The sequence below is a fragment of the Erythranthe guttata genome, chromosome 8 (assembly GCF_056151865.1).
Source record: "Erythranthe guttata isolate IM_541 chromosome 8, IM_541, whole genome shotgun sequence".
Taxonomy (NCBI): Eukaryota; Viridiplantae; Streptophyta; class Magnoliopsida; order Lamiales; family Phrymaceae; genus Erythranthe; species Erythranthe guttata.
Window position 1 is genome coordinate 23,263,684 of NC_142540.1, and position 130,582 is coordinate 23,394,265.

General features: G+C 34.1%; 8 protein-coding genes, 1 long non-coding RNA gene, 2 other non-coding genes and 2 pseudogenes across 13 annotated transcripts in view; 6 read left to right on the forward strand and 7 right to left on the reverse strand.

The window, feature by feature from the left end:
* The window catches only part of LOC105965023 (uncharacterized), a 3,420-nt gene extending 1,889 nt beyond the window's left edge, over positions 1-1,531 (reverse strand). The window contains exons 1-2 of the mRNA XM_088822437.1: positions 1,162-1,531; positions 25-697 (exon numbers count right to left, since the gene is read on the reverse strand). Of these exons, the coding sequence (XP_088678563.1) occupies positions 25-697; positions 1,162-1,302 (814 nt within the window). The 5' untranslated portion in view covers positions 1,303-1,531. The remainder of the gene's footprint in view (positions 1-24; positions 698-1,161) is intronic.
* A 7,140-nt stretch (positions 1,532-8,671) lies between these two features.
* Positions 8,672-12,354, forward strand: LOC105965120 (uncharacterized). Its single transcript, XM_012989640.2, has 4 exons — positions 8,672-9,169; positions 9,915-10,703; positions 11,313-11,360; positions 11,446-12,354. Exons 1-4 carry the CDS (start codon positions 8,981-8,983, stop codon positions 11,764-11,766), a joined length of 1,347 nt encoding a protein of 448 aa, XP_012845094.2. The 5' UTR covers positions 8,672-8,980; the 3' UTR covers positions 11,767-12,354.
* A 15,927-nt stretch (positions 12,355-28,281) lies between these two features.
* LOC105965100 (plant intracellular Ras-group-related LRR protein 4) lies at positions 28,282-46,032 on the forward strand. Of its 3 annotated transcripts, none has more exons than XM_088822440.1 (5): positions 28,282-28,692; positions 29,035-29,710; positions 29,813-30,726; positions 30,823-30,978; positions 31,064-31,395. In XM_088822440.1, exons 2-4 carry the CDS (start codon positions 29,065-29,067, stop codon positions 30,958-30,960), a joined length of 1,698 nt encoding a protein of 565 aa, XP_088678566.1. In that variant the 5' UTR covers positions 28,282-28,692; positions 29,035-29,064; the 3' UTR covers positions 30,961-30,978; positions 31,064-31,395. The 3 variants fall into 3 exon arrangements, 2 of the variants coding, with proteins under 2 accessions (XP_088678566.1, XP_088678567.1); XR_016033285.1 differs by lacking the exon at positions 31,064-31,395 and adding an exon at positions 46,007-46,032 and having other exon boundaries at positions 28,386-28,692; positions 30,823-31,034; XM_088822441.1 differs by lacking the exon at positions 28,282-28,692 and having other exon boundaries at positions 29,018-29,710.
* Positions 32,170-36,306, reverse strand: LOC105965209 (monosaccharide-sensing protein 2). The gene is made up of 6 exons (XM_088822439.1): positions 36,245-36,306; positions 36,028-36,126; positions 34,992-35,558; positions 33,605-34,515; positions 33,034-33,221; positions 32,170-32,764 (listed from the first exon to the last, which is right to left on the reverse strand). Exons 2-6 carry the CDS (start codon positions 36,104-36,106, stop codon positions 32,320-32,322), a joined length of 2,190 nt encoding a protein of 729 aa, XP_088678565.1. The 5' UTR covers positions 36,107-36,126; positions 36,245-36,306; the 3' UTR covers positions 32,170-32,319.
* Positions 46,033-52,072: 6,040 nt separating the features above from the next.
* Positions 52,073-54,641, forward strand: LOC105964921 (cytochrome P450 76T24). The gene is made up of 2 exons (XM_012989428.2): positions 52,073-53,006; positions 53,788-54,641. Exons 1-2 carry the CDS (start codon positions 52,122-52,124, stop codon positions 54,388-54,390), a joined length of 1,488 nt encoding a protein of 495 aa, XP_012844882.2. The 5' UTR covers positions 52,073-52,121; the 3' UTR covers positions 54,391-54,641.
* A 9,864-nt stretch (positions 54,642-64,505) lies between these two features.
* LOC148768870 (uncharacterized) lies at positions 64,506-66,197 on the reverse strand. Its single transcript, XR_016033286.1, has 5 exons — positions 65,943-66,197; positions 65,729-65,824; positions 65,597-65,639; positions 64,989-65,091; positions 64,506-64,729 (listed from the first exon to the last, which is right to left on the reverse strand). It is a non-coding gene; the product is annotated as an uncharacterized LOC148768870 (long non-coding RNA).
* An 8,970-nt stretch (positions 66,198-75,167) lies between these two features.
* On the forward strand, positions 75,168-75,665 carry LOC148768871 (uncharacterized). Its single transcript, XM_088821366.1, has one exon. It carries the CDS (start codon positions 75,168-75,170, stop codon positions 75,663-75,665), a length of 498 nt encoding a protein of 165 aa, XP_088677492.1.
* A 2,120-nt stretch (positions 75,666-77,785) lies between these two features.
* Positions 77,786-80,051, forward strand: LOC105965114 (cytochrome P450 76T24). The gene is made up of 2 exons (XM_012989632.2): positions 77,786-78,772; positions 79,410-80,051. The coding sequence occupies exons 1-2, from the start codon at positions 77,888-77,890 to the stop codon at positions 80,010-80,012; spliced, it is 1,488 nt and encodes a 495-aa protein (XP_012845086.2). The 5' UTR covers positions 77,786-77,887; the 3' UTR covers positions 80,013-80,051.
* Positions 80,052-97,372: 17,321 nt separating this feature from the next.
* On the reverse strand, positions 97,373-98,674 carry LOC148768872 (secreted RxLR effector protein 161 pseudogene; annotated as a pseudogene).
* Positions 98,675-99,842: 1,168 nt separating this feature from the next.
* Positions 99,843-102,351, reverse strand: LOC105965136 (cytochrome P450 76T24). Its single transcript, XM_012989657.2, has 2 exons — positions 101,405-102,351; positions 99,843-100,540 (listed from the first exon to the last, which is right to left on the reverse strand). Exons 1-2 carry the CDS (start codon positions 102,287-102,289, stop codon positions 99,938-99,940), a joined length of 1,488 nt encoding a protein of 495 aa, XP_012845111.2. The 5' UTR covers positions 102,290-102,351; the 3' UTR covers positions 99,843-99,937.
* Positions 102,352-108,751: 6,400 nt separating this feature from the next.
* LOC148768873 (uncharacterized) lies at positions 108,752-110,038 on the forward strand (annotated as a pseudogene).
* Positions 110,039-125,948: 15,910 nt separating this feature from the next.
* Positions 125,949-126,020, reverse strand: TRNAW-CCA (transfer RNA tryptophan (anticodon CCA)). The gene has a single exon. It is a non-coding gene; the product is annotated as a tRNA-Trp (tRNA).
* A 191-nt stretch (positions 126,021-126,211) lies between these two features.
* Positions 126,212-126,283, reverse strand: TRNAW-CCA (transfer RNA tryptophan (anticodon CCA)). Its single transcript has one exon. It is a non-coding gene; the product is annotated as a tRNA-Trp (tRNA).
* Positions 126,284-130,582: the final 4,299 nt, after the last annotated feature.

Genomic DNA, 130,582 nt, shown 5'->3' on the forward strand with positions numbered 1-130,582 from the left:
TAATCCTAAATGAAGACAAGTTACCTTGTGGCAGCTTCAACCGAAAGAATAAGTTGCGTGCCTGTTGAGCAGTAATTTTTCCGTCTCTGTCAGTATCAACTTGTTCGAATACCTTGCTGTACTTCTGAACATCAGGCCGAGTGATCATTCGTGGCCATGGATGCCGAGATTGAGCAGAATAAATTCGATTTGCTTTCGTCTCGGTGGATGGGGACTGCTGATCTTGAACTGCAGTAGAACGGTCTGCTAAAGAAGTCAAAGTTGCGTCCGCAGAAGGTGACGGTGAGAACAAATTTCCGGAGTCCAAAGGAAAGCGATTTTCTGTCGGTGAAAGTGATTTAGATTCTTGTTTTCCCGACCGGGAATCCAACGAAGAAGTGCCATTCCCCACTGACGATCCAGACCGGAACAACTCTTTAAATTCTGGTGTTTTAGATTGTGTAATAGTCGAGGATGCAGAAGCAACGCCTTCTTTACCATGCAAGGCAGCTTTCATATTCGACCAGGGAGTTGGTGTTGCTGCGAAATTTATTTCAGGAGCAGGGATTTTGGCTGAAGCTGGACCATGCAAGGCAGCTTTCACCGTATCTTTAGTCAATTCTTGCTCACTCTGTGCCACTGTAACCAGTTTAAGAGCATTATAAAACTCCGTACGATTAAGGGAACCATTTCTATTTTGATCAGCATGCCCCCATATCTGCACAAGAGCTACAAAAGTCAATTTTGATTTAAACTCGTAAAACTTCGGCACATCAAATAACCAATCAAAACAGCCAATCACTGTTAGTTGTTAAGCCAGTTCTAACTCATGACAAAAGTGAGATAACGTAAACACGAACAATTCCATCACAATTTACGACCATCGCACCAAGTTGCAGCATAAGACTTCCAAAACCGATCTCGATACTAAACGAACAGACAAAAATCAGCCCGAGTGGCGCATGACAAAACCAATACACACCAACACCAACCTCAAGCAATATTTGATTATTTCGTAACCTCTCTCGTTTTCAGTTTTATAATTAGTGCTGATTTAACGCATCGAATTGACCGGTTACTAAGCACAATTTTTCGACAAAAAGCCCTGAACAAACAAACAAATCCAAATCGGATAACTGCAAAATCGCTTCGTACAAAAAATGAGAAAATAATTTAGGGAACCTGAGCAAGGATTGGTCTGGATAAATCGGAGCCTTGGAAGAAATCAACCGCCTCCTTCCCGCTAATCCGACCATCCCCATCCGCATCGGCTCTCTGAAAATATTCCTCGAATTTGTCCGTAATCAGCTTCTTCACCGCCATTCTCCGTCACAGAAAATTCAATCTGTTTAACAAGACGAATCACTTTGAGTTTGCAGATCGAAAACGATCGACAAGCATTCTGCAGAAGATGACTGGAATTTAGGGTTCCTAGTCATCTTCACCATCAATCGCCAGCAAGCAGAGGTCAAACTGAGAACTTTTTGTTTTTTTTTTTAAATGGAAGAGTTGATCGGCCAAATTTCAAAGCATTGTTGAGCGGGTATTGAATTGCGTTCCCGTTTTATAACGGGCGGGTAATACTCGCTAAATTCATAGCCGGGTTGGTATCCAACGGGTCGGACCATTATTTTATTTTGGGTAAATTACGAATCTTATTTGGGTAATTACAACCACACCTCAACTATAAATCTTCTTACACGTTCATCATTGCGGTTTCAAATTTAGTGGAATTTTCGAGATTATATGGAATATTATCACTTTTGTACCCACTTTATCCCATTCGAACTCCACATTTCGAAGCAAGATGATCATAATATGTGTTTTTCGGCTTGTATATATCAAATTGTAGTGCATTAAAAACTGTATTTTTACACAAAATGAGTAATAATTAGAGCACATTCCACATAATCTAGATAATTATGTTGAATTTGACACCATAAGGGTGGAAGTGTAAGAAAAAATCATAGTTGAGGGGTAGATGTAATTATCCAAACAAAAGGGTTTTTTCCATAAATTGACCATACGTCAGGGGTGGTTATAATTTACCCTTTTATTTTCGAAGAAGAAGAGAAATTTTATTAGGCATAAAGAGCCAAGCTTGGAGGAAGGGTATTTTCGTACAAGGCACATTTAGTGGTGGAAGCCATGTTGAGGGATGGTCTATACGTGGCAGTTGAGTTTGTTTGAAGAGGTCGATGTGCGAGCTAAGAATATCGTCGATGCACGGCGTAGCTTCCCCATGAACAAACTTGTTCCTCTTATCACAGGTTTTCCATAAAATGACCGACGCTAATTGTTGTTGTTCGGTATTGAGTGTATTAATGCAACGTTCCAGCCATACCTCGAATGCCGTGTGACTAGCCGCACTCCGTGAGAATATGCATGATCGTTTCAATATCTCCACAAGAGCAGCAGAATGGAGACGATGCAATCTTACGCCAAAAAAATTTGGTGGCAGTTGGGAGAATGTTCTAGCACACTCGCCATAGAAAGATACGAATTTTAGGTGGGATATTGAGTTTCCAGATTTGATGCAAGGCGGGTCCGCTTCCACTCGAAGAGTGCCCAGTATGGTGCGATGTGCTATCGACCTTGGTCCGTGACAAAACGAGGCGATAACACGAGTTAACTGTAAATCTGCCCGTCGAGTGAAGTGCCAGATCTTCCTTCACCAGTGGTTGCACCGCCAATGGGGGTTGAGAGAATTTGTATTCGGTCAACCGGCCAAAAAGCCTGGTTAATTAGAGTAATGTTCCATGAACAAGACTCCGAATCAATTATGTCAGCCACCGTGTATGGGAATGAGCTATGAATCGGCCGCTTGGCGATAGTCCGGAAACTGCCATCTGTTAAGTGTATATTTTTACACTTTATCGTATCTTTTTATTTGAGCTTTTGGTGTGTTTTAACGATAATTGGTGCTTAAAAAGTTGATTTATTGTATTTCAGGTATAAATTGAAGAATTGGAAAAGTATGGGGTCAAAACTGCAATTTTGGAGAAAATATGGGCCAAAAGTGAAAAAAAGCAGAATGCTGGAAAATCAAGGACCGCACGGCCGTGCGGATTTTAGGCATAAATCTCACACGGCCGTCCGGATGGGCGAGATAGCGCAGTGAAGGAATCCTAATTGCACAAGGAAACTGCCTTCTTCCCCAAGTTTTTCACCCTATATAAGACCAAGCCAAGCACACAATTAGGGATCCATCTTTTTACGCAATTTCAAGAGCAACAAAGCAATAACGAAGACGAAGAATTCGAAGACTCCAAGCATAGATTTATCGTCTATGATTTATTTTATTTGCATTTTTCCTTTAATCATGAGTAGCTAAATTACTTATTTCTAGGATTTTATTTGGAACCCTATGTGGGATTTATGAACCCTTTTCTATGATTTTATGCAAGTTTTAATTCCGGATTATTTCTTCTACTTGTTTTATTAAGTGCATGAATTTGATCAACTTATGTGCTTTTATGTTATTGTTAATCGCATGAATCGGAAGATCGGGTTAATAATTAGAACTGTGGTAGAAGAGCCTTTGTGGTATTAACATAGGAATATAGTTAATCTCTTAGGTAGCCATTATTGAGATTTGTGCTTAATGCTGTGTTCTAGAATTAATTGCATAGGAATATAGTAATTGAATCTAGAATATTAGAATCGTAATACACGCGGAAGCGGGTTATGATTATTTTAGCATCTCAGGTTAATAATCCGGGTTAATTGATTGCATAATTGAAGGAATTGGGGGAATAATAATCACATAGGGGGAAGAATAAAGTCCTAGGCTTGTCTACTTTGATTAATCTTCGTGTTTAAATTGCTTTCTTGTTTTTATCTATTTAATTGCTTTAGTTTAGTTTAGTTTATTAATCATCTTTCGACTGTGTAGGGTGGGCTTGATAATAATTGGTAGAATTTAGCGTCTAGGATTAAGTAATTAAATATTCCCTGTGGGTTCGATATCCGGACTTAATTGTCCACTATATTACTTGTACGATACGTGCACTTGCGTGTAGGTTTTCGACCAACACCATCGTCCACAATCCATTGGACCCCCAAATCAAAGCAGTGATACCGTTGTCAATCCTAACCCTAAGGCATGTTTGTACGTAGCTCCTTGCCGCCAGAATGCTTCTCCATGTAGTCGAGGGTCGAGAGTCGATATTAGCCGAATGGAAATCACAATCTCGGAAGTATTTCGCCTTGAGGATTTCTAACAAGAGTAGATCCGGCTTTGAGATGAGACGCCACCCTTGTTTTGCCAATAGAGCTAAGTTAAAGCTTTTCATATCCCGAAAACCAAAACCACCCTCAACCTTAGGCAAACACATTGTCTTCCACGAAAGCCAAGCCAAACCCTTATTTTTTTTATTTCTCCACCAATACCTCTGATAGCCGATGCAGACCACTCGGTAGACAAAAATAGCTCATAACATAGGTCGGTGTAGATTGCAAAATCGATTTAATAAGAATTTCCTTACCAGCGCGAGATAATTGTTTAGTCACCCCATCCTCTAATCTTGTCCCAAAAGCGGTCGCGAAGATAAGCAAAAATATCCTTCTTAGTTCCCCCCATTGAACATGGCATCCCAAGGTATTTATCATGTTTCTCCACCACTTTGAATCCCAAAATTTCGTTGATGGTGGCCTTAGTAGCCGGTGGAGTAGACGAGCTAAAAACCATGATTGATTTGTCAAGATTGATCTCTTGTCCTGACGTCGCTGCGTATATACTGAGGATATCTTTAAGAGTCCTAGCGTCTTGTTCCGAAGCATCGCAGAAGAACAAAATGTCATCTGCAAAACACAGATTGGAGATAGCAGGTGCCATAGGTGCAATTTGGATTCCGTGGAGTCTTCCATAGTTCCATCACTTACGGCTGTGGCGGTCATAGCAATGAGTGCCTTTCTACAATATATAAAAAGGTAAGGGGAGAGAGGGTCCCCTTGCCGAAGTTCTCTCGACGGACGAATCGTCCCAAACTGAGTACCATTAAAAAGAAAAGCGTAAGAGACCGTAGAAACACAAATCACGATATGATCAATAAACGAAACAGGAAGACCAATTTGGAGGAGATTTGTTTTGGGAAATGTGCATGGTTCTACAAGAAATCATCTCATTTTGCATGGTTCTACAAGAAATCATTATAATTTTATTTTTTTTGTTTTTTTGATAATTAAGTATTTTGTTTTAAAGAAAATTACATATGACACGCAAATGCAAAGCACAAGGTTTCATGAGTCAAATTGCCAGAAAAGGGAAAAATATGATGAAAGGCTTTGGATGGAAAGTCCAACAAACCGGATGGTCTAGATTGCTTGAGAGATCGGGAAGTTCTTGTATCTGACCATAGAAGAAAAGCGAGAGCGAGAGAAGAAGTTATTGCAGTGAAAGTTGGGCCTTATGTACCTATTACCGACGATGACTTTGTCGTTAATGTTCTACTCCAATACGGAATAGGGATGACGACGATGCGACATTGGCAGATAATGAGGTGGACGATGACGACGAGGATGATGACAATGGTGATAATGATGATGGTGATGATGAGGTTGTTGTGCTGGCACCTTGTGCAGGTGTTGAAAATTCTCCTGTGTTGGGTGGTCCGGATCGGCGGTTTATTCAAACCGGCCCGAACCTCCCTATACACGGTCCGGTTCTGGTTCACTCAATACTTGAGTGTCGAACTTGACAGCCGGTTCCAAAACGGAACTGGCCGGGTGTCGTACCTTGGTCATGTCTAGATGGTGGACATCTAAGGGGGAGTGTGATTAAATTTTTGGAGGTCATGAATGACCACCATTACACTCACCTAGGGTGGAAATCGGAAAGAAAGTTTTTATTAACGTCAGTTTCGGTATGAATTTTCCAATTTTGGAACAGTTTTCTATGGTCCGATTTTCGATCAATACATAATTCCGATCAAAATAATTTTGAAAATTTCCAAAAATTATTACTATTTATTAACTATTATACAATTCCGAATTTTCCGAAAGTATTTACGAATAATTGATCAATTATTCTTTTCTCTGTCTCTCTTTCTCCCGTCTTCTCTTTTCTCCCATTTTCTTCTCTCTTTTCTCTTTTCTCACACGACAAAGCGCCGCAGCTGAAAGCGCTGCCGAAGCAGCGATGATGCTGACGTGGATGGGCTGATGTGGATGGGCTCCTTTCTTAGTAGATCGGCGGTGGTGGCTGTCGACGGTGGATTTTGGTGCTTTTTCTAAGGGTAAATTCCATTCCCCCCCTTGTACATTGACTCAGTATTACTTTATCCCCTTCTACTATCGATTGCATTGATTTGCCCCTGCACTTGAAAAATTGTCTCAATGTGACCATCAATGTTAGTTGTCAGACATTTGACCTTAATACCGTTTATCTAAAATTTAAAAAAACGCCATATCTCCTAATTTAAATAATTATTAAAAAAACAAAAAATACAATAATAAAAAATTCAAACGAGAAAACCTAGTCCACGATGCCAGCCACAATTTATTTTTTAATTTTTTTTAATTTTTTGTAATAATTATTTAAATTGAGAGGGGTGATTTTTTTTTTCCGACTTATATCAAATGGTGTTAAATTTAAAAGTCTGAAAATTAACGGCGAGGGCCACATTGAGATAATTTTTCAAGTAAATGAGGCAACTCGATGCAATCGAGAGTAGAAGGGGACAAAGTGATCTTGTACCAAAGTACAAGAAAGGAAAGTAAATTTACCATTTTTTTTAGGGGCAATTTGCTATAGGTCCCTCTATATTATAATTTATGTGTGTAAATCCAAGTCAAAATTTAATGTTTTAATAAATTAATAATATTTATTATTGCAAAAATACCCTTAATTAAATCAAACCAAATCCCAAAAAATCTCTCTATCATAACAAATTCCCAAACATATCTCTTCCAAATATTAACTAAAACAAATACATTAATTCATAACGAAAATATACAATTTATTTTACAAACTCATACTCTAAAAACGTCACCGCAACCCCACCACCAATTATGATCCGGGAATTGCGACGTCCATGACTCCGCGAACTGCAAATAGCAAACTGAAAATTAGATTTTATATTATTGAATTGCAAACAACAAAATACCTATGCTTTCGCCAAACGCAAACAGCAAACTGAAAAAACAAAATTCATAATTTGTATTACTAAATTACAAACAAAAAATTACCTATGACTTCGCCAAATGCAAACAGCAAACTGAAGAAAAACATTCAGCAAAACTTGCATTATTGAATTGCAAGCAATAAACTACCTATGACTTGGCCAAACGCAAACAGCAAACTGAAAAAAAAATAATAAAAAAAAAATCAGCATCATTAAAAACATCAACCAAAAAATTGTTTATAGAACAATTTGCAAACAACAAAAATATTAAACAAAAATGTTTGTAAAATGTAACTTAAGACATACCTTGCAAATTGTAAACCAGAGGAATCGAATCTCAACATCAAACGCAATTCTTCAAACAACAAACGAAATTAAACCAATTGCAAACGGAAATTTCTAACAACAAACGATGGGAGGTTCTACATACGGAAAACACAATGCGAATTTGACTAGGATTTTGGATTTCTGATTTTTTTGGGAGGGGATGTTTGTCGTCCTCTTTAATTCTTTCACAAAGAAATCCTCTCATAATCTATTAAGATCCTTGTTTTTTTTCATCTCTATAATATTTCTTCACTAAAAAAAAGAAAACGAAAAAGAAAAAAAAAAAAGAGAGAAGCACGAGAGAGAGAGGCGTGAGAATTGAGATGCAGAAGGAGAGAGATGAGGAATTATATAGGGAGAAAGTAACGTGAGATTGGAGAGAGAGGATATATAAGATTTATTTTCTTATTAATTGAGGGTGTTATGGTCTATATACCAATTATTTTAATTTATTTATGTTAATTTATTGGGTCAAATGACCTATGCCTATATTCATCTAACAACTAAGATCTCTAGCTATATAAGTCCAAAATAAGGTGTGTCTAGCAAATTTCCCCTTTTTTTTATTGAGCCAATGGTTCGTTGCTATTCCTTAATATGCATCTATGTATGTGTTTTGTGTTTGGCATTAATGGATGGTGGTGTATGTTTTGGCAAAATACATACATAGATGCAACTCCTGAGACCGGCGGTCAACGCCGGAATTTGACTGGAAAGGAAATTAGAAAAAAATTATATTCTAAAAAGAAATTTACTCCCTTCTTCCTATTTTAATTGTCGTTTTAGGCTAATTCACACATATTAAGAAAACTAATAAATGTGCATGGATTCTATAAAAATCTTAATAAAATGACTAAAAACCCACTTTAATAAATGTTTTCCCATTAATTTTATTAATAGTATTAAGGGCATAATTGAGAAAAACACAATAAATACTTCATTGGAATCCTAAAGTGACAATTATTTTGAAACGAAAAAAATTCTCTAGAAAGACAAATAAAATAGGAAGGAGGGAGTATTTTTTCAAAAAAATTATGAAAATGGGGTTTAGTATGATATATTTGTTCAAATTCAAAGTCAAATATTGATTGAATTATAGTATAATGGATGAAATAAAATTGATGAAAATACATGAAGTGAGATTTATTTTCAAATTTTTTTTTCTGAACCAACGTTCATTTAAATATCTCATATTTATCTTTTGCTGTAAATATATTATAGAAAGAGCACCGGGAATTGAAGAAGAAGCAAAGAGAGCAAAAAGTGGAGAGAGTCTTGTGTTGAAAGCCACATCTCACCGCACTGCGTCCCCAATTTAAAAATAGTAAATAAATTATATTTAACTCTTAATTATTACATTAAATAAATAATATAATTTGTTCCCACCACCACCACCTCCTCCTCCTCCTCCATTGCAGCTTTTCCTCCTTCCCAATCTCAATTTTTGGATTTCTTAATGATCGCCGATTCCGATTTCGTAATCTACAAGTAACGGATCGCTGATCGGAGGTTGCGATTTTAATTTCTGTGTGAATTTCTGCGATCGAATCATGTCGGGATGCCCATCGTCTTCGTCGGGATCGGAGGAAGAAGATGAAGGAATCGACTCGTACAGAAAAGGTGGGTACCACGCCGTCAGAATCGGCGATTCTTTCGCCGGCGGTCGGTACATCGCTCAGCAGAAACTCGGCTGGGGTCAGTTCTCCACCGTTTGGCTCGCTTACGATACTCAATCATCTGTAAGAATTTCCCCTTTTTTTTATTATTTTATTATTTTTTATTTTTTATTTCTCGATGCACCAATTTCTTTGGATGACATTGTTTGGATTATATCTCTTGTTTGTGACTATGAGTATCTATTGATGTGCAAATGCAATTTAGAAATATATCTTTGTATTTTTTGAATTAGCTGTATTAATCGCGATTGGATCGATGCCTGGTTTGTTTGTCGTCGTTCGTATTGATGATCTCGGGAAGGTAGTTATTTCATGAAAGGAAATGCGTGGACTCACTAGTTTTGAAGTTCATTAACTTCAACGCGGAATGATAGTTGTTACACGTGTTCTTAATCATGGCTGATGAATGAATGATGTTATAATAATAAGTATAGCTTATTTGACGTGTTGTGATCCCAGCCTTTTCAAATTTGATGTCTTGTTTCTGAAAAATAACAATTCACGTGTAATTTAAGAAGTAATTCGATGCTGTTTCGTATTTCATACTACTTGTTAGATGCGGAAAAAAAGTGCTTTTAGTACGCAAAGTACTAACTGCAAGATTTGACTCGGGGGATCGTTTCATTTTCAGTACTTACTTTTCGAGAATTATAGCTTTTGTAAATAAATTATTATTTTGCACGATTGCAAGTCGCGTAACATGTTTAATACCAGAACCGGAGTGGTGTTTGTGACATTTTCTTGTTTGTGGTCCTTTTTGGTGTTTGTGACGACATCTTCGTGTTTGTGGTCCTTTATTATTTCACAGAAATATGTTGCCTTGAAGATCCAAAAAAGTTCGCCTCAGTTTGCTCAAGCTGCACTTCACGAGATTGAGATCCTTTCTGCTGTTACTGCTGGTGACCCGTCGAACATTAAATGTGTCGTACACTTAGTGGACCACTTTAAACACGCGGGCCCAAACGGGCAGCATTTATGCATGGTCCTGGAATTCCTAGGTGATAGTTTGCTCCGCCTTATCAAGTACAACCGTTATAAAGGCCTTGAATTCAACAAAGTTAGGGAGATATGTAAATGCATTTTGACTTCTCTCGATTATTTGCACGGCGAACTAGGACTTATACACACTGACCTCAAACCCGAAAACATTCTTCTATGCACCACCATTAATCCGTCAAAAGACCCAATTAGGTCAGGGATGACTCCCACGCTTGAAAGGCCCGAGGGAAACGCGAATGGAGGAATATCCATAAGTACGATCGAGAAAAAACTAAAACAAAGGGCAAGAAGGGCAGTTGCAAAAATATCAGAGAGGCGAGTTTCCATGGGAGGGGTGGGCATGGTTCCCAAGCCTGCTAGATGCTTGGATGGGATAGACTTGAGATGTAAGGTTGTGGATTTTGGAAATGCGTGCTGGGCGGATCGGCCAATCGCTGAAGAGATTCAAACAAGGCAATACAGAGCTCCAGAAGTTATACTTCAGTCTGGTTATTCGTTTGCTGCTGATATGTGGTCTTTTGCTTGTACTGCATTTGAGCTCGCGACTGGTGAGATGATGTTTACACCCAAGACTGGTCAAGGGTTCAGTGAGGATGAGGTAATCATTTCACCCGATTTCATGCTTATATGCATTATAGCATGCTTCTGACGAGCTCGTTGCTCTTGTGTTCCTCACTTAATTCTACAGAAATGCTTTAAATTTGAAATCTACAGCTTTTTTATGTAAGATACAGAAACTAGAGTTAAATATTTTATGAAAGAAAACCCAACTATGTTTGTAAATTACTAGCGTTGATGTTTATTTTCATATACAAATTGCACATATATGGAAAACAGAACGAACGGTTAAAACAGTATTTAACTATTTTTAATTTCGAAACTTTGATATTTTTTTCGTAAAAACTTCAATGGCAGTTTCTGTAATTTACCTTAACTTTAAGTGTACTGATATGGTCAAGTTGAGATTATTAGGAGTATATTGGTGATTGGTCGATGTAGCTGGTTGTACTTTAAGTGAGTAATGGCCCTTATCTCATAGAAGCTCATATATGCAGTTTCAAGAATCGGAAATTTAGGGAGCAAAAAATTCAAATATGAGTTGCGTTGAAATCCTAGTTATTATTCTTCTTTCAGATTTATATAGCTAGTTTGACTAGAAATGGTAGCAGTTGACTTGTGATAAAAACAAAAAGTTGTGCTTTTGCAGGATCACCTTGCTATGATGATGGAGTTCCTTGGAAAGATGCCACGGAAGGTAAACACGTAAATCTCATTTCTCTATATTACTCGAATACATGCAAGATTTTGCTGACCACCATTCTTGATGGTTTGAATAAAAGATCGCCACAGGTGGGGCCCGATCTAAAGATTACTTTGATAGATATGGCGATTTGAAGAGGATTCGAAGGCTCAAGTATGGGTCTCTTGATCGGCTACTTATTGAAAAATATAAATTTTCTGATGCTGATGCTCGTGAACTTGCGGATTTTCTCTCTCCCATTCTTAATTTTGAGCCGGAAAAACGGCCTACTGCCCGGCAGTGCCTGCAGCACCCATGGCTCAATATCGAAAATCAGATGCATGGTGAGGTAAAGAGCGAATCCAGCGTTGAAAAGGTGAATGTTGGAATGAGCAACCTGCAAATTAAGTTGCACAAGTGATGTATGAAAATGAAAGACAGTTTTTTTCCCACATGTTTTGAGTTTTGTTGTTCGTGGTTAATTTTTTTTTTGGATTATTCGGTCGGAGTCTTTGTTATATTTGATTTATTGACTAGTTGAGATGTAGTATATATATTATGTGATTAGCACGGTAAAAATGTTAACACGTGATTGAGAAACTGATATTCAAGTGCCGAATGCGTATGGCCGGCATTTGTAAATGTATCGAGGTAGTTGCTTCATAGATGTCGATTTTCATCGAACAAATTGATGATGGTTTTCTCGCTTTATGATTGAACATCGAGAAAAAGGAAGCTCCAAAGTGACCTGGCTGCAGATGTCGTACTCTTATATATTGGTACCCTCGAAGAAAAATCCGGAAATATCAAGCTGAAGTCAGAGTGAAGCTGATTATTTTGCTGGAATTGTAAAAGAGTAGCTGGATTTTGGTGCTTCAAAGGACAATGGTTTACTAGAATTGTGTGATATGATGATACCTGCATTGTGTGATAATAATCTTGTATTAGGAGTTTTGAACTGTATAATTGTACTCCCTTTTGCAATTTATCTTGATTATAGAACCTCCAACCCACACCGACACCCCGATTTGAATATCGGTAATTTTATTTCATCATGGAATAAAAATAACTTGTTGAGAAAATGAAGCCTAAATCTTAAAATGTGGCAACTTATTTTTTTTAGTGAATACTAGTGATGTTACATGAAATATATTGAATAGCATCTCGCTATATATTTATGCATATAGAATTAATATCCACGGTAAATAAAATAGAGAGTCGTTTGAACTGCATTGGGTAAATTAGGTTAATCGTATGTGACAGGCTTGAAAATTAGCTGATACTTAAATGCTAGCATGATGGACTAGAAACTGAATAATGTCTTTGACACGAGCACTTGTCTAGTTTGAGAAGAAATGAGGTACTATAAATAAGACTAGTGTTTCCTCAGCTAGGGAGAATTAGTAACTCCATTGGATTTTAAGGGTTTTGGATGTGAGAGAAAGGACCACATGGAAATCAGTTTTCTACTTAACTCTTGGATGAATCATAGGTCAATTTTAATAGTATTTGAGTTACTAAGTGGGCCAACATATTTGATGTAAGAGCCTGTCAATTTTAATGAATCATAGGTCAATTTTAATAGTGTTATAAATAAGGGCGAATGGCAAAAAGGTCCATCATATGGAACTTAAATGCATTTTGGTCCAAAAAAAAAAACAGTCTCTCAATTAGAAACTCTTTCATGCTTCAAAGATTTTAAAATCCAAGTTGAGAAATTTTCCGGTTTCAAAATAAAAAAATTGAGGAGTGATCGTGGTGGAGAATATTTATCTTCTTTATTAGAAGAATTTTGTCGAATCCCTGGGATTAGACATCAATTGACGGCCCGGTATACGCCGCAACAAAATGGTGTGGCGGAGCGAAAAAATCGAACAATCATGGATATGGTTCGATGTATGTTGAAAAAGAAAAATATTCCATCGGAGTTTTAGGCTGAAGCGGTCGATTGTGCCGTTTATTTGATCAACCGAACACCGACGAAGAGTTTGGAGAATTCTACTCCAAATGAGGTCCGGTATGGTAAGAAGCCAAATTTTAGTCATCTTAAAACATTTGGTTGTCTTGCATATTCACATATTCCAAATGCTATGAGGACCAAGTTCGACGATAAAACCGAAAAATGCATTTTCATTGGGTACAGTGAGAGGTCAAAAGCTTACAAGCTTTACAATTCTCAAACGAAAAAAATTGTGATAAGTCGGGATGTTCGTTTTGATGAAAAATCCTCTTATGATTTTTCAAAAAATTCAGAATCATTAACTTGGCTGACCCTTGGAGTTGAAGAAGGCGATTCTCAAGCAATGCAACCAAGTGATGGTGAAAATGAGTCTCCACAAAATTCACCATCACCCCAGCCAAGAAAAATGAGGAGTTTGAGAGAAATCTATGATGAAACAGAGGAGGTGAATGCAACAAATCCTATTTTCTTTGCATTCTTTGCCGGGATGATCAATTCCTTTTGAAGAAGCCTGAAAAGAATAAAAATGGAATCAAACAATGAAAGAAGGGATCAAGGCGATTGAAAAAAATGAAACTTGGGAGCTCACACCTTTACCTTCACACAAATCTCCTATTGGTGTGAAATGGGTGTTCAAAACAAAAACCAATCTTGATGGTTCCATCAACAAATACAAGGTGAGGCTTGTGGCAAAAGGATACAAGCAAAAAGGAGAAGACTTTAATGAGGTATTTGCTCCCGTTTCAAGACTTGATACAATTCGTTTAATTATCTCTCTTGCGGCTCAAAATGGTTGGAAGTTGTATCAAATGGATGTCAAATCAATATTCTTGAACGGATTTCTACAAGAAGAAATTTATCTTGAGCAACCTCCCGGATTTATTAAAAAGGGAGAGGAAGAAAAGGTGTACAAACTCAAGAAAGCTCTCTATGGCTTGAAGCAATCACCCCGTTCATGGTATGATCGAATTAATGGTTATTTCATTAAATTTGGTTTTGAACGTTGTCCTTTTGAGCATACTCTTTACAACAAAAGGAATTCTAACGCCGGTTTTATGGTGGTGAGTCTTTATGTTGATGATTTAATCTTCACGGGTGATGATTTTGAGATGTTGGCGGAATTCAAAGCTTCTATGATGAAGGAGTTTGAAATGACCGATCTAGGAGAATTGCATCATTTTCTTGGCATTAATGTGGAACAATTAAAAGGAGGAATTTTAATTTCTCAAGAAAAATATGCAAAAGAAACTTTGAAAAAGTTCAAAATGGAGAACTCAAATCCGGTGTCAACTCCTTGCATTACGGGCTTAAAATTAAGCAAAGAAGGTGAATGAAAATTGGTGAACACAACCATGTTTCGAACCTTAGTTGGAAACTTGATGTATCTTAAAGCCGCTCGTCCCGATATCATGTTTGGTGTAAGTTTGATTAGCATGTTTATGGGGAGAAGCCATATTAAAATCATTGGAAGACGGCGAAAAAAATTCTTCGATATGTCAAATGAACCATTGATTATGGTATTTTTTATGATAAAGTATTTCTTTTAAATTTCTTGGTTTTGCAGATAGTAATCTTGGTGGAAGCGTGGATGATTCAAAAAGTACTTCCGGTTATGTTTTTAATCTTGCAAGTGGAGCAATTTCTTAGAGTTCGAATAAACAACCAATCGTGGCCCTTTCTACAACCGAAGTGGAGTGCATCGCGGCTTTTTCCGCTGGATGTCAAATATGTGGTTGAGAGGAATTCTCAAAACCTTGAGTTTCAAGCAAGATAGGCCTACAATTCTTTTTTGTGATAATAGCTCGGCTATTTTTCTCTCGAAAGATCCAGTTCTTCACGGAATAACAAAACACATTCGTCTTCTTTCCATTTCTTAAGGGAACTTGTTTATGAGGGTGAACTCAATCTTGAGTATTGCAAAAGTGAAGAACAACTTGCGGATATTTTCACTAAGCCACATGGAGGTCCCGTTTTCTCGAAAAATCTTGAAGGTTTGGGGGTCAAAAGCTAATTCAATTTACGGGAGGCAATGTTGGATATATGGACTTAATGTGAATTCAATATTGGAATTAGTGGCAATTCAATATTGAAAGAAGCGGGCATTAATGTTGGAACAAGTGGGGGATTGAATGTTATAATAAATGTGTGAATTTGAAGCACCATTGTCTAGATGTATCTAGACAATTGTCTTATGATTTTCCTATGTATTAAATTATAATTAGAAGAGTTGCTAAGAGTCATCTTGTAATTTATTAGAATATTAATGTAATTCTCGCTATAAATATGGAGTGCTACAGATGATTTTAAGCAAGACCAAAAAAAAAAACAGAGAGAGAAAGAAATAATTTTTCCATCCACAAACAATAGTATTATTACTTTCTCTACTAAAAAAAAAATTCAAGTCTTCACAAAATCACTAAAATTCAAATTCGGGATTAATCATTTTATCCCATCCTAGTGCCTACAATTTATCTCCCGCAATTCGCAATTCGGATCTTGGATGTCTGTAACGGCCTCGTACTCTTGTTAATTAACAATAATAATAATTTGGTTATATGTAACCCTTCAACTAGACAAACCAAGTACATTAAGAAACAATATTATTTTTCATTTTCTCAACAAATTGTCATATATGGGTTCGGGTACGACGAGTCGACCGACGGCGACTACAAGATTGTCTGCTTTCAAAGATTGGGGCTCGATTCAACAGCCATGTATAGTTCCAACACTGATTCATGGAAAAAAATCGGGGATTTTCCTGATGGTGATTCGCTAGAGGATCACATGGGAAAGTTTCTCAACACAAGACTTCATTGGATGATGAACGAAATTTTCGGTATTGTTTCTCTTAATTTGTCGAATGAGAAATATTAACAAGTCGCTTGGCCAGAAGATATAGATATCTTTGGTCTTTCTAATGATTCTCGTGTAGAGTTGCAAATTCTGGGAGGCTATCTTGGTTTGGTGGCTTACAACGGTGCGGGTGATATGGATGTTTGGGTTATGAAGGAGTATGGTGCGGTAGAATCTTGGACTAAGATATGGACACTTTCGCATCCTTTGTGTGGACATGTTAGACAGGTTAGTACCGTACTCCCGTTATATTTGACAAAGAATGGAAATATTATAGTGGTTGTCGGACAGGATGTTGTTGTTTACTCTAGAAAAAATGAGTTGCGCAAGTCTTGAGTTGGTAACATTTCGTGACGCCGCTGAGAATGTTTCATTACCAAAAATCTAGTTATTGGTACTAATTGGAAAACATGGTTACAACAAGTGAATCCTTGTTACGAAAAGTTCATCTTTTAGTAATGAGAAAATCATGTAAACAACATAAAACACCCATGTGTTGTGAAAAATTGGTGCATGTTTTGTACAATACAAGTGGAATTTATGCAAAAAATATTTATTTATTTAAAATTTGAATTATTTTTTTAAATTAACTCAAACACATTTATTCAATCTTTCAAAGTCGAATTTTCAAAATTATTACCCCTTACCATACATTTTGGCATTTTGCACCCTCGAAACAAATTAATAGCTCTTTGAACCCTCGAAACACGATATATCGTGCATAATGCATCCCACATGAGTTTTTAAAGTTAATAAAGGTAATTTAATATTTTTAGTTGTATTTAAAAAAAAATTATCACAAAAAAATATTTTACGAAAAAAAAAACCCTTCACCTATTTCGTTATTAAAGTTATCTAAAAATCATATTTTCTTTCAAATATTTCTACCTAATATTTCCACCAATTACAATAAAAGATCTATCAATTGAATAATTTAGTGATAAAAGTTTAGTTGATTTTATTTTGTAAGAAAATACTTTTTTTTCAATTAACCGGTGTGATTTTTATTTTTTCGCACTTTGTACGCTCGAAGTTAGGTTGGAGGTTGAATAAAATAACAATTTAATTTGATAATCCATTTAATACTCCCATTAGAGTTGCTCTAACCATATGCAAGACTCTCCCCAGACGAAACCCACTATTTATTTATTTAATTTATATTTTTTTACTATATTTTTCAAACCTAGTAAAAGAAAGTTTCTTATTCTTTCACGTTTCGCAGGAAAATATCTAAAAAAATTGTGGTCATAGTACGTAGCCAACACCATTAGAATTTGTTTTTACGCATTGAAAAAATTCGTTCAGTTATTAATAGACCAAGACGGGGAAAGTATAACATAAAGAAAACCAACAATCACATGAACCTTGAGCAATTAAAAAGTGATTAAGAGCCTGTTTGGCTTTGAACGCTAATAAACTTTTATGTTTGATAAGTTGTTTTAACAGTTAATAAGCTGTTACATTTTCCTTTGAAAATAAATTTTAATGTTATAAGACATGAAATAAAAATGGGCAAATGGTAAATAGGGACATAACAAGGGACTTAAATGCAATTGATCCATAATAGCCTCCATAATATATTTTTTATCAATTTCTTTTATTATGCTCTAATTTCCTCAATATTACACATTGACCCGGATTTAAATAAATATATCACATTAACACCCATTTTAATAATTTTTTGAAAAATTAATTTTTTTTCAAAAAATACTTTTTTTCTGAATTTTTTTTTCCAGCCAGATTCCGACGTTGACTTTTTTTCTGAAAACTTTTTTTTTCTGATTCGGCCAGTCAACCGCTGGTGTCCGCCCGTCTCCGACGTTGACTTTTTTATTTTTTTATTTTTTGATTTTTTATCTTCTTATTAATTAATATTATTATGAATATTACTTTCCCGAACAGTAGTATTACGGTTACTAATATTACTGTCACAAACAATAATATTATTGCATGAGACAGCGATATTACGGTCGGAGACAGTAATATATATTACGGTCGAGATAGCAAAATTGCAGGCCAAGACGATAAAATTAATTAATACAGTAAAATTACTGTCTGAGACAGTAATTTAGCAACCAAGACAGTAATATTAATTAAAATAATATTTTTTAAGGAAAAAAAATTCAAAAAAAAAAGTCAATTAACAGTTAAATTACAGTCTCCGACAGTTAAATTACTGTTGGAAACAGAAATTTAGCAGCCAAAACAGTAATATTAATTAAAATATTTATTTTTAAGAAAAAACAAAATTAAAAAAAGTCAACGCCAGAGACCCGACGATTGACCTACCGGAAAAAAAAAAGTTTTCAAAAAAGAAAAAGTCAACACCGGAGACCAGATGTGGCGGGTCAAAATTGATTAATTGGGCCAAACTAGGGTATAAATCATGAAATTGAAGTTGAATTGAGTTTCTAGGAATTGGGGGGTAATTTGGAATATATAAAATGATTATCCTCATTTGCAAATAAATTTGAATGAGTTGGAAATATTTGAAAGACAAAAAGTTGGATGTCTTTTTTTTTTTTAATTAAGTACCCTTGTTATGGGTCTTTTTGAGATTAACCCAATAAAAATATGGAGTATATTTATTTTTCTAAAAAGATCTTAAAAGCTCTCTTGCAACTTATTTTTCGAATTTTTAAGGTTTATATTAAGTGCCAAACACTTTTGAATAACTTATAAATTCTTAAACATCTTATAAATTCTTTTTAATAAACTTAGCCAAACACTCTTTAATTGAGCGCTATCTCTTATTGAACCCTTCAAATGACAAATATACCCTTCAAAAATCTTAATTCCAACAAAAATATTACTACAATCTGAGTATCGAGGGTAATGTGCAACCATAATACATTTTTGAAGGGGGAAGCTCTCTTTTTTCTATTTGTAGGAGGGTTAAAGCTAAAATCAAATTTTTAGAGGGGGTGAAGTGCTATTTGCCCTTTTTCAAATAACATAAGGACAAAACGTACAACACGCATTTTCTGTGAATTTAAACGATCAAACACTCGTCAGAGAGGGCTTTTCGTAATTACACAAACATGAGGGGATTTTCGTGAATAGGCCCCGCCTCATAGGTTTTTTCGCAATTTGCCCTTTGATTAAAACACCCCATTTGCAGAAAAATAATAATAATTTCAACCATATATATATAAATATGTTTATATATAGAGAGAAAGCATGTCACGTGATGACAACTATGGGATGAAAGGCAAAAATGAAAAAAAAAAAAAAAAAAAGGAAAAATAATTGAAATTGATTATTGAGACAGATATAATAATGTACAGAGCACGGACAGCCCAATTCCAAGTGCGATAAAGGCGATTAGATTAAACGGTTATGGCGTGATCCGAGTGCCAGCTGTTGGCGGTTGGCTCTACACATGTTTCTTCCAACACACCTTGCTTTCATTTATTGCTGCTGCCTGCGCACTTTGTTTTTTGTTTGCTTAGATCCATACTTATATATTAGTATATTACTATATATATTTATTTACTATTTTTTTTTTTTTTTATATTCAATTATGAGTTAAGACGCTATAAAAATTGTAGAAATATACATAAAAAAGAATTTATATTCAATTAAAGGCGGTGTTTGAAAAAAAAAAACTTATTTAAAAGTAGAAGTTGATGATTGTGAATTGTATTGGAGATATTAATATTAAATGATACATTTCACTAACAACTTAAGCTTTTAGTTGAGATGGTCATTCAACATGGTATCAGAGCCAGACCAAATGAAAAGTCCTTAGTTCGAATCCCACAGAATCCCACAACCACCCATTTAAAAATATTTCAAATTCAAGGCTTTAAATGTAATTCGCCTGCACTTGAGGGAGCGTATTGGGGATATTAATATTAAATGATACATTTCACTAACAACTTAAGTTTTTTGTTGAGGCGTATTGTTGAGGCGTATTGCAACTTAAGTTTTTTGTTGAGATGGTCATGTTTTTGGTTGAGATGGTCATTCAACAAATTAAGTTGAAATTAAGTATTTATTTTTAAAAGTTAGGGGTGTTTGCAAATTACCTGGAAAATCAAGTAAATCAGAAAAAACAGGTACGTTGGTAAGTACATAGCTTATTTCAAGAAAAGCAAAAGCAAAACTTATTTTGCAAAAACCTAAAAACAAATAATGTGCAGAAAAAACTCAGAATTTATTTTTAATAGCATTTGCAAACACCAGGTCACCACCTAAGAGTTAAAACTCGAGAAACCAAATTATAAGAACCAAACTTATTTGTAACCGAAAACTATTATTTCTTCCCGTGCACCACATGGGATAGCAATTAAAAGGCGAAAGAATAATTCAAATACATAACAATAACAATTATAATTAAAAAAAATATATATATTACATTGTTATAATATACTACATGCATGGGATAGCAATTAAAAAGCGAAAGAATAATTCAAATACGTAACAATAACAATTATAATTAAAAAAATATATATTACATTGTTATAATAAAACGTTGTAGTGATATTTAGATTATAGTATTCGAACGAATCTGATAATACAAACACACTTCTTATCAAATTATTTTTTATTTTAATTGTATGGCATATAATAAAGTGAAGTAAGTTCTTTTTTTTTTTTTTTTTTCAAATGTTTAGAATTTAGAAATGTCAACATCAATCATGTGGAAGTTCTTTAAAATATGGCATCACGTCAAAAAATATTTTAATTCAAGTATTTGTATAAATTATATATAAAATAAATGTATACTTATTAAAATTCTAAAATTCGACATTTATTAAAATTCTAAATTCGCCATTGAAAGTATTAAAGTTTTCAAATTTCTTATTCATGTATAGAAAGAAAAAAAATTAAATAACAATGAAGTTTTCTATGCCTTATTTTATTGATGGATTCGAGGTGCTCCTATTTTGTAGTATATGCTAAGATTATTTGACTCTTAAATCCCATTTCTCTTGATAATTTGGAAATATTTTATTAATGGGCTTGCGTTTTAATATTTACACTCCTATTTTATTTGATTGAACAAAATATTTAAAAGTAGCAACACACATAGATTACTTCCCCAATCAATTGTCAAACATTTGTAATTTAGTAGTTGGCTTAATTCCACTTTGTAATTTTGAAATCTAACATTTTGATACTATACATCTTTGAAAAAAATTAATAGCATTTTGCGCCATTAAATTTCAGTAAATCATTCACAATGCATCATGAACTTTAAATGTGAAAGCAATAAAAAATCACAACTAATTATTGGGAAAAAAAAATTATATTTTCTCTAAAAAAAAATTCTCACTATATTATTCGATTGATGGATTTTCTTATTATAATTAGTTAAAAGAATTGGTATAATTTTTTGGAAGAAACTATAATTTTCATATAATTTGATATCTAAATAGTCGAAGTAAATTTTTTTTTTTTTTTGTGAAAAAAAATATAATTTAATATATTGATGGGATGCATTGTATTTTTGTATTTTTGTATTTTTGTATTTTAAAAAAAAAGTAAGAATTTTTTTAGAAAAAATTATCAAACACTTTGAAAGTTAAACTTGAAATTAAAACCTTAACGATTTTTAAAATTCTCTTAATTAATGCCATGATAAATACCTAAAAGACATGTTATACTTTCGTGCGATTTGCAGGCTATTATTGCACAAAAGCGCGATTTACACAATACAACCTGTTACCCCCTTAATCGGTGATATCGGTAATGGCTCGAGTGTGGCCGAGCCATGACCGATAAATGGTGCCAAGTGGGGATTGGCACAAGGCAGCCACACAACCGGCCAATGAGTGGTCGGGCGTTCGGCCAATGAGTGGTCGAGTGATCGGCAAGCATTCGGAGTGCTTGGCCGAGAAAAGCAAGGATTGGCTTGGTTCAAGTGGGAACGGTGATCGATAGTACTTGTGGCTGGCACGGGCGTTGCTCGGCAGCAAAGACGGACAAAGCGTGGGCAATAATCGGCATGTGGCCGATAATGTGGGCAAACGAACGTTCGAGGGAAATCGACCACGACTTGACAAGTGTGGGCAAAATTGGCAAGGCAAGCAAGGCAGCTCGATGAGCGGGCGTGCCGATGACCGTGTGGGCAAAGAACTAGCAAGTAATCGGTAAAGGGAAGCTAAAGTGCGGAAAAGGCAAGGCAGGTGGGCTGCCTAGCAACCGGCCGGGCTGTTTGGGCCGTTTGGCGCGCGTTCGCGGGCTCGATCAAGTTGGGCTTCGGAAATCAGCCTTGTGGGCGGATTTGAGGAAGTTACGGAGCGGTTGAGGCCTGAAAATGCAAGAAAACTGCCCCTTTATACTTGTAATAGTTGGCCAAGTGTCATGTTTGTATGCTGCCATGTGTCCTTAGGTAGTTTTGTGTGAAAACTACCTTTTCCTTGTATTTATTTGGCTATGAGTGCACAAATCCGAGGTATCTAGCATATGAGAGTTCAGATTGCAATTGTTGGGCAATTCTGAGTGAGGATTTTGTGTGTGCACCTTAGTCTCCTTTGTATTCGTTGTGGGAATTAATATAAAGGTTGGGCATTGCCCGTAAACGTGCTTGTGTGTTTGTTTTCCGCTGCATACTCTTGTGTTCGTTTACGTGGCTGAAAAGACTTGTGTTTGTGCGTGTTTGTGCGAAGAAAATCGTGAGGAAGGCTGACTGGTTTGGTGGGCAAATCAGGCCGTACAAGGGAAAATTTCGGTGATAAATTAACCCCTGTAACAGTTGGTATCAGAGCCCGGTTCAAGGGTTCTGAACGTGTTGCTGTTTCGGCATGGCTGAAGATTTTGGTTCTTCGACAAATCCAAATCCTACTCGTGTGATGTTGCTAGATATGGAATCAAGGCTGCAACGTCTTGAAGCCTTGGTTGGGCCGCCCCTAGATCCAACGGATCCACCGATCTTACAAAGACTTGCTGATGGGAAGCGAGATATCGATCGTTTGTCAAGATCGTTGGACGATCTGCCTCAATTTGTGGAGGGCAGATTCACGTCCGTTGCCGAGGAGATGGGAATCCTCATTGATGCCGTTGAGACGAAGCTTGATGGGATGCTTACAGATCTGGCGGTGCTTAAGAGGGCTGTTCGTAATGAAGGCTCGAGTTCTGAGGGCAGAACATCGGGATCCAAGGTTCGTTTGCCGGAACCGACTGCGTTTGATGGTGTACGCAGCGCCAAAGAAGTTGAAAACTTCGTGTGGGATATGGAGAATTACTTCGAGGCGGCGAAGGTTCCGGATCGCGAGAAAGTTACCATTACAAGTATGTATCTTGTGGGCGATGCAAAGTTGTGGTGGCGTGCTCGTTTGTCAGACGATGCAAGTGCTAACCGAGTCAAGATCGAGACTTGGGAGGTGCTGAAACGGGAATTGAAAGAGCAATTCCTTCCTTGCAACGTGGGCTGGATTGCAAGGGAATCCCTTCGGCAATTGAAGCACAAGGGAGCCGTGAGGGAGTATGTCAAGGAATTCAGTTCTCTGCTCCTTGACATACGAGACATGTCCGATGAAGATAAGCTGTTCAACTTCATGGCTGGATTGCAGCCATGGGCCCAAACCGAGTTGCGGAGACAAGGTGTGAAGGATCTGCCAAGTGCTATCTCGGCAGCGGACCGACTTGTCGATTACAAGGTGATGGGGGCCGATGATTCCGATAAGGAATGCTCGAAGAGGGATAAATCCAAGGGGAAAAAGTTCGGTGGCAAGGGTGGCCGAAATTGGAAGCAAAAAGAAAGCGGTGATGGCGAGGGGTCCACGGTGCATGCCAAGACCGGTGGACAGCCCGTCGTCAACAAACAAAACCGTGGGTGCTTTCTATGTGATGGTAACCACCGAATGAGGGATTGTCCGAAGAGGAGCAAGTTGAATGCTTTGATGCGGGAGTCGGATAGTGAAGAATCGGACGAGACGAGGAGTGCGAATCCGATTCAGTTGTTGAGTGCTTTGGTCGTGGACAAGGCACCCAACGGCACCAAGGGCTTGATGTATGCCTCGGTGCTGATCAATGGCAAGGAAGTGAAGGCTATGGTTGATTCGGGAGCAACTCATAACTTCGTTGCCGAGAGAGAAGTCAAGAAGCTGGGCTTGACTCTCTCAAAACATGCAAGCCAAGTCAAGGCTGTAAATTCAGAGGCGGGGCCGGTGAGAGGCAGAACCGATGTCGATCTAGTGATCGGTTCTTGGAAAGGGCAGTGCGGGCTGACTGCCGTACCACTTGATGATTTCGACGTGATATTGGGGCAAGAGTTCCTACTTGCTGCCAAGGCTGCGGTGATACCGTTTCTCGGAGGGTTGATGATTATGGACGAAGAGCGTCCATGCTTTGTCGAATGCTCGTATGTGACAAAAGCAAAGGCGGGAAAGAAACCGGTGGCTATGTTGGCTGCGGTGCAATTGGAGGCAGAATCGAACGACGAGGAGTCATCGAGCCTAATTGCAGCCGTTGGAACCAAGACGGTGAATTCTCGGGCTGGTTTGCTTGTACGTGCGTTGCCGAGAAATAAGTCGAGGGCAGAAGGCAAGTTAAGGTATTCATTTGGGATTATGAATGGGCGTTGTGGCCTTACTTTTGTTCCAAGTTGCTGCCGTGCGTGGCACAACTCGTGGGTTCGAAATGTGGTATTCTCTGAATTTCTGTGGCATGTTGGGTTTTTTGTGGGCTGGTTTCTGTTGTTGATGAAATGGAAGCCGTGCTTGGGTGATTTTCGTGGGCTGGAAGTCTCCTTTCTCGATCGGTGTGGCAATCGAGATAAAATACTAGTTGTGCCAAAAACTAGTATTTTCACTTGTGGTTGGGTGCTGCCGTTTGAACGTGGTCGGCGTTCATTTTTCCGAGGGCTGAAAGAATATGTGGGATGTTCGTGGGATCAGACTTGGAATTCGGGGTTCGATGTGGTGCTGGTGCTTAAGCACAATCGAAGACGGTGGCAAGACAAGTGGAAAGCTGAAGCCGATGGTTGCGGTTCGACGAGGGCGTCGAACACCGTTGGTGGGGGAGGTCTGTTACCCCCTTAATCGGTGATATCGGTAATGGCTCGAGTGTGGCCGAGCCATGACCGATAAATGGTGCCAAGTGGGGATTGGCACAAGGCAGCCACACAACCGGCCAATGAGTGGTCGGGCGTTCGGCCAATGAGTGGTCGAGTGATCGGCAAGCATTCGGAGTGCTTGGCCGAGAAAAGCAAGGATTGGCTTGGTTCAAGTGGGAACGGTGATCGATAGTACTTGTGGCTGGCACGGGCGTTGCTCGGCAGCAAAGACGGACAAAGCGTGGGCAATAATCGGCATGTGGCCGATAATGTGGGCAAACGAACGTTCGAGGGAAATCGACCACGACTTGACAAGTGTGGGCAAAATTGGCAAGGCAAGCAAGGCAGCTCGATGAGCGGGCGTGCCGATGACCGTGTGGGCAAAGAACTAGCAAGTAATCGGTAAAGGGAAGCTAAAGTGCGGAAAAGGCAAGGCAGGTGGGCTGCCTAGCAACCGGCCGGGCTGTTTGGGCCGTTTGGCGCGCGTTCGCGGGCTCGATCAAGTTGGGCTTCGGAAATCAGCCTTGTGGGCGGATTTGAGGAAGTTACGGAGCGGTTGAGGCCTGAAAATGCAAGAAAACTGCCCCTTTATACTTGTAATAGTTGGCCAAGTGTCATGTTTGTATGCTGCCATGTGTCCTTAGGTAGTTTTGTGTGAAAACTACCTTTTCCTTGTATTTATTTGGCTATGAGTGCACAAATCCGAGGTATCTAGCATATGAGAGTTCAGATTGCAATTGTTGGGCAATTCTGAGTGAGGATTTTGTGTGTGCACCTTAGTCTCCTTTGTATTCGTTGTGGGAATTAATATAAAGGTTGGGCATTGCCCGTAAACGTGCTTGTGTGTTTGTTTTCCGCTGCATACTCTTGTGTTCGTTTACGTGGCTGAAAAGACTTGTGTTTGTGCGTGTTTGTGCGAAGAAAATCGTGAGGAAGGCTGACTGGTTTGGTGGGCAAATCAGGCCGTACAAGGGAAAATTTCGGTGATAAATTAACCCCTGTAACACAACCTATAACTATTGGTTCGGCAGATATGCATTAAGGTCCTCAACCTATGAACCAAGTGGACTCATTTCGAGTATGCACACCACGTGTGTAAGTCTTATCCAGCTTACACTAGAAATAAATTAAGAATCAAATAATTATAAAAAAAAAAACACATGTTGTATGTATGTGTGACAATACCATGTAGATAAGCATGGCTAATTATGTACTTTATCAAATTGATTAGTGCATAATTAAAGACTATTCATTTATTAATATGCTTCAAATAAGATAGAATTAAACCTCTATAAATTAATACAGTCGGGACTAGGAAAATTCTATTAATTTAGCGAATTATTAAATTATCGAGTTAACAATTTAACACGTTTTCTTCGAGTTGGGACCGAGAGAAACTATTATTTAATTGAGATTATTAATTTATCGAGTATTAATTTATCGAACATAGGATGACGTAGCAGTTGGAGCAAAGTGAACACGTATTAATTGACACAAATTCAAATGTCATTGCCAATGGTTATTATATGGAGTTTGTCACATATGGTTAGCCTAATTTAATTTATGTATTTACTGTGGTTTGCAAGCTATTATACGAGAGTGCACCTACATTGTTGGCTGCAGGTTCCTTTATTACAAAAAAAAAAAAAAATGATTCGCAAAACTATTTATACATTAGTGTAGATTTACCTAGTACACGTATATGGTTGACGATGGATTTATTCATTAAAAAAAGGGTATTTTTTAACATACTTAAATTAGTACTCATTAGGGGAGGCGGGCTACCTTAATAGGTTTTATTTTCTTAATTTTGTATTCTCACTGCATTTGGCTCTCTCTGAAAAATTGAATGATTGTTTATAATTTTTCAATTTACTTGTTACTAAAACAACTCTCTACCAAAGCCTTATTCATTTTATATTGTTCCCATTTTGGCTCTTTTTTTAATCATTAATATTTTATAGTAAATAAGGTTGAGGCATTTTGTATTATTTTCCATAAATATGCTTTATTTTTTTCTTTTTTTCCAGGACACTGACACCGACTCGCTGTCAATCTTTTAGTTTACACTCTATAATTTTCGCCCCAACAAATTATTTTTGGTTCTACACGAGAAGATTTGAACGCGTACTATATTGAAAAACTCGTTTTATAGTTATAGCTTTTAGAACTAATATTATTGGAATTTCAAATTCAAACATGCTCATTAAACACAATGAAAGTAAAAGTATTTACAAAATATAATAATAACTAGTATCCACCCGTGCGGTGCACGGATTTTCTTTTTTGAATGAAGATAAATTATTGTACAATAAACAAAACAAAACACAAATTTCACCCTCTATGGATATAAATATTGCATGAAAATAAATAAATGCAAAACCTTTTCAACCCACAATGTTTAAATTCATCAATTCCATTGCAGTAATATCAGTCACGTAAATCTTATTCCATTTTCATTGTCTGCGTCCAATAATAAGATGTTATACAAAATACCATCCAATATAATAATAATAATAATAATAAAAATAATAATAATAAATAATAATAATAATAATAATAATAATAATAATAATAATAATAATAATAATAATAATAATAATAATAATAATAATAATAATAATAATAATAATAATAATAATAATAATAAGGAAGTGGTTTTGGGGCTATTTAAAAAAAAGGTACATTACAACCACCCCTGAGGTATGGTCAATTTACGAAAAACCCCCTCTTGTTTGGATAATTACATCTACCCTCCTCAACTATGATTTTTTCTTACACATCCACCCTTATGGTGTCAAATTCAACATAATCATCCATGTGCTCTAGTTAATACTTATTTCGTGTAAAAATACAGTTTCTGATGCATCACAATCTGATATATACAAGCCAAAAAACACATATTATGATCATCTTGCTTCAAAATGTGGAGTTCGAATTGGATAAAACGGGTACAAAAGTGATAATATTCCATATAATATCGAAGATTCCACTAAATTTGAAACTGAATTAGTAGTTGAGGGGTGATTGTAATTACCCAAACAGGAGGATTGTTTTCGTAATTTAATCATACCTCAGAAGGTGGTTGTAATTTAAAAAAAAAAAAAAAATTAATGGTCAACACTAGTCAAAATTAGATGGCAAGGCCATTTCTGGAAACAAGAAAAAAACGCAGTAAAAAGTGAAAAATGTAAATAAAAAAGAGAAAAAGAAGCGCTGAGCCGCTGAGTAGATCTGTAGATAAAACCATAAATCAATGACGTCTTTTTCTTCGGACCAAAAATCAATTATCCAGCAAACCCACCCCCCTCGCCCCCCACCCCCACCCCCCACCCCCCTTCTTCTTCTCTCTTTCATAATCAATATCAAAGAGACATCTTTTTGGTAAATGATCCATCACTGTACTTTGTGCATAAAAGAAGAAGAAGAAGAAGAAAAAGAAAAAGAGGGGTCTTTATTAAATATTTAGTTACCACCACCGTCGTTCTCAATTGCTCGGATTTCATGCATCATGTTTTTCTTCTATCTCTGTAAGTTTAGATTTTATTTTCCAGCCCCTAAATATCCGTTCTTTGCTTTTTTCCCCCTTTTTTTCCGGGCTTTTTCAAACCTGTTTGAATTATATTTCTTTCCGGGGGAATTAATTTAATACCGGAGGCGTTTTTTTTCATTTTTTTTTTATTTTTTTTTGGAAAATTTCAACTTTCAACGGTGAAAATGGAAGTTTTGTGACCGAGAAAAAATCAATTGCGACCGGATTCCGTTTGGAGAAAGCGAAATTTAATGATTTTTTTTTTTAATTTGGGGTTATTGTTGTGAAACAGTAGAAATGAATTGACGAAACCCTCGTTTTGCTGCAATTGATTTTGCAGAAAAAAAATATTTGAAGACAAGTGGTAGCCATGGATTCCTCGGCAATGACAACCGACGGCGTTGTGGAAGAGATAATGAGGCTGCACAGGTCATTGCCGCCGCGGCCCGGTATAGAGGAAGTAGAAGCTGCCGACACTCTGATCCGAAACGTCGAGAGGGAAGATCAGTTGAGACTCGACGCGATTTCGAAGCAGAGGAAGGGTAAAGATGTCCCCGAAGAATTGTTCAAGATTCTGCAGGAGATTCAGCGCACTATGATCTATTTCCAGAGCAAGGAGCAAAAGAGTGAAGCTCTCAAACTGCTGGATCTTGAGAGCGTCCACCTGGTGTTCGACGATTTGATTCAGAGAGCTCCCAAATGCTTGCCCGGGTATTCGGGCCCGGATGATTACTCGGAACCCATTAAACCCTCGTACACCTCGTCGAACAACAACAGTCTGAGTTCTACTATGAACACCATGGCAGCTACTGCATCGTTGAATTCTTCGAGTTTCTATACCGAGAAGAAGGAGAATTCGAAGGCTAAAGATGTCTTTTACGCCAAGGATGATTCGTATGTGAAGAAGACAAAGGCAGCCTTTAATGTTGATGGTATGGGTTTCGGTATTCGGTCCGGAGATTTTTCGACCGCGCCCCAGATTGTAGATCCCACTCTTAAACCAGTTCTTACTTTAGGTGAGTGAGTTCGACATTTTTTTTCAGCTTTCTTGATGTGTCTCTGTCATGATTATTTGTTGTAATAATTAATAATGGAACGAACTACTTGTTTTATTGAAGGGCAAGATGGTGAGAAAGTGAGCTTGATAAAACTGGCAAGTCTCATCGAAGTGTCGGCGAAGAAAGGAACACAAAAGCTCAATCTCCAAGGAAAATTATCCGATCAAATCGAATGGCTTCCCGATTCAATAGGGAAGCTTTCGAGTTTACTCACATTGGATTTATCCGAAAACAGGATTGCAGTTCTACCAGAAACTATAGGTGGGCTCTCCTCATTACAAACACTGGATTTACACGCAAACAAAATCATCGAATTGCCAGAATCCATCGGGAATATGCTCAACTTACTCCATCTCGATTTACGAGGAAACCAGCTAAAATCACTGCCTCCCACAATCTCTAGGCTAGTTCGTCTCGAGGAGCTCGATTTAAGCTCTAATGGGCTCTCGGTTCTGCCCGAGACTATCGGCTCGTTAGTCAACCTCAAGAAATTGAACGTCGAAACTAATGATATTGAGGAGATACCTCACGCGATTGGTCGGTGCACTTCTCTGGTGGAGCTGCGCGCGGACTATAACCGCCTCAAAGCGCTGCCCGAGGCAGTGGGGAAGCTCGGGTGTTTGGAGATTCTTACGGTGCGTTACAACAACATTAAACAATTGCCCACTACAATGGCGTCGCTGTCTAGTTTGAAAGAGCTTGATATTAGTTTCAACGAGCTGGAATCTGTGCCTGAGAGCTTGTGCTTCGCCACCACGCTCGTGAAGATTAATATAAGCAACAATTTCGCAGACTTGCGATCTCTGCCGAGGTCGATTGGGAATCTCGAGATGCTTGAGGAGTTGGATATGAGCAATAACCAGATTAGAATTCTGCCCGAATCTTTTAGAATGCTGACTCAGCTTCGTGTGTTGAAAGTCGAGGGAAACCCTCTGGAGGTGCCCCCAAGAACTGTAATTGAGAAAGGGCCTCAGGTCTAACTTTTTTTTTTTTTTTTCCGTTTTCTTATTTATTTATTTATTATTTTAAATTTTCGCTGAAAAGGCTTAATGTAAGTTTTCGTACTTCAGGAAATTGTTCAGTACATGGCTAATCTTGCTGCGCAGAAGGACGTAAAGACACAGACGGTCAAGCAGAAGAAGTCGTGGGCACAGATATGCTTTTTCTCGAAATCTAACAAACGCAAAAGAAGCGGTGGACTTTGTTAAAACGAAAAGACTGATACGGTCAACTCTCTTTTCCGATTTCCGTGTTTTGCATTTTATCTTTACATTACTTTAGAGTGGTGAATTTAATGTTTTTATATAACAGGTAATCGAGCTCGATGATTGGAGGGGGGGGGAGGTTTTTCGATTCACCACATTTCGGGACATCAACAAAGGAAGCTTTATGTTCAGATACGGTTCCGATCCTTGTTTTAACACATTATAGGTTCATCACATTTTATTTAAATTTTTTGTTATTTGCTGTATTTAATTTTTTTTTTCTTTCTTTCGAAACAAAGATCTAGAAATGAGCTGTACATTATGTACAACCGGCGTGAACAGAAAAGCGAAAGATGTAATTTTTACCACTTATTCTGTTGTGAAACTTAATTCACTATGTAGTAAAAGAATGAAACACTTATTTATTCTTTGATTAAATTATGTGTAACAACCAGTCGTCGAACCTCCTAGGGTCTCGTTTGGTTACAGCAATAAAAATTAGCCGAACGGGGATTGTCCAATCTTGTTACGACCTAGTTGTATAGTTGGACTATGGAAGGGTCCGGTAGACGGTATCTTGACAACCAAACGAAGCCTTCTAGAGTTACGTTGTTTTTACTGTGTCTGTGAGATTATCGGTTCCCGTATTTTATGCTATCTGATCTATACTTATCTGTCTTGCTTTGCTGTTCTTTGGGACCATCAACAGGTAATTGCCAACTTTTGTTTTTTTTTCTTATTCTTGTTCTTAGCATTACATAAGATAAACGGTAAATTACGGCCAACCCCCTAAGGTAAGGTAAAATTACGAAAACCCCCTCATGTTTGGGTAATTACAACCGTTCCCCCCCCCCCCCCCCCCCCCTCAACTACGAATCTTCTTCACGTCTATCTCTATGGTGTCAAATTCAACATAATTTTCTAGATTTCGTGGAATGTTTCTAGTTTGTACTCGTTTTGTGCAAAGATGCAGTTTTTGATGCATAACAATCTAATATTTACGATACAAATTGAAGAATATTCCACAAAATCTAGAAGATTCCACTAAATTTGACACCGCAAGGGTGGACTGTAAGGTGATTCATAGTCCAGGAAGGTGGTTGTAATTACCCAAATAGGGGAGGGGTTTTTTATAATTTGACCTTGCCTCAGGGGTGGCCGTAATTTACCCTAAAAATAAAAGCCGAGATGCTGAAATGCTCGTCCTGGAAGTGGGAAATTCTTTTTTATTTTTTATTTTTTATTTTTTTAATTTTTATCGTACTTGATAAATTTATTTCAAGATACAATAAATGTTCTTTCTACCCACCTTAACTAAGCAAAAGGAGAAAAAAAAAAAAAAAAAAAAAGGCAAAAAACTAATTAGTTATTTTCAGCAGCTAAAGATTGTTTAGCACCCACAGCAAAGAACTCTGTAATAACTTCAAGTGGCATGCCTTTAGTTTCGGGGACTTTAAGGTAGACGAAGAACCAAGCCACGGTGCAGACAGCAGCGTAAATACCAAAAACGCCCCCGAGGCCTATGGAGTTGAGCAGCACAGGGAGCGAGTAGGTGACTATGATATCTCCAATCCAAAACGTGAGGGCACAAATGGCAATACAGATTCCACGAACACGAGTTGGGAATATCTCCGCGCATAAGATGTTGGGCACTGGCCCGAATCCCATCACAAAGGTGCAAAAGTAAACGATAACGCTACCCGTTGAGATCACGGCGTGCGTCACAGTCCCCAGGTGAATGACGTTTCCGAGTACTAGCAAGATTAGTGTTGTCAGCAGAACTGGTAAAGTTGACAGAAGCAGCCACCTGGATCACAAATACCGTTGAACCTCTATAAATTAATATAGTCAGGACTAGGGAAATTCTATTAATTTAGCGAATTATTAAATGATCGAGTTAATAATTTAACATATTTTCACCGAGTCGGGACCGAGAGAAACTATTATTTAAGCGAGGTTATTAATTTATCGAGGTGATCTACTGTATTCATACAAGTTACGACCCTTTTATTTCATAATATTTATCGTGGTGCTTAATTAGTAAAATATTCGGAAACGTCGAAAAAAGATTATTACCTTCTGCCTGCAATATCCATGAGTCTCATTGCAACACCGATACTTGGAAGCATCAACAACGTTGTGAGACCGCTTATGAGAAGCGATGCGGATTCCGAACCGAGCCCCAAATTCGAGAGGAGGACGCTCACTCCGGCTTGTTCTAGAATTTGAGGAGTGTAGTATAGGACCCCGTTTATTCCTGAAAACTGCGTGCCATAATATTCATTCATCAAGTATTAGTAGGCTTAAAGTAATTTATATTTTTGTAAATGTTTTAAATTTACATCTCCAGAAATCGCTAGATCGAGGGTCGATTTGATACATTTAGACGGTTTATTGCATTTAGCACCCCTGAGTTTACTCTAATTGTCAAAAAGGTCCCGTGTAATAAATATTAGCCAAAGCCCCCCTGCAATTCAATTTAACTAGCAAATCACCCCTAAAACGCATCGTTTAGGGGGGTTCTCTTAAAAAAAATCCATTGTAGGGTTTTATTTGCTAATATTTACATTTATAACACGACGAGTTTCTTAGCAATTCGGTACGAAATCCAATAAACTGCGGATAAAATTTCGACAAGCATATTTACCTGTTGAAGAATTTGCAATCCAACACCAACGACAAGTGCATGTTTGACCCCCGGCTCGAAAAGATCCCTCCACCCCGCTCCGTCTTTAGCAGCACCACCACCATCACCACGACCTTCAACTTGCTTATCAATCGCTTCCCCGATCGAACCATGACCCGAAACCCTATCCAAATGAAGAACCGATCGGCTAACCAAAGCCGCTGCATGAACCGGTTCCCCCTCACCCCCACCGAGCGACAAAACCGACCCCCTCCTCGACCCTGCCCCCACCATACCCCCAACCCCACCCCCCTCTTGGTGCAAGAATATCCTCTTCAAACCCCCCGAACTCTTCTCGTCCTTCCTATACGCCAGCTGCCACCCACCCCCTATCCCCACCCCACCCCCTACCTGCTCCCCGTTCGTATCCTGCCTCGAAAGCAACGGGCTCCTCAAATTCTCCTCCAACTCATCCTCTCTTCCGGAACCTTCCGAACCATCGCCATCTTCACCTATTATATCCTTGTGGTGGGGATTCTCCTCGTCCCATTCGTGCCCTACTTCATCGTCACCGTCGGTTTTGGTGTTGATCAACATGCTCCCGAAGTTGGAGAAGAGCATGCTCCCCATTTCCGGTACCTTCTCGTGGACGCTTCCGAAGAGTGTCACCATTGGGTCCATTGTGGGGATCATGCTCTGGCTTGCCGCCGCCGCCATGCTCCCGTAACGGGACACCATGCCGAGGGTGCTTTGTTGCCCCGTAACGGGCTTTGCGATCCACGATTGGCCCTCTTCCGCTCCGTATAGTTTTATTTGGTCTTTGTCCACTACCGCATGGTCTTGGCTATCGTTGTTGTCTTGAGCGATTATGTACTCCTCAATCGACGTTTCTCCTCCAATACCTAGACCTTCCACTAGTAATGCCAGTTCACCTGAATAATTCGGCATTACCATGATTAGAAAAAAAAGAAAAAGAAAACAGAAAAAACTTCATTTCCGAGTTTTGTTACCGACGAGAGAATCATTAAATTAAAACCTATAAAAAGATAGAGCTACATCTCATCATAGTTATAATCTTCAATCTAGTAGTGTAACTACCACAAACATGCAAGTGTACCCCTCGTGAAATAATATTATTAAAATTACACCGTGAGCATAAAATCGGTACTTTCTGAGGTATATATTCCATAGAACAAAAAAGATTCTGTCAAATTTCACACCGTAAATGGACCATGTAAGATCGCAACAAACTTTGGGTTTTTTTGTCATTATGAAATACATTCGGTTTTCATATATATATTTTTTTTGTAATTTGACCTTAGGTCAGGGGTTTCTCGTAATTTACACTAAATTAGTACGAACCCTTTCTCCTGCTCTAATGGTACAAATTTAGTTTATATATTCATACCCGAGACATCTTCGGTTCCACGCAACATTTGAAGAACTTTTTTAGCCTCTCTCATCTTTCCTTTACTGACAAGCCACCTAGGCGACTCGGGCAAGAAAAGCACCGCCAGCACAAAGTACACTATAGACGGAGCCGATAGAACGCCGAGCATCAATCGCCAGCTAGGCGAATCCATCAAGGACATTCCAAACACCATGCAGTACGACAAGAACATCCCCACCGACCCCGTGAACTGCGGTAGTGTATTCAGCAGCCCTCGTATTTCCGGCGGGGCCGTCTCGGATATATAAACGGGCACGAGGGTGACAGCGAGGCCAATGCCGAACCCATCGAGTAGCCTTGCCAAAAGGAGTATTTCGACATTTGGGGCCCACAACATTACTAAACCGCTCAAGAAGTATAGGATGGAAGATGCTATTAGCATGGGGCGGCGCCCTAGCCAATCGGAAACTGGCCCGGAGAATGTTGTGATGACCGTTGCCCCGATTAGTGACATGGCGACGATGAGGCCTTCGATTTTGGGCTGGCTCTGCAAATCGAACTCCCTTTTGATGTAAAGTACGGCACCTGAAATAATCAAGATGTATCAAATGTTTCGAGTTTCGGATTTTTAAGCGCGTGATTAAAAACGGTCCCGGAATTTCAATCAAGCATATGAATGATACAAAGTGTTAACTTCAATTCAACACCTATTAGTACTCAGGATTATATAATTATGAATCACAAACATAAGACAATCAATCACACATTACATTATGGTGAATAATATACTCCAATCCAATTCAATCAATCTTATCAATCCTATCAATATTCCCAAACGAGGACTAATTCTATAACTTAGATTAATGAAATTAAATAATGAAAGATCAATGCTTTATAGGAATATTTTTTTTTCAGACATGATAAAAATCTGGAATTTACGGTATATAGAGAGAGAGAGAGAGAGAGAGAGAGAGAGAGAGAGAGAGAGAGAGAGAGAGAGAGAGAGAGAGAGAGAGAGAGAGAGAGAGAGAGAGAGAGAGAGAGAGAGAGAGACCTGCAATAGTAGCGTTATCCCATCCTTGCAGCAAGTTTCCGATGGCTGCTGCAATGGCGACTAACACAGCACCCCTCATCGTAGGTAAAATTTTTGAATCTTTGATTCTTTATAAATATTAAATAATATCAGGGAATTAGATGCATTCCTATAACATATAACTATATGTTGTTGATATTATAATGTAATATTTCTGAGAGAATTCACAACTTACAACAACTGTATTCAACCTTCTTACACAAGACTACATGAGAGAGAGATGAAGAGAGAGAGAGAGAGAGAGAGAGAGAGAGAGAGAGAGAGAGAGAGAGTAGTTTGTGGTATAGGATTGAAAAAGCAGTTCAAAAGGGCGACAATGTGGCAATGCAAAGAGAGTCCTTCGCTAATTCTGTTTTCTTTGCCTGATCTCACAACACCGACCCCTTTACACTCGCTTCTAATTGTTCCCACTGCACAAAATTCTGCCACGTCATCTGATTATAAGGCTCTATTATTAATTAATTTTTGTATTATTATTATTATTATTATTATTATTATTATTATTATTATTATTATTATTATTATTATTATTATTATTATTATTATTATTATTATTATTATTATTATTATTATTATTATTATTATTATTATTATTATTATTATTATTATTATTATTATTATTATTAATGAGTAAATGAGCTATTTTTTTCGCACATTACAAATAAGCGCATTGTGGTATACTTATTCATAAAGGGGTGAAGACAAAAAACTCTTTTACAAAAAAGTCCATAGTTTGTCCAGAGGTGTGTAAAAGACTAAAATACACCCTCACATTTTAATATGCTCCAATTTCATCATTTAATTTAATTTAATCTCAATTTGACCACAAATTTCACTAATTATTTAATTTTGACAAAAAACTCAATTTTAAGAATAATTTCGCCCTTCGCTGCCGTTGACAGCCGCTATTTGGCATACATTTTTTTTCTATCTCCTTTTCTCCGCCAGTTTTCGGCGTTGACTTTTTCGATTTTTTCTCTTTTCTTATTCTTCTTTCTGCCGCTGCTGACCAGCAGTCACGCCGATCTCCGGCGGCGTTGATTTTTTTTATTATTTATTTATTTATTTAATTTATTTTTTCTTTCTCATATTTTTGCCCCGTTTAAACAACAATATTATTATGCCTTACAGTCATATTAACTATATTACTGTTAAACACAGTAATATTAACTATACTACAATTTAATACAACAATATTGTTATATTAGTCTCTTGCACAATAATATTAACAAAAAACAAAAAAAAACATTGTTATTGTGTAATATAATAATACTAATATGTTGACTGTTCAATAAAGACAAACATAATAAAAAATCAAAAGAATAAATATTGATGTGGTTGACAGTACTATTATTATCATCCAAAGTAATATTACTGTACAACAGTAATATTACTGCGACAACAATAATATTAACGTCAACCACATGCAGTAATATTATTGTGTTTACATTAATATTACAATAGTAGACATTAATATTATTACGTTAATCGGTCAACAACTCAAACAAAACAAAAAAGCGAAAAACAAATATTGATGTAGCTGAAAGTAATATTATTGGGTTTACAATAATTTTACCGTCGACGACAGTAATATAATTACGTTGACTTATCAACAAATCAAACAAAAAAAAATAAAATAAACAATAATATTGTCACTGACAGGAATTATACTGTCAACGACAGTACTATTACATAAATGCATTGTCAGCGACAGTATAATTACTGTTAATGGCAGTAATTACTGTCAACGTTTAGGGGCAGACGTTAAAAAATGGATAAAAATTTTAGGGAATAAAATACTAAAAAAATAAAAAAACAAAAAAATTCAACCCCCGACACCGGCGGCCAAAAAAGCAGGAAAATGAAAACGTCAATGCCGGAAACCGACGGTAAAAATAAGAATTTCAAAAAATAAAAGTTAAAAAAAATTCAAAATAGGATTTTTGTGGTAAAAATTGATTAAATTGGGGTTACAATTAAGAAATGAGTTTAAATTGGTGAAAAAAATCTTTATTTATAATACAGTTAAGAAATGTGTTTAAATTGGTAAATTTTTCTCTTTATTTATAATACATATTAAAGGGAACGAAAGAGATATAACCCCTGAAAAATAATAAAGATAATTGATCGATCGACTTATGCATAAAACCCCATTTTTTTAGTCGGTCGTTATATTTTTTTAGTTAAACGACTAAGTTTTATTGATGAAGTGGTTAAAATTATTTGGATATTCAGACATGATAGATAACAACATGTTTTTGGAAAGAAGCTTAAAACACAATAATCATATACTTCCTCATGATAGTACTATTTTATTTTCATTTTAACAAAAAACCTATCATATTATTACTATTTCAAAATAAGAGTTTTAGTACGTGAGTAGTTGTGAATCCAGAAATTTAGCTAGAGATATTCAAAATCGAGTTAGTAAAAAATAAAAATAACATTTAATAAAAATGGCGGAAGAAAAGTTTACTGAAGTTCGAATCCAGCATCTCCGATTTGATTTTTAATGGTATACACATAATCAATACAACTACGTAAAAAGAAAAATTAAAAATTAAAAAGATTATTTGCAAGTTTTTGGAGAATTAATGTGATCTATGACTAGTGAGAAAAATTAATGACAGATAGCTCAAATTATATGCTCAAATTTCTGGATATTTTTCGGTTCGATTCATTTGGAATATTATTATATCCTCAAATTTCTAAGTTTTTACTGTTCTCTATCAAATATTGGATTTGTGATGCAGAGTTCGAGCGAATGTGTCGGAAGCGCATTAGTGCTTGCTTTACTCGATAGAAAAATGAATGACAGCAAATTGAAGATCTCTAACTTTCAAGGTATTTTTAGGGTTTCTTGATTTTCTGGTAAGGATTTTTCTCATGAAATAGGTGATTTATATGATTTATTGTTGGATTTTCTTGTACTATATTCACTTGTGGCAATAACTATACAGTTCATTCTGGCAGCAAATTAAAGCTTTGGACTTTCTTAGTTGGCATAAATCCTCCGTTTCTCCCGAACAAGTCGTTCAAACACTATGATGTTTCTCTCACCAAAAAGTGAAGGTAAAAGACCATGGCCGCCGAAAGAAATAAATTAGTTATTGAGATAGAATGATTGAACATGGTGGAATTTAAATCCAAGTGTCTATATTGCATTGTGTTGGAAAATAATTGAGGTGTTTACCTCAAATGTGGAAAGTTTCAAGGAACAAATTATGGGAAACATAATCTACGATTCGAGTAGATAATTGTAGTGTGTTTAAATGCTCAAATCCGATATGGGATGAATGAGAAATAAATGCACAAAGTAAGTACTTCAATGAGCTAAAGTGAGCTCAATTTGGTGGGAGGTGAAAAGTCACTTGTCCCACATCACGAAAAGAGCATTAATGAGAACACTTTAAATAGTGTCAAATGGATAGCTAAAGGTATGATCAAGTGAGAGATCAAGTACCAAGCCACACGTGTGCCACTGCCGCCCGCCCTGACCGAGTGCGTGCGCGTGCGCGATGGACTATGGACTTTGGACTTTGGACTTTGCAGATGTTTGGTTTGGAGTTGGGTCTGTTTTGGGCCTAAAAGTAATTAAATTTTTGGGCTTAATTAATTAATCTAGCATCATATCCGAACAGGTGGCAGTTTAAACACGAACTGATGTTTAACCCCTGCGAAAAGACAATGTTTTTTCAGCTCTTTTCATTTTCTAGAGTTCTGTCTTTTGGAACACAACTTTCTGAAAACTATAAATACAACCCTAGTTTTCCAGCAATCTCACTCAATCATCCAAGCATTCATAAGCCATAAGCATATTCGTTGCATTATATCTTTCTTTCGTGTCAATAAAAGTCCAAAACGTCTTTTCGTTCGTTGTGTTCCAGCAGTTGTTGTGCTGCTCTGTTGGAACTGTAAGTCGTTGTATCTTGGGAGATAATTGCCGAAACTGAAGCACTGTTGTGGGGCAATTTTGTCTTAAGGAGAGAGAACAAAGTTGTTGCCTCGACTTTTCCCTGTTTCTCAAATCTTTCTTAAAAAATTCCTATCTCGAAAACCATCCAATAACACATTGTTCAATTTTCGGGATATTTCCTGGCCATAAAGATGTATTTGCATGAAACCGTTCCGCTAGCTTCTTTTGTAGCTCGCTATGAGATTAGGATTATCATTTTGTTTTTTCATTAGAGCTATTTTTCTTGCATGGTTACAAAATTCAGGACTCATGGTTTGATGTAAACCTGTTTTGCAGTTAAAATGACCACATTGATGAACGAAAAAAATGCTGAGAAATTTGACAATCATCGTATGGAGATTCTAGATGACAACCAAGGCCGGTGATTGATGTTATGTCACGCTGCGGGTACAGGATAACTCACTCGTTAAGGGAATGGTTCCCATTTTGTAAATTGACCAGCTCAAACATGAGAATATCAGGGGAGGAGTAGTTCATCGAGGTTTTCCTACAACATGCTACGAGGTTTCAAGAATTGCTTACGATCTTCCAGCAGTAAATTAATATGTCGCTCACAACAAAAAACTTGGAAATGAAGATAATTCTTGGAAATTGTTGTATTATATTCTTTACTATTAGAGATATTAATATTAAATGATACATTTCACTAACAACTTAACTTTTGGTTGAGATGGTCATTCAACATGGTATCAGAGTCAGACCAAATGAAAGGTCCTGAGTTCGAATCCATTTAAAAATATTTCAAGCGCAAGACTTCAAATGTAATTCGCCTGCCCTTGAGGGACGTATTGGAAATATTAATATTAAATGATACATTTCACTAAATATAATTTTTTTTCCCCCTCTACTTTGTATACAGAATTATGCAATTGTATAAAGAAGTATCCTACTGTTTTATAGTCAAATTATTGTCTTTTGGTTTCTTGCTTTTCTTCTCATTATATATATACTTGTGTGTGTGTGTGTGTTTTTTGCTGTCACTTTTTTATTCTAATTACTTCACACTAGATCTTGACTAGCACAGTCCTGGTCCACAACAGTATATGTTTATAATTGTTATTATTATTTTTATCTCCTAGCATCCGGTCTATTTTCTCGAATTTTTCTTTACTTCATTTATTTAATGATCAATTTCATATTATCAAATTAAGTTTATATATTTTTTTCGGAATGAGTTTGCATTATTAAATTTGTATAAATATTAATGTTGTTACCGATATCACTAATAAATTTTATTATAATTTTTATTTTCATGTATTACACTAATTATTATTTTCACTTTTGAAATGTTATCCCGTGCATCGTACAGGGGCAAAAAAAGCTAATACGAAAAATAAAGATATAATTTGTTAGTTAAGACAATCAATAAAATTTGTTCCTAAAAAAGAAAAAGACAATCAATAAAATTAAATTAAGGTGGTGCTTGCAAAATCTTATTTAAAAGTTGAAGTTAGTGATTGTGAGTTAAGTGATTATTTTCGAAAGTTGAGGGTGTTTGCAAAATAGCTGAAAAATTATTTAAAATAGAAAAAACAGGTACATGGGTGCTTGTTGGTTTTATAACCCAAATCTGTTATGGGCTAGAAGCCCTATTAGCCACTTGTAAATACACCACCATGAGAAGCCCAAGAGGGGATTAGTGAGCCCAAGTATGATTTGACCAAATCCATCCGTTGGATTTCGGTGGTTAATCCTGACCGTTCAAAACCTCACCTATGTACCCTCTTCTCTCATTTCTGAAAGCCCTACTTCTCTCTTCTTCTTCGCCGCCCTTGCTTCTGTCTTCTTCCTCCCGTGTACTGCATTGACTCTATCATGGTTGGAGGTCAAAGGACATGTTACACGGCTGACTTTGACTCTCCAGTACAGCCTTCACCAACTATATTTGACTTCAGTCTCTATAAATATGAGTATGAAGGCTGGAAGAAGATAAGATTGAGATCCAAACCTATACTCGACCTAAATACTTCAGTTTCTTCTTTTGTGAGCTCTGAAAGGGGGTTTTGGTGAGTGCGTATACTTGAGTGCTTGATCAGTTCTTTCCTTTGTGGAGTTCTGTGTGAAATTAGGGTTTGAGAGTAAGTGTGAGAAGATCTGTTCTTCTAGTGGTACAATGGTGGTGTATTGTGTGTTGGGAATTTTGAGTGTTAGACTCAATTTTGGTTGATTATTTAAATGGATTAAATTTAGTTTCTCAAAATTAATTTTAATGAATGAGAAATTAATAAAATCACTTAATATAATATATGAAAATAAAGAAGTGAAATGCCACATTGTAGGGGTGTAAACGAGCCGAGCTCGAGCCAAGTTCGCCTTATTTTGCGAGCTCGAGCTCGCTACAACTATATAAGCTCGAGCTCGAGCTTGACGAGCCTATAATTTTCAACTCGAGCTCGAGCTCGTTGTGTTTCTAAGGAGCTCGAGCTCGAGCTCGTATACCAAATGAGCCGAGCTCGAGCTCGAGCTCGGCTCAACCGAATTTTCATTCAATTAGAAAATTAATATTATTCTTTTTTATTTATTATTAATAATATCCATTATTATATATTATTAATATCTATTAAAAAAAAAAAAAAGGTAAAGCTCGCGAGCCGGCTCGCGAGCTGCCGAACAACTGAAATGAAGCTCGAGCTCGGCTCATCGAAAAGCTCGGGCTCGTTAGCTCGAGCTCGAACTCGATTTTTCGAGCTCAAGTACGAGCTTTTTTCGAGCAAGCTCCGGAAGCTCGCGAGCCGGCTCGACTCATTTACACCCCTACCACATTGAAAAAAATGGAGGTGTTTAAGACCTATTAAATTGAATAGGTGTGTAATTAATGAAAAAATGTGTGATACCTTTTCATGAAATTATTTTCCTAAAACTTGTGACTTATGGTCATAACCTTTGAAAATCTATAAATAGATTCTAAAATCTACCATTTCATTAATTCATTTTTTCACATGGAATTCAATACATTAATTGAATTCACTTCTCATCATAGCATATCATTGCATATTGTTGCATTATCAAGTCCATTTCTTCGTGTCTTATAAAGTCCTAAACGTCGTTTTGTTCGCCGTGTTCCAATAATTGTTTTGCTACTTTGTTGTAACTGAAATAGTCGGTGTATCTTGGAAGACAATTGCCGTAAACCGAAAGCACTGTACGGGGCAAATTTATCTTATGGAGAAAGAACCGAATTCTTGCCTCGACTACATTTTTCTTGTCAAATTTCTACCCAATTTTTTTTCCCGTTTCGAAATACACACACCCAAATAACATTGTATAATTCCTCAGTGGAATCTTTGGTGTGAAATAGTTGGAAGACTGACCTGATATTATTCATATTATTTCTTCCTCTTTTATTCTCTGTTTTCTTCAATTCTGCATGTTACACTTATATAGATCTTTTTACAGTAATTAATACTATTAAGGAGATCATATAATATATATATATATATATATATATATATATATATATATATATATATATATATATATATATATATATATATATATATATTTATTTTTGATAGGGATCCTGGCAGATATCAAATAGTGTTTTTAAAATTAGGGGTCATTACAAATAAATTCATCAATGAATACTTATTCATGGAGAGATTTAGATAAAGAACTTCTTTACCAATAAGTCCACACATGGTCAAGATTTTGTAAAGGACTAAAATAACCCCTCATACTTTAATATGCTCCAATTTCATCCTTAACTTTATTTAACCTCAATTTGATCCCAAATTTCACAAATTATTTAATTTTGACCCAAAACTTTTTTCTTCAAATTTTTTTTTCCCGCCAGATTCCGGCGGTCAACGACGGTCTCCGGCGTTGACTTTTCAATTTTTTTTTTCTTTCTTTCTGTAACTTTTTTTTCGTTTAAACAACAATATTGCTGTGATTGACAGTAATATTAACTATATTACCGTTACACACATTAAAATTAACGAAACTACAGTTTAACACAGTAATATTGCTATATTAATCTCTAGCACAGTAATATTAACACAACAAAACTCATTATTATTGTGTGATAGAGTAATATTACTATGTTGACCGTTCAACAAATGTAAACATAATAAAAAGCCAAAATAATTAATATTACTGTGAGTGACAGTAATATTACCATAAAAACAGTAATATTACCGTCAACCACAGTAATATTACAATAATAGACAGTAATATTATTACGTTACTCCATGAATAACTCAAACAAACAAAAAATTCCAAACAAAATAATAATATTGATGTGGTTGACAACAATATTACTATAACAACAGTAATATTACCGCCAACCACAGTAATATTAGTGTGTTTACAGTAATATTACAATAATAGACATTAATATTATTACGTCACTCTGTGAATAACTCAAATAAAACAAAAAACCCAAAAAAATAATAATATTGATGTTATTGACAATAATATTATTGTGTTTACAGTTATTTTATTGTCAATGACAGTAATATAATTACGTTGACTTGTCAACAAATCAAACAAAATAAAAAAAATAAAAAATAATAATATTACGTTAATTTACTGTCAACGGCAGAAGAATTACATAAATGTATTGTCAACGGCAGTACAATTACATTAATTAACTGTCATTGACAGTATAATTACGTTAATTTACTGTCAGTGACAGCACAATTACGGTCAACGTTTAGCGGCGGATGTAAAAAAAACAAAAAAAAAAAACTTAAAAAAAACACTAAAAAAACACTAAAAATATTCTGGGTTAAAATTGAATAATTTGTAAATTTGGGGTCAAATTGAAATTAAATTAAGTTAAGGATGAAATTGGAGCATATTAAAGTATGCTCCAATTTTGAAAAGTCAATGCCAGAGACCGGCGTTGACCGCCGGTCAACGCCGGAATCCGGCGGCAACAATTTTTTTTTTGAAAAAATAAAAGTTTAAAAAAAAAAGTCAAAATTGAATTTTTGTGTTCAAAATTGGATTTTTGTGGACAAAATTGATTAAATTGGGGTTACAAATTAGGAATTGGTATAAATGGTTGATGGAAATATTGGCATGTACATGAATATTTTTTTTATTTATAATAAATATTAAAGGGATGGACTTATTGGTGAAATATATATAGCCCCTAAACCTAGAATAATAAAGATGCTTAGTTGCGGACTTATGCATAAAAACCCCTTAAAATTATAGCTTGAAATAACTTATTTTAAAAGAAACAAAAATAAAAATTTATTTTACAAACACCTAAAAGCAAATTATGTGCAGAAAAAAACTCGTAATCTATTTGAGAAGCTTTTTCAAAACACCACCTAACATATCCTATCAAAGTCCCAATTGTACGTTGACTAATTAATTTTGAGCTAATAGCACCAAACCCCCTATGTTATAAAAATTAGCAAGGATCCCCTTGTGTCGTGTTTGGTATAGCAAACTGCCCCTTATTTGCCATATGATTGTTGACTTAGTTAAATTGACTATAATACCCCTAGTACATAAAACACAAATATACCCAGAGCATAATTTTTTATTCAATTTACATAAATAAATTTAACTTCATTAATTAAATACTTTCTTCTTCCACCGTCCCAAACGTATCTCGCAACTTCGTGATGGATAAAATGCCGACTCAATCACCGGAACACAAAACGGTGCCCTCGCCGGAGCAATCAAACTCCAACGGTGTCGTTCGAGATTTTCCCTTTCATATCGTACCCCACCCTGGACTTCTCTTCCCAATCAATCATCTTTTGTGCGCCACCATCTTCACCGAGCAAAATATTGTAAGAAGAGGAGCAGAATGTTGTGAAAACAAAAGAGTGTATCGGGATTGTTATGCTACAAAAAAAAAAAAAAAAGGTTTTCTGGTCAAATTTCTGAAAATTTTCAGTTGGGATTTTTGTTATGAAATTTCTGGGGTTCCTGGAAAAAGCTTAAAGCTCAGATCTTGCAAATTTTCGACCCTTCCCAGAATGGAGTGATATGTCTAAGAAGAAATTCCGCCGATTTTTTTTTTTTTTGTCGGAAAAGTGTCCGGAAAAACGTATCTTTTGGTCAAATTCCGGCAAAGGGGGGCCCATCGGAGCAGGATTGTATCTGTGTTGTGCGTGAAAATGGTGGAGAGTTTAAACAGGAAGGAGTTGATTTTGGGGAGATGGCATTTTGAAATTGCCAAGGACTGAATTGAAAATTCTAAAACTTTCATTTTGGTGTAATGAAAATTTTGGGGTGGGTTTGTAATTTCATTTTTTTGTTTTAGAGGGTATTTAAGTCTTTTCAGGTCAGAACACGCACTTCCAGCCGCACAATCCGCGCGTGCATATCACAATAAGCCGTTAGGGACCTTATTGGCTTTGACCTACTTTCATAGGGGGGTTTGTGCTAATTTTTTTAACACAAGGGGTTTTTCAGCAATTAGAGATTACACGAGGGTGGTTCTTGCAAAAAACCCAATTAATTTTAGGTACATATTGGCCTGCCCCATTTTATTGGTTTGATGATGACTTCAATTATTTTTCAAGTTTACGTGTTTCGTTTGTTATTCTCAAGGTACGTATGGATATTTCGTTTGTTTGACTTTATCTATTTTTAAACAGACCATCTTACATAATTATATCTCGTCTTCTTCAATAATCAATACCAATCTATTTTGCAGAATTGAATTTTTAACATGCTGTTGTGACATTTAATGATAAACTTATTTATCTTTTTTAAGTGTTTTTTGGTTTCGATACGTCTCCTTTTTGAGTAGTGCTTGTTTGAACGAATTTAATCGAAAGAGAGTTGTTCAACTCAAAAGATTTATCAATCCTAACAGTAAATTTTGATATATCAAAACGATATATATACATATATTCTTTTTAATCTGATTGTTTAAAAATTAAAATATTATTAAAAAAATAGTAAACAATTAAATTGAAAAAATATTAAAAATTTGATAATCAAATGAAGTATAGGTTTTTTTAAATATTAAATAAAAAAATACGTAATAATAGAATTTAAATTTTCTTTTGATATAGGGATAATTTTAAATATATACAGAAATTATCTATTAATAAACATAGAAATAAAAGAGCCAGCCATTGTATTTTTCTAATTAAGATATAACAAAAGTAAATCATTAAAATATTTATAAAATATAAGAATTCATTAATTGCAAAACCCTGAGGTCCTTGTGTATTTTTATAGTAAATCATCACTTAAATGAATAATGGACCGAGTGTGTTGTATAAATAATTTCATGGGTTAATAAGATATAACCCCCTCATTAGAAAAAATATTAAGACTAACCACCTTACAATATTTTTAATGGGTCAAACCCCCTCATAAATGTCAATTACTGAACTACCCCTATAATTTGTAATAGCAAAGACCCCCCCACCGTTTTCCCCAAAATCTGCATATCTTCAACCATTTTCTTCAATATAATTTCTCTCTCATTTCCGTTGGTCTGCTATATTTATGGCGAGAAAATCGCCCAAAAAACAAACTGCAATACATATCGGATCTTTTCCCCTTTCGAACATTGCCCTAGTTTGCTACATATCTTCAGAGAAAAAAAAAACCAGAATACCATTATTGTGCAATTCGTTCAGCAACACAGGTTGACAAACAATGGTGAAGAACGGCAAGAAGAAGACAGGTAGTTTCCTATACACCCATCTCTATCACCGACTTCTATTAACCTAATTTTGTGCATTTACCCCATAATTTCTCTTCCTGACACCATTATCAGCGACTCCGGACGACAAATCGAAGACTCCTACAGATCCGTATGCAACAGTACGCGACGACCATATGCGACGGTTCGGAATTCTTCCATGGTTGATTATTCAAAAATGGAGTTTGTAAACAAGCTTGATTTTTAGATCTACAGATCTATGGTCGCACTATTTGTTGACTCATAAATATTTGTTTCGTATGAAATTTGTTTTATCAGAGTCCACAACAAAGAAGAGATCATTGTTGTCGAAAAACTTAAAAATTTACAGTCATATATCCGAGTCAACTATAAAATCGGATAGTTCACTATATTTTTTCCAGAGTCAACTATAAAAATTAGATAGTTAACTATAATTTTTACGATGTCAACTATAAAAAATTGGTAGTTAACTATATTGTTGCCAGGGTCAACTATAAAATCGGATAGTTCACTATATTTTTTCCAGAGTCAACTATAAAAATTAGATAGTTAACTATAATTTTTACGATGTCAACTATAAAAAATTGGTAGTTAACTATATTGTTGCCAGAGTCAACTACAAAAATTGGATAGTCAACTACAATTGTTCTGATGTCAACTATAAAAAATTGGTAGTTAACTATAGTTTTCCATTAATTCACTATATTATATTTCAATTTAAGATACTATGGTGTTATAAAATGAGATGAGATGTAGAAGAAAAGATAAAGTATTGAGAAGATATAGAGAAACTAAAGAGACAAAATGAAACAGACGGGAACAGAGGAAATGAGGGAAGAGAAAGGAGAGAGAGAGAGAAGAGAGAGAGGAGAGAGAAGAGAGGAAATTGTGGAAAAGAGAGAATAGAGAGAAGAGAGGAGAGAGGAGAGATGAGAGAGAAGAGAGGAAATTGTGGAAGAGAGAGAAGAGAGGAGAGAGGAGAGAGAACGGGAATTGAGGAAATGAGGGAAGAGAAAGGAGGGAGAGAGAAGAGAGAGAGGAGAGAGAAGAGAGGAAATAGTGGAAGAGAGAGAATAGGGAGAAGAGAGGAGAGAGAAGAGAGGAAATTGTGGAAGAGAGAGAAGAGAGGAGAGAGGAGAGAGAAGAAAAATAATAAATGAACAACACGTCAAAAATGACGGTTGAGAAGAGAGGGGGTGAGAGAGAGAAAGAGTGGGGGAAGAAAGGACAAAATTGGAATAATAAACACGTGAGGGGGGTCTCACAATTCCTAATGTTAATTTTAGATTTCTTTACAAATGGTAAATATTAAAATGGGCCTGGACTATTATTTTGTGTATTGAGGGGGTTATCCCTCATTTTCCCTAATTTCATGGGGAGTTTTGGCTAGTTTATTAATATCATGGAGGTTTTTCCTATTTTGAAATTACACATAGTTACTTTTTAAAGTTTACTCTTATTATTTATACATAACTTTATAGTCAATGAAACACATTTTTTTTTTTCACGTGCATTAACTTATACAACATATCAACTCACACATATCACACAACATATCAACACACATATCACACCGAATTATTTCAAATATTATATATTATAATAAGAACATTATATGTCTTCTAATTAGAAAAATATATTTTGATTTTTTTTTTCAACTAGACTGTAAAAAAATGACGTTTTGGCCATTTTCTCTGTTTATTTTTTTAAAAAGCACAATTTTGGACAAAAAAAACCCAATTTTTATTCAGGTCCGATACTACGATTCAATCGGTCTTAAACTGGACCGGACAAGACAATAATTCGCAGTTTAACCGATTCAACCAGTCGATCTGGTTCAAGGTTTAAACCACTTCTTTGAACCATACAAGTTTTGCCACTGGTTTGCATACATAGAAATTCGGGGGAAATAACAAAGAGTCCCAAATAAAAACTCTTACACTCAAAAAATATTCTTCCATCTGAAAGGTCTCGAAATTAAAATATCGATACTAAATTGTCCGAATAGACAACTTTCAATTAATCATGTTAAATTTAATATCGTGGAATTTATTATCATTCATTAAATATAATTTCTAATTAATAATAAAAAAACTCGAATTCCACATTTTTCTTAATTAATTTTCTTCGACTAAAATAATTATTTAGTCATATTCGTTATTAAAAATCTCCAAATCTCTTTTAAATTAATTATCATTCCAGAATCCAGACATTAATATTAAAAAAAGTTCACAGATATGAATAAAATTTCGGAAAATAAATATAATAAAATTAATCATTACTGTCACTAATTCTCTATGTGTTAATTATTTTATTTGTTAATAAAATTTAGCGTTTGAAATAAGTCAAGGGAAATAAGGATAACAATATAAACAAATAAATAATTCATGATTAACATCCCTATTATTATTAAGTGATATATAATATAAGATAAATATTTTTTGTCAAAGTGACCATTGATATATTGTTGGAAGATGATTTATTATACATATTGAAGGATAATATAGTGCATTAGGTAAAATATTTTAGGGCCCTTTACAAATAAGTTCATGAATAGGTACTTATTCATAAAGAGATTTAGACAATAAATTTTTTTACAAAAAAATCCACACATAATCCAGATTTTTGTAAAAGACTAAAATAGCCCCTCATACTTTAATATGCTCAAATTTCATCATTTAATTTAATATAACCTCAATTTGACCCCAAATTTCACAAATTATTCAATTTTGACCCAAAGCACATTTTTATGAACAATTTTGTCTGTCACCGCCGTTGCCGCCGGTCAACCGCTGTTGTCGCCAATCAACCGCCAGTCTCTGGCGTTGACTTTCTTTTTTCTTCTTCTCCCTGATTTTTCCGCCGGTTTTCGGCGTTGACTGGCGGTCAACGCCGGTGTCCGGTGTTGATTTTTTTCTTCCCCTCCTGATTTTTCCGCCACAGGTTTCCAGCGTTGACTTTTTCGATTTATTAACTTTCTTTCTGTAACATCTTTCTTGTTCCCGTTTAAACAACAATATTGTTGTGATTGAAATAATATTAACTATATTACTGTGAAACACATTAAAATTAACTACACTACAGTTTAAAACAATAATATTGCTATATTAATCTCTAGCATAGTAATATTCACACAACAAAACTCTTTATTATTGTGTAATAGAATAATATTAATATGTTAACCGTTCAACAAATGTAAACATAATAAAAAGCCAAAAAAATTAGTATTACTGTCAGTGTCTATAATATTACTATAACAACAGTAATATTACCGTCAACCACAGTAATATTAGAATAATAAACAGTAATATTATTATGTTACTCCGTGAATAACTCAAACAAAACAAACCTAAACAAAATAATAATATTGATGTGGTTGACATCAATATTACTATAAGAACACGAATATTACCGTCAACTACAGTAATATTATTGTGTTTACAATAATATTATTAGTTTACTTCGTGAATAACTCAAACAAAACAAAAAAAAACTAAAAAAATATAATAATATTGATGTGGTTGACAATAATATTATTGTATTTACAGTTATTTACTGTCAACGACAGTAATATAACTACGTTGACTTGTCAACAAATTAAATCAAATAAAATTTGAAAAAAAAAACAAAAAAAAAATTATTACGTTAATTTACTGTCAACGGCAGTACAATTACATAAATGTATTGTCAACGGCAGTACAATTACATTACTGTATGTACTGTCATTGATAGTATAATTACGTTAATTTACTGTCAGTGACAGTATAATTACCGTTAATGACAGCTCAATTAAGGTCAACGTTTAGCTGCGGACGTTAAAAAAAAAAAACAAAAGAACAGTCAACGGTGGAAGTATGTGGGTAGAGGTGATAAGAGGAGAGGTGGAGAGCGGAGAGATGATAGAAAAGAAAAAAATAAGTATAAAAAATATATTAAAAAAATGGGTGTGGAAGATAATAAAAGGAATAGTTTATATACTTAAAAAGTTAATAATAAAAAGGAAGAGAGTGTGAAAAATAAAATAACATATATAGAAAATATAAATTTAAAAATTAAAATAGATAAAATAATTAACAAATAAAAAACTCGGGCCAAATCCGGTTGAACCGGTCCAACCGGATTTATATGTTCCCCTGAAAAGTATATATTATTAGCAATGTTTCATTTGATAACTCTACGTCATGGCTTAGATATGATTTATGAAAATGAGATTAAATAATGTAATAAAAATTCAATTATTTTATTTGTCTTGTAAAGGTTAAACAAAAAAAAAATCATAAATATTTTCGAGTCGGTCAGGGATGGTATTGTTTATTAAATTTACCAAAAAAATAAAAAAAATAGTCCGGTTGTTTAGTTAATCATGGATAATCTCTCCAACCAAACGAGACATGTACATAGCCTATAAATAGAGGTGATCTAAAAGCTTATAACTCAACTCAAAGAAAGCATCATTTCTATCTTCTCATGGATTTTCTAACATTTCTTCTAGTCCTCTTATCCATCATTTGGATATATACCATGATACTAGGATCAAAATACAGGGCCCGAAAGTCATCCAAACTCCCTCCAGGCCCGAATAGATTCCCCATAATAGGCAACATCCTGGAAATCGGGCCGAAACCCCACAAATCACTCACCAAATTAGCAGCCAAATACGGGCCGGTTATGTCACTAAAACTCGGTACACTAACAACAGTAATCATCTCCTCCCCAAAAGCTGCAAAAACAGTGCTTCAAACACACGATTTAATCTTTTCGAGCAGAACAGTTCCCGGCGCCGCCGAAACCCTCAGCCACCACGAATTCTCCATGGCGTGGCTCCCCGTCGAGCACCAATGGCGGAAGCTCCGGAAAATATCCAAAGAGCAGATGTTTTCCGTCGCCAGGCTGGACGCCAGCCAGGGTTTGAGGAGAGAGAAGCTGCGGAAGCTCCGTGGCCACGTCGGAGCATGCGCCGAAACGGGCCGGGCCGTGGATATCGGCGACGCCGCGTTCACGACGGCGCTGAATTTGATGTCGGCGACACTTTTCTCGTTGGAGTTCGCGCCGGAGTTCGATTCCGATTCGTTGCAGGAGATGAAGGACGTTGTTTGGGGGGTGATGAAATGCATCGGTAGCCCGAATTTTGCGGATTATTTCCCCATTCTGAAATCGGTCGATCCTCAGGGGATTCTCAAAGAAGCAAAGATTTGTTTCCAGAAGCTGTTTGATATTTTTGATGAGATAATTGAAGATAAGTTAAAATCTGGGGGTGAAAGTGGGAAGGAAGATTTGTTGGAGGCCTTGATTGAAATTAACCGAAAAGATGAAGCTGAATTAAGCAAAAATGACATCAAGCACCTCCTGCTAGTAAGTTCTAAACTTATTATTATTTTATTTTGTATATATATATATATGGGAAATGATGGACATTATTTTAATTTTAATTTTAATTTTTATCCCTCTTTTAGAACATATTTTAGTAGCTATAGAACTTTTTATGATAAAAATTAATTATCATACAATATTTATCATTAACTATCTACATAACTACATTTATTCTTTACAATTTCCAATCTAAAACATATCCGAATAAACTCTTTAAATTCTTTTAAATTTAGTTATATTACAAAATATTATGTCCGATGAAAAATATTCACTATAATCAACTATTTTAAATATATCGAGAGGATATTCTACCGAAATAATATCCTAGTACCTAGGGTAGAAGATTAAACTAATTAATCCGTTAACAGTAAAAAACTCTGGTAGATCTGGAACTGGATTATAAAAAAGAAAACTATAAAAATATGTACTAAAATTAAGATAATCGAGTTCGATTCGAATTTGGCTCAATATTTTATAGAATGAAACTCAACCGCAAGTTACATAATCGGTTCGATTTTTGTTTTCTTGTTTAACAAAAATATACTAAATACAGACAATAGGAAAACGAGAGATCTGATTTATTATAATTAATTAGTATGTAACGTGAAATCATTGTCACGCGATTTGAAAATCATTGTCAACCATGTGACCCACATGTTTGACAAACTTAAGATAAGATTTTTTTCTTTTTTTGGGTTGAAGATAATAATTCTTTTTTATTTCATTTTTTGAGCTTGAATTTTTGAATTTTATATATGTTTAGGATTTATTCGTCGCTGGAATCGACACCACAAGTGGAACAGTGGAATGGGCGATGGCGGAATTACTAAAACACCCTCATAAAATGTGTCGTGTCAGAGAAGAAATCAGGGACACCGTTGGAGAAAATGTAGAAGTTGAAGAATCTGACATCTCCCGGCTCCCCTACCTACAGGCGGTGGTGAAAGAGACGTTCCGCCTCCACCCCGCCGCCCCTTTCCTGGTTCCCCACAAGGCCGACGCCGACGTCGAAATCGACGGCTACACCGTCCCGAAAAACGCGCAAGTTCTTATTAATGTGTGGGCGAGCGGCAGAGATCCCGACACGTGGCAGGAGGCAGAATCGTTCTCGCCGGAGAGGTTTATGGATGGCCGGCAGATAGATTTCAGGGGGAAAGATTTTGAGCTTATTCCGTTCGGATCGGGGAGGAGGATTTGCCCGGGTTTGCCGTTGGCTTATCGAATGGTGCACCTCATGTTGGCGAATTTTGTCGGAAGTTTTGAATGGAGGTTAGATGGAGATTGTAAGGACATCGATATGGATGATAAATTTGGACTTACTCTTCAAAAGGCCATACCTCTGAAAGCTGTTCCCGTGAAACTATAGAGTTTAGTAGGACATCGAAATAAGGTTGTTCGTGTTGAAATATAATGCACTTTCTAGAAATGTGTCTACATGCATGTATATTGTATGATATGATACATGAATAGGTAAGTACATAAATCTTTAGACACATTATGTACCTCATATGCCTGCACCAGTATAAATAGGTCTTGAGTTTGTAGTTGTAATAACAACATGTATTGACAAGAGTAAAATATGTAAGAGATATGTAATCATCAGTATTTCTTTGTTAATCTTGTTCATATATTGGCTGCAAAATATTAAACGTGGTATCAAAGCCCGTTTGTTCATATTCAATTAGGGAATTAAAAAAAAATCTTTTGAGAAAAAAAGGGGTCGTGTTGAATTAGTTGATCACACATTCAATTGATTGAAGAAAAAGAAAAAAACCCAAAGGATTACGCATCTTAAATCAAACAAAGAAGGAGATTTCATGAAAAGTTCTAGAATCCCTCGTGAATAAAGAAAGAGAATTCAATGGCAAGTTCCAGAATCCCTCAACCTCTTCCCATGTTTGTCGGTAAAAACTTTGTGCAAAAAGTGTAAAAACTCCCGTGATGAGAAGTAAGAATGTATTCCCATGTAGTTTCCATGTAGTATTTTCAAGTCAAAACACTTGGAGAAGGATTGCAACCACAACGGCAAACCCCAAGGCACAAACTAACAAAATAGATATTTGACAAAGAGTATTTGTTTTTTGCTAATCAATTTTCAGAATAAGAAAACAAAGAGTATTTGTTTTTTGCTAGTTAATTTTCAGAAAAAGAAAACAAAGAGTATTTGTTTTTTGCTAGTTAATTTTCAGAATAAGAAAACAAAGAGTATTTGTTTTTTGCTAGTTAATTTTCAGAATGAGAATAAAGATTTCTATTCGAAGGATATTGAAGCTGACGAAAAAAACACATTAAAGAGTGGTATTCTTTCTAGAAATATATCTATATGCATTTATAATGTATGATAGTATACACGAGTAGGCAAGTACACGAATCTTTAGAAAAATGTGTATCTAGAATTCTTGATAAATCTTATATATTCAATACATGTACCTCATACACCTAGACTAGTATAAATAAGTTTTGAGTTTGTACTTGTAATTAACCATGTATTGACAAGAGTAAAATATGCAGGAGATACGTGCTCTTCAAATATTTCCTTGTTAATCTTATTCATATATCTCCGCAAACTATTCAACAGTTTGAGGTTTGGGTTGGTACAATATTGAGCATATATTTTATGTCTAATATATATATATATATATATATATATATATATATATATATATATATATATATATATATTCAAATCGACAAATCGTGAAATTCTTTATTGTGAAGCCTAATATGCGAGCCCACTTAAAAACCCTGAAGGCCGGTATTCAAACATTCCATTGACATTTGAGGTATATGTTTTTCATAACAAAGTTCTTTTTTGTTTTAAAGAAAGTAACCATTTGTATAAAGAGGTAATATGCTATGAGGTCCTCAAATGAAATCAATTTAAATTAGATGACAAATTCAAATCCTTATTTAAATTATTAGTTTGAAATAATATATGAGCCACATCTTTATTTTTTTTATCCATATCTTACCTTTATACCCAAAATCCTATAATCTATACATTCACGTTTTTCCAATTCAAATTTCTCTCTCTCTCTCTCTCTCTCTCTCTCTCTCTCTCTCTCTCTCTCTCTCTCTCTCTCTCTCTCTCTCTCTCTCTCTCTCTCTCTCTCTCTCTCTCTCTCTCTCTCTCTCTCCCCAGTTGTAGCACGAAGACCGGCAGCGGGAGTCGTGGTGGCAGCGAGCGGAGTCCTGGTGGCAGCGGCAGGGGTTTGTGCGGCCGGGGGCTGTGGTTGTGGTGGAGATGTTATTGAAAACATATTTTTACAATTTGCATTTGATTTTCTTATATTTTAAGAGATTGTGCTTGTTTTTGGTTCAAAATGATAGTCTGGGTTTTTCGAAAGTTAGTAGGTGACTACGTCGCGGCGGCTGCAATGGTTGCTAGGGTTGGTGACAGGTGGGAGTTGTTGGTGACGATTGGAATAGTAAATCACAGTACATCATAGTATACTATAGTACACCGTAGTATACCATAGTCTACTACAGACCTATTAAAAAGTATATAAATTGAAATTAAATTTTTTTTTTGAAAAAATAGTATTTTTTAATTTTTTGTAATTTACAATATTATGTATGTATAAATGAATTTTTTTTTATAATAGTGTATAAAATGCTAAAATAAAAAAGGGACGAAAAAAAAGGACAAAGGGATATTATTTATTAGAATAATAAACGAAAGACCACAGTCACAAGTTGGTTTGTTGGTCACCTACTCTGACAGACTGTGAGTTGGTTAGGGTTTAAAAATGATTATAAAAGGGCATTTTAGGTACTTAAGGGTGGGCAATGGGGATCTCGCAAATTAATTTCAAAATGGAGGGAGTATGCACCAGGGTGTAATTTTTTTGGTGGTTAGTTATATAATTTTCATATAAATGGGTCCCTAAAATAATCCATTTACGATGTTTTTCGCTCTTTTTTTGGTAGATTTTGAATGTCTATTTGTTCCAAATGATTAATTTGTAATTAATTCTTACACACACTGTGACGCCTACTACCGAAATACAATGTACTTTTTTTTTTTTCATTACATAAATAAATACAATGACTTTTGATAAATACAATGTGAATAATTCAACGAGTTTCAGTCCGATTCTCTATCAATGGTGAATCGTTTCACATATTGACTTATATAATAGTTGGAACCACTTCTTCTATTATGATTCAGTAAATCATTTGATTTGTTTCTACAGTGGTTCAATGAACGTAAATCGTTCTTTTCCCGACTCTTGGACCATTTAGGATTATTGTATTTATCGGAAGTCATTGTATTTATTTATTGTAAAAAAAAAAAAAAAAAAGTACAGTGAATTTCGGTAGTGGGCGTCACACACACCAAAATTATTTGAGTCCGAAACGAAAAACCAATTCCAATTCAGTTGGGTTGTTTCTAAAATTGCGAGATCTATTAGAAATAGACTTTGTTGTTTTAAATTATTTTCGCTTTATGTTTTTTTTTTCAAAATTATCGTTTGTTCCCAGTTTATTAACCTTTTTTGAGTTTTATTAACACGTTATTATTTAATTTTATGAAGTATACATATATCTTGAATTTTAAATAAGTTTGAATGTGGTAAAAATTTAGAGACTTTTCTGCTCTTTTTCGGTGGATTTTAAATGTTCTCATGGTTAATTTGATGTAATTAATTTTTACATACACCAGTCGTATTTGAGGTCGGAACAAGAATCATATCTTACGAAGAACGATTGCACGAAAAACACTCATGAGCAGAGCTCATGAATCACACCAATCACACCAGGTTATGGTTATCCGACGTTGTTTCGGGTTATAAAAATCAAATTTTGTTATTTCATGAAAGTTTTAGAAGATTCATATCAATTCATAGAAACGTCCGACGATGATTCTATTAGTTGAGTTCTTTCTAAAATTGCGAGATCTATTAGAATTAACTTTTAACTCATTTTCGTATTTATTTGCAAATTGATCGTTTTTCCCGGTTTAATAAGGGTTTTTGAGTTTTACTAGCACATTATTACTTTCACGAAGTATAAATACATATATAATAACTAGAATTAAAAATAAGTTCGAATATGGTACAATTTTTAATATTTTTCGCTCTTTTTTTGTTGGATTTTGAATGTTTATTTGCTCCAAATGATTAATTCGACATAATTAATTCTTACACACACCAGTCTTATTTGAGACCAAAACAAAAACCCAATCCCAAACATAACTACCCGACTAACAACCCTCATGTGCGTAGGTCATGAATCAAGTGAGATTTCGGTGATCCCACATTTCGACTCATATATATTAAAATTTGCTATTTTAGGAAAGTTTTAGAAAATTCATATAAGTTCGTGAAAACATCATATGCGGATTTTGGCAGGTTGGTTGTTTATAAAACTGCGAGATCTATTACAATAAGTTTTGAACTCATTTTCGCATTGTTATGAAAAATGATCGTTTTTTTCTCGATTTATAAAGGATTTTTTGAGTTTTATTAGCACTTTATTACTTTTACGAAGTATAAAACGTATGTAATAACAAGAATTTAAACTAAGTTCGAATGTGGAACAATTTCAGAGATTTTTAGCTCTTTCATCAATGGATTTCAAAGATTTATTTGGTTTTAATTCTTACACACACCAGTGGTTTTTAGTCCGGAACTAAAACTTAACCGCAATAAAAATGGCCTGACAGATAAAATTCATGATCGTAGCTCATGAACTACGTCACATTTTAGTGGTCCGAAGTCGTTCGAACTCATAAAATTCAGAATTTGTTATTCTAAGAAAGTTTGAGAAAATACATATCAATTCGTAGAAACATCAACTGAGGATCCCATCACTTGGGTTGTTTCTAAAATTGCAACATCTATTAGATTTAGGTTTTGAATTATTTTTTTGCAAAATTATCGTTTTTCCTGGTTTTTTAAAGTTTTTCTAAGTTTTATTAGCACTTTATTACTTTCACGAAGTATAAATACATATGTAATAGCTAGAATTTCAAATAAGTTCGAATGTGGTATAATTTCGGACGTTTTTCGCAAGTTCGAACGTTTATTTGCTCAACATGATTAATTCGATTTAATTAATTCTTCAATACACCAGTTTTATTTGAGTCCAGAACAAAAATCCAATCACAATCAAAATTGCCCGACAAACAACACTCATGAGTACAAGTTATGAGTAACGTCAGAAGTCGGTGATTCGCCTCATTAGAATCAAATTTCGCTATGTTAGGAAAGTTTCAGAAACTTCTTATCAATTCATAGAAACATCATGAGGATTCCGTCGGTTGGAATGTTTTCTAAAAGTGTGAGATCTATTTGAATTATATTTGAACCCATTTTTCGTTTTTTTTTGCATAATGATCGTTTTTCTCCGGTTTATTAAAGTTTTTTTCAAGTTTTACTAGCACTTTATAATTTTCACGAAGTATACACGTATGTAATAGCTAGACTTTAAAATAAGTTCGAATGTGGTATAATTTCTGAGATGTTTCTCTATTTTTTTGGTGGATTTCGAATGTTTATTTGCTCCACATGATTAACTAGAAGCAATTAATTCTACATACACCATACGTATTTGAGTCCAGAACAATAACACAACCTCAAGCAAAACGGTCCATTCGTATTTGAGTCCAGAACAATAACACAACCTCAAGCAAAACGGTCCGACGAATAAAACTCATGAGCATAGCTGATGAACCACGTTAGACTTTGGTTATCTAACATCGTTCCGACTCATAAAAATAATATTTTGCTATTTTAAAAAAAAATTGGGTTTACGTTATAGTATATGATGTTTTTTTAGTTTTTCCGCTCGAATATATAGTTGTTTTTGATGGAATTGTGGTGGGTTCCTTTTAGTTTTACTAGTTTGTGTGTCTCGCACAACTATATAATTGTTTTCATTACGTAATTGATTTCGGCTCTGTTATTTTTGTTGTGAAATAATTTCCATTAGCTTATCAGTGTTAATGATATATAATATGGAATAATCCACCAAAATAAGGTTAGTGGAAAAGCCATTTGTATATAATAAATATTGTGTATGTATATATGTCATCATATAAGGCAAAATAAGGTAATATAATAGAGAATCACACTAATTAGTGGGATAATTAACAAATAAAGAAACATAAAAAGTTGGGAGAAAAAAGAAGGCTCATGGCCATTGTATTAATTCAAAGAGTATACATGTATTTATAGGCATGAGAATGCCTTAGTCACCATTACACATGTCATTACTTGATAACTTCTATAGTCTAATTGTGACATCTATCTAGGATACTTGTCAATGCCATATTTTCCAATGTGCTAAAGTCCATATTATTATAACACCCCCCCTTGGACGTAGTACTATTGTATCGATTGAATTGACGCCTCATTAAAAATCTTAAGCCGGAAAACCCAGTGGGAAAAACCGATAAGAAGGGAAAAATAGTGCATGATTCAAATCCAAGTCGTGTGCATAAGCTGCCTAAAAACCTTAGCTGGAAAACCCAATGGGATAAAAACCAATCGTTAGGGAAAAAAGAGTGCAACGACTTTTGCCCCCCTGAATTGAGCAATATAAGCCCCCAAAATGGGCTGTCAATCAATTTGTAGGTTGTCTCATTAAAAACCTTGAGCTGGAAAACCTTATGGAAAAAAACCAGTCAAGAGGGAAAAAGAGTACAACACATCATAACATTATGTGCTCTCCCTGAAACAAATAATATAGGCCTCCGAAATAGGCTATTTATAAATCATAAGTTGCCTCGTTAAAAACCTTATGTCGAAAAAACCACATGGGAAATGACCAAACAAAAGCGAAAAAGAGTGCAACATATCATCACTCCGTCTTTGCGTTACGCATTTTAAATCCACAGGAGTTTAAATATTAAAATTTAGTGAATTATAAAGATGACATTAGAATATTTGTTAGACGTATGTCCATTCCCTCATGGACAACCCTAGGAAACGAAAAATGATTGTATACATTATGTGTGAATACATATTATCATAATTAATCCCATATCATCAGGAGAATTCTTGAATAATAAGGCTGACATTATATCGTACAATTTTGTTGTCATTATTCCTCTAACGAACAAAATCCCATTTATATCCAGAGAATTTTACATTGTCCGGAGTTTGTACAACTAACCCATATTTTATTTCGTTTCTCTAGGAAAGTCAATCACAATTTAACCGCTTTCTCGCATTTAGGCCAAACTCGGTTTTGTTGACATTCTATTTTTTGAATGTGGTTCACTGGCATAATTATCTCAGAAAATTATAATTGCCTTCCTTGAGAGATTAAACTCTACAGAATTATATGTAGCATGTTTATTATGATGACCCGTTTATTCAGTGGATTGAATTAATCAATATGGGTGTGAGCGTGTGCTACAAGGTACTGATATTTATCCCATGTACTGCACAATCTTATCAAAATTATTTTTGATCGAGTTTCTCTGGCACTATCTCTTATCATATGCCCGGGGTATAGTAATTTGTGCAGAAAATATGCGAAATAATATTGCACGTATATAATAAATACATGCGAGACCATCTATAAGATGCTTCTCACAAATCATAAATATTTAAGATATTGGTGCACTTGAAAGGTTGTATTGGTCCATAAATATTATCAACCCTTTTGCACTAAAGGTTATATAACGAGATCTATGTTTAATATAAATCACATAAATACTCTTCGGACATTGGGATCCCTTCACCGTTTAACAAATATCCTTTAGTATCTTATGTATTCCTACACATCATTATATTTTATGGGCGTCCCCATACTATCATGCCAAAACCTGAATATTTAAGGATTAACCAGTTTATATGACATGTGGGTATAGTAATTGAAAACTCGAATTAGGACACAATACAATACAAGAGCTAATGCTTTTAATAAGCAGACCAATTGTTTATTCCCGGAGCCATAATCTCTACGGAAAGTAATTTAGTTTTAGTTCGTGCTTTGCGCAATATCACACTCAATAAAATTTGGAATATATTAAATTTTCAATTAGACTAATACATCGTCCGGGGAGATTTAAACTCAACCTCGGGAATATATATATTTCATGGGAGATATGCAAACTTTACTTCAGGAATATTTCATCTAAAGGAGAACTTCTAAAATTCGACCTCGTGAATATGTCACTCGAGGGTGATATGTAGTTTATCTTAATTTCGGGAATCAGTCCGAGAAAGATATATAACTCAATTTCAAAGTTCGGAATTATAATATATAGACAATAGTCTATTATGTTTGTGTTTCACATGTACATCCATATTAAATAATATTTCCATAAAACACTAACTCAATCTTGAGAAGTTAACATCCAAGAGATATATATAATTTCAACCTCGAGAATGTTTTCGTTCTAGGGAGTTTTGCAAACTTGATCCCGGGAATTGAACATTTGAGAGAGATATGTACATGTTGCACAATTAGTAGACATATCGAATTAACTTTGAAATATTACCAATATCATCAGGGGTGTATAAGCTCGACCTTGGGAATATTTCTTCCAAGGGGATATTTCGTCCGAGCTAGAGAGTCGTAAATTTTTATTTGGGGAATATATAATTAAGCTCGACCTCAGGAATGTTTCGTCCGAGGGAGATATTATAAACTCGATCTCGGGCATATGTCGTCCGAGAGATATATACATTTTATCTTAGAAATTAGCTCAATCTCGAGAATAAAATCATCCGAGAGAAGTATTTAAATTTGACGTCATTTATATTTATTTCGAGAAAATATTATAGGCTCAACCTCGGGTATATATCGTTCGAGGGAGGTATGTTCATAAATAAATAAATTCAATCTCGACAACTGTTACATCGAGAGAGTTATATCGTAATCATTAAAAAAATATTATCATGCATGATCTCAAATATATAACCTTTACTCTTATGCCAAAATATATTTCGTAGGCAATAAACTCATGAGTTTTAATTTATTTTTACCAAATGATTATCTGGGCGGAAATATTTACATCTACCTTGATCAATTTAACAAGATCTTGAAGATGACTATCTTTCACTTCGTCGTTGTAGGCCTAATCTCATATTTAATTTTATAATGGCCTTTCAATCAAACCTTAATAAAAATGTCCATCGTTTATATGGGTACTGCACCCAATTAATTTTATTTTAATAGCCTCATTTGCCTTTGAGGGGAATCACAACTTTTAGACTTTTAGTGACTCTACGGACATCACAACAGGAGTTATATTTACGGCTTCTATATTGGCCATTATTGGGGACTACGACGTCCACCATCTCTACGAACATTATGTTCGGAGTAATTATCATATAGCCTTTAAATCGACCATTTATTTGGACTCATATGCGACAGAATCATTTTCATTTCTCATTATATAAATCAACACATTTCCTTTTGCTAATTCAAACAAGATTATTAAATAAATAGATTGCACATGCCAATCACAAGTTTCTAAATTTACAAAATCAAAATCATGTAATGCAAGTTGAAAATTCATGGTCGAGGCGAGAGATAATAACCTTTTTTTTTTTTTTCTCATAAATCAACATGCACATAATTATAGATATACATCATTCCTTTCCTCTGAAAATTAGTTGCGTATAAATACCGTAGTATTCGCTTTACCATTTGATATCGAGGATCTGGATTTTATCAAATAAAATAACATAACATAAACAAACTTACATAAGCTACCTTTTTTCGAGCAGAACTTCGTGCTAACAACGTGTTGTGAAATAATTTTCATTAGCTCATGAGTGTTAATGATATATGGAATAATCCACCAAAATACACTACCAAAAAAATGGGCTTTTGTGACAGCCAATTTTGACACTAAATTGATGAAAATCTGTCACAAATGGTGTTTTGTGACGGATGTGTGACTGAATGGTTCCGTAAGAAAAGGCCTCGTCACTAAATTATTTGGTGACAGATAATTTCAATCCGTCACAATAATGTGACGAAAAATTCAGTCACAACGAAAAATTATCGTGTCACAAATATGCTGGTCAACGCCCTCATATTTTGTGACGGACTCTGTCACAAACAATTTATCCTCGTCATTAATCTGTCATCATTCATCCGTCATATATACTGTCACAAAGAATCTGTCACATACATTTGTCACAAATTTTTAGTCACAATATCAGTCAAGCTGTCACAAACACGTCAGAAGTTTTCGTCACAATTCCACAAATAATATTAAAATGACAATTATATTAATATTTTTTTTCGTATAATATATTTTAGACATTGTATTCCAAATATTTTTAAAATTTCATTCAAACCAAAAAAAAAAAATGTAACGCAGAAACAACAAAATACCACGAAGTGTCAATGATCTTAAAACAAAATATCATTTCTTTTACAATATTTCTATATCTGCAGCTAAAACAGCTAAAACTGTACTACGAATGACAAGCCACAATTAATATCTTATTACAAAACATTGTTCTCTTTTGTGTTCTACAATCATTTATGTTCCATCTTTTTTCAGTCGCTGCCATCTTTTTCGCCCAACTCTTTTGCTTCCAACATCCGCAGGCCGTGAAATCATATTCTACCTTTCTATCCATCACATACCTTGATCACTCAACAGTTGAATTTTGACTATCTTTCAAATTTGACAATTTCATCTCGTATCGGGGTAGCATATGGTCCATGCCGAACAATAGTCCCACATCTGCATCACTCTATGAATAATCTGAACTGCGTCTGAATATCTAACACAAAAAGGAGGAGATTAAAATTAAACCAAGTCCAACTTAATTATCATGAAACAAATCACCAAAAGAAAATTACTTCTACTGAAAAGTTCAAAATAAAAGTAATTTACTGCATCATACGAACATAACTAGGACATACATAGAGAAATCTATTACATAATCACTTAAGGAATCGATTGAGATGGTGTTGTGCTTGTGTACAAGGATTGTGTCGTATTGTTCTCTTGATTCTAGAAGTAAAATTATTCAATCTTACCCTCAAGCAACCATTTCCATGGTTTTTGAGATGATTGAATCTTGAGTCGCATACATATACCAGTTCCAGTAGCTTCTATGTACTAGTTTTCGTTTTGAATATCCTGCAACGAAAAAAAAAAAATCAAATAATTCCATATAAAATTAAAACAACAACGATAAAAAAAACTTGTACTATAAGTATTTTAATGTACACGTGTGTAGAGGGAAAAGAAACAGAAGGTGCAGAGCTTCTTTGCAGCAATTTAAATGCATCGGGCCTCAAGGTCCAAATAATTATAACATCTAACATATTTTATTTGACATCATCTAGTTATAATTACGTACAAAAATTGTCCATCGTTTAAAAATGTACACCTTAATCAAATCATTCATCATTGATCAAAATAAAGGGAATAAACGACAATGTTCTTCAGCAAAGACTTAAAAAAATGGACCGAGTAGGATGAGTCGTTAGTACTACATATAAATAAAGAACATAGCATAATGACATTCTGATCAAATAGTTAATTAGAGAACAATAAACAAGCTTATTGGTTGATACACTTAAACAAAATCCCTTTCAAGGAGCAAAGATTGTCTACGGAGTATTAAAGATGAAACATTTACCTTATAAAATACTTCCGCTTCGCCCAACTACTCAATAGAATACCTAAATTTTCAGTAGTTGAATGACTTTTGTCAATCAAAAAATATATTATCATTCTCTGAACTGAAATGTATAAAACATAGAAGCTATACCTGTAGCTTAATGTGAAAAACACGACAAAAGATCTCTGACGGTAAACTGCACATTGGTACCCTGTAATTCAATTACTGATTTGTAGATGCCTCCAACTAAAATATCCCACAAACAACATTAGTTCAAACATCAATCGGAAATTTAAAAAAAAAAAAAAAGAGGTACCTATAAACGAATCACCCAATAAACATAAAAAGGTATAGCAGATCTTACTATGACGATGGTTCGCCGTCGCCGACGTGTTGTTGCCTAACAAACAACAAAAATCGATTACGCCGTTGAGGATGTGTTGTTGCCTGGTAGTAGAAATCAATTACGCCACCACAAAATCCTGAAAATCTAATGTTAGAGTTGAGAAAATCGAATTGCAAAACCCACCCCCAAGCCCTAATTGTAGCGCGAATGTGTGAGTGTGTGGGAGTACTGTGTTGTTTTGTAATGCCCGATGTTCTTTGAGTTATGTAGTGGGACTAGTGGGCCTCAACCCCATTAGTGGGCCTTGGGGGTTAATCAATTGTTATTAGAATATGGAGTATAATTAAAACTTAATTTGATAATTGTATGTTATCAATTTCTTTTATTGTGGGTGTGATATTTTAATTTTTTTTTTATATATTTTCACGAAACAAAATATAAACATAAGAAAAAAATAATATAGTTTTATTTTTTAGTAGTATAGTACGAAACTATAAAAATAAGTAATACTGTCAATTTAGAAACAAAGTAACATTCAAGTACATTAATATTAATACATAATATTTAAGTAATAATTTAAATTGTTATATTACTTTTTATTTATATTTTATCATATCATGTATTTATTTTATGTCATAATTTTGAAGAAGAAAAAAAATGAAGAAACATATATGTTCAATTTATTCATATTAGTGCAGCATTAAAGGGAATTTACTAAATTTAAAATAATAAGTAACACAACAATAAGCATAGTGACAGATTAATGACGAAACATAAACTGTGATGGATTTGTGTCTGAAATGTATGTGATGACTTCTGGCAGGATAAACACAATGACAGATTAATGACAAAATTTAAACGGTGACGGCCTTGTGACCGAAATGTATGTGACGGATTTGGGACGGACATGGTATTGTGACGGATCTGTGACCAACATTAATCAAATTCGTACATTCATAAAAAGTTTGTGACGTATTTGTGACATAACCAATTTCCGTTAGAAGATTTGTGACAGAAATGTGACTGAGTTTCGATTGTCACAAAATCCATCACCGATTCGTCACATATTGGTCATAAAAAAATTCTTCATTTCTTTAGTACATTCGGTCACATATTTGTCACTCATTCGGTCGTTAATGGTGACGGATTTAGACTGTCACAACATATCTGTCACAAAAGCCCTGTTTTTTGGTAGTGATAGGGTTAGTGGAAAAGCTATTTGTATATAATAAATATTGTGTATGCATATATATTTCATCATATAAGGCAAAATAATGTAATATAATAGAGAATCACACTAATTAGTGGGATAATTAACAAATAAAGAAACATAAGAAGTTGGAAGAAAAAAGAAGGCTCATTGCCATTTTATTAATTCAAAGAGTATACATGTATTTATAGGCATGAGAATGCCTTAGTCACCATTACACATGTCATTACTTGATAACTTCTATAGTCTAATTGTGATACCTATCTAGGACACTTGTCAATGCCATATTTTCCAATGTACTAAAGACCATAGTATTATAAGAATTTTTATTTTTTAGTTGATTCAATAATTTATAGTTAATTTCAATTTTTTGTAGGTATTTCAATATTTTTTGTAGTTAATTTTTGATACTTTATGGTTGACTTCATTGTGGTAGACATGCTTTTTTTTTTTTTTAAACAAATCGATAATATATTAGGCACTCACGACCAAATGAGAAGGTAGGGAAGTCCCTTTAACGTAGTCCGAAACATGCAAGGACGCTAAATTGTGAGCAAGACAATTGTCGTGTATCTTAACAAAAGAAAATGAACAAAAGGAAAATGAACGAGCCAAAGCTAAACAATGTTCCAGGATAGCACCGTGGGCCTTACATTGCAAGGCTTCCATTACCACCAAACAACCCCCCTCCACTATGATTGCGTTCCAATTGAGAGAGCAGGCTGTGAGGAGTGCTTGTGTAACTGCTTGAGCTTCACCCTCTACAACGACCCAGAAGCTTCCTGACCCTCCACCAGATGCAATTGTCGTTGGTGTCTCTTGCAACCTGTGATGTATTGTAATATGTAGATTCCTTCTGGAGCGAGGCGTCGACATTAATATTTAAAACTCCCCACGGTGAGCACGTTTGGAGATAGTGAAACTTCGGACTTGAGCGTCGGTGGTTTCAATAGACTGCAAAGAGGGCCTGAGAATACAGGTATCGCTGCAACCCTTTCGAAGAACCCTACAACCATTGCAGCTCATGATATTAAATTATTTTTTAATTCCCTGCAGATTATCTATTTGGACATGTAGATATTTTCAAAGGGTCTCAAAGAGAAGAAATGAAAATTTTAGAGAGAGAGAGAGAGAGAGAGAGAGAGAGAGAGAGAGAGAGAGAGAGAGAGAGAGAGAGAGAGAGAGAGAGAGAGAGAGAGAGAGAGAGAGAGAGAGAGAGAGAGAGAGAGAGAGAGAGAGAGAGAGAGAGAGGTTTGAAAAGGAGAAAGAATGGAGGATACATAAAGAGTACATTAAAGAAGAAGTGGAGAATAGAAGAAGAGGGGGATCTAGTGGGTTAGGTCATAGGTGTGTGTGTGTGCGCGCGCGTGGCTGAAGAAGTGGAGGCGCGTGGGTGTGTTTGTGCGCGGTTAGATTCCAGGGATTATTAGGGAAAACTCCCTCATATGCATTGTCTCATTAAACTAGATCCTTTTTTTTTTCTCCCTTTTTAAGATAAATCCAATTGCATTTTATATAGTAGATTATGTTATTAATAACCTATTTTACCCTTTCTCAAAATTTTAACCTAATTAAATCCTCCTAACCCGTAGCGTCTCTCTCTCTTTTCTCCCATCTCCCTCTTTTCTCCACAACCCACTTCCACATCCACACCCACACCCTCGCAGCCCCACCGGACGACCACACCCACACCATCGCGACCCACCGAACGACCACACCCACATCCTCGCGGTCCCACCGGACGACCACACCCACACCCTCGCGGCCCCACCGAACGACCACACCATTTCATCGAAGACCACACCCTCATCGACCTCCTCATCCTCTGGTATGAGGAGCTGTGCTCTTTTATATTTTATATTATATATTATATATATGAAAGAGTTTTTTATGGCCGATACACACACTGCGGCCGAGTACCATGGATCGGCCAGAGCTCTTAGTGGTGGATCTGTCTATGTTAGATAATTAAATAAATCTCACGATCGATACATATATGATTACGGTAATGATTTGTTTCCATATGTCATTTTATTGTTTGTAACAACGATAAACCACGGAAGCATAATTTCGATCTACTGAGGAAGCTTGTTCTTCCCGATGGTACCATCCTCCGGGCCCGCTTGCCCGATCGACCGACTAAGGATTGCCTATTTTCCGACCCTACTCCTGATGGTGTTAGGTCAGAGCATTCTCATAATTCATTTCATTTTTATTAGCACCTCTCTGTATTTTAGAAACTCGTGTGGCGGAATAGGGATTTTATTTAATTTGATGGGTACCAAGTATATAAGTAGTCGCCCAATTCTACCATTTATTTTTATTGTTTTCTAAGTAAAAATTTGTTGATGTACATGTTTTAGTCTCTTGAAGATATGGAACATGAACAAGTACAGTGGAGTGCTAGGAGTGTACAACTGTCAGGGCGCGTCGTGCTAATTATGTGGTTTTGAAAATGTCATGTGGTTACGAATTAAGTGCAGTTGATACGAATGTTGTGTGGTTTCTTTTTTTGTTGTGTGATTTGAACCTATTTCTTGCATTCCAAATGAGAGCCTTTCCAATGCCATAATTAACTTATAAGATTTTTTATTTTCGATTTTTCATTTCCTGTATATGTGTGTGAAGTTGAACTTGGTCTGATGTGTTTTAATACCACAGCTCGTGGACGGCTGCTGCAAAATTCTTTCGATACATCAGCAACAATGCGCCATCTGGTGATTGTACGAGCAATAACCGTAAAATATACGGAGTGTCCTTTATAGTGGTTTTATATCTTCTTTTTCGCAGAATTTTTGATGTGTTCTTGTTAGAATTCATAGTGATTTTCGATGTTTATATAGTTGTGTATATAAAGTAGTTTTCATGTTTATATAGTTGTTTTATACGGAGTGGTTTTCATGTTTATATAGCTGTTTATACGGAGTGGTTTTCATAATGACAGGCTTTGTCTTTGATAATTTATAGTGGTTTTCAACAATTTTATAGTGGTTTTCAATAAATTTTGTACAGATTTATATATAATTTTATATATAGAGTGATTTTTATGTTGACATAGTTGTTGTACAGAGTGGTTTTCAAGTTTACATAATCATTATACACAGTGGTTTTCATGTTATATAGTTGTTATACAAAGTGATTTTCATGTTTATATAGTTTTTTATACATAGTGGTTTTCATGTTTATATAGAGTGGTTTTTATTTAAAAAACTTTAAAGAAAATAAAAAAAAAATCATTTAAAAAAAATTGAAATTAAGAAAAAAGAAAAACCACGAAAAAACGAAAATAAAAATAAAATCATGTTTTTAAATTAAAATAAAAAACATGAAGAATATAAATAAGAAAAAAAAATTAAAAAAAAACCGAAAATAAAAAAATAAAATAATTACAAAATTTTCTTTTAAATCGAAATAAAGAAAACCATTAAACAAAATAAAAAAGAAAAGGAAAAACAACTGAATTGACGTGATGAGGGGAATAATTTTAGGAGAATATTTGGGTGTAGATTATGGGTATATTTTTTAAAAAATTAAATAATTATACTAATTAATAGTTAGCGGGGGCATATATGGTATTTCAGGCCCATTGGATTTATCTCAAATATCATTTATAAAAAAAGGATTTATCAAGAATTAAAATCCCAATGAAGGGTGTTTGGCATATTGCCCCTAGATTCCAAAGTATTGGGTGAAAACGGCTCCGAGTTTCCGCGGATGGCTGTCGTCAACCGTTGGATTCTGGATATTTACACAAGGGGCAATTTGCTATAGGTCCCTCTATATTATAATTTATGTGTATAAATCCAAGTCAAAATTTTCATAATTTAAAAAATTAATTATATTTATTGTGGCTAAAATACCCTTAGTTTAAACCAAATCAAATCCTAAAAAATCTCTCTATCAAAACAAATTTCCAAAAATCTCTCTTCCAATTATTAACTAAAAATTAAATCAATTCACACAAAAAAAATGTAATTTATTTTCCTAACTCGTACTCTAAAAACGCTACAGATGACTCCGGGACTTCCCGCGACGCTTATGACTCTGTGAACTGCAAATACCAAACTGAAAATTAGATTTTGTGGTATTGAATTCCAAATAACGAAATACCTATGATTTCGTCAAATACAAACAATAAACTGAAAAAAAAAATCCAGAATTTGCATTATTAAATTGCAAACAAAAAAATTACCTATGAATTCGCCAAATGCAAACAGCAAACTGGAAAAAAAATCATCATCATTAAAAACAGCAACAAAGAAATTGTTTATGAAACACGTTGCAAACAGCAAAAACATTAAACAAAGTGTTTGTAAAATGTAACTTAAGACATACCTTGCAAATTATAAACCAGAGGAATCGAATCTCAACACCAAATGCAATTCTTCAAACAACAAACGAAGTTAAACCAACCTGCAATCGAAAATTGCTAACAACAAACGATGGGAAGGTTTCTACATACGGGAGACACAATGCGAATTTTGGCTACAATTTTATGGATTTCTGAATTTTTTTAGGAGAGGGGAGGGATGTTTGTTGTCCTCTTTAATTCTTTCATCGATAAATTATCTCACATCCCTGTTTTTCTCCTTCTCTATAATATTTCTTCATAAAAAAAATAAAGAAACAGAAGAAGACAAAAAAAGAAGGCAGAGAAGAACCGAGAGAGAGACGTGAGATTAGATACAGAGGAAGATAATGAGTGATTAAATATAGGGTTAGACAAACGTGAGATTGGAGAGAAAATATATGAGATTTGTTTTCTTATTAATTGAGGGTGTTTATGTCTATATACTAATTATTTTATTTTATTTATATTAATTTTTGGAATCAAATGACCCATGTCTATATTCATCTAGCAATTATGATCTCTACCCATATAAGTCCAGAATAAGGGGTGTCTGGTCAATTTCCCTTTACACAATTCATAGTTGATGTCCTGTTATCACTTTTCATTTTGTTTTATTTTTCCACTCAATTTATCCATACATGCTACTACTACTCCACAACTATCAAATAAACCCTTTTTACAAAAACAAAACGAAAAAATTAGAAGCGATTAATATATTCTATTTTTATTCCAAAAAAAATCGAAAAATGTAATGAAAAATACTTATTCCAAAATAAAAAATTGTCTGATCAAATCCAGCATTTGTTTTTAGGAATTTCATTTTGTGGTTCACACACACACACACACATATATATATATATATATATATATATATATATATATATATATATATATATATATATATATATATATATATATATATATATATATATATATATATATGTGTGTGTGTGATACGGGCTTAGTTGTCAAGGTCCATATTGACTTTAAAGCCCTTCACAAAGCCCAAGACTAAGGCAGTTGGCCTCTTTTTCCGATCGGGCTTCCCTTCATCTTCAGCTTCTCTTTATCCCCAAGGCCCATTCCATTTTAGTATTATTATTTAGGCTTCATGTATATATGTATATTGGCTGAATATATTTTTAGAAAATAATAGAATATTCAGAATTATTTTTGAAAATTAAAATCAAGACAAAAATAAATGTTTTTTATTTATTACATTTCCAATCCAAAAATTCTGAATTTTCAAAATTTCAGATGTGAATTGAAGTAAGTTGAAAATTTTCGTTCCAATTTCTACACTAGCCTCAATGTGCCACATAGACAGAGCCAAAAAGATTCCAGATAAGTGAATCATGCAAATTAAGTTATGGACGAATGCCAAAAAGGCCCTTCACATTGGACTTAAATGCATATTGGTTAAAAAAAAAACAGTCTCTCAATTAAACTCATCCTCATGTCTTTAGTCTAAAATACTCTCCATAATATAATTCTTATCAATTCCATCCATTATGCTCTATCTTCCTTAATATTACACATTGACCCCGGATTTAAACAAATATATCACATTACCCCCAATTTTGTTTTTTTCAGAAAATAATTTTTTTTTCTGAAATGTTTTTTTTTTCCGGCCAGATTCCAGCGTTGACTTTATTTATTTATTTTTTTTTGAAAACTTTTTTTTTCCTGAAATTTTTTTTCCGGCCGGTCAACCACCGTTGACCGCCGGTCTCCGGCGTTGACTTTTTTTTTTTTTTTATGATTTTTTTTTTTAGAATTTTTTTTTAATTAATATTACTATCTTGACTACTAAATTACTGTCTCAGACAATAATATTACTGTTTGGGACAATAATATTATGAATATTATTTTCCCGAACAGTATATTATTAATATTATTGTCTAAGACAGTTAAATTACGGTTGGATACAGTAATTTCGCAGCCAAGGCAGTAATATTAATTAAAATAATTTTTTTTAAGAAAAAAAAAGTCAATTAACAGTTAAATTACTGTCTCCGACCGTTAAATAACTGTTGGAGACAGTAATTTAGCAACGAATACAATAATATTAATTAAAAAGATTTTTGGTAAGAATAAAAAAGTCAATTAACAGTTAAATTACTATCTCCGACAGTTAAATAACTGCTGGAGACAGTAATTTAGCAACGAATACAGTAATATTAATGAAAATATTTAAAAAAAAATCAATTAACAGTTAAATTACTGTTTCCGACAGTTAAATAACTGCTGGAGGCAGTAATTTAGTAGCAAAGACAATAATATTAATTAAAATATTTTTGAAGAAAAAAAAAAGTCAATTTACAGTTAAATTACTATTTTTTTTTTGTTTATCAAGTTTCTTGTATTGCAGAGAAGTTCTTTAGAGATAATTTTTTTTCCCTTTTGTTGTTTAATAAAATGGCTATGAAAAATCAAAAGAAAGAGAAATCTCCGACAGTTAAATAACTGCCGGAGACAGTATTTTAGCAGCCATGACAGTAAATTGGGGTCAAAATTGGTTAATTGATGAAATTGGGCTAAATTGGGGTGAAAATCATGAAATTGGAGTTGAATTGGGTTTCAATGAATTGGGGGTAATTTTGGTATATATAAAGAGATTTTCCTTATTTGCAAATAAGTTTGAATAAACTGGATTTATTTGAAAAACAAAAAAGTTGGATGTCCCTCTTTTAATTAAGTGCCCTTGTCATGGGCCTATTTGCCATTTCCCCTTAAATTATTAACATCTAATCCATAATTTGTAGGAAAGTTCTATCAATTAACTACGATATTATCCAATACGGTTCGCAGTCCATGCAATTCATAGTGATTTGAGTTTTCAATATTCAAACCTGAGAACAAAAGAATCTGCCAGGCATAAATATAATCTATGTTTCTACCAAAATCATCGAACCAGAAACGGGATACAATCCACAGATAGAACTCCAACGGTCAAGTTAATAATATATGGAGAGTGTTCGATGATGTTGAAGAGACGGGCATTGAACACCAAATGCCCATAACCAGAGATCCAACTCAACGCTCAAAACCTGGATAAAGAAACACGAGCCAACGACGAATTTCAAATAAGGGGCTATATGCCAAACAGCCTTAATTGGGATTTTAATTCTTGATAAATCCTTTATTTATAAATGATATTTGAGATAAATCCAATGGGCCTGAAAACCCATATATGCCCCCACTAACTATTAATTAATAATTATTTAATTTAAAAAAAGTTATACACATAATCTACACCCAAATCTTCTCTAAAAATTATTCCGCTTATCACGCCAATTCAGTTTTTTTTCCTTTTCTTTTTTTTTATTTTGTTTAATGGTTTTCTTTATTTCAATTTAAAAGAAAATTTTGTAATTATTTTTTTTCGGTTTTTATTTTAATTTTTTTTCTTATTTATATTTTTCATATTTTTTGTTTTAATTTAAAAAAAATAGTTTTATTTTTATTTTCGTTTTTTCATGATTTTTCTTTTTTCTTAATTTCAATTTTTTTTTTGTAAATAGTTTTTTTTTTCCTTTCCAGTTTTTTTAAATAAAAACCACTCTATATAAACATGAAAACCACTCTGTATAAACAACTATATAAACATGAAAACCGCTCTGTATAATAGCTATATAACATGAAAACCACTCTGTCAAGCCTTTAGAAGGCTAGACGACGAATGAAGAAATGGGCGGACGACAAACGACGACCACGGGAATTCGACGTTGGGGCCCAAGTGATGGTGAAACTATTGCCCCAACAATTCAAGGCGTTGAGAAGCATGCACAAGGGACTTGTGCGAAGGTACGAAGGACCATTCCCGGTGATCGCCAAGGTCGGTAAAGTTTCGTATCGTCTAGAACTTCCAAGTTCTTTGAAAATCCACCCGGTCTTCCATGTGAGTATGTTGAAGCCTTATCACGAAGACAAGGAAGACCCGAGCCGAGGAGAGTCGCACCGAGCACCACCCATCATGACTAAGTCATACGATAAGGAGATCGAGGAAGTGCTCGGCCGACAAGTGAAGCGACGTAGGGGAGTTTCACCGAGTATTCAATACCTCATCAAATGGAAGGGATTACCCGAGTCCGAGGCAACGTGGGAGACGAAGGAGGACTTGTGGCAATTTCAAGATCGTCTCCACTTGTTCGAGGCAACGAGGACGTCGCCGGATTAGGCGGGGGAGGATGTCACGGCCCGCTAGTTTTGACCCAACCCCTTGCCAGTTTCCCTTGGGTTGGGGAGGTTAAAGAGTCCAACATTTAGCCCAAATAGGGTTAGGCCCAAGTTGGCCCAAATGTATAGAGGTAGGTAGAGGTAGGTGGTGGTAGGTAGAGACATTTTAGGGATTCTTTGGAGTGTTCCACTCCCAACCGTTAGATCATATCGATCTCCACCGTCCATTGAGGAGGTGGTCTTGTATAAATAGAGGTAGAGTCCTCATTTGTAATCATCCAACAAAAATCCAACAAGCACTTAAGCAATAAAGTACTTTCATACAAACTCTCTTATCTTCTTAAGTTCTTCTTTCGTTTTCCATCTTAGTATTCGCAACACATTCGGGAGAGGCTGACTTAGCTATCGCGAGGGGCGAGAAGGAGCTAAGGCCGCACGGTTCGTTGTTGAGGGAACAAGTCCGTGACACAACGCTTGACGTATACTAAGTGTTTGTTCCTATTTTTTCAGAAACGAATTCGTGATGGATACTCAGATGACTGCTTCTATGCGACCTCCTGTACTTGATGGCAAACTACACCTACTGGAAAGTCAAGATGAGGGCGTACATCAAAGTCATTGATGAGAGATCCTGGAGATCTATTCTTACTGGATGGAAGCCACCAACTATCACAGATGTGGATGGGGATGTATTTCCAACACCAGAATTACGGTGGACAACAGACGATCTATCAAATGTCAATCAAAACTCAAAGGCGTTAAATGCAATCTTTAACTCAGTAGATTTAACAATGTTTAAATTGATTTCAGTGTGCACTTCTGCGAAGGATGCATGGGAGGTTCTTCAGCTACATTGTGAAGGATCAGACAGTGTCAGAAGAACTAAGCTCAGATTACTTTCTTCCAAATTTGAGAGACTAAGGATGGAAGAAACTGAAACAATTTCTCAATACAATGAGAAATTGATTGATTTAGCTAATGAATTTCAATCCTTAGGTGGTCCTTTGAGCAATGAGACACTAGTGAATAAGGTATTGAGAACTCTTCCAGAAAGATTCAGCATGACAGTTACTGCAATTGAGGAGGCCAAAGACACATCATCTCTACGTCTGGACGACCTAATTGGTAGCTTAAAATCTAGAGAGATGAACTTTTACCAATCTTTTACCAATGGTTAGTTCATTTCCATGTAGATTGTGAACGTTTATCTTTATATTCTAAACAAACTTTCGAAATGATCTTTATGTGCGCCGTAGCACACCATCTCGAATACTATTAGAATATTACACTTATGCTTTTAATTAATTGACAAACAATCAATTAAATGCATTGAATACCCTAGTGCAGATTCTCATAAAATAATAATAAACTATTTTATTAATTCAGTAATAAAATTATGTAGCTAAAAGCTAGACTTTTAGTCAACTATCCTAACAATCAGACTACCACCAATATGAACAACAACTTCATTTAAATGATAACAGTTATATATCAAAAGATCCCCAATATAGTGAGATCTGCAATTTCGTAAACAAAAAAGTACCCAATTGAAATCCTAATACTTTGAAACCCCAAAATACAAAAATTGAACCACAACAACAGAAATCCGCAATCCTTACACCTCTTCGAGGACACGAGATAAATCGACCCTCTTGATTTTTATCTGACCAAGAAGTTTGCAAACCCAACTTCAAATTGCAACCACAAAAACCAAAATCGTTTGGGATGTAGTTGTTTTCACGGAATGTTTTGTGAGATGCGCTTCCACTGACGTTGTTGCTGGACCCAGAGCTCATCTCCAAATATATTAGATAGGAGCATAATCGATTGAGAATAAAATGAAAGAAATCGACCGACTGGCTCTCTTCAGTAGAGAAATCGAATTTTTATTTTTATGTTACGAATATATTATATGTCAATTTATTATTATTCTTATAAAAATGGCGTAGTATATTTGTCAATAATTATATCATCTCACGCAAAAAAAACGTGTGAGTAATTTATCACCAGAAATATATTCAAAAAAAGCAAACAAGAGGATAGCAAAATTACGTATTCATCTTCGCCACAAATTTATCTAATCTATATCACCGCCCAACTGCCGGTCTATAGACTATATATACATACCATTCAAAGCTTGCAGCTCAGACTCTCACCATTGAAGAGCAAAAGAAACAATAAGAAAACTAAAGAAAGCATCATTTCATTTCTTCTATCCCTCCCATGGATTTTCCAACATTTCTTCTGGTTGTCTTATCCATCATTTGGATATCTACCATGATTCTTACTTTCAATTCCAGGGCCCGAAAGTCATCCAAACTCCCTCCAGGCCCGTATAGATTCCCCATAATAGGCAACATCCTGGATATCGGGCCGAAACCCCACAAATCACTCACCAAATTAGCAGCCAAATACGGGCCGGTGATGTCACTAAAGCTCGGTACACTAACAACAGTAATCATCTCCTCCCCCAAAGCTGCAAAAGCAGTGCTTCAAACACACGACTTAATCTTCTCCAGCAGAACAATTCCCTGCGCCGCCGAAATCCTCAGCCACCACGAATCCTCCATTGCGTGGCTTCCCGCCGAGAATCGATGGCGGAAGCTCCGAAAATTATGCCAAGAGCAGATGTTCTCCGTCGCCAGGCTGGACGCCAGCCAAAATTTGAGGAGAGAGAAGCTGCAGAAGCTCCGCGGCTATGTCGGAGCCTGCGCCGACACGGGCCGGGCTGTGGATATCGGTGACGCCGCATTCACGACGGCGTTGAATTTGATGTCGGCGACTCTTTTCTCGTTGGAGTTCGCGCCGGAGTTCGATTCCGATTCGTCGCAGGAGATGAAGGACGTTGTTTGGGGGGTGATGAAATGCGCCGGTAGACCGAATTTTGCGGATTATTTCCCCATTCTGAAACCGGTCGATCCTCAGGGAATCCTCAAAGAAGCAAAGATTTATTTCCAGAAGCTGTTTGTGATTTTTGATGGGATAATTGACGATAAGTTCAAATCTGGGGGTGAAAGTGGGAAACAAGATTTGTTGGAGGCCTTGATTGAAATTAACCGAAGGGATGAGAATGAATTAACCAAAAATGAGATCAAGCATCTCCTGCTGGTAAGTTCTGCACTTGTTTCCCCAATAGAAAGTAGTTCTATAACTGTTATTTTTTATATATTTTTATTTATATTTTTTATTTTTTGTTAGGTAAACTTAATTAGTCAACTAGGTTTGGAAATCAAATCAAACTTCTCAATATTAAATGATATTTGCTTGGTTGGTTAAAACCTCATTGGAGTTTAGTTTAATAAAACCAAAATTTTGACTTACTATTAGGGCTGAAAGTTGGAATGAAATTTCTAATTTTGCCTGTTCCGATTTAGGAACAACTTTTTTTATTCATGTTTCCGAAATTTTAATTTCCGATTTTTTTAGATTGAAATTGGACTTATATAAATTTGTTTTTAAAATTTTTGATTTCAATCAAATTTAATTTCTACAATTAATTTCGAAAAACTATACACACATATGTAATATCTTATTTATTTTACTTTGTGTAAATAATTTAAATATTTTACATATTTTTACAGAGGTATGTTGGAGACCCAAAATACTTCATTTGCTATTTTTCATGTGAAAAGAGACCTAGTTTAAAGTTTAAACATTAATTATTTCAGTTTTTTGAGTAATTATTGAATTGAATTTTAAGTTGAGTAATTATTGAATTGAATTTTAAGTTTGATATATTTGTTAGGATTTATTCCTAGCTGGAACGGACACCACAAGTGGAACAGTGGAATGGGCGATGGCGGAATTACTAAAACACCCTCATAAAATGTGTCGTGTCAGACAAGAAATCAGGGACACCGTTGGAGAAAATGTAGAAGTTGAAGAATCAGACATCTCCCGGCTCCCCTACCTACAGGCGGTGGTTAAAGAGACGTTCCGCCTCCACCCCACCGGCCCTTTGCTGGTGCCCCACAAGGCCAACGCCGACGTTGAAATCAACGGCTACATCGTCCCAAAAAACGCGCAGGTCCTCGTGAATGTGTGGGCGAGTGGCAGAGATCCCGACACGTGGCAGGATGCGGAATCGTTCTCGCCGGAGAGGTTTATGGATGCCCGGCAGATAGATTTCAGGGGGAAAGATTTCGAGCTGATTCCGTTCGGATCGGGGAGGAGGATTTGCCCGGGTTTGCCGTTGGCTTATCGAATGGTGCACCTCATGTTGGCGAATTTGGTTGGAAGTTTCGGATGGAGGTTAGATGGAGATTGTAAGGAAGTTGACATGGATGATAAATTTGGACTTACTCTTCAAAAGGCCATACCTCTAAAAGCTGTTCCTGTGAAACTATAGAGTCTAATAAGCATGGAAATAAGGTTGTTTGATGTTTGAGTACTTGGTACATTATTGAGCATTTTATGTTTAATATATATATATATATATATATATATATATATATATATATATATATATATATATATATATATATATATATATGGGTAATAGCAAATAGGCCCATGAGAAGGGCACTTAATTAAAAGAGGGACATCCAACTTTTTTGTCTTTCAAATAAATCCAATCAATTCAAACTTATTTGCAAATAAGGAAAATCCTTTTATATATACCAAAATTACCCTCAATTCATTGAAACCCCAATTTCAATTAATATTACTGTCTTGGCTGCTAAATTACTGTCTCCGACAGTTATTTAACTGTCGGAGACAGTAATTTAACTGTTAATTGACTCTTTTGTTTTTTTTTTCATTGAAAAATATTTTAATTAATATTACTGTATTCGTTGCTAAATTACTGTCCCCAGCAGTTATTAAACTGTCGGAGACAGTAATTTAACTCTGAATTGACTTTTTTTATTCTTAAAACAAATATTTTTAATTAATATTACTGTATTCGTTGCTAAATTACTGTCTCCGGCAGTTATTTAACTATCGGAGACAGTAATTTAACTTTTAATTGAATTTTTTTTCCTTAAAAAAAATTATTTTTATTAATATTACTACATTGGATGTTAAATTACTGTCTCCAACAGTAATTTAACTGTCTTAGACAATAATATTAATAATATTACTGTTCGGAAAAATAATATTCATAATATTACTGTCCCAAAAAGTAATATTACTGTATGAGACAGTAATTTAGTAGCGAAGACAGTAATATTAATTAAAATATTTTTTTTCTAAGAAAAACAATTCAAAAAAAAAAAAAAGTCAACGTCGGAGACCGGCGGTCAACGGTGGTTGACCGGGCGGAAAAAAATTTCCGGAAAAAAAAGTTTAAAAAAAAAAAAAAAGTCAACGCCGGAATCCGGCCGGAAAAAAAACATTTCAGAAAAAAAATTATTTTCTGAAAAAAAAAAGTTTTGGGGGTTAATGTGATATATTTATTTAAATTCGGGGTCAATGTGTAATATTAAGGAAGTTAGAGTATAATGGGTGGAATTGATAAGAATTATATTATTGAGGGTATTTTAGACTAAAGACATGGGGATGCGCTTAATTGAGAGACTGTTTTTTTTGTGGACCAAAATGCATTTAATTGAAATTAGGGTTAAAATTGTTAATTGATGAAATTGGGCTAAATTGGGGTGTAAATCATGAAATTGGAGTTGAATTGGGTTTCATTGAATTGGGGGTAATTTTGGTGAATTTAACATCCAAGGCAGTAATATTAATTAAAATAATATTTTTTAAGGAAAAAAAAAAAATCAATTAACAGTTAAATTACTGTCTCCGACAGTTAAATAACTGCTGGAGACAGTAATTTAGCAACGAATGAAGTAATATTAATTAAAATATTTTTGAAGGAAAAAAAAAAAAGAGACCATTAACAGTTAAATTACTGTCTCCGACAGTTAAATAACTGCCGGAGACAGTAATTTAGCAGCCAAGACAGTAATATTAATTAAAATATTTTTTTTAAGAAAAAACAAAATTATAAAAAATAAAAAAAAATAAAAAAAAAAAAAGTCAACGTCGGAGACCCGGCGGTCAACGGCAGTTGACCGGCCGGAAAAAAATTTCAGGAAAAACAAAATTCCAAAAAAAAAAAAGTCAACGCCGGTCAACGGCGGCGACCGGCGGTCTCCGGTGGTGGCGGGTCAAAATTGGCGTCAAAATTGAAATTAGGGTTAAAATTTGTTAATTGATGAAATTGGGCTAAATTGGGGTGTAAATCATGAAATTAGAGTTAAATTGGGTTTCAATGAATTGGGGGTAATTTTGGTATATATAAAAGGATTTTCCTTATTTGCAAATACGTTTGAATGAGGTGGATTTATTTGAAAGACAAAAAAGTTGGATGTCCCTCTATTAATTAAGTGCCCTTGTCATAGGCCTATTTGCCATTACCCCTTTTTTCTTTTCGTCTCGGGCCTCCAAATACTCCGGACCGTCCCTATATATATATATATATATATATATATATATATATATATATATATATGTACGGTAAATATTATTGTATCTAAAAAACCTAAATTTAAAATATCAATACAAATTTATTCAATTTGTAATCTTTTAACTAATCCTAATAGAATGTTTTATCTAATGTACTATATTATCCTTGAATATCTATAATAAATCATCTTCCAACAATATATCAATAGTCACTTTGGACAAAAAATATTTTTCTCATATTAAATATCACTTTATAATAATATTAATCATGAATTATTTATTTTTTTATATTGTTATCCGTACTACCCTTAAATTGACTATACTTTCTATCAATGTTTTGAAAATCGGACCGGATCGGCCGGTCTGACCGGTTCAACCGCGAACCGTCGCCATATCCGATCCGATTAGATGGAAAATCCAAAATGGCCAAAATATCGGTTCGACCGGTAAGAACCGGAAAACCCGGGAACCAGTCCAAGAACCGGGTTTTAACTCAAAAGGACGTGTCATTGTCGGATCTGTCTCGAAAGTGGCCGGGGTGACTGAATCTTATCGGTAAAAGGTTGTGGGTGTACAGATCTAGGCGGTTTTGGGTCGTATCTCACCCAATCAAAGTGGTAGCTGCCATATCTATCGATTGAAGAAAAGAGAAAAGGAAGAAGGTGAAAGAAAGAATGAAGAAAAAAAAAAAAAAAAGTGGTGGAAAGTATATGCGTATAAACATAGAAAAAAAAAAAAAGAAAAAAGAAAAGAAGCGAAGAAGAGGAGGGAGGCTTCTGCGTGAAAAGTGACATGTGAAAAATGATGAGGAAGAAGAAATAAGAGAGAGGGGAGATGAGTGAGAAGAAAAAAATGATTATAAATTCATTATAAAAAAGAGTTTTTAGCAAGTGCCACCCGCACTCCTGTGATAAGTCTAATTGTCGGAAAAGTCCCTGTATTAAACGTATTACCATTTACCCCCTATGAAATATAGTCAAAGCCATGAAACCCCCTAGCCCATGATCGTGTAATACGCTCGCCAATTATGTGAGTGGGAGTGTGTTTTTCAGCTTGAAAAGACTTACATTCCCTTTAAATTAATTTTTTTTTAAAATTATAGAATGACCCCAATATTTTTGTATCCAAAATGAAATTTTCAAAAGTTTCAATTTAGTCCCTGCTATTTTTCAATAAACCCATCTCTCCCATTGAAATAAAAAAAACACACACAAATTCACACACTTCCACTTTAGTTTCTCTATCATAGGTTTCTTAATTTATCCAATATCTCTGCCGGCTGCGCAGCTCCCTCGCCCGCCTACACCGCATCCTCGTTGTTGTCCACCGCTCCTCCCATCCCCTCTCCTTCCACCCCTCCTACGACCACGCAAGTGTCCGCCGCCTCTTCCACATTCTGCTTGACGAGCTTTTCAAAAAAGTCAATTGACTCGATATTATCCAACCAACCAACTTTGAGTAAACTGAAACCACCGACCGACCCATCTATACATGCATATGTGTCGGTTAAAATTACCAGCCCATTAAATATTACCGGCCAAAAAATCCGGATCAAAAGTGAATCGGTCGGCCGATATTAAAACCGACTCATGTCCAACCCAAATTCTAACATCAAAAATCTAGGTGCCGTGTGAAAGATGTACTCTTAGGGAAAACAACACTTAAAAAATGTGTATAACATTAAATGTCACAACAGCGTGTTAAAAATTCAATTCTGCAAAATGGATTGGTATTGAAGAAGACAAGATATAAATATGTAAGATGGAGTTGTCTAGGATCCGAGAGGGGTTGTACTACTAGGATCCAAACGATTTAATCTGATGCGTAGAAAATATTTAGTAAAAGTTTATAGTCGTTGATTTAAAGTACGATCCAGTACGAAGCTATGAATTTATAAATTAAAGTACGAACCCAGTAAAAATAGATCGTACACAGGTCGTACTCCATCGTACTTCATGTAAAATTACTTTATTAACCTTACATAATTCAGGTAATAAATAAATAAAATAAGGGATTATTTTGTAGACCCCCTCATTTCCAAATTATATAGAACTAACTACCAAGTGGATTACACTCTAGGGGATACCCCTCATTTCGAAAATATTTTGACATACCCCCTGGGCTACCCCGAAGTTCCTATAATACCTTTTTAAAATCAGTTTTAAACCGTAGCCCAACACATTTCAGTTTCTCTCTTCCTCTCCCAGATTCAAATTCCGCCTCCACAAACCTCCCACCGGCGAAATTGCTTCCCGGAGTCATAACTCCCTCTCCGGTGGTCGGAACTCGATGGTTTAACTACCGTTGGATTCCTCTCGTCGAGCTCTTTCTTTTGGTGGTGATTTCATTCATTTTGGAGCGCTGATCTGTTTCTGCAATTTTTTTTATTCGACGACGGTGGTCTTGCTGGTGCTTTGTTTTGTGTTCCACCCGTCGAAATTTGACGGGCTACACACCGTTGGATTCCTCTCGTCGAGATCTATATTTTGATGGTAATTTCGTTTATTTTTATGTTTTCAGATTTATTTCTATATTTTTTTGCATTTGTGGGCGCACGGAACCGTGGGCGGTTATTAGCGGCGTCTAGGGTTTTGGAAGGAGGCCAGGGGGGTGAGGAGTCACTGTCTTGAAGGTGTCATAATTTTTGTTTGAAGTTATAACATCTGCTTTGTTCAACAGACTGTATACATTACTATACATTACTATACATTACTATAGTAACATGTAGTTACATATGCATATATTTATGTATTTTTGATTTGTATTTTATTGGTTCTGAGGTGATTTATAATAAAAATATTGAAATTTGTAAATTTTTGTTTGGGTTTTATGAATTTATTTTGTATAAGCCAATATTTGTGTGTGTATACAATTGATCGACTAAAAATATGGGGAAAAAAAACGAACATAACTACGAATTACTATAGGTACTATAGTTACATGTAGTTATTTTCAGTACAATAAACATATTGTATATATGCTAATATTATGACACAGTAATATTATGAATATTATTTTCCTGAACAGTAATATTACTAATATTTTGACACAGTAATATTATGAATATTATTTTCCCGAACAGTAATATTACTAATATTATTGCCCCAAACAATAATATTATTGCATAAGACAGTAATATTACGGTCGGAGACAGTAATATTACGGTCGGAAAATGACGCGTCACCACCTCCACCGCCGCCGCCGCAGACTCCCAACGGGCGACGGCTGACACCAAGGTGAGTTCTTCCGCAGGGATGAAAACACAAAAATTAGATGATGAGTTCTTGATCAAGGTTAAAGTGATGAAAATTGTAGAGAAAATTGTAGAGAACATAAAAGAATTAACAAAAATCTGATGATGGGTTCTTCATTCTTGGGATTGTTCTTCGGGTTGGGGCGCTGATTGTTGGTTGTGCTGGGGAATTGGGATTATTTTTTATTTTGGAAGATGATGAAGAGAAGAAATTAAGAAAAAGGAAAAAGATAATTTGATAATGTGAAATTCTAATATTAATATAAATATATATGTTCATAAACAAAAAAATATTTTTCTATATTACATAGAAATCTGAAATTTTAGAATTTTATATAGTTTTTTTTAGAATATACATATAATATATTTTTATGAATTTCTATAATTAAATATATATTTTATTCTTTTAATATTTTATAAATTATTAGAGCATATTTCATTATTTAGCAATTTCTATTATTTATTTGAAATAAATATAACATATATACATGAATTTATAATTATTAACATAAAAAATTGCAACTAAGATTTTCATAATTGTTTCTATAATTATATATATATTTTTTAATTCATTTATTTTTTGTATGAAATAGTATATATATATATATATATATATATATATATATATATATATATATATATATATATATATATATATATATATATATATATATATATATATATATATATATATATATATATATATATATATATATATAATATTGTAAAAGGGTAAAACTGTCCTAAAAAGTAAAATAGATATGGTCAACGTGTCACCTCACTTTTGACTGACATAGTATATAACAATAGGGGGGTGAATGATGTTTTCAATACTATAGGGGGGTAAATGCGACCTATTACGTAGTACAGGGGTGCAAAGTGTATTTTACCCTAAAATTAATTTAATACAATAATATTACTGTCTCAGATAGTTAAATTACTGTTGGAGACAGTAATTGAGGAGCCAAGACAGTAATATTAATTAAAACAATTTCTTTTAAGAAAAAAACAAAATTTAAAAAAAAAAAGTCAATTAACAGTTAAATTATTGTCTCCGACTGTTAAATAACTGCTGGAGATAGTAACTTAGCAGCCATGACAGTAATATTAATTAAAATATTTTTTTTTAAGAAAAACAAAGTTAATTAACAGTTAACTTACTGTCACCGACGGTTAAATAACTGCTGGAGATAGTAAGTTAGCAGTCAAGACAGTAATATTAATTAAAATATTTTTTTAAGAAAAAAAAAAGTAAATTAACAGTTAAATTACTGTCAGCGACAAAAATTACGTCTATAGTATGTAAATATATAAACAAAAATACGAAATATAAACAATAATAGAAATCGTACGTAAAGGTTTATAAATTTGTGTTTCGAGTTTTTAAGTTTGACTTATTTTATGTATAATTTCAACGTTAAAAAAATAAGAATTACAATTAAATGTTTATAATAAATTATTATAATTAAAAAAGTTGATTGACCCGATATTATCCAACCAACCGACTTTGAGTAAACTGAAAACCACCGACCGACATATCTATACATGCATATGTGTCGGTTAAAATTACCAGCCCATTAAATATTATATATCGGCCAAAAAATCCAGATCGAACGTGAATCGGTTGGCCGATATTAAAACCGACCCATGTCCAACCCTAGTTCTAACATAAAAAATCCAGGTCCCGTGTTAAAGATGTACTCTTAGGGGGAAAAAAACACTTAAAAAATGTGTATAACATTAAATGTCACAACACCATGTAAAAAATTCAACTCTGGAAAATGGATTGGTATTGAAAAAGACAAGACATAATTATGTACCTTGAAAATAAAAAATCGAAACACGTAAACTTGAAAAAGAATGAAAGTCATCATCCAACGAAGAAAATGTTTTTAAGTGTATTTTTTTTTTTTTTTTTTTTTCGTCCGCCGGTAACAATGACCGTAATTGTGGTGTCAATGACAGTAAATAAACGTAATTATACTATCAATGACAGTTAATTAACGTAATTACACTGCCGTTGACAATACATTTATGTAATTCTTCTACCGTTGACAGTAAATTAACGTAATATTCAGGGCCAGTCCGGGTTGATTGGAGGCCCTGGGCAAGACATAAAATTGAGGCCCTAAATTCCGATTTTTTTTAAAAATATATATATGTGTGTGTGTGTGTGTGTGTGTGTGTGTGTGTGTGTGTGTGTGTGTGTGTGTGAGAGAGAGAGAGAGAGAAATATGGATGTATTAAATAAAAATGGGTATTCGATTTTTTTTTTTAATTTAAAAAAATTAATTTAATTTTGAGAAATAAAAAAACCAATAATATGGAAATAACAAATGAGTTTAAATTGTAGAAACTAACAATAGAAAAATATATAGGAGTGCAAGAAAAATTAAATTAGAGTTTTAAATGAGAGAGAAGGGGTACGGAAGAGATTATTGGGTAAGAAAAAAATAGAGAGTGATAAATGACAAAATGGATTGTGTCAAAAAATTAATGTAGAAATAGGGGGTTAAAAAGTTAAGGGAGAAAGAAAAGAGGGGTTGGAAGATGAGAAAAGAACAATTTAATAATAAAATAATAACAACAATATATATTTTTTTGGGCTCCATTGAAAAGTGGGCCCTGGGCCTGGGCCCTGCTCGCCCTGGGCCAGGGCCGCCCCTGGTAATATTATTATTTTTTATTTTTTGTTATTTTTTTTATTTTGTTTGATTTGTTGACAAATCAACGTAATTATATTATTGTCGTTGACAGTAAAAAAAATGTAAACACAATACTATTACTGTCAACAACATCAATATTATTATTTTTTTGGGTTTTTTGTTTTGTTTGAGTTATTCACGGAGTAACGTAATAATATTACTGTCTATTATTGTAATATTACTGTAAACACAATAATATTAGTGTGGTTGACGGTAATATTACTGTTGTTATAGTAGTATTGTTGTCAACCACATCAATATTATTATTTTGTTTGGATTTTTTGTTTGTTTGAGTTATTCACGGAGTAACGTAATAATATTATTGTCTATTATTGTAATATTACTGTGGTAGACGGTAATATTATTGCTGTTATAGTAATATTACTGTCACTCAATGTAATATTAATTCTTTTGGGTTTTTATTACGTTTACACTTGTTGAACGGTCAACATAGTAATATTACTATATTACACAATAATAATGAGTTTTGTTGTGTTAATATTACTGTGCTAGAGATTAATATAACAATATTACTGTGTTAAACTGTAGTTTAGTTAATTTTATGTGTTTAACAGTAATATAGTTAATATTACTGTCAACCACATCAATATTGAAAAAAAAAAAAAATCGAAAAAGTCAACGCCGGAACCGGCGAAAAAATCCGGAAGAAAAAAAAATTGAAAAGTCAACCGTCAGTATCCGGCGGCCAAATTTTTTTTTTTTGAAAAAAAAAACGTTTTGCGTCAAAATTGAATAATTTGTGAAAGTTAGGGTTAAGTTGAGGTTAAATTAAATTAATGGTGAAATTGGAGCATATTAAAGTATGAGGCGCTATATTAGTCTTTTACAAAAATCTGAACCATGTGTGGACTTATTTGTAAATGAGTTTTTTGTCTGGATCTCTTTATGAATAAGTACCCATTGATGGCTTATTTGTAATGACCCCAAAATTAATTGGTCAACGTACAATTGAGACTTTTATAGTAGATCTTAATTTAATTTTATTGATTGTTTTAACCAACAAATTATATCCTTATATTTCGTATTAGCATTTCCCCCGTGCGATGCACTGCACAAGATAACATTTTAAAAGTGAAAATAATAATTAGTTTAATACATGACAATAACAATTATAATAAAATTTATTAGAAATATTGGTAACAACATTAATATTTATTCAAATTTAATAATACAAACTCATTCCCAAAAAAAATATATAAATTTAATTGTACCAACTTACCACCTCCGAAACCAGTTGAGCTATACCCATGCAGGCATATATAAACTTAATTGTTATAATATGAAATTGATCATTAAATAAAGGGCAAATTACCAAAACCCCCCTGAGGTAAGCCTAAATAACGAAAATCCCCCTCACGTTCTCGTAATTACGAAAACCCCCCTTGACTAACGGTTGACCGAATTATTTTAACCGAAAACGTGAAATGTCTATTATATCCTTCTGTTAAATATGTAAAAAATAAAGGGCAAATTACCAAAACCCCCCTAGGTAAGCCTAAATAACGAAAATCCCCCCTGACATCCCTTTCACTTGATGATTTATTGCTTTTATAAATTTATTTATTACTTTGTAATTTGTATTGATAATTTGATATTATAATTTTTTTATTTTTTTTATTTATATATTTTAATTGATTTTATTTATCCAGAGGAGTATTCATACGGATTTATGCTTTTAGCTTGAATGATGCATGGTTGTATTTCTCGAATTGTAAAATATTTAATTTTATATATAAAAAATAATTAAATTTTGAAATCTCATCCATTGATTTTTTTAATCCAATAAAAATACATTGTACATTCATAATGATTGATTATATTTGGGTTTAATTTAAGAAAAATAAGTATTTTGTAGACATTTATATATTTCATGAAGAATATATATTTATGACCCCCCTCATTAAATAAAATGCTTACAATTACCCCCCTAAGGGTAATTTCGTGTACAAGGGCAAAATTGGTATTATCGGAGGAATATTCGGGAGAATCAAAAAGATTCTATCGAGTTTAACACCGTTAGAGCGATTTGTAAGATGTCTGCATACCTCAGGGGGGTTTTCGTAATTACGAGAACGTGGGGGGGATTTTCGTTATTTAGGCTTACCTCATGGGGGTTTTGGTAATTTTCCCTTAAATAAATGAAGCAAAGAATAATAAATGAAAATAGACTCGATGATAGGAGATAAAAATAATAATAATAATTATAAAATAAACTGTTGTGGACCAGGATTGTGCTAGTCGAGATCTGATGTGAAGTAATTAGGAAAAAAAATGACTACAAGAAAAAAAATAAAAAAAATTCTTTGATATAACCCCCTCAATACTTCTTTTAATAGAGAAAGACCCAAACTATTTTGCACAAGTTGAGAAAAACCCACTCCAAATTTCAGCCACCCATTTTTCCATTTATGTCCCTCCACATTACACACTATCCCCATGACCCATCCGTGTCTTTCTCTCTCTCTTTTTTTTTTTTTTCCTTTTTTTTTAATAATATATTATTATTATTATTATTATTATTATTATTATTATTATTATTATTATTATTATTATTATTATTATTATTATTATTATTATTATTATTATTATTATTATTATTATTATTATTATTATTATTATTATTATTATTATTATTATTATTATTATTATTATTATTATTATTATTATTAATTTATTATTATTAATTTTTTTCGTTTTTTAACTTTTATTCTCTATCAGGTATGTTAATCAACTATGAAGCATATTAAATCGACTAGGATGAAGTATAGTCGATTAAGGAACCGGCTACTAAAAATAACAAATCACAACTACAAAAATGCAAACTCAACTATATTTTACAAAAACAAACAATATACAAAAATTATAATTGATTTATACAATTGAATCAATAAACAAAAAATAAAAATAAAAATTAAAATTGGAGTCAATGAAGCATATTAATCGACTATGATGTGAATCATAGTCGATTAAGAATCTGCATCTAAAAATAAAAAATCACAACTGCAAAAAAATGCAAAATCAACTATGTATTACAAAACAAAAAAATATACAAACATTATAAATGATTTATACAATTGAAATCAATAAGGAAGAGTGTTTCTCCTCCACACGCCGACGACGAGTGATTCCTCTTCTTTCTTTCTCCATCTTCCGGCGGCGGTGGCGGCAACAACGGGGAGAAGATTGCCGAAAAAAAAGAAAAAAAAGAAGAAAATAGAGAAGAGAGAAAACAGAGAAGAGAGAAACGCAGAGAAGAAGAGAAGAGAGAAACGCGGCGGAATAAAATTAAAAATAAGATTAGAGTTTTGAAAAAGTATAATAGACAATTAAGGGTAGTTTTGGAATTATAAAAATATCAACATGTGTGGAATATTAGATAAGGGGGTTTTCTCTAATTATTTTTGGGAGGGGGAGTTTCCTTAACTATATTTCCTAGATGGGGGGCTTTTCTCTAATTTTCCCAATATTAAATAGTTTTTTTTACAAATATGCCATTAGGTTTTCTTAGGTTACTCTAGTATTTTTTTCTTTATATATAAGATAATTGCAGTTGAAAATTAGAGGGTGTTTGGCTAAGCTTATAAGATGTTAAAAGGAGCTTATAAGATGTTTTAGAGCTTATAAGCTCTTCCCAAGTGTTTGGTAAATTAAAAAAAAAAATCTTAATTTTTTAAAATAAGTTGTTGGAGAGCAAATAAGATCTTTTTTAAAAAAATACCTCTACCCCATCTTTTGTTTTAAGATCTTATAATCATGAGTAAAAATTGGAAATATACTTATTATCTAAACACTCTAAAAATTAATCCTAAAATAAGATGTAACAACTTAGAGCCTCTTTGGCTAAGCTTATAAGTGGTTCAAAACATCCGATAAGATGTTTAAGATCTTTAAAATTTCAAAAATAAGCTGTTGGACATCTTATAAGCTGTTTTAAAAAAAAAAAATACTTACCCCTACCTTTTTTATTTAGGGGTCATTAGCAATAAACCCCTCATATAGATAAGAATGAGGAATAAAATTAAAACCCTAACCCATAGGGGTATTTTAGTCTTATCATATCTGATAAGGGGGGTCTCACTAATTTAAATTGGGATTTGGGTTATGGAAAAAGTCTTTAAAGTCAATTGAGTTTAAATCAAAATATTTTTCAAATGATGGGGGTATTGCATATTTCCCCATTTATTTAAGATCTTTTTTGTTTAATTACTTTAACATTCAAAATACTAAATTACCCTCAAATATTTTAGCATATTCCCTCAACACCCTCCTTCATATATATACATATATATATATATATATATATATATATATATATATATATATATATATATATATATATATATATATATATATATATATATATATATATATATGAGTAAAAAGCAGTTTACCCCCTAAACAAATGCCCGTTTTGCACTTTGCCCCCCAAACAAAAAAAATTTGCACGTTCTTACCTAAACTCCGGTTTTTGTTGCACGGTGGCTCAAAATTGGAATTTTCAAGCCATTTTGACCGGAATCTTCCACACGTGCTTTTCACGTGAGTTTTAAAGGGGCAAAAGAGTCTATTCACTTACCTTCTTCATAAAAAAACAAAAAAAAAAAAAACTCACGTGAATTAAATTTATTGCAATCTTTTTTTTTTTTGTTTTTTTATGAAGAAGGTAAGTGAATAGACTCTTTTGCCCCTTTAAAACTCACGTGAAAAGCACGTGTGGAAGATTCCGGTCAAAATGGCCTGAAAATTCCAATTTTGAGCCACCGTGCAACAAAAAGCGGAGTTTAGGTAAGAACGTGCAAATTTTTTTTGTTTGGGGGGCAAAGTGCAAAACGGGCATTTGTTTAGGGGGTAAACTGCTTTTTACTCATATATATATATATATACATATATATATATATATCGTTAAATATAATTCCAGACCTGTGTATTATGCTTAAACCCTAAGCATAATTGAACAAAAAATATTTCAACGCCGTGGATTATATTTTGGTTAGTGCGTGAGATCGGTGATTACTAGTACGTGTATTTCAGCCTTTTTGTTTTTGCTGATGCTCACGATTTCGATAGCCATACCAATGATTTGGAGGAGATTTCTCGAAAAGTATTTAGTGCCCATTTCGGTCAACTCTCCATCATGTTTCTTTGGCTGAGCGGCATGTGTTTCCACGGTGCTCGTTTTTCCAATTATGAAGCGTGGCTAAGTGATCCAACTCACATTGGGCCAAGTGCCCAGGTGGTTTGGCCAATAGTGGGCCAAGAAATATTGAATGGTGATGTGGGCGGGGGTTTCCGATGAATACAAATAACCTCTGGGTTTTTTTTTCCAGATTTGGCGAGCATCTGGAATAACTAGTGAATTACAACTCTATTGTACCGCAATCGGTGCATTGGTCTTTGCCGCGTTAATGCTTTTTGCTGGTTGGTTTCATTATCATAAAGCGGCCCCAAAATTGGCTTGGTTTCAAGATGTAGAATCTATGTTAAATCACCATTTAGCGGGGCTACTAGGACTTGGGTTTGTTCTGCTTGCACACTTTTCATGAATTTTATTGGCACTCACAACCTCTTTTTTATTTTCGATTTGAAACTACTGGGATTCTTGATTTGAAACTACTGGCAAATTATACGGATCCTCCCAATAATTAAACTGCTGAGATTTTATATTTTATATGTATCATTTTTCAAGTTGATATGGGGGTAAACAACATAAAACCCATCTGTATTAAGGAAAACCTTCGCCAAACCCCCTTGTGTTTTTTTTCTTGTGTAAAATCTCCTTGTATTTCATTTTACTTTGCACGAAATCCCCTTTTCCGTTAAAAGTTAACACCGTTAAGTATAGAGGAGATTTTATGCAAGTTTTTTTATAGCATAAGGGAATTTGGTGCATGGTTGTGCAACACAAGCGGGGTCTACGCAAAATTAATTTAATCTTTTAAAATTCAAATTATTTTCTTAAATTAAGTCGAATACATCTATTAATTTAAATCGGACAACTAATAATTAATTAAATCCAAACTCTTAAAAGAATTCATTTAATTAATCATTAAATAATTATTTATTTACCACTACCAAATAATTGTTGAACTTCCATTTATATTCTCAAATATTACATTCGAGCTCCGGTTGATCATAAATTAGATTCTCCCCACACTAAGATATCTTATAACCACCAAATAATTTATTCACTGCTAAATAAATTAAATAGTTTCTTTTCATGAGTCTTACCCGCTTAACTTATTTGAATATGTCGGATACGAAATCCACCAGGCCAGAACTTGGCATAGACAAATCTTATAAGCTACTCAAGGGTTATTATCAATCCCATATTTCACAGATGTGGATTCCTTTCGATAATTAATTTCCACCTATTAATTCTTAATGTCTCTATCCAATGCATTGGGGCCATTTGACTCAATATAGGAAGCTCTCCACTATGACATCAAAGTAGAGGTCATCAATCAAATGTGTACGTTAATTATCTAGGGATTAAGAGAGTAAGTAATTTACTGTCACCTAGAAATAATACAGTTTCATTTATGAACAGTGATGAAACAATTATTTCACTTTGCCGGTTCAACACATGCCGGGTGTACTAGCACAATAAGTCAAAACAATAACTACAAAAGTTATTCTCTCTTTACTGTGATTAAGACCAATCACTTAAATATTGTGCTACAATCTTTTACAAATGGTTAGTCCATTTCCATCTAGATTGTGAACGTTTATCTTTATATTCTAAACGAACTTTCTAAATAATCTTTCTGTGCGCCATAGGACACCATGTCGAATATTATTAGAATATTAGACTTATGCTTTTAATTAATTGACAAACCTTCAATTAAATGCATTGAATACCCTAGTGCAGATTCTCATAAAATGATAATATACTATTTTATTAATTCAATAATAAAATTATCTAGCTAAAAGCGAGACTTTTAGTCTACTATCCTAAGAATCTCCCTCTTAGACTCAAAGACTCGCAACTCAACATCTCTCCCTTCCATAGAACAAATCTATGGGGCCGTCATCTGATGTAAAAGCATACACTGTATATCTAGAAGAATATGCAATCGCAGGATTGCATAAACCTCCCACTATACATTTTCAGCATGTGTGGACTTTTTTGTCAAAATTTTTATTGTGTGGACCTCTTTATGAATAAGTACCCATTGATGGGTTTATTTGTAAAGTGCCATTTTTATAATATGGAGTGACGTTGCTCTACCAAAATACTTTAGTAGGTACGATAATCATTTGCTAAAGAATATATATAATTAATTAGGGGAGGGGTATTGGGATGTGAAGCCAAGGCGCTAATGAAAATTCGTATGAGGTTCTAGATTAGCCGAATTTTAAATCTTAATTAGCATGCATATATTTGATTTAATTAAAGCGGAATAAATCTAATCTATGGACCTACGTTTCGAAGAGCAGATCCAAACTATCTTCGGCGCAGGGACAAGGATCTACATCAAGCCTTCAACCTTCGATGCGGTGCTGTCCAGGAATTTCCAGTCCTCTTCCTTCACCGATATCTCCGCGACCGTTGATTCGATCGAGAAATCCTCCAGACGGAAAGATTAGGAAGCTACTGTATAAATTTCGAGCATATCTCGGCGACCGTTGGTTCGATCGAGAAATCCTCCAGACGGATTGTAGAACTAAAGATTAGGAAGCAACTGTATAAATTTCGAGCATATCCGATTAACGGTTGATTTATGGTGAATTTCTTCGCAGGACTGCTCAAAAAATTCGGGATTTATGTTCTGCTCTATAAACCTCTAATCTTCTATTGTATATCCCGAATTTATTTTTCTACGATTGTGGGATTGTACCTAGAAAAATATCTAACTCTATAATCTAAGAAAATAATGAAAGAGAAGAGAAAATATTTTTGCTTAGTTTTCTAGCAAAAAATCGGCCACTACTATCTTATGGAACAAGTGATTTTTCTCTTCCATCAAGTACTATATATATAAGGGTCTAGAAAGAGTTGCACTAGGAGAAGGATTGAAGATTTATATCTTCCTCCAACTCTAGCATAGGGGCCGAAAATTTAGTCCTAAAGGACTCCAATTTTCCTTCATCTTATCTCCAAATATTCTGGAAGGAGTCCAAGTAGGAAAAGAGTCCAAGGAAAAATCCCTTCTCTTCCCCTTCTTGCTATAGCCGAAAATTATAGGCTAAAATAAGCCAAATAATTTTCCAATTTACCTTTCACCTTATTTACCTGATTTAATTCTATTTTCTCAATGAATTAGAAATATCTATTGGGATACAATAGGGACTAAAGAAGAAAATACAATACGGGCAATTTAACAATTAATTAAATCCAAATTCTAAAAGAAATTCATTTAATTAAATATTAAATAATTATTTATTTTCCAATACCAAATAATTATTGACTCCCAATTGTATTCACAAAACTACATTTCGAGCTCCCGTTTATCATTACTTAATTTCTCCTCGCATTAACAAGATCAAATGACCACCAATTAATTTATTCACTGAAAAATAAAATAGCTTGGCATATTATCTGAATCTTTCCCGCCTAACTTATTTGTGTATGTCGGATACGAAATCCACTCGGCCGAGTTTCTGACATAAACAAAACTCATAAGCTACTCAAGGGTCATTATTCAATCCCATATTTAAGAGATGCGAATTCCTTTCGATAATAAATTTTCACCTATTTATTCTTAGTGTCTTTACCCAACGCACTAGGGCTCATTTGACTCAATATAGGAATCTCTCCCATTGTGACATCAAAGTAGAGATCACCAATTAAATGTGTACGTTGATTATCTAGAGATTAAGAGGTTAAGTAATTTCTCGTAAACCTAGAAATAATATAGTTTCATATTTAATCAGTGATGAAACAAATATTTCACTTTTTCCTGTTCAACACATGCCGGGTGTGCTAGCACAATAAGTCAAAACGATAACTAAAAAAGTTATCCTCTGTTTACCGTGATCAAGACCAATCACTAAAATATTGTGCTACAATCATTTACCAATGGTTAGTCCAATTACATATAGATTGTGAACGTTTAATCTTTATATTCTAAACGAACTTTCGAAATGATCTCTCTGTACGCCGTAGCACACCATTTCGAATACTATTAAAATAATAGACTTGTACGTTTAATCAATTAACAATTAATCAATATCTAATTTAAGGTACTAGAAACACACATGCATTGATTATCATAAATGACTGAAATGAATAAACTTTATTCAAAATTAAATAGTTCATGTAGATAAAAACAAGGCTTTCCCTCTACTATCCTAACAATCTCCCACTTAGACTAAAGCCATTCAGTTATACATCTCAACCCTAATCCGGCCATCTACGTGTTTATTGAAAGTCTTCACTGCAAGGCTCTTCGTGAATGGATCTGCCAGGTTGTCTTCCAATGCTATCTTTGTAACCACCCGTCTCCTCGACCAACGAAATCTCGAATAATGTGGTACTTGCGCTCAATGTGCTTTCCCTTCTTGTGAGCTCTAGGTTCCTTCGAATTGGCAACTACCCCGATGTTATTGCAGTACAGTGTCATAGCCGATCGAGCTGTTGGAACCACTCTCAAGTCCATGAGAAAATTCCTAAGCCATAATGCCTCCTTTGCTGCCTCTGAAGCCGCAACATACACGGCTTCCATAGTTGATTCAGCAATACAAGATTGCTTGATACTTCTCCAACTAATAGCTCCTCCTCCCAAAGTAAACACATAGCCCGATGTGGATTTTCTAGAATCCCTATCGGCTTGGAAATCCGAGTCGGTGTATCCTATCGGCATTATGTTCTCGCCTTGGTAAACTAGTATATAATCTCTTGTTCTACGAAGATACTTGAGAATATGCTTTACTGCGGTCCAATGCTCTTCTCCTGGGTTAGACTGATATCGGCTCACTATGCCCACGACATAGCAGATATCCGGTCTAGTGCATAGCATAGCGTACATGAGTGATAAGGAACGTCAAATTGGATTCAAATTGCAAAATAACTACTTAATTCGGAGAAGAGTTATTTATGGGCATTGGTGGAAATATCGAAAGAAATTATGGAAAAATAAGGGTTTTCTACGAACTCAAATTGTATTTGAGTACGAAACAAACTCTATCTCAAGTGAAACGGCGCAAGGAACAAAAATCATGAGCAAAGCTCATGGATCACGTCAAATTTCAGCAATCCAACGTCGTTTAGACTCCTAAAAGTTTGTTTTTGCTAGTTTTGGAAATTGTTAGAAAATTAATATCAAATTATAGAAAAATCGGATTAGGATTCCGTAAATTGGGTTGTTCCCAATATTACGAGATCTAATAGAATCAGAATCTAACTCATTTTTGCCGTTTTTGGTAAATTTTAGTATTTTCTTAGTTTAATTAGGGTTTTCAGTTTTATTAGTATTGCCGTATGACTTTATTTTGAGAAGACTTTCGAATTTTAATAAAATATTTAGAGTTTTCTCTATTTTTCTGGTGGATTCCAGAGTTTTCGGTGGATTCCGAATGTTATTTTGTTCTATAGGATTGTTTCGTAGAAATTAATTCTTTACCGTGCTTCCGTTCTGCGTCAATGAGACTTCCTATTGCCGAAGCGTATGGAATCGCCTTCATTATTTCTATCTGGTCGGATGTCTTAGGACATTGATCCTTAGATAGTGAGATTCCATGCCTGAAAGGTAACGAACCTTTCTTTGATTCTTGCATGCAAAAACGGGCAAGGACTGTGTCGATATAACTTGTCTGTGAGAGCCCTAGCATCTTATTCTTGCGATCTCACAATAGCTTGATCCCAAGAATATATGCAGCCTCACCCAAGTCTTTCATATCGAATTGACTCGATAGCCATACCCTAACTGATGATAGTACTCCCACATCATTTCCTATGAGGAGTATGTCATCTACGTACAATACAAAAAACACCACTACGTTTCCGTTGCACTTCTTGTACACCCATGGTTCATCCGGACATTGATCAAAACCAAAAGATTTAACTGCTTAAAAACGGATGTTCCATGATATCGATGCTTGCTTAAGTCCACAAATGGACTTCTTAAGCTTGCATACCATGTGTTCTTGGCCTTTGGCCACGAAACCATATCGGGTTGCATCATATAGATGCGCTCTTCAAGACTTCCATTTAGGAAAGTTGTCTTGACGTCCACCTGCCATATTTCATAATCGAAATAGGCGGCGATTGAGAGAAGAATGCGTATAGACTTAAGTATGGCTACTGGCGAAAAAGTTTCCTCATAATCGATCCCTTCTTTTTAAGTAAACCCCTTCGCCACTAGTCTTGCTTTAAAGGTTTCCACCTTTCCGTCTGCGCCTCTTTTCCTCTTGTAGATCCACTTGCATCCTATTGGAGGAATCCCATCTGCTGGTTCTACAATTTCCAATACATGGTTCGCGTACATTGAATTCATTTCGGATTTCATAGCCTTGAGCCAGTGACTAAAATCTAAGTCACTAAGTGCTTCATCATAGCCTTGGGGTAATATTGTCATATACATGAATGTTTCCTTTATTTATAATAAATATTAAAGGGATGGACTTATTGGTGAAAGATATATAGCCCCTAAGCCTATAATAATAAAATACTTGGTTGGGGACTTATGCACAAAAACCCCTTATAAATTTGATATGTATCTCTTAAAACTTGAAAGAGAAGAAACAATTATATTCGCCAATAATTAACTAATATTTATCTCCATGACTTGTCTTGTAAGAGAATATATAATTTAATTTAGACACAATTTAATTGGCTAATTTAATTAACTAATTAATTAATTTTATGCGTCTACAACGTTAAGAAGTTGAAGTTTCCGTGTTACATCAAACGATCTTATTCAATCTTATTCCATGTCCTACTAAACTCTATAGTTTCATAGGAACAACTTTCAGAGGTATGGCCTTTTGAAGCGTAAGTCCAAATTTATCATCCATATCGATTTCCTTACAATCTCCATCTAACCTCCATTCAAAACTTCCGACAAAATTCGCCAACATGAGGTGCACCATTCGATAAGCCAACGGCAAACCCGGGCAAATCCTCCTCCCCGATCCGAACGGAATAAGCTCGAAATCTTTCCCCCTGAAATCTATCTGCCGGCCATCCATAAACCTCTCCGGCGAGAATGATTCCGCCTCCAGCCATGTGTCGGGATCTCTGCCGCTCGCCCACACATTAATAAGAACCTGGGCGTTTTTCGGGATGGTGTAGCCGTCGATTTCGACGTCGGCGTCGGCCTTGTGGGGAACCAGGAAAGGGGCGGCGGGGTGGAGGCGGAACGTCTCTTTAACCACCGCCTGTAGGTAGGGGAGCCGGGAGATGTCAGATTCTTCAACTTCTACATTTTCTCCAACGGTGTCCCTGATTTCTTCTCTGACACGACACATTTTATGAGGGTGTTTTAGTAATTCCGCCATCGCCCATTCCACTGTTGCAATTGTAGTGTCCGTTCCAGCTACGAATAAATCCTAACAAATAAATCAAAGGAAAAACAAATGTTATCTTCATCCAGAATCACGTGGTTGAGAATGATATTGGAATCGGAATCGGGTGACCCTGTGATTTCACATTATTACTCAATTAAATAATAAATCAAATCTCTCGTTTTGCAATGTCTGTATTTGGTATCTTTTGTTCAACAAATACAAATGCAGAAGTTTATCTTGTTTTTTTCATAATTTAGATCGGTGAAAGTCGGATGTAACGGAGATAAATTAATCTAAGAAATCAGTTTTTTCTGAAGTAAAAAATTGATTCCAATTCCAACTTTAAAATATTCGGATTCTTGAAATTCATTCATATTTCAAAAGCTATAATGATTTCAATTTGGTACTTATTATCTTTTATTTGTAGGCACCTATATTAGGGATAGCAGCTAAGCGGGTACACTCGAAAGAGTGCAATATCCAAATCATTACCATACTAAACTCATTTAAAAAGTTAATAGAAATACCAGAACCATTACCACGAATATCTGGGTACCCACGGGTACCCATTTACCATTTAAATTATGGTAATATAAAATAACTTTGGGTCCAATAACATTTAAGTAACTCCCAGAAAAGAGAAAGAAAAAACGAAAAAAATTTTATACAAATATATCCTTCCTAAATTATTTAATATTTTATTTAAAATTTTGCCAAATTATCTTTTTTTTATTCATATTTTGTTGAATTAATATTGAAAAGTTTGAATTTATTTCCAAACCTAGTTGACAACTTAAGTTTAGCTAAAAAAATGTGAAATATATATATATAAAAAAAAAAAAAAAAAAAAAAAAAAAAAGTAGTGTAGAACTTCTTTCTTTTGGGGGAAACGAGTAGAGAACTTACCAGCAGGAGATGCTTGATGTCATTTTTGGTTAATTCATTCTCATCCCTTCGGTTAATTTCAATCAAGGCCTCCAACAAATCTTGTTTCCCACTTTCACCCCCAGATTTTAACTTATCCTCAATTATCCCATCAAAAATAACAAACAGCTTCTGGAAATAAATCTTTGCTTCTTTGAGGATTCCCTGAGGATCGACCGATTTCAGAATGGGGAAATAATCCGCAAAATTAGGGCTACCGGTGCATTTCATCACCCCCCAAACAACATCCTTCATCTCCTGCGAAGAATCGGAATCGAACTCCGGCGCGAACTCCAACGAGAAAAGAGTCGCCGACATCAAATTCAACGCCGTCGTGAATGCGGCATCGCCGATATCCACGGCCCGGCCCGTTTCGGAGCAGGCTGCGACGTAGCCGCGGAGCTTCCGGAGCTTCTCTCTCCTCAAACCCTGGCTGGCGTCCAGCCTGGCGACGGAAAACATCTGCTCTTGGCATAATTTTCGGAGCTTCCGCCATTGATGCTCGACGGGGAGCCACACCATGGAGAATTCGTGGTGGCTGAGGGATTCGACGGCGCCGGGAACTGTTCTGCTGGAGAAGGATAAATCGTGTGTTTGAAGCACTGTTTTTGCGGCTTTGGGGGAGGAGATGATTACTGTTGTTAATGTACCGAGTTTTAGTGACATCACCGGCCCGTATTTGGCTGCTAATTTGGCGAGTGATTTGTGTGGTTTCGGCCCGATTTCGAGGATGTTGCCTATTATGGGGAATCTATTCGGGCCTGGAGGGAGTTTGGATGACTTTCGGGCCCTGGAATTTAATGTAAGAATCATGGTAGATATCCAAATGATGGATAAGACAGCCAGAAGAAATGTTGGAAAATCCATGGGAGGGATAGTAGAAATGAAATGATGCTTTGTTTGAGTTGAGTTCCAAGCTTTTGGATCACCTGTATATATAGGGCTTGTTTGGCATGGGAGATTATCCATGATTAACTAAACATTTGGACTTTACGTGATATTTGGTAAATCCAATAACTTCCCGCATGGACTAAGAAATATTTAGGGAGCTTTTTTGCTTAACCTTCCCCGTTTCAATAAAACAATTTAATTTATATTAGATTATTGAATCTTATTTTGGCAATCAAATTACACCGTAGAGATTGTTATCTAAGCCATGACGTAGAGTTATGAAATGAAACAATGGTAGTTAGACGGCTCATAATATATATTTTTTTAGGAAAAATTGTTAAAGAGTCCTTTTTACAAACTCTTATCACCGAAATGTCCCAAAAAATATTATTGTATCTAAAAAACCTAAATTTAAGATATCAATACTAATTTACCCAATTTGTAATCTTTTAACTAATCCTAATAGACTATTTTATCTAATGTACTATATTATCCTTGAATATCTATGATAAATCATCTTCCAACAATATATCAATCGTCACTTTGGACATAAAATATTTATCTCATATTATATATCACTTTATAATAATGATAATCATGAATTATTTATCTTTTTATACTGTTATCGTTATAACCCTTAAATTGACTATACATTCTATCAATAGTTTGAAAACCGGAGCAAACCGGTCGGTCCGACTGGTTCAACCGCGAACCGTCGCTATGTCCGATCCGGTTAGATGGGAAAACCCACATTGGCCAAAAACCCGAGTCAACTATCAAAATATGGGTTGGGCCGGTAAGAACCGGAAAACCCGGGAACCAGTCCAAGAACCGGGTTTTAATTCAAAAGGACATGTCATTGTCGGATCTGTCTCGGAAGTGGCCGGGGTGACTGATCTTGTCCGAGTAGGTTGTGGGTGAACAGATCTAGGCGGTTTTGGGTCGTATCTCATCCAATCAAAGTGGTAGCTGCCATATCTATCGATTGAAGAAAAGAGAAAAGGAAGAAGGTGAAAGAAAGAATGAAGAAAAAAACGAAAAAAAGAGAAGTGGAGGAAAGTATATGCGTGGAAATGGAGAGAATAAATCATAAACATAGAGAAAAAAATAAAAATAAAAAAAGAAAAGAAGCGAAGAAGAGGAGGGAGGCTTCTGCGTGAAAAGTGACATGTGAAAAATGATGAGGAAGAAGAAAGAAGAAAGAGAAAGGGGAGATGAGAGTGAAATATAAATTCATTAAGAAAAAAGAGTTTTTAACAAGTGGCACCCCTGTGATAAGTCTAATTGTCGGAAAAGTTCCCGTGTTAAAAGTATTAATATTTACCCTCTATGAAATATAGTCAAAGCCATTAAACCCCCTAGCCCATGATCGTGCAATACACTCGCCAATTATGTGAGTGGGAGTCCCGTTTTTTCAGCTCGAAAAGACTTAAATTCCCTTTAAATCAGAAATTTAAAAAATTATAGAATAACCCCAATATTTTTGTGTCCAAAATGAAATTTTCAATAGTTTCAATTTAGTCCCTGCTATTTTTCAATAAAGCCATCTCTCCCATAGAAATAAAAAAACACGTAGTAACACACACAAATTCACACACTTCCACTTTAATTTCTCTACCATAGGTTTCTTAATTTATCCAATAGCTCCGCCGACTGCGCAACTCCCTCGTCCGCCTACACCGCATCCTCGTCGTCGTCCACCGCTCCTCCCATCCCCACTCCTTCCACCCCTCCTACGACCACGCAACCGTCCGCCGCCTCTTCCTCATTATGCCTTGGGAATAGCAGGTGTTGTTGAGGAAGAAAATGAGTTGCTGCCCCTTTCTCTCATTATTCTATTTTTCTTTTTCTTTTGTTTTTTGTTTTTCTTACATAAATAAAATTATATTTTACCTATAGTATTTTAATTAGGGTAGTTTAGTCATTTCATGAAAGCCAACAGCAAAAGATGATAAAAGGCGCCGTAGACTAAATAAAACTCATCATAGGGGGTCAATGTTATTTTTTTTAACATAAGAACTTTTCCGACAATTAGACTTTTCACATAGTGTTCTATGCAATTAACTCAAGAAAAAAAGGAGTAGGTTGGATAAGAAAGTGAAGAAAGTGGGAAGGAAATATAAAACATATTACATTTAACGTAATAAATAAATAAAATAAGGGAAAATGGCAAAAAAGGACATGACAAGGGACTTAAATGCACATTGGTCCACAAAAAAAAAACAGTCTTTCAAATAAACCCATCCCCATGTCTTTATTATAAAATACCCTCCATAATACAATTTTATTAATTCCATCCATTAGACTCTAACTTTCTTAATATTACACATTGACCCCGAATTTAAACAAATATATCACATTAACCCCATTTAAATAAATTTTTGAATTTTTTTTTTCAGAAAATAATTTTTTTTCTGAATTTTTTTTCCCGCCAGATTCCGGCGTCGACTTTTTTTTTGGATTTTTTTTTTGAAATTTTGTTTTTTCTTAGAAAAAAATATTTTAATTAATATTACTGTCTTAGCTGCTAAATTACTGTATCAGACAATAAGCTTACTGTTTGGGACAGTAATATTATGAATATTATTTTCCCGAACAGTAATATTACAGCCCCAAACAGTAATATTATTGCATGAGACAGTAATATTACGGTCGGAGACAATAATATTACTGTCGAAGACAACAAAAATGCAGGCCAAGACAATAAAATTAATTTAATACAATAATCTTACTGTCTCAGACACTTAAATTACTGTTGGAGACAGTAATTTAGGAGTCAAGACAGTAATATTAATTAAAATAATGTCTTTTAAGAAAAAAACAAAATTTCAAAAAATAAAAAGTCAATTAACAGTTAAATTACCGTCTCCGACAGTTAAGTAACTGCTGGAGATAGAACTTAGCAGTCCTGACAGTAATATTAATTAAAATATTTTTTTAAGAAAAAAAAGTCAATTAACAGTTAAATTACTGTCACCAATAGTTAAATAACTGCTAGAGATAGTAAGTTAGCAGTCAAGACACAGTAATATTAATTAAAATATTTTTTTAAGAAAAAAAAGGTCAATTAACAGTTAAATTACTGTCACCGATAAAAATTGTGTCTACAGTATGTAAATATAAAAAAAAAATAGAAATAGTACGTAAAGGTTTATAAATTTGTGATTCGAGTTTTTAAGTTTGACTTATTTTATATATAATTTCAACGTTAAGAAAATAAGAATTACAATTAAATGTTTATAATAATTTTTTATAATTAAAAAAGTCGATTGACCTGATATTATCAAACCAACCGATTTGACTGACCCATCTATACATGCATATGTGTCGGTTAAAATTACCTGCCCATTAAATACTATAGGCTAAACAATCCGGATCGAAAGTGAATCAGTCGGCCGATATTAAAATCGACCCATGTCCAACCCTAGTTCCAACATCAAAAATCCAGATGCCGTGTGAAACATGTACTCTTAGGGAAAAAAAGCACTTACAAAATGTGTATAACATTAAATGTCACAATAGCGTGTTAAAAATTCAATTCTGCAAAATGGATTGGTATTGGAGAAGACAAGACATAATTATGTACCTTGAAAATAACAAACGAAAAAGAATCAAAGTCATCATCCAACAAAGAAAATGAGGGAAGCCCATTGTGTGTACCTAACTAATGGGGTTTTGGTGCATAAATCCGCAATCAAACATCTTTATTATTCTAGGTTTATGGTCATATCTCTTTCAACAATAAACTCATCCCTTACTATTTATGATAAATAAAGATAACATTCATGTATATGACAATATAATTCCCTTACTATTTATACTCAATTCTTAATTGTAACCCCAATTTAATCAATTTTATCCACAAAAATTCAATTTTGACCAGAAAATCCAATTTTGACTTTCTTTTTCAAAAACTTTTTTTTTTCAAAAAACTTTATTTGCCGCCGGATTCCGGCGTTGACTTTTCGATTTATTTACTTTTTTCCGCCGGTTTCCGGCGTTGACTTTTTTAAGTTATCATCCAATGAAGAAAATGGGGGAAGGCCAATGTGTACCTAATTAATGGGGGAAGGCCAATGTGTACCTAATTAATAGGGTTTTTGTGCATAAGTCTCCAACCAAGCATCTTTAATTATTTATTATTCTAGGTTTATGGGTTATATTTCTTTCACCAATAAGCCCATTCTTTTAATATTTATTATAAATAAAAGAAATATTCATGTACATACCAATATTACCCCCAATCCTTTATACCCAATTCTTAATTGTAATCCCAATTTCATTAATTTTGTCCACAAAAAATGCAATTTTGACCACAAAAATTCAATTTTGACTTTTTTTTAAAAAAATATTCAAAAAGAAATTTGCCGCCGGATTCCGGCGTTGGCTTTTTTTTTTCTTCCGGATTTTTTCGCCGGCGTTGACCTTTTTAGTGTTTTTTTAAGGTTTTTTTATTTTTAATATTTTGTTTTGTTTTGTTTTGTTTTTTTTTTTTACGTCCACCGGTAAACGTTGACCGTAATTGTGCTGTCACTGATAGTAAATTTACATAATTATACTGTCAATGACAGTTAATTAACGTAATTGTACTGCCGTTGACAATACATTTATGTAATTGTTCTGCCGTTGGCAGTAAATTAACGTAATATTCTTATTTTTATTTTTTGTTACTTTTTTTTTTATTTTGTTTGATTTGTTGACAAGTCAACGTAATTATATTACTGCTGTTTACAGTAAAATAACTGTATTTACAATAATATTAATGTCAACAACATCAATATTATTATTATTTGGGTTTTTTGTTTTGTTTGAGTTTATTCACAGAATAACGTAATAATATTAGTGTCTATTATTGTAAACACAATAATATTACTGTGGTTGACGGTAATATTACTGTTGTGATAGTAATATTGATGTCAACCACATCAATATTATTATTTTGTTTGATTTTTTTTTTTTGTTTGAGTTATTCACGGAGTAACGTAATAATATTATTGTATATTGTAATATAATTGTGACTCAGAGTAATATTAATTCTTTTGGCTTTTTATTATGTTTACATTTGTTGAGCGGTCAATATAGTAATATTACTCTATTACACAATAATAATGAGTTTTGTTGTGTTAATATTACTGTGCTAGAGACTAATATAGCAATATTATTGTGCTAAACTGTAGTTTATTTAATTTTACTCTGTTTAACAGTAATACAGTTAATATTACTGTCAATCACAACAACATTGTTGTTTAAACGAAAAAAAATGTTACAGAAAATTAAAAAAAAAAATCGAAAAAGTTAACGTCGGAAACCGGCGGAAAAATCCGGAAGAAAATAAAAATTGAAAAGTCAAGGCCGGAATCTGGCGGCAATTTTTTTTTTAAATAAGGTTTTAGCTCAAAATTGAATAATGTGTGAAATTTGGGGTCAAATTGAGGTTAAATTAAATTAAGGATGAAATTGGAGCATATTAAAATATGAGGGACTATTTTAGTATTTTACAAAAATCTGAACCATGTGTGGACTTATTTGTAAAGAAGTTCTTTATCTGGATCTGTTTATGAATAAGTACTCATTGATGGGCTTATTTGTAATGACCCCAAAATTAATTGGTCTACGTACAATTGGGACTTTTATAGTAGATCTTAATTTAATTTTATTGATTGTCTTAACCAACAAATCATATCCTTATATTTCGTATTAGCATTTTTTCTCCGTGCGATGCACTGCACGGGATAACATTTTAAAGTGAAAATAATAATTAGTTTAATACATGACAATAACAATTATAATAAAATTTATTAGAGATATATTGGTAGCAACATTAATATTTATTCAAATATAATAATACAAACTCATTCCCAAAAAAAATATATATATATAAACTTAATTGTACCAACTTACCACCTCCGAAACTAGTTGAGTTATACCCATGCAGGCATATATAAACTTAATTGTTATGATATATGAAATTAATCATTAAATAAATGAAGCAAAGAATAATTAATGAAAATAGACCGGATGATAGGAGATAAAAATAATAATAACAATTATAAAATATACTGTTGTGGACCAGGATTGTGCTAGTCGAGATCTGATGTGAAGTAATTACGAAAAAAAATGACTGCAAAAAAAAAAAAAAAAAAAAAAACAAAAAATTCTTTGATATAACCCCCTTAGTACTACTTTTAACAGAGAAAGGCTAAAACTATTTTCCACAATTTGAGAAAAACCTTCTCCAAATTTCAACCACCAAATTTTCCATTTATGTCCATCCACCTTACACACTATCCCCATGACCCATCAGCCTACTATCCCATGACCCGTCCGTGTCTTTCTCTCTCTCTCTTTTTTTTTTGAATAATATATTATTATTTTATTATTACTATTAATTTATTGTTATTATTTTTTTTCGTTTTTTAACTTTTTTCTCTATCAGGTATGTTAATCGAGGAAACTATTAAAGATGAGAACGAACTGGAAGAAGACTTGGACTGGTTTGTTATATGTCAAATAACGGCACGCAGTATACTAAACTATTATGAGAACCTCATTCACAAAATACCATGTCGAACATCTATTCGTACAAGTGATAGATTTACAAAGGAGATATTTCATGGACACGCAATGAGGTGTTATCAAGCTTTCCGTCTAACAAAGCCAGTGGTTCATGGATTTTTGTCACGAATTAAACAAAAAACATGGTCTTCAACCAACATGAGGAATGTCTCTTTACGAGGAAGTAGGATTTTTTTTGGTGACCTGTGCTCATGGTGTTGGTAATAGATTACTGCAAGAGTTATTCAATCATTCAGGTGAGACGATATCAAGGCATTTTCACATAATTTTAAAAATTGTCAGTAAACGAGCCGATGTTATAATTGCACCCCATCCCGACTATAACGAGGGCAAAGGGTATCATAAGCCTCAACATCAGCGCTACATGTCGTTTTTCAAGGTGAGTGCTATTTGTTTCGTACAATAATCATACACATGTATTTAACTTCTAAATAACTTTATGCATTATTTATTTGTATTGTTTTTAGGATTATATTGGAGCAACTGACGACACACATGTTAAGGCTCGATTACCACAAGGAAAAAAAATACCATAAATTGGACGTAAAGGTTATCCAACTCAAAATATTCTTGCAGTAGTAGATTTCAATATGTGTTTTACATTTGTGTGGGCTGGATGGGAAGAAGCTGCTCATGATAATAGGATATTTGGAGAAGCTATATGTAATCCAAGTCTCAATTTTTCCTATCCCAAAAGGAAAAAAAGTATTACTTGGTTGATGCTGGATACTCGCATATGTCAGGATAAATGGATCCTTATAGAGGTGAGAATGTTAGATACCATCTTGAAGACTTTCGTCGAGCTAGTAGTCGGCAACTACGTGCCCCAAGAAGTTTGAAAGAAAAGTTCAACTATTATCATTCTTCATGTCGAAATATTGTTGAACGAACCTATGGAGTTTGGAAAGCAAGATGGAATATTTTGGCCGATATGCCGTATTATACTATTGACACGCAAAGAGAAATTCTGCTTGCAACTATGACCGTTCCAACTATATAAGAAAGAAAAATATTTCAGATGAGGCATTTCAAATAGCGGAGGATGAAACATCTACGAGAGCTTCTGATGTGGAAGAAGAAAATAATGAAACCAATGCTTATTGGATGGCCTTTCGCGACTCACTTACTATGGATATTTTTGGAAGATGATGAATTTCAGTTCAGCAATAAGTTGCTTCATTTTTTTCTTAACCTGGACATGTCTTTTTGTTAGCTTGTACTTTAATTTGTTTAAATAATTTATTTGTAGTTTGAAATATTAGTATATATATATATATATATATATATATATATATATATATATATATATATATATATATATATATATATATATATATATATATATATATATATATATATATATATATATATATATATTCTAGTTATACATTTGTCTCTTCCTCACCTTTGAGTTTTTTGAAGAAAAAAAATATACGCAGAAAATGATAGATTTATTTCGTCTCTTTATGCTGATAGAATTTTTAGCATGTACAGTTGCCCTTCAAGTTCGTTGGTGGTGCTGAGTTTTTCCCTCATTTTTTATCTTTTTTCTTCGTGAAAATAGTGGTGTTGAGTTGCACCGTTGGAATTTGCTTCCATATCAGTTTGATTTCTCTAGATTTTAGGTCTTGACAAAATAGAAATTGTTTTTTTATTGAAGAAATAAAAGTAGATTAGAAGAATTAAAATACGGTTTTGTGTTAAAATTTCGATTATAGTTCTCTTCTACAGAGATTGAGATGAAAATGTAGGTTGTTAGTTAGATTTTGTTTTTTTAATTTTAATGTATATATCAAGAAGGAACAACTTCATGGGTACTTTTTATGTCATTTTTGGTCATTATGACAGTAAACAGATCTTATAATGCCAAACAGTTTAAGAGCTTAATATGAGTAAAGTTAGCTTATAAGTTCGTTACCCAAACACTCTAAAAATTAATTTTAAAAATAAGACGTAACAGCTTATCAGATTTTAAAACAACTTATCAGATGTAAGAGTTTATCAGTTGTTTAAAATAAGCTTAGCCAAACGGGCTCTTATTCACTCTTAAAACATCTTATCAGACGTAAGAGCTTATCAACCGTTTAAAATAAGCTTACCCAACCTCTTAATATCCACCGACTGTTTTAAATTATTGGGCCTATTATGAATTCTTAAAGGTGTGGATGACCACCATTACTCCCACCACTACTCCCACCATTTACTCACCATTATAGGCTCATAATTCCGTGTAACTCATGACCTTTCATGGTCTTACTTGTACTATATATAGTGCTCCATTTTATTGAGTTGGAGACACAAGAAGAACAAGAGAATAATATATTTGTTCCTCTCTATATTACTATGTTAATTCATCTTTGCTTTGTTCTTCTTTATTAGTTTCTCAACACGTTATCAGCACGATTATTCTACTTTAATTTTCGAGTAAAGATGGTCCAAGGAAGATGACTCCTTAGCCATAGAAGATGAAAGGGAGTTGATTTTAAATATTTTATTCTTGTTTTGAATTGATAAAATATTAATCATCTTACTTTTGTTGTAGGTGATTTTTCGTGCAATTCACGAGTTTGTACTTCGATATCTGTTTTGGACCTGATAATGTCCGAATTTCAGAAAATTTAAAATACGAAACTTGTAGGATTTTTTGTTTGCTTTTCAGAACATTTTTAGTCATCGAAATCGGATCTCTATCGATAGAGATATGCTTAAAATAACCAGCTCTGCCAGAGTTGTCCTTTATGCGAATTTTGAACATGGTGTTCTAAAAACAAAAGGGACGATTAAAGGCCTAAAACCTAGATTACATACGAGATTAAAAATCCCGATTGAGTATATTAGACTATAAGTATAAATGATAAGACTCTTGAACATTTGAGTTAGAGGGTATTCCTCATTTATAGTACTATTCTTTCATGATCAAAGTACTATAACAATTTTTATTATATATTGATGATTTAAACCCAAATCGAGCATGTCCAATCAAGTGACTCGAAGATTTGAGTGATATATTAAAAAAGAATAAAAAAACCCACTTGCTCTCTAGTTCATGCAATTTGAAAAGCTCCATCAATCGAAAAAGAACTCGAAGTTCATAAATTTTAGGCTCAAAGCCTAGTTTAAATATGAAAGCTTCAAAGCTAGAAGTCTCGGTTGAATATATTAGACTCAAGGTCTAAGTGATGCTCAAAATTGAATATTTGAGTTAATGGTTATTTCCCACTCACGGTACTATTATTTTACGATTAAGTACCAATTATAGAGATTAAGACCCCAAATCAAGTACATAAATTCAAGGTATACAACTCAATCCTTGAGATTTGAATGGTATATATGCACTCAAAATGAGTATTCATTTGTGATACAATGATATCAAAAATATCATGAAGTTTAAAATTATCTTTGATAGTTCAAGAATGAACACAACTATAAAATTTGGATCATTGAAGTTAAAGATCCATTTATGACTCATGATATCACAAAATATTTGTGTTATTGGTACGTGCCTTGAGGACACAAGCCAAATATTTCATAATGAAAATGTGTCTATAAGACACCGAGCAAAATATTATTGTTTCATTTTCAAGAAACGAGAACTTATTAATTGGGGGTATGTGTCTTGAACACACAAGTAAAAGTAACATTACATCTAGGTACTTATGAAGAAGAAGAGAGATAGTTATTTGATCCTCTCTATAATTTGCTCTCTTTAAATCTTGACTTTGTTATTTTGAAAACTTTGTTTATACTGTCAATGACAGTTAATTAACGTAATTGTACTGCCGTTGACAATACATTTATGTAATTGTGCTGTCGTTGACAGTAAATTAATGTAATATTATTATTTTTTTTATTTTTTGTTGTTTGTTTTTATTTTGTTTGATTTGTTGACAAATCAATGTAATTATATTACTGTCGTTGACAGTAAAATAACTGTAAACACAATAATATTACTGTCAACAACATCAATATTATTATTTTTTTGGGTTTTTTGTTTTGTTTAAGTTATTCACGGAGTAACGTAATAATATTACTGTCTATTATTGTAATATAACTCTAAACACAATAATATTACCGTGGTTGACGGTAATATAACTGTTATTATAGTAATATTGTTGTCAACCACATCAATATTATTATTTTGTTTGGATTTTTTGTTTGTTTGAGTTATTACGGAGTAACGTAATAATATTACTGTCTATTATTGTAATATTACTGTGGTTGACGGTAATATTTATGTTGTTATAGTAATATTACTGTCACTCACAATAATATTAATTTTTTTGGTTTTTTATTATGTTTACATTTGTTGAACGGTCAACATAGTAATATTACTCTATTACACAATAATAATGAGTTTTGTTGTGTTAATATTATTGTGCTAGAGATTAATATAGCAATATTACTGTGTTACTGTAGTTTAGTTTAATTTTACTGTGATTAACAGTAATATAGTTAATATTACTGTCAATCACATCAATATTGCTGTTTAAACGAAAAAAAAGTTTACAGAAAGAAAGAAAAGAAGAAAAAAGAAAACAGAATCGAAAAAGTCAACGTCGGAGACCGCCGGAAACCGGTGAAAAATCCGGGAGAAAAAAAAATTTGATAAGTCAACGCCCGAAACCGGCAGGAAAAAAAAATTGAAAAACGTTTTGGGTCAAAATTGAATAATCTGTGAAATTTGAGGTCAAATTGAGGTTAAATAAAGTTAAGGATGAAATTGAAGCATATAAAAGTATAAGGGTTATTTTAGTCATTTACAAAAATCTGGACCATGTGTGGACTTACTGGTAAAGGAGTTTTTTGTCTAGATCTCTTTATGAATAAGCACTCATTGATGGGCTTATTTGTAAAGACCCCAATATATTTTGATACAATAATTGAACAAGGGGCTATTACAAATAAGCCCATCATGTTTAATTTATTTATAAAGAGGATCAGACCAAAAACTGTATTACAAAAAAGTCCAGACAAAGTTCAGATATGTGTAAAAGATTAAATCACCCCCTTACATTTTAATATGATCTAATTTCATCATTTTAATCCAATTTAACCTCAATTTGACCATAAGTTTCACCAATTATTCAATTTCTACTCTTATTTTTATTATCGTCGGGGTCAGCTGTTGTTGACTGCCGGTCTTCGGCGTTGACTTTTTTTTTTTTTTTGCTCTTTTTTCTACCCGTCGTAGCTGACCTCAGGTCAACACAGATCTTCGGCGGAGTTGATTTTTTTTTCCTGAACATTTTGTGGCCTGCGTAAAAAACAGTAATATTACTGTGGTTGAGATTAATATTAACTATATAATTGTTTAACATAGTCATATAGCTATATTATTATATAGCACAATAATATTAAAACAACAAAATCACTATGTTAAAAAATAATTTATTGTATACATTAATATTATTATGTTAATCGGTCAACAAACTCAAAAATAATAAACAAAACCAAAAAAAATAATGTTGTTGTGGTTGACAGTAATATTACTTTCAATGATTGGTAATATTAATGTAATGATAGTAATATTATTGCGTTCACAGTAATTTTACTGTCAACCATAATAATATTACAATAGTAGACACTAATATTATTATATTGGCCGGTCAACAAATCAAACAAAATAAAAAACCAAAAAAAATAAATAAAATTGATGTGGTTGATAGTAATATATTGTACTTACAGTAAGTTTACTGTCAACCACAGTAATATTACACTAGTAAATAGTAATATTATTACGTTGACCGGTCAACAATTCAAACAAAATAATAAAGCCGAAAAACAAATATTTATTGATGTGACTGACAGTAATATTATTGTGTTTACAGTAATTTTTATTGTCAACGTCAGTAATATTACTGTCACCGGTTAGCGGATGGCCAAAAAAAAAAAATCAAGCCAGTCACCACCGGAAGCCGACAGAAAAAAATAAAAAGAAGAAAGAAAAAAAGTTAACACCAGAAATCGGGCCGAGAAAAAAAAAAGAAAAAGACTTTGTAAAAGAAAACGAGTCAAAATTAATTTTATTTTGTTTGTCAAAATTGATGAAATTGAAGTTAACTTGGGGATATAATCTAGAATTGAGCTTAAAGGTTTGGGGGTAATTTTGTAATATATATTAAATTTGCCATTATTTATAAGCTATGTTAAAGGGATGAACTTATTGGCAAAAGAGATATAACACCTAAACCTAGAATAATAAATATGGTTGGTCAGGGACCTCATTACAAAAACTCCATTCGAGAATGAAAGCAATGTTTGTTTATAAGTTGAAATGAGACAAACTACACTGTAGCGGTCAAATCATGTTTAAACGTGTTAGAAAAATATATTATACAAGAAGAATTCGAAAAATAAACTGATGCTTTTTTTAGTGAATAGACTTTTTACTGTAGTAGTCAAATTCTTTAACTGTATACGTCACATCATATTTGAAAGAAAGAGATAAACTTTAGAAGTTAGTTTTAAAACTATTTTTTGAAACCTTAACAAATACAAATTCGTTTCGCCGGAAGAATTAAATTGAAATGAAAACATAACCAAACATTGCCATAACCTCTTAAATAATAATATTATGTTAAAAGAAGTAATGTCCCATAATTTCAGAGGTGGTTATATACGCAGGTGCCATTTTGGCGTATATACATTTTTTACCATAATTTTTTACTTTTTAATTTTAAGTTTTCACCATTTTACATTTTTTTACCAAATCCTATAATCCTTTAAAAATCGAATTTGAAAATTTCTTTGCCAACACGAAGGGGCAATTATGCTCTAATTGCATAATATTTCAATTCATTTAAAGAAATACGTTTGTTAAGTCGCTTGACTCAAGAGCAACGACAAGTTACAAAGTTACTGAAAAAGAGTCACGTGAAGCCGAAGGAAATTTTGCATAACTTGGGACAGACTAATCCGAATACCTTTGCGGTTTTGAAGGATGTGTACAATGAACCTGCAAAAAACGACGAGAGGAAATGAAAGGAAAAACAGTTGTGCAACATATGTGGCACAAACTTAGCTGGCGATACAGTGCAAGAAATTATGTTCGCGCACCCCCATTCAATCAACCTTCTGCAATTATTTCCATACGTTATATTGATGTTTGCACTTACAAGACTAACAGATAATATTTATTTAAATGTGAATTTTAATTTATTGTATTATATTTACGAGTTTAAAAAATTATAATTACATTCATGTAGATATGAAATGCCTCTTTTGGAAATTATTGGAGTTACTCCGGTGGAAAGGAACCTCACTATTGTTGTTGTTTTTATGTCACATGAAGATGAGGACACTTATGCATGGAATTTGAGATGTTTGCAAGATATATTACCGTCGGAAGCAGAACCGGAAGTGGTACTGACAGATCGTGAGTTAGGCCGATTGAATGCATCGCCTAACGTGTTTCCACAGTTGAATCAGATGTTATGTTTATATCACATAAAAAGAAACATTGAGGCAAATGCATCGAAGTTCTTGGGCAGTAAAAATCAAGGGTATGTTGTTCCGGAGGACGGTCTGGGAAGCGTTAGTGAATTCAGAGACTGAGGAAGAGTATGGATTCAATTATAGCGAGATGATTAGTTTGTACGGGGAATATTCCAAGCTGATAACATACGTCAATCCCAGGTGGTTGATTTACAAGAGAGAGATTTGTAAAGTGTTGGACTAACAACATCGTCCATTTTGGTAACACGGCGACAAACAGGTATACAACATGTTTTTTTTTATAAATGCTTTTTACGTAAAATTTTGCATGTATGTATTAATTAATTGTTTTTGAAACAGGGTGGAGAGTGCACATCGTGCATCAAAGAGTTGGTTGCAATCATCGACTGGAGCTATTGATATTGTGCAAAATCAACTTGATGCGCAAGTTCACCTTCAAATTAATGAATTGAAGGTAAAAAAAAAAAAAAAAAAAAAAAAAAAAAAAAAAAAAAAAAGCAGAACAGTCAGAATGTACGGTACTTCATATCCGTGTTTTGGTGCTTTGATATGCAACGTATCACATAATGCATTGGACCTTTTGGATGAAGAGTTAGAGAGAATTGCAACAGAATCCAAACAGATGTAACTGTTACCTAAGTAGAACACATGGTCTCCCGTGTGCTTGTCCAATTGCAGTTAAAATTGCATAAGAAGATACTTATTACCTCCAACAGATACATCCATTCTGGAGAAAATTCACCGTTGAGCTGATGACAATTCCATACCAAGATGAGGAACCGTTTGATCGCACAATTGCAATTAAGAAAGTTCATTTGGACGAGTTCGAGAAATTATCAAAGATGGATTACATGTCCCAAAAAAAATGCAGCCAACTATTTATGGGACATAAATAATCGTGCCTCAACACATTTGGGATAGCCGTCATTTGTGAAGGCCAAGGGACAACCTAAGAATAACGCGATGAAGCGTGATTTGTCCGGATATGAGCACATCAAGAATCGAAAAACAGAAGTTAAATTATCTTCGGGGTTAAGGGGGCTCAAAATCCCGACTTAATAACCGACTGAAAGAACGCCAGAATCGAAGCTTAAAGGTCGTGGTCGCGGACATACTAAATCTACGGAAGAATCGGTTGTAACTGCCGGAGAATGGGTCAATTTGTTTTCCTTTCTTCATTCGTTTCTCGCACAATCTATAGCCTCATATGTTAATGTGAGGGCCGATGGTAATTGTGGGAACCGATGCATTGCCGAAATTATTTATGAAAGTCAAGAAAGATGGTCACAAGTAAGAACAGACTTGGTTGCAGAGTTTATGGAGCGTCATCATTTATATGCTGATATGTTTGGTGGAGATGAAGAGGGTCGTAATGCAGTCGCTGATCATATTCTGACATGAGGTCATGAAAGCGGACCTGCGCCAAGGACCAAATGGATGTCAATGAATATGGGACAATCAATTGCTACGAGATACAACACAATGGTGCTAATATTCACTAAGTTCGATAGTTTTACTTATCTACCTCCAGTTGGGAATCCCGTGTTATCAAATATTATTCATATGTTGTTACATAACTATCATTTCATCATTCTTTGAGTATCGGTTCACTGCCCTCTACCTCGCCTCCATCCTCAGTGGAGGTATTACGCAGCTCCCATTTTACTCGCCTTATAATATTTTCACGCTGATCGACTAGCTTTGTGGACGACGTTAAGTACTAGCCATGTAGATTTGGCGTATTTGTTTTTTTGTTTTTTTTATGTTGAACTTTGTTATTTGGTTTTACTTTAAATTTTGTAACATTAAAAAAAGAAAAAAAAAATATATATATATATATATATATATATATATATATATATATATATATATATATATATATATATATATATATATATATATATATATACTCGCGTGATTTCACGCGAACATAGACAGTTTGTTCGCGTGATATAACGCGAGAAAATTGTCTCTGTTCGCGTGAAATCACACGAATAACGTAATTAAAAAAAAATCAACTCGTGTAATTTTACGCGAACAAAGAGCTTTTGCTCGCGTAGAATTACAAGAGTACATGTTCCTTGTTCACGTAAAACTACGCGAGTACAATTTTTTTCTTCTTTAATTTATTTTATGGTTTCAACATATTTAAAATACAAAATAGGAAACAGAGTAATTTTGTGACACGGTAAAAATAGAAAATCAAGTAATCGTTCAACAGAATCAAAATAGAAAATCGTTCGGAACTAAAATCGGAATGAAAAATACAGGTCCAATAATATTTTCGGATCAAGATGGCTGAATTGGAAAATTCCACTCGAATTGCTCTAGTATAAATTATGCCAAATGGCAAAGAGGGACATGACAAGAAACATAAATTACTGTCTCCGACAGTTAAAAAACTGATGGAGACAGTAATTTAGCAGCCAAGATATTAATATTAATTAAAATATTTTTTTAAGAAAAAAGAAGAAGTCAATTAACAGTTTAAATTACTGTTTCCGACAGTTAAATAACTGTTGGTGACAATAATTTAGCAGCCAAGACAGTAATATTAATTAAAATCTTTTTTTAAGGAAAAAAAATCAATTAACTGTTAAATTACTGTACAGTTAAATAACTATTGGAGACATTAATTTAGCAGCCAAGACAGTAATATTAATTAAAATATTTTTTAAGAGAAAATAAAATTAAAAAAAAAAAAGGAAAAAAAAAAAAGTCAACGCCGGAGACCCGGCGATCTCCGGTGGTCAACGGCGGCTGAGCGGCGGTCTCTAGTGTTGGCGGGTCAAAATTGAAATTAGGGTAAACATTGCTTAATTGGTGAAATTGAAATTGGACTAAATTGGGATGTAAATCATGAAGTTGGAGTTGAATTGAGTTTCAATGAATTGAGGGTAATTTGGGTATGTATAAAAGGGTTTTCCCTATTTACAAATAAATTCGAATGAGCTAGAAATATTTGAAACATAAAAAAGTTGAATGTCCATTTTTTAATTAAGTGCCCTTATCATGGATCTCTTTCCCATAGATTATGGAGTAACTTTGAGCAGATGAGTGATGAATTCGAAGCATTTATTGATGAATTTAATTATTGCATATATTTTTCCAAATATTATTTCAACTTGGATGCCAATTTTTTTTATTTGAATCATTTCATTCTGGCAGGTGGATCCAATTCCAGACAGTTTCTTGAAGTTGAAGCCATTGCTGGCCCCAGTTGTAGAAGAAACACGCGGGAAAATCGTAATTAGGAATTATTTGACAAATCCCACCCATATACACTCTGCTATAAAGAGAGAGATTCAAAAAAATCAACTTTTAAGATAAATCCAAAATATTGTTTAATTAATTATAAATAATTTAATTCACTATTATACCCTTCTCCTAACTCTATAACTCGCGTTCTTATTATATTTTTTCGTCAGATTTCTTCTATCTCTCTTCTTTTTAACAGTAGCCGCCCTCCCTTCCTCCACGTTAGTTGCGATCTCTTCCCCCAAATCTCGGCCCTCTTCGCCGAGGGTGAGAGATCCCGCTCCACCGCCTCCCCCATCATCACCGCCTCCAAGTGCTCCCTCGTCGTCCACCACATCAGCCGTCGCCGCTCCTAAATCATCTAGGGCCAGATCTCCACCTTCCCAACGGGCGGAGGAAGAGGTGGCCTCTTTTAGCGACGAATCAACGAGATGTATGGATAATATGAAAAACGGAGAATTTTAATTGTTTCTTGTTCATTTATTTTACTTAATTTTTTGGAGCCTTTCAACTTTTAATTGGATAATGCTTTCGGTAATTGTTAATGCACTGTTCATACGAAGATCATACTTATGTTCTTCGATTCTGAGTATAACTCTGTTTACTCAAAATTATAAAAAGTGAAATTATAAAGTTGTGGATGATTTGTGAATCAGATAAATTGGATAGTGAATTAAAGAAAAAATCGATTTCTTATTGTTGAATGGAATGAGAAAAAAAATCATAGTTATATTTTTTTTGTGTGAATTGTTTGAAAGTTTTTTGGGTTTAGAAGAAAAATATGTATCCATGAACAATTATATTGTTTGGTGATTCAAGAACCAACTCTCTGTATCCGTGTTCTTGAACTATATTCATAGAATTTTGGCTACACTTAAAAAAAATGATTTTTTATATTATTTTATGCATTTAAGAATCCAGTTTCCAATATTTTGGTAATTTATACGAGAATATTAATATTATTTTATGGCTCACATTTTGAGAATGCAGTGGAATAACGCGAAGAAGATGATTACACGAACTATGCTCTAGGGTTCATTTGAGAGAAGATGGTGTCCTTTATAGTGGTTTTATAGCTTTTTTTCGTTAAAATTTGATGTTTTATTGTTAGAATTCATAGTGGTTTTTATGTTTATATAGTTGTTGTATACAAAGTGGTTTTTATGTTTATGTAGTTGTTTATACATAGTTGTTTTCATGTTAATATAGTTGTGTATACAGAGTGGTTTTCATGTTTTTATAGTTGTTTTATACGAAGTGGTGTTTATGTTTATATAGTTGTTTTACGCATAGTGATTTTCATAATGTTAGATTTTGTCTTCGATAAATTTATAGTTGTTTTCAACAAATTTACAGTAGATTTCGTCTAGTTCGTGTAGTAGTTAATGATAAACTTATAGTGATTTTCAACAAATTGACCAAGGGGGTTTTATCATATAACCCCAATAAAATGGGTAAACAACATAGAAGCCCATGTGTTAATGAAAACCTGCACAAAATCCCCTTGTATTTGTTTTTTTGCAAAAAACGCCCTTGTGTTCTATTTTTTATTGCACCAAATCACCATTCCGTCTAATCCATTAGGAAAGTGCACTCCACACGCCAGTTGCGCGAGTAGGATTGATTTTTATATGCTTTTTAGACTGAAAAGACCAAACTAACCTTTTTCTCATCATGTCCCCTTGTGTTTAAAAATAGGGGTAATATGCCATAAGTCCCTCAAATGAAACCTAATTGGAACTAAATGGCAAATTCAAATCCAATCTTTTAATTAAATCCTTAGTTTGAAATAATATATGAGCCACATCCCTAATTTTTTTTATCCCTATCTTACCTTTATACCCTAATTATATAATCTATACATTCACGTTTCTTCAATTTAGATTTATTCTTTTTGTTTTCTCTCTCTCACGTTCTCTCTCACGCGTTTTTTCTTATCTCCCTTTCTCTCTCTCTTCTCTCTCTCTTTCTCCTTTCTCTCCAATAGCAGCATGAAGGCCGTTGCCGGCGCCGGAGACGGAGGGAGAAGGAGCAGGGGCCGCGGTGGAGGCCGGGACAGCGGTGGCAGCAGGAGGCGTGGTGGCGGCGATGGCAGGGGCGGCGGGTGGAGGCGCAGTGGAGGAGACGACGACATGGGGTTGTGTGGTGGGGGCCGGGTTTGTGGTTATGGTTGGGATGTTATTGAAAGCATATTTTGACTAATTAATCGCATCTAATTTTCTTATACTTTAAGAGATATTGCTTGATTTGGGTTCATATGGAGGATCTAGGGTTTTTCAAAGTCGGTAGGTGGATACAGTCGCGGCGGCTGCGAGTGGTAACTGCTAGGGTTCGCGGCTGCTGAAAATTGTTGGCGACTAGGGTTTCGTCGTAAAGCATAGTATACTGTAGTATACTATAGTACACCGTCGTATACTACACCCAAGTATACTATAGTATACAGTAGTATACTGTAGTCTACTACAGACAAATTGAAAAATATGTAAATTGAAAAAAAAATATAATGCTTTTTTTTTTGGTAATTTTCAATATGACGTCGAAGAAAAAGAAGAAAAAAATAAACTTTTATAATAATGTATAAAATAATAAAATGAAGAAAGAAAAAAGGAAGATATGTAAAAAAATGTTCATATGGAAATTTAAAATATTAAATACATAATAAATAAAATGATAAATACAGTTTGGAATTTACTTAATGCATATTTCGAATTCATGAGTAGAGGGGTATTTTTGGAATGAATTTTATAAAGGATGTGAAGCAAAGATTTAGTTGAACTTGTCATAAAAAATGTTCATATGGAAATTTAAAATATTAAATACATAATAAATAAAATGATAAATACAGTTTGGAATTTACTTAATGCATATTTCGAATTTATGAGTAGAGGGGTATTTTTGGAATCAATTTTATAAAGGATGTGAAGCAAAGATTTAGTTGAACTTGTCATTTAGTTCTAATAAATTTTGTCACTAGGGATCTATATCCTAAGGCCCCTTAAAAATATATGCTCCAGACCCCACTGTCGTATTTGTTTGCATAAAACCCCCTCCCATAAATTGATGTTGACATTTCAATAATATTTGTTATTATATAAATCATAATTTTGTTGTAATTCCTAAACCCCGTGTTCGTGTTATATAATTTGCTAGTTTATTCAAGTTAAACTGGAATAAATTTTATTTTAATTTAATTTTCTTTGAACTTCTAATTTAATGAATTAAGCTTGAATAAAGTGATACTTTTGTTTTTATTCAAAAAAAACTTAATTACTTTTGGACTAACAATTCCTGAATAAATAAATTAAATAAACAAGTAAAAATTTGATAACACGTCCATCTGATTACCAACTAGTCAAACTATTCGCCGTCAACCAAAAAAGAGATTAGCAAAATGCCAAGATCATAATAATAATAATAATAATAATAATAATAATAATAATAATAATAATAATAATAATAATAATAATAATAATTTGGTGCAGGTTTTCATTAACACATGGGTTTTATGCTGTTTAGTGTTTACCCCCAATAAAATATTGTAAATATATGAAAAAGAAAATCAAAAAAGGGATAATTAGTGAGAACCCCCTAATACATTTGACTATATGAAGGTGGATACAACTCCTTTTCTAATATTAGTGAGATCCCCCCACTTAATAATTAAAATTCTTTTTAATTAAAATTGGATTTTGACCTGACTATTCTACCCCTGAATAATTAAATCTAATAAAATATGTGATCACGTTAAATCAGCAGTTTCCAAATCTTATAATCATAAAACCTAATCACATCTTTAGCACCCAATCGTCATTCTGTCATCTTCATCACGTCTTCTATTCTGTCTCGAACTGGGGATCCGGTGGGGGCGGCGAAGGCGACGCGGCCAAGGAGAGGACGAAGGGGGGCCACATATTGACAACGACAAGGGAAGACCCCCGCGGTCCATTAAAAAATCGGCACCTCTAATACAAATTCAAGCGACTCTTCGTCGGTGACGACGCTCAAGGAGAACACGGCGGCGGCGGCGGCCAAGGAGTGGCCGCCAACTTTCACTCCTCTTTTCCACCCCGACCAACACTGGTTTTACTGTCTTGTTCAAGGATTCAACTGTTGCCTCTGCGACTGCTTCCAGACCCATTTTATCATTCAATTAGAAAACAAATGAACAAATTATTTTCTAAAGGAAGAAGATTTATCACAAATTGTCGGATAATTATCCTTCAGAAATAGAGGAATCGAATGAAAGCGAAGCTTACTTTGGGGAGAGGGCAACGAGGCAGATGCACAGGATTTGCTTCGTTTTTTAATTAAATTCATAATTTTTTTCTTTTCGATTTTTTTAGTGCTGAATTGTAGAAACTTGTATTGTTTTGGGAGCTAATTTTGTTCAATTAATTGTCAATCGGATGTTCGTTTGTTGAAATTGTGCTGGTGTTATTTACAAAATTATAGTTGTTTTCGTTACTGTTGGAGTCGATTTCATTAATCTAACTATATTTGATAGTTGATCTTGATAATTTGTAGTTGTTTTAATTGATAAATAGTTGTTTTAATTGAAAAATAGTTTTTTTAACAGAAGAAATATAGTTGTGTTGGTGTTATTCACAGAAATATAGTTGTTTTAACTGAAAAATTATAGTTGTGTTGGTGTTATTCAGAAAAATATAGTTGTTTTAACTGAAAAATTATAATTGTGTTGGAGTTAATTACATAAATATACTTGTTTTTAACTGAAGAATTAATGATGCTAACATAAAAATGATCTATATTACATATATTTATATAATAGGACAATATATGCTATAACAAAACAAAGTTTAAACATATCTTGAAAATTAAGAAAACATAAATTTAAATAACAACTGTTAACAACATTAAACAAAATCCATTTAAAGGGTTACAGTGATCAAGCGATGTTAGTGTTTACGTTTTTGTTCGTCCTGTTGTCCTTGCACTTCCCCCATTCTAGAAGAGTCTTCACAATTTTTGTCCACATTTGGAGATAGTCTATTTCGATTTCTTCCTTGATGATTGAATGTTCCTTGAAAATGTTCTTTGGCGTATGAATGGGCTACTATCGTTGTGTGCCCTCTGTTAAGACAATATAGATCAACATCATGTAAAAAATAAATGCATATCAAACACAGTCTGCAAAGAACTACTTATTGGTTAATTTACAGAAATATTTACAGAATAGTCTATCTAGGCAGAATAGTCTATTTTTCAGAATTGTCTATGTACATACTAATGAACTGTTTCCAAAATATTTTATTAACACTTAACAAAAACAGTTTAATAATAAATGAGACAACCAAGCAAATAGACTATTTCGAATCACAATGGCATGGAGATTGACCTATTTTCAAAAAAAGTCTATTTGCAAAATAGTCAATTTATACCTAGGCAGAATAGTCTTTTTACAGATTGTCTATTTCCAAATCCCACAAATTACAGCAGGAATACAAATTAATTACCTGCGTCGGTTAGCCGAATGTCGTTCAATGCTTTCGTCCTGCGTTCTCCTGTTCACAAAAACAAAATGTAAAACAAACACATTTGTAGGCTGTGTTTTTTGGTATAATCGAAAAGAGGATATTAATGAACAAGACTATTTCAAGGGGGATACTTACTGCTCCCAGGCGTTGCTTTATTTCCCGATTGCGCTGCGTTGGTGTCCATAGCTTCAAGAATTTCACTTTTTTGGGAGTTTCTTCGGTTTTTTTTTTTACCCAGGGAACAAGACAATATGGTTGTATCGCAGATTTTGGTGGGTGAGTGAGTTTAAGAATTTGGCAGATTCAATTTTTCTACTCATAGGTGTTGTCACCGGTGTAGTCGTTAGCAAATTTAGGTTTTGCAGTGGGAGTTATGGAAAGATTAGGGAGAGCGAGATTTGGGGATAAAATCTCACACGTTTTAGCAGTTTATTTTCCTGATTTCTAGTGATTTTTTTATTAGACATAACGTGGCTTCAAGAAGGCTATTTAGATTTTGGTGGGTGAGTGAGTTTAAGAATTTGGCAGATTCAATTTTTCTACTCATAGGTGTTGTCACCGGTGTAGTCGTTAGCAAATTTAGGTTTTGCAGTGGGAGTTATGGAAAGATTAGGGAGAGCGAGATTTGGGGATAAAATCTCACACGTTTTAGCAGTTTATTTTCCTGATTTCTAGTGATTTTTTTATTAGACATAACGTGGCTTCAAGAAGGTTATTTTCGTAATTAATTAAAATAGTGGGTTTCCTACCAATAATGAAAATATGGCTGGATCCCCCATTATTAAAAAAACACTAGAGGGGGTTATGACTAATAGTCCCATCAAAAAATGGACGTAATGGATCGGGGAATTTGAACCCGACGTGAATCGAACACGCAACCTTCTGATCTGGAGTCAGACGCGCTACCATTGCGCCACGGATCCGGTGGTATGAACTCTAACTTCGAGGTATAATTAGCTTAACTCCAGTTGTGGATAAAACACGCAATAAAATCGTTAATAGATATATATATATATATATATATATATATATATATATATTAATTAAATATTGTAAATGTATGAAAAATAAAGAGAAAATAAAAAAAAATTGGACCGTTAAGGATCGAGGAATTTGAACCCGACGTGAATCGAACACGCAACCTTCTGATCTGGAGTCAGACGCGCTACCATTGCGCCACGGATCCGGTGGTGAAGACTAACTAACGTGTTTAGTATATATTAACTTGAATCAACCTAACAGATCATATTACTTTGGTTGAAAGCATGAATGAAGAAAGCCCTGATATACGATTTCAATTCTATCTTCCAAACCTATTGTTTTCGAAAAAATCTGAACAAGAAAACGGTAAAATGTTTGATGTGTATCTTACAGAACTTGACAACAAACATGCGGATATCAATATGGAACGAAATGCATTCAGGCGATGGAGGAAATATCAAATAAATACTGTGCTTGGAAGTTGGAATTAATCTATCCATCTGTAAGATCTACTAGCAAGATATTCATTAATATATTTATTTATTTAATCACGGTAATATTCTAACTGTGAAATTCCTTATTTGTAAACCCTCATATGATGAGCGTACATGAAAACCCTAAAGGCGAGTATATATTCATGTAATAACGTCAACAAAAACATGAAAATGAAGACATGGGACCTTATCGGATTTTCGACTTTCATGACCACCGTCCTGCTGTCTTAATCGACCAATACCCTTTGCAGGATCTAGGTTAGCGTGCAGTTGGGCATCGTAACCCGGCTTCCGGTTCATCCCGCATCGCCAGTTTTGCATACAAAAAATGGTCCACTTGGAGGTCCCGATTCCATGGTGCGGCTCAACAAAGCAGCCGCACCGTCCTACCTAATTAAAGTCTAAGAACGGGTCGAGGGCGTTGCGCCCCCGATGCCTCTAATCATAGGCTTTACCTAATAGAACTCGCACTCGAGCTCCAGCTATCCTGAGGGAAACTTAAGAGTTTGATTTCTCATAAGATGTCGAAGGAGTTCTAAAAGTAACATCCGCCGATCCATGGTCGGTATTGTTATGGTCGTAATTAATAACTGAAAGAAACATTAAGAATGAAGTAAAAAGGAAGGAAAAGATGCATTCACAAAAATCCGATGAGGAGACTGTTAGTTTGGTGGCCTAAATGAATTATTTAATTCAACCACTTAACCTTCTTCACCTGAGGCGGCCCATCAACAAAAAGGCCAACTCACTGAAAGACCACTTTCCGTCAAATCCTTTAGAATTTTCCAGAACCTTGATCTGAACCGTTGATTCTGTTTGTTTGATCTTAGCCCTTCATTTCAGGGTTTGAACCCTTGCCTCTCTCATAAATGAGTCGTTCTCCTCTCTCTCGTTGCTCTGGTCGTACCACCGCATTGAATGCTCTTGGCATTTTAAGGTGACACCCATTTGACTATGACGATGGCGTTTCCTTTGTTATTCTCTGCTTTAGAAACCAGATTGTTTTTCCATCTATAAAGTAAACCCTTTGTGCGAGAGAGGGGTAAGAAATCAACTCAGACTGAAATCTCTTCCAACGGTCTTCTTCTGTATTTAATTTTCTCTGTTCTATGTGATTCTGTGAGAAAATACCTTGAGTGAAGGTCACGAGTGATGAGAGTTCATCCTCTTTGAGTTTTGGGGTTACTGGGCGGGTTGACTAAATCTGGGTGATTTCTTGTCCGATCTAGGAATGTTGCCTTTGAGTGAGCTTGTGATGTTTGTTGGTGCCACCGCCGGTGGGATGAGATAGAGAACTGTGACACTGGAAATTGAGTGAGACCAAAAAGCTTTACCTCCCTATTTTGTTATTATGAGTTTGTGTTTGTTTTACTTCAAACAGGTACCCAACAGAGACAAGCATTCTAATGCAAACGAGGATGGAAACGTTTCGTGGACAGTTGAGGAATTTTACGAAATTCTTTTTTTCTCTTAAAGAAGGTAACCTTTTGTAGGGATGTTTACACATTTGTCTACTAAGTTTTTTTCCTTTGGAAGTAGTACAACAACTAGAGCTACAAACCGATCTTGTAAAGTCATCACGTGTAGTTTTATATAAATTATAGTTAAAATTGAGTTACGGGTCAAAATTGAATTTTGGTGAAATTGGAATTAAATTAAGGTTAAATTTAGATTAAATGGATGAAGTTGGAGCAGGAGCAATTTACGAAACACCCCGATCTCTAATTGTCTTTCAAATCAGGACAGACCGACATTTGCAATATAATGTACTGAAAGTCATATGTTCTTCCTCCCCAAATTCTGTCAGATCCTGGCCAAAGTTCGTTAAACCTGCTCCATCTATACTCCACGCCGCCACCATCGTTGAAAAGCTCTGCCACACAACCACTCGCATGCACACCCACATAATCACACATGACATACACAACGATCATGCACACATATACGGTTTGGGTTACACTCATTCAAAACATGAAGATTTTTTTTGGTAATGGTGATAGTGATGGTAATGTTGGTGTTAATGTACGCACCAAGAATTTTTTTTTCTTCAGCGTATTTAACTAAGTTGGGTAACAAAGCTATGCAAATAAGATGTCTAAGTTGTGTAACTTAGATGTATGTGTAACTAAGATATCTCTATAAGTTGTGTATTTGTTGTGGGAAACATTTATTCTTGTTTTAGTTTTTTCTCACTATCTTTTAACTAAATTGTTGTTTATTAATAGACTAAAAAGCAGTTTGCCCCCTAAACTATGGGCCGATTTGCACTTTACCCCCCAAACAAAAATTTTTTGCACGTTTTTACCTAAACTCGTTAATTCGTTGCACGGTGCCCCCTAAACTCAATTTTCCGGCAATTTTGACCGGAATGTTAAAACATGTGCTTTGCACGTGAGATTTTGAGGGGTAAATTCGTCCCTTCACTTGCATCTTTAATAATAAATGCAAATAAATATTAAAAAAAAAAAAAAAAAAAAAAAGTAAAAAAAAAGGAAAAAAGAAAAGAACTGCCGGAAACCCTCAAGGGGTTGTCTAGGGTCCGAGAGGAATTGTACTACTCGGACCCAAACGATTGAAAATTAACCAATAAAAATGTGACACGTATGATTTGTACGAACCCCACAACAAAAGTACGATACCTACCTCATAAGTGAAATTACATAAAAACCCCTATAACTAAAACTTAAGTAACAATTAATAATAATTAATAATTAGGGTCATGACAAGGGACTTAAATGCATATTGGTCCACATAAACAACAATCTTTCAAATAAACCCATCACCATGTCTTTACTCTAAAATACCCTCCATTATATATTTTTTATCAATTTCATCCATTATACTCTAACTTCCTTAATATTACACATTGACCCCGAATTTAAATAAATATATCACATTAACCCCCATTTTAATAATTTTTTGAAAAAATATTTTTTTTTAGAAAATAAATTTTTTTCTGAAATTTTTTTTCCGGCCAGATTCCGGCGTTGACCGGGCTGGTGTTGTCCGGCGTTGAATTTATATTTTTGAAAACTTTTTTTTTCTGAATTTGTTTTTCCGGCCAGTCAATCGCAGTTGACCGCCGCTCTCCGGCGTTGACTTTTTTTTATTTCGTTTTTGAAAAAAAAATTCTTCGATAAAAATATTTTAATTAATATTACTATCTTTCCTACTAAATTAATGTCTCATACAGTAATATTACTGTTTCAGACAATAATATTATTGTTTTAGACAATAATATTACTGTTTCGGACAGTAATATTATGAATATTATTTTCCCGAACAGTAATATTACTAATATTACTGTCCCAAACAGTGATATTATTGCTTGAGACAGTAATATTACGGTCAAAGACAGTAATATTACAGTCGAAGACAACAATAATGCAGGCCAAGACGATAAAATTAATTAATACAGTAATATTATTGTCTCAGACAGTTAAAATACTATTGGAGACAGTAATATTAATTAAAATATTTTTTTTAAGAAAAAAAAAATTCAAAAAGAAAAAGTCTATTAACAGTTAAATTATTGTATCCGACAGTTAAATTACTGTTGAAGACAGTAATTTAACAGCCAAGACAATAATATTAATTAAACTATTTTTTAAGTAAAAAAAAAGTCAATTAACAGTTAAATTACTGTCTCCGACAGTTAAATAACTGTGGAGACAATAATTTAGCAATCAAGATAGTAATATTAATTAATATATTTTTTTAAGAAAAAAAAGGTTAATTAACATTAAATTACTCTATCCGATAGTTAAATAATTGCAGGAGACAGTAATTTAAGAGCCAATACATTAATATTAGTTAAAATAGTTTTTTTTAGAAAAAAAAAAAGAAAAAATCAAAGCCGGAGACCCTGCGATTGAGCTACCGGAAAAGAATTTCAGACAAAAAAAAGTTTTGTAAAAAAACAAAAGAGTTTTCTGACATTCTCTGGTGGTGGCGAGTCAAAATTGGGGTCAAAATTGAAATTATGGTAAAAAAATTGGTTAATTGGTGAA

Coding starts and splice junctions, on each gene's coding strand:
- LOC105965120 (XM_012989640.2), top strand. CDS start 8,981: ATGTCGGGATGCCCATCGTCTTCGTCGGGATCGGAGGAAGAAGATGAA. Junction 9,170..9,914: donor CTTACGATACTCAATCATCT/GTAAGAATTTCC, acceptor ATTATTTCACAG/AAATATGTTGCCTTGAAGAT. Junction 11,361..11,445: donor TTGGAAAGATGCCACGGAAG/GTAAACACGTAA, acceptor TTTGAATAAAAG/ATCGCCACAGGTGGGGCCCG.
- LOC105965136 (XM_012989657.2), bottom strand. CDS start 102,289: ATGGATTTTCCAACATTTCTTCTGGCTGTCTTATCCATCATTTGGATA. Junction 100,541..101,404: donor ACATCAAGCATCTCCTGCTG/GTAAGTTCTCTA, acceptor TTTATTTGTTAG/GATTTATTCGTAGCTGGAAC.
- LOC105965209 (XM_088822439.1), bottom strand. CDS start 36,106: ATGAGGGGTGCTGTGTTAGTCGCCATTGCAGCAGCCATCGGAAACTTG. Junction 35,559..36,027: donor GGATAACGCTACTATTGCAG/GTCTCTCTCTCT, acceptor TGATTATTTCAG/GTGCCGTACTTTACATCAAA. Junction 33,222..33,604: donor GATTGCAAATTCTTCAACAG/GTAAATATGCTT, acceptor TATGGCACGCAG/TTTTCAGGAATAAACGGGGT.
- LOC105964921 (XM_012989428.2), top strand. CDS start 52,122: ATGGATTTTCTAACATTTCTTCTAGTCCTCTTATCCATCATTTGGATA. Junction 53,007..53,787: donor ACATCAAGCACCTCCTGCTA/GTAAGTTCTAAA, acceptor ATATATGTTTAG/GATTTATTCGTCGCTGGAAT.
- LOC105965100 (XM_088822440.1), top strand. CDS start 29,065: ATGGATTCCTCGGCAATGACAACCGACGGCGTTGTGGAAGAGATAATG. Junction 29,711..29,812: donor TAAACCAGTTCTTACTTTAG/GTGAGTGAGTTC, acceptor GTTTTATTGAAG/GGCAAGATGGTGAGAAAGTG. Junction 30,727..30,822: donor TAATTGAGAAAGGGCCTCAG/GTCTAACTTTTT, acceptor TTCGTACTTCAG/GAAATTGTTCAGTACATGGC.
- LOC148768871 (XM_088821366.1), top strand. CDS start 75,168: ATGAAGAAATGGGCGGACGACAAACGACGACCACGGGAATTCGACGTT.
- LOC105965114 (XM_012989632.2), top strand. CDS start 77,888: ATGGATTTTCCAACATTTCTTCTGGTTGTCTTATCCATCATTTGGATA. Junction 78,773..79,409: donor AGATCAAGCATCTCCTGCTG/GTAAGTTCTGCA, acceptor TATATTTGTTAG/GATTTATTCCTAGCTGGAAC.